A 144179-nucleotide genomic window follows, 5' to 3' on the forward strand; every position below is an offset into this window, starting at 1 on the left:
ATAGATGAAAAATCTAGGAGTCCACTAGAGCGTTCCACACGCAAAGTGTCCCTTTGATCAACGCACGTCGTCTTCTTCTCCCACGCCGCGCAGGTCAACCCTCTTTCCGTTGCCCTGCAGGAGTTTCTTAGAGGTTCACAGAGATTTAGGCTATATAATCAAGCTTTACTGTTGTTTTTCTACTTTCCAAATTTCTTTATTTTTTATTTTTTTTCAAATTCTCCACTTCATTGCTTATATTATATTCTATTATTCTATTCTTATTTTTTTACTTCTTTCGTCTGAAATAGAAAAATTTTAAGCTTTACTTGAAGAATTATATTTTAAAAACCATTCGGTTCTTGGCCAATCCCCCAGCGTGGGTGAGTGACAGAGTTGTTAGAATCTGCTCTACTCTACTCTACTTTCTAGTGCCCGTGCACGAGAGGCATGCGTTGTGCTGTCACTAGAAACGCGAGTAGGCATTCCAGGCATTGCAACTAGGGTGTGCGAATATTCGAAAATTTCGAATAACGAATCGAATAGCATTCTGTTCGATTCGGTACTCGAATCGATAGTACATACTCGAAATACCGAATATTTTTCGAATAGTTTTCGAATAATTAGCGCCGACGGGAGAACCCCAAAACAATGATACTTTGGAATAGTTAAAGGCCATTTTCTTCTTTTAATCACTAAATTACCAGTATGCATGCAGCCCAAGCTTTTACGAAACTAGCGACGCTATATTGATTACCGGATGAAGGCGTTCTTTTTTTATGAAAGCTCCATACCCGCTCAGTTTTTACTATGCTGCCTCTGCATCGCAGCATTAATCAGTTCCTGTCTTCATCTTGTAAGAACTGAAGGTGCACCTGCATTCAGCTTCATGAATAGCAATAGATGCAAGGGTTGTGTTTGCGTAAATTGTTCTTGCAGATACAGCTTTCAACACCGATGTCTACATGCCTTCAGTACCGAGGACCAGGTTGCGATGGCAGGTTTATGTGTTTCATTACCGCCTTAGCTGTATGCGTAGTCTTCGGTTCAAAATTGTTTAGATTTTATGTCTCAGTTTTATTTAAAAGCAGGCGACAAAGCATCTGCAGTCACTGCTTTATTTCAACCTACAGTTAGAAAATTTCGAAGGTTGTGGTCGCTGCTGTATACGAGCTTACCTCAGATTTCTTAACTGTGGTATTTTGAGTCAGTTAAAAGTAAGCGCAACGCTCTTTGGTGAAAGTTCGTGAATATTTCTTTCAAAAAAAGAAAAAAAAACGCTGCGGAGTTCTAGGACCGTTTTGAGAATGGTTGTCTTACTATTCGAAAACTATTCGAAAAGTATTCAATTATTATTCGTATCGATTCGGTGTCATCACTATTCGATTCGTATTCGATTCGGTTCCAAAATTCACTATTCGCACACCCCTAATTGCAACACTAACACAGCGGTTCGCTGCGCTCCGCGTTCACTCGTTTTTGTTCGTTCTCTATTTCGGTTACGCCAACGACGACAACAGCAACGCCACTCAACGCAGGAATGGGCGCCTGAGAGCAGCGCTCTATAACAAAAGTGATCACTGAAAAAATTGTGAAGAGTAAACAACGAAGTTTAAAAAACGCCATGCCTGCGCGGAAAGTGCAGCACAGTCACAGCGAAAGCTGGAAGAGCGGAATTCTAGAGCCCGTATAAACACTCCTGTGGCTACTAATACAGGTACATTAGCAACGTACCCACTACGCCACAAAGCGTAATTTTGGGAAGTTGGGAAGCACCCAGCACGACATTATTCGTTGTTCTGCGGAGAAGCGAGGTACCATATGTAAGCGATTATGTGCAGTTTTGATGCGGCGGTTGATGACGATGAATAATTATGGTTGCGCCCTTTGTAATGGGTTGGAAGCTTTAAACGACCCACTAGTTACGTAATGCATATTGTGTGACGCCCGTCGTTATTTAACTGTCCCACCACGCTTTATAACACACTTTAACCAGAGAAACGTAGAGCGAGAGAGAGAAAAGAGGATTTACTTTATTGAGACCCTGAGGAAATGGATCATGGGAGCCTTATGGGCTTCCTTGGCAACCAACAGAAGTGCACTTGCGAGGAACCCACTACGCTATAAATCATTGTAATTTTGAGGAGTAGGGCGGTAGGAACTGTGCCATTTTTCGTCATTCTACAGACAGCCGTGGTACCTGCTAAACGCATGTAAGGCATTATGCGCACTTTGTTGATGCTGTGCGTGATGACAATGAAGAATTATGGAAGAGCTCTTTGTAATGGGTTGGAAGCATTCAACAACCTACTCGTTGCGCAATTCGCATTGTGTGACGCCTGGTTACAGAATTCGCGTTGTGCGACGCTTGGTGCTTATTCTACTCTTTTACCACGCTATATTGCATATGCTAATGTGGTTCCTTCCCGACATGAAGCCTGTATAGGACCTTTTTGCAAAGCAATTTCAATCACCGGCATGGCTCAGAGGTCGAATACTGGGCTCCCACGCAGAGGGCCCAGGTTCGAACCTCGTTCCATCCTGGAATTTTTTTCTTATTAGTTTTTTTCTTATTTCGAGCGATACTGGTTACGGACACCGGCGGCGGCGGCGGCGGCGGACAACTACGGCACCAAAAACGGCCGGTGAAATGATCTCATAACAGCTTTCGCTGTAAAATTGAGGCTGATCTGCTAGTTGGTAGGGCATAATTTATATAGCGCGAAGAACCATACCGAGCGCTGTGCTTCTATCGCCGTCAGTGTTCCTTGCGCTACTGCGTGGTGGTGCGCAGTTTGAGAAGTGCATTGTAAAACGGGCAATGGCTGGGTCAAGTGGCCAAACTCTTGCATGAGAACTCTACGTATATAAGGGCGCTATTTTTGGGGACCACCTGGGAGGAAACACGGAAACTGGTGGCAGGTACTGTTCTTCGCTTTCGCTGTAACGCAATATAGCAGTGCAAGCTGTTAAATCGAGCGATATGGTTCGACAGCACCTACGCTAAACAGAGTGGAGCGTTTACAACAAAAACACCACGCCAGAAACACACAGGAAGGAGAGAGAGAACGCCCACTTACTGTAAATGCGTCCGATGAAAACACACTTTTATTTGAAACAATTGGAAAGAAACTGCAGTTTACAAAGTAAAAAAGAATGTCGCGTAGAACGCGGTTAAACCAAGTTTGTCGATCGATAGCTCGATCTTGCTTGCTTTGCGAAAGGTCGAGAGCATTGGTTTCGAGAGATTTAAATTTATAGCATGCCTTCAGGTAAGGACGACGATAAGTGTAGAGGCTTCGATTTAACGCCGCAACAAGGGAGCCAAAATGCTGCACTACAAGATAACACACTCACGTTGCTAGGCGCCTTCGCCGCTCTAGGCGCAACCCCACAGTGAACTTGGTTGAAGCTCTGGCGATGGCGGTATGAAAGCTTCATCTTGGGCCGCTTTTCGTTTTCGCGAACGCGATGCACTTGTGTTGCGATGTAGCTTTCGCGCCGGCGTTCGCCATCGCTGACCGTGAAGTTCTGACTCACGCAAAGAGGCGCTTTCTGGGTTTGTTGCCGGTAGGAGGAGTAGAGCTATTGCTTTAGCAAACGCACCGGACTTCTTACACAGCAACATCAAGCTGCCAGAAGAGAGGCTGTGCGCACTGGAGAGCTACATTGTAGTCTATGTGCTTCATTCTGTTTAGTTTAGCTGCTCGTCAATTCAAATCTAGGGAACTTTATTTTATTCGCGAAGTGGCGCACCGAAATATTGTCACAAGTTAACAATTGCGCACCAATATGGCCGACCTGTGTGCAACGGGTTGCTTGCAGCTCGGTCCTCAATCGCCTGAATGCTTTAACAAACAATAAAACGTGCTAAAAACTTCTCAGTAGGCTTAAGGGAAGGAATGTTCCATGAACAGCACGCATGCCTGTATGAAAGATCATTTTCATTATCAAAAAATTATTGATTCCAGGAAAAAGTGTTTTGTGGGGTGAGGCTTTGAGTACGATGTCTCCCAACTGAGCAACGACCGGCAATACATAGCTTACAAAATAAATTATCTATACTTCTACACGCCCACTGAGTCACGTCAGCTGAGTAGTGCGACCGGTGCAAACTGTGGGCCGATCCCAGAGGCTCGCAAGAAACTTAAGTTGAACGGTGCGCTTTCGTGCGTCTTTCGCAGTGCCACTCGAGGACAGGCGATGCGTCGACGTGGTCGTGCGTGGCATGTATACGGGTCGACCGTGCACTGTGAGAACGCCCGAAGTATGAAGAACGCCGACGAGAGCAGAGGCGGGAGTGCGCCCGTCAGCTCCGCTTGTCATCCACCTTCACAGATTGGAATGGCTCAAGCTTTTGAGTAGAGTCAATGATAGGGAACGCAGTCGTATTGTCTTTTTGCCCTCGGAACGTACGCGTATAGTTATTCTTGTCTTCAAATGTCAATGATGTGTCCTTTCTGTTTACCGGTTTCCTCTGACGCCTTGTATTTTTTTCTTTTTTCGCGATCATCACAGATATCTTAAGTCTGCAATACGCCCCAGCTATCCTAACTTAGCTCTCCAGTGTTGCTCACCATACGTGAGAGTCGGGCACAGCCGTGTTCGTATCTTGGTGCGACCTGACTCCAAATCGCCACACCGTTCCCTGCAGAGACTCGTCTACTTTGTTTCGGGCTGCGGCGCGCGGTCAACGACCATTGGGGACTTTTAGTAAGAAGGGCCATTTCGCAACCCCGTAGCGCCTCACTCCGGGATCGGCAGAGACGATGTGGCATCGGAGCATCAGCCGCTCAACGGCGGCCCTGATGATCGTAGCAGTGTAGGGAGGGTATGTCCCAAATGCGTTCAGGAGGACGTCACTCCATCACTTCGCCCCGACGGACCGTGTCGGCGACTACCGGAAGAGTGGAGGCGGGAGTGCGGCAAACATGGAGGGAGATGGCGAAAAGGAGGGGGCGGGCAATCTCAACGTTTGGAACGTCCTAGTATAGCGTTTTCTTGCTTTCTTTTGCACCGATGAACCAACACGCTTCCTCGCTTTTCCTTTGTGATTGCCGTTCGCTGCTTTCCGGATCGGTTTCCCATAGACGAGCGCTTCCTAAGAGCGCTGTAATGGACGCTCGTCTTGTCGGGCGGCAGATGCGCGTCACGCTTTACGTGGTTCTATTATTTCTCTGCCCTTTTTTCTCCCCTTATGAGGCGAGGCTTTCAGCTGTTACTCTGGCGTCGGTGTCACGGTAAAGTTCTTTCTTTCCCTGATGGCCAAGCATCGAAGCTGTATTCAAGTCACTGCTGCTGATGGCTATCTTACTTTCCCGTGAGACGTCACGGGAACATCGGAGTAACGCTTAGCTATCATATTTACCACTTAGTGTTTCCGTTTCGAGACGAAAAGGACTAACCATACAAAACGAAACCCAGTTTCCCATCATGATAGTTGCAGCAATAAACGAAACTGTTTTTGCCCATCAGCGTCCAGTTTTTCTCCTTCCTCCGTTTTGTCCTTCTTTTTCCCTTCCTTCCTTTTTTGAGAAAGTGTGACCATAGGTGAAAGAAATTTATGCCTGTTCACATTTACTTCGTCACCCCCAATTCGGATCACGCAGGTTAATCGAACTAACCACGTGCAATAAGGTGTTCTTGTTATTTAGTGTAAACTTCCGATTATTATTCTACAGGAGTTTCATAATTACTGGAATAATGTGAAACATCCGGCGTCTTTCACTGAGCGCTTGTATGTGAAACATTAGGATTCCGGGTAATACACGTTATGCCTCGCCAAATTAACGCGACTTACGTCCTAAATTTTCGAATTGAAACGAACAAATTTATGCCAGCTGCAATGTTAGTTCACTAGGACATTCAAAGTCCTTAAAGGACCTAGCATTTTCAAGAAGGACGTACGCCTCAGCAAACCATCTTTTTTTCTTTATGCATTGCGTCAATCTTATCTCATCATAGACAGTGCGCTAGAGAGTAAAGACTGTGCCGCAAGTACTCGTGAGGTGCAGGCGTTCTGCGCCAGCAGCCATGCGTCACTCATCATGAGCGTTACACACACAGGCGTGCGCACGAAACGCCCCCCCCCCCCCCCAATACATTATATTTGCGCTGAACACACCTATGGTTACACGTACCCCGCACGCATATACATGCACGTACGCATAAAATTAAGGACAGTTGGGTATGTCGTGAGGCACTCGTCAAGCTTTGTGGCAGATTTCTGGCGCTGTACTTCATTCCTGCGAGCGCACGCGAGAGTTGAAAAACGAGTTATACATCGCAGGAAAATTATTCCAGCTTTTTAATCATTTGCAGAAAATACTGACTCTACGAGAAAGAAAGGAAAAACAAAACGAATAGACTGTCACCAGGTACGCAAAACGTAAGATTCTTGTTGTTTTTCTCTCTATCTTTCGAAAGCGAACGAGAGAAATGAAAGCGCTGACATGTTTGCTCACTTGAAGCCCGAGGCAAATTGCTTCCGTTTGGGTCCTCTGCGCACCGAGCAGGAATGTAGATATGAGCCTGATTACCATTTCTCTTTCTCTTATTTTGCCCTTCCGGAAATTTGTTCTCGGTTCTCAATTCAAGCGAGTCGGAGTAGCTCGTGCGCGACACTGCTCTTTCTGTTCCGAAACAGATGAAACATTGAGACCGAGAAAGCTGCAGGGGCGAATATCTCTACAGTATATTACAAGAATACGCGCAGTAATAACCTGTGCTTTCGTTGTCTTTTATATTTTTCCTTGCGTAGCCAGAAAGGAAAAAAAAAATGTTTCAATATTATGCACACAAATTGGAACGTCTCTTAATCAAAGAAAAGTGGATTGCTTCGCGTATGCAGTGTAATCAGATGGAAGCAAACGAGAAGGATCATTTTAGTTTAGCTCATGTCGTACTTTCTTGCACTCAGATGGCGTGGATTACGGTGCTGTCGGAGAAAGACAAACGTTGCAAACATACGGATACGCGTCTGCGCTGAAAGTGGACGTGCTCCCTATCAGTTAAGCTCGAGTAATGACAACTCTCTAACAACTATGACAACAGCAACAAAAACATAGCTCTTCTTGCTTCAAGTACACTAAACTTGGTTTGCTAAGTCCGTATCAGGCTATATATCTCGTACATTTCGTCGGCTTCAACGTCCAGACACAAATACACGCAACGTTTCCGTAGTAACTGCACATCCTACGAGCTTAGCCCTTTTCCTGCCATGGTGCTTGGATGTACCTTGTACTGCGAGAAAGCGTGGTTTTTCTTGACTTACACTTGGCATGTGGCAAAATTCAGATGGAGTGGTACTGCTAAACTACTTCTCTAGGTTTATGCCACAAAAAAAAAGATTGAAAACTCATTTAGTGCAGTGAAATATTACTAGCAGGCCAGCTGATACGGGATAATATTACTTTTAAGGCGACAACCTTGGATGCCTCATCAAACGCAAAAATTGGCAATCAAAGCATGATAAAAGCTGCTCTCTGCAGCAACAGCTGCTAAACAGGTCATCGTTGCAAAAGCAAGCCTTGCCAAACAACCACCATTTCGCGCAATACACGAGAAGAATTTCTAGTAACTTCTAAAATCCTAACGTTATAAAGATGTTGCAGGCGTATTTTTTATTTTTTTTTCAGAGCAAACAACATTTAAAAACAGCCTGAGGCAGTACGAGCACGACTGCCTCTAAGTGGCGGACATTTACTTGCACAATTGCAATTTATATTTCACACCAAAAAAAAAAGAAATCGCGAACCCGTAAATTTTGTAGCGTGCACATACTGCACTCCTAGAATTGTAGCCGGGCAATCAAGTAGTGTTCACAAGGAAAAAACATTCTGAAGATCGAGGTAGTTTTGAAATATGTAGCATCAGATTTGGACTAAATTGTTATGCTGTTCCTCTAAATATAATTTTTCTCAACCAACGACATTCTGATCATAACAGGATAAATATAAGTCGAACAACATTGATCTTACGCAATTTGGACACGAATAAGGTAAAATTAAACTGAAATACATGTTTTATGTGGTAAAAACAAAAATGTGAGTATTGAAAGACTCAAGATTAGGTGACCACAGAACAATATTTATACTCACGTTTTCTTTATCATTCACTCAGAAGTGACTACTGGCATGTTTATGTATTTCAGCTCAGTTCAAATTCTACGCCATTGCTCTTGAACTACCTCGGCAAGTGTAATTGAACATATTGTAGTGCGCAAGACTGTCACATTCTCAGTCAGCACCGATACCGCATGAACTCGTAGTGGCTGCTTGGTCGAACGCTTCCGATCTGCCCGTCCGCGCCACGTCCTTTTCTAATAAATATCGCAGCAATATAAAAGCATATGCAATCGTGAAGAGCCCCTATAAGTGAAGAAGTCTGTCGGACTCAACCGTTATAATTCATAAACGGTCATATAATGCCCTCATCCCAAAACTCTTGTCAATAACTTGAGATTGCCTTTATTTTGTCGTGATAGTGATGCCTTCCTGTGAGAGGTAGATCGCAGCTACAACTGTAATCGGATAGAATGAAATGGCGGCTATCTCTATGTGGTACACACGTGCCGCAGGCGTAGTCTTGTTTTATTTCGTATAGTCTCGTAAACCGAAGCGCGCTTTCATTTGCCGTTGCAAATACTTTTATACTGTTCTACACTTCCACCTCACAAACTTACGCTGTAAACGAGACCATGCGACGAGCTGTACTTGTATTTTATATATCTTCAGCGTTAAATCGTTTTCCCACTTATGCATTCGCTCTGGATCTTTTCTTTTTTTTTTCGCAGGTCGCAGTCTTTCCGTCTTCGTTATCAGCCTCCTAATATGCCTTTTCACGTGTCTTCAGGGAAGTATTTCGTGTTACTTGATTTGGAGCGTGACATGTACCTGAACGTCTCATTTACCAACATTCCTTCCTTAATAACAGCCTTATTTTTCGTTCACTCTTGCGTTTTTTTTTTTTTTGCGCCTGTCTTTAATAATTGAGTTGCCGGAGATATGAGATGCATTTTTCTAGCTTTACTTGTCTTTGTTTTACGGGAAAAGACAAGCACAATCAGGGTTTAAAAATTAGATAAGCACATAGGTATGCCTCGTGCGCGCTGAATGCTCTTTTGCCACTGTTCTTTTTTTCCCTGGTACTGCACGTAATTGTCATGTACTCCTTCTGTTGTATTTGACTGCTTTCGTCTGTGCGTGTTGTCTTTCGTAAATGATTTATTTTTCTCCTGCTTTTATCTGTTATTGGTTCTTTGCCCACCTCAATCTAATTTACTTTCTTTACTGTACACTGATCTCCTTCTCTCTAGCCACCACCCCACCTCGCCCTCTCTGTTTTTCTTTCGAAGCATCTGAGACAGGCTTGAGCTGAAAAGCCAGCTTATCGAAGTTGACGCCCCTACCCTAATTTATCTCGTGAGGTTTCAGAGGTTTGCGGAATGAGCACGGTCAAAAATGCTTTTACGCGCTTTTTCTTCAATGAACGTTCCCTTCCCCCAACTGTTTGTTTCAGCACTCTGGCTATTGAAAACACTATTCTCATTTTCATGTATCACCGTACTTTCTTTCTGTTCATTTTAAGAAATAGGTTTCTCCTATTTTACTCAGTTTTGTGAACGCCGTTGCTGTTTATACGATCCTGCTTTGTTTATATTGTTCCCAGTTGCTCTTTTTTTTATACGTACTCTGCTTTGTAAGTACCTCTCTTGTTTCATTCCGCTAGCCAGTTTAGACTCCAGCTGAACAGTTGAAGTGCGTACATCTAACGACCAAATTACTGCAGTACCATCGGCTCGGTCTTCTATGCCAGCCGCAAGAGAGTGTCCCTTGCTGGAACACCCGCAGGATTCCTTGAACGTGAAAGCTGTTGGATGCAAATTCTTGCATCCAACGACCGAGCTTTTGCGGCACGTTTTGTACCCCTCATGTTCTCGGCCATCAGGCGCATGGCCGCGCTTGCTGCAGACCTCGCGGAGCACTTAAAACTGGGTGTGTGAATATTTGGAACTTCGAGTTTTCGATTCGAATAGTTTGTGTTTGCTTCAATTTAAAAAGCACTTTTACTATTCGAAATATTCGAATACCTCAAAATTTTAAAGTATATTCAACACGTGTTTTGATAGCGCAGAAGCGACAGTAAAAAACGGTTTATCGATCAAGGTGGCGAATAATTTCGGAGAAGTGAGGAGGAAGACCTCGTTTTTTTGTGTGTGTGTCTGTTAATTTTCCCGCAACGGCCCGCAAATTCAGCAAACGCCCGGCTGAGCGCTCCCTCCGCAGCCTTCCTATTTCGGCCACAAAGCACATTCCTCCGTGTTAAAATATGCCGATCCGGCCAGACCCACCCAACCACAACAACACACAAAGCTGTCCAAGCTCTCCGAATTGTCGAATCCGCCACGTAGCGCTTCTCGATTGGTCCGGCGCCCTCACCGCGGGAGCGACGTCGACGTGCGCTCCTGGCTCCTCGCGGGTTGAAGAAGGCACTGGTTTATGGCTGTCGAAATGGGCGCTGCATAGTTTCCTGTTCACACTCATTCCGTCATCGCCGACCTACAATCACTGCGCATCAATTTGATAGCCGTAAACAAAATTCTTCTAAAGAAAAAAAAAAAAAACAAGAAAGGGAAATCGCCAGTTCAAATAGCGCGACTTTATTGTTGCGAACATAACGGAAGCGTGGCCGGCCCCTCAATCGCTCCTTCTCTGTGACTGTCAGACACATCGCGTACAGACTCTTCGAACGAGCAGTAGAGAATTTGTGAATCGGTGCCTCTGTCTGTATGACCAAGAGCAATGAACGTGCACAAGTCGGTGAAAGCAAGGAAGCACATCGCAGCAGAACCTCTCACAACTGCCGTCAGGAATGACGCGCATCGGTCGCCAACGGCGCCTTGACTTGTGCGATCAAAAAGATCGCACGCGGACCCCAAGCACCTGCGGCTAAACGCTTCTCCCGCTGGCAGCTTCAACTGCATTACGAGCGGCATCGTGAATCGACTCTTCGGAACAGCAGCTGTTGGAACCGCAACTGCACGACCAAGAATATTTTGCGTCGGCATCTCAGACTCCGCGATCAAGCACATCCTGCGGTGACTCCTTAGACAAGCTAGTAGGCACTTCGATAACAGATGAAGTGCCGTCAGCAAGCACTAGTGGTACAATTCAAGCATACGTAGAGCCGAGCATTGCTTAAAGGTGAAAGTACGACTACAATTCTAAAATAAAACCAAAGTAAGAAGAAGTTAAGTACCCAGTGATGAATAACCAGTGGTGATGTCGATTTTCATCGTTACTAGCAATTTTTCCAGCGAATTTTACAGAAATAAATGAGGAGGTGGTTTTCAGAGCTTGTTTTTGTGTGTTTTCAGCTGATCATCCATACCTTTTCCCAGGAAATGACGTTGGGATGACCACGCTTGTAGCATGCCACTCGCGGGGTGTTCAGAAGTGCCACGAAGCTATTCACGTTTGCTTTCAAAAACTTGCTACACAAATATAAAATTGGTTTCACTTGCCACGCCCGCACCTTTAAGCACTTTCGCAAATGTTGTTATGATGCAGTTTATAAAGCGTAGCAATTGTTATGCGGCCGAGCACGCCGGGTGCCGAACTTACACTCAAAGATACCGCAGAAATAAATAGGTCAACTATTACTACATGAAAATGAAATGTTAAAAAAAAGAAAAACCCCGTAGTATTAGGTTCACCTGCACGAAGCACTTGCACTGAACATCATGCCGATGACTTGTAACTGCGTGTCCATGTTGAGGCAGCAGGATTAGAGAAATAAATATGAACAAGTGAAAACACATCAACACTAGTGCGTTGATTGAGCGGCGGTTTTCCGTGGTCTAGAATTGTAACCATGCGGCACGTCTTCTGATGATGACAACTATAAATAACTGCAGATGTGGCACTACTGAGCAATAGTGTTGAACAATGCATAATTTTTCTGTGCAACATTGGCCGTAGAGGAAAACTTGCTTTTGCTCTCTAGTGGGTGAAAAAAAAGAATGTTCACAAAGTCAATAGTGGTACTATTCGTGTACGAAATATTAGAAAAATATTCGATTCCAGTAAAACTTGCATTTCATTATTCGAATTTAATCGAAGTTGAAAATTTGATATTCGCGCATCCCCACGTCGAACGAGACCTGAGGTGCTGTACCAGCTCCAGCACCTCCAATGCGTGCATACAAAAGGCGAGGTTTTACGGCACCTCCGACGCCCGCCTTCAGCGCCAGCCGGGAGATGGCATCGCCTCGGCCGCGGGAATCCCGCGAACGTGAACGTTCCCAGCGCTAGTCCTCCCACGGACATGCGCGGAGTCGCGGCCGGTGTTCTCCCTTTTTGCGGGTTGGCCAGTTCCTATGCGTTCTTGCGCCCAGTGCCGGTTTAGTCGCTTGGGCACCGGACGCATCCGTGCACACGGTCGCGGGTGGGTAAACCGGCGCGCGAATCTAATTGCGCCGTGTCATGCCGTGTACTATCCCCTTAATCTGAACCTTTCACTTCAATCTAACGCCCCACCTGAAACGTCGTATCAAGGTTTCCGTTTCATGATCCCGTTATATGGTCAGGTCGAGGAGTGCGGAGTTACAGAGACGCTTCAGTAATCACGGAGATGTAGTTTTAGATGAACTCGCGCCTTGGTGCACGCATCACCTAATTGTTCCGGCGCCTTCCCATCGGCTCATGTACTGTCAAGACAACGAGAGAAGCTGGCACTTCAAATGATGTACAAGTAGTATATACATTCCTTTTCTTTTTTTTTTTTTTCAGCTTTACTCTCAATCAGTATTCAAGTCGTCTTTGCGCCGTTGGTGTGCAAAGCATGTGGCCGGCGTTGGTATGCCCAAACGCAAACATGTCATCGGCGTCGTGTCGTACCACACGTTGCTTTACTCTCCGGCGATCGCGTCGCTTGAATGGATTTACCGAGGATTACCATGCTACGCTACGGAGAGGGTCGAACAAGACGACCGTCGTGAGAGGACATACTCTTCAATCCACCCTGGCGGCCGGGAGCAAGCCATCATACGCCCCACATGCTTCGGAAGTGCCGAATCGCCCACCACGCTTTCGGTTGCTAGTGTGTTCCTGTGTAGTCCACCCGAATGCGTAGCGCGAATCCAGAAAATATATGTACCCGAACCGCGATATGTGCGTCCGCATTTTGACTGCGCCAAACTCTGTGTTTTGCGTGGATCTCTGCAATGACTGTCGGAGGCTGGTTGACCGGAAGAGCGGAATCCTCTTTGCTTCGCGCGTACGTGGAGTCATCTGGATGTGCGTTCACGTCCACGGCAGGCACGACGGGACTTTCTAATCAGTCGAATAGCAATTGCAAAGCGTGCCACAGGGACACACTGCTCTCAGTTCGTCTTAGTAAACCAACGCGCGCTGCCGACATGGTGCGTGCTTTAAGCTCATCCCTCAGCGCCGTGTGCTCGTCTGTAGTCAGGAGGATGCGGTCTTACTGCGAACATCCTAAGAGACTGCAAGTCCCTAGTTCCAGAACAGTGCCAGAAGAGGATCAGCAGCATCGGCGGCGGTCATCATCCTACTGCCAAAGACGCCAGTACCCACAGCGACAACACCATCAAAAGCGGCGCGAATGTGAAGCCGGCGCCAAAGTACCGACGTGCGTCGACTGCGCTGTCGGCCCGAAGTGGTGTTGGACCGCGTGGATGCCCGCGTTGTGTGCCGGGATCGTGGCTGTGCTGTGTTACATGAACTCGCTGGATGGTGATTTCGTGCACGACGATATGGTGGCGGTGGTGGGTAATCCCGACGTCACTGGCGATAGTAGGCCACAAGCGTCCTCGTCTTCGTCGTCGCTTTGGATAAACGATTTTTGGGGGCGACCGATGGCGGATCCTCGCAGCCATAAGTCGTACCGGCCCCTCACAGTGTTAAGTTTCAGGTAAGAGTGTTTGCGCTTAGGAGTATACGATAGTATCTTTACGTTTTGTTGTAGTATTATGAGTTTCTCAAGAAACGCCAGAACAAATAGCCGGTAACATGAAAATGCTTGTGCTATCAGTATGTGAGACAATTGTGGAAAAAAAAATGAGTCAAATCAGGCTTAAGTATGCATCTGTGCAACGTGAAGTGGAGGGGCGAAATTCCAATGCTTTCGCCTATTGGCCACACCGCAACCGTGCACCGCCGTCGCAAAAACTCTTTCGCACCGGCTTAAAACGCAGTTGGTAATGCGATAGTGGACCCCGTAGATTTAATTTACGAGTAGCCAACATATCTTTACTTCACTTTCGCATTTACTTTCAGGTGATGTGTATACTTCAATTCAATTCTCCCTTATTTGAATTTCTCTGTGAAGTGTAATTATTCTCTTTATCTTGTACTCTTCAATGGTTAGTTACGCCAGAAAGAAATGCTGAAACACTCAAATGTCTCGTCATGTGGGGGCTCGCTTAGCATGCCATATAAAAAACAATTGAAGAAGAAACCTGGACCTTCTCATCATAAGCGCCCGCAGGGTTCTCAATAGGAGGGGGGGAGGTGGCGAGTTTCACACCGCACCCCCCCCCCCCCCGTTGGGCGAAGTCCGAAACAAAACGAGCTCCGCAATGGTTGCAAAAATGAAAACGAAGCGATGACGTGCTTCTTACAAAGACCGGCCGTTGGTGCCCGGCTCTCCGGTTTCCGGGCTAAAGGTGAGAAGTAAACAGGTCTTCGAATGCAACATCAGGGGTCCTTGGCCGCCATGACCGTAAAAAAAACATGCGTAGCCATAACCTTGCGCATTAAAAAGTGACGTGGAAGGTCCGACTGAGTAAATGTGCGGGGCAGAATTGGCGCCCCCCCCTTCCCCTTCCTGGGCGCCAGCCTATGCTTCCCAAAATCGTTCACGTTTGTGAGAACGAATGGTTGGGGTGAAGATTGCTGCCACCAAGAGAGTCTATAAATTTTCCATTCATGGAATTTCACAAAGGGTAGTTTTAGCAAAAACGGCCTAGCCGAGATGCTTGAGAGTTTCACACATCCTTCCATGTAAATACACTGGACTTTTGGCATACTCTCATTATGGCTTATGGGTGTGGAAAGCGATAGTTTATCAATCAAAATCAGGCAGGTTATAGAGAAGCATCATTTTAAGCTATAATACTAATCCCTCAAACCATCGAATGTTACAGTTGCTTCAATGATTTTGTATTGAAGGCGATGTCACCTGCATTATTCCCCGGAAATTGTGCGAATATATTTTCACTAAGATATGTAGTAAAGAGATAAAGATTATTAAACTAAATTACACGACGGTTGCTTTTTACGTAACTTGGAAATCCGAGCACGTGAACTTCATGACGAAGATTGCGACCGGAGATGATATTCTTTTAACCGCACTTAAACTGCGAGAAAAACCTTAGCCTGAAAATTTCTGCAACTGAAAGTGCATGCACGCCAAGTACTCATGAAAACAGTCGCGAAAATAACACAATATGGAAACGTTGCGCCAATACAGTCGAATAGGAATAGCAGTACAACTTGTGCACGTCCGAAAATGCGAATAAGAAAACTTAGGAACGTTGGACGTTGATCGAGTGTGTTTAGTGCCGACAGGATTTGTCTGGCAAAATAAAAAAAAAACTCCTAAATGAAGACTTCAGATAATGTGTTTATTATTTTTCGCATTACAGTTACGATAAACAGCATACGATAAAGCTCAAGAGAATTAAATACGCGGGACTTGTGTTATGAAAACACTAAGAAAAAACTGCTCCATATAGTCACTGCCAAAGGAAATTTCCCGATGCGTGAAAATATAATCTTGGAGCACGTTGATTGCGATAGTACTTCACTGCTGCTTTACTTTTCGATGCTCTGAAAGCGTATGCAAACGAGCACCTGAGAGCATGCGGTAATGGGTAAACGGCGTGTCTTGCTCCGCCAAAAAAAAAAAAAAAAACGAGTACGGAAGTATAGCGCCAGTACCCATTGTGCTGCCAGTATTTTCCGCTTAGGCATCACTCCAATGAGCCGACGTGTAGCGGCCAATGTTTAACAATACATACCATGTTCTTTGGCTAAAATGTTCTTATTCGCGCCAGTCTAGAACGATGTGCGGATTTAGTTTAATATTCTCGCTCTTTGCAGCTTTGGACACGCGCGCAAGTCTAGCCTCCCTGTTGCAAGGCCGTGTCCAGGCGATACGGTACAGGCTTGACATACTCGCCGGCATATATGAATTGCAAATAGGGGCTCTCTTTTCTTCAAGCACCCAAGCGCGCGTTGGCAAGCGTTCAATAGGGCGCTTGACCTTTCACCTTTGTTCTATATATGCAAGTTTGCATTTTTAGCAGAGACGAAAAGCAAATGGATGAAAGAAAAGGCGCCGAGGAAGAACAGTGCTGAAACGCCCATTGCGCGCGTAATGAGCCGCTGCGGCTGGCCGGTCACGCCAGCCAGGCGTCGTAGCGGAAACATTTCCTTTTCTTGAGGCTAAAGGAGGCGGGAGAAGGCCGGCAGACTGAGAGAAGTACGGGTTCTTTTTCTAGCAGCAGCTCTCGGCGTGCCCTAGAGCGTCAAAAATGCGGGGAGCGAGTGAAGCTTCAGGGAATGTAGCGCCCGAATCCTCGAATAAAATTGCTGTATTTTTACACGCATGACATATATGCCGAGATGTGCCAATAGCCCCGAAAGGTTCACCAAAATAGTATCTAATTTGAGTACCGTTTTAACATCCAGCCAGGAAAAACGATACACAAGCAATAAACGCTCATCCCCCAAACTGAGGTCACAGCGAACTTCCTACGTGGCGTGCCATATATTTTTTTTCCCCTTTTGTGGCAGTGCAAATTGCGGGAACCTAATCGACGACTTTTCGCAAAGCTATTTCATCACCACGGGATGGCGCAAAGTCCTTAGATAAACGAGTTCTCACTACAATATCTCAATTCTGGCCTTGACGATGGCTGATGTCCTTTGTCGTCACAAACAACACAGACTCGCGGTGCCGATATCACTGCTTGGACGTGCGAGTTGTCTTTCTAAGAATGCTAGGGTTTTGAACAATGAAGAAAGTGAGCAGTTTCCTTCGTGAATTCGTGATATCTACTAGTTCCTTCCAGATGTCAAAAAGCAAGTGACTGCTGCTTGGCTGCCAAGGAAGCCGGGAAAATATCACATATAATTGAAATTCTCTTTACAGACGCAGTAAAAAACAGCAATGACACAATGCTATTATCAGCTGTTTTCGCGCAATTTCATTTGTTGAAACATACGAAAACCAATTTACAATGAGCGAGGTTGATCAACGGCGTTCTTCCTTTGACTGGCGCATTTCACCAATACAGTAACACGATTGGGTTTAGCACACACATTCTTCTTCGTGTACATCAGGTGTTCTAATTTTGACACTTGGTGCTGAACAGTGAACACGAACCTTAAGCGGTATACGAAGGCCACGTAAATAAACATGATGTCATTTGGGAATGCTGGATGCCTTAAAAACATATGCTCACTACGCTCCCGCATATGTTTCTCTCGCATTTTTTCCTGTTCCTATGTATTTTTAGGTATTTATACGCGTTCATTTTGTACACTGTTCAAATGTAACATTTTTTTTGCATTATTCCCCTTAAGCAATGCCTCCAGGGGCCTGTAACGTACTTTTAAATAAATAAATAAATAAATAAATAAATAAATAAATAAATAAATAAATAAATATCAACTAGTGAAGGCCAATTACGTTGACCACGTTACGTTTTTCAAGAAGCAAGGATGTCATACTCAAATGAAAATAGTTATATCTAAACAAAGAAAAAAACCAGCAATGCAGCCTCGTATCTCTGATTGGTTTGCGGAGAGCCAACAAGATGGACCAGCACCCCGAACCACGCTAATGGTGACCTATTATCCTTCGCGCGTAAGCTACCACAAAGTGTTGACCAACTGAGGTAATTTAGAGAGCGTTTCCCGGTCTTACGGCTGACGTCGTTCGCTGGGCAAGTCTTTAGAAGCTAAAGCTAGGGGGCTACGAAAGAATCCGCGTGCGAAAAAGAAAACACTTCTCGATCTATATAAGATCTACCGAGGATTACAGGAGATTGCGAAGTCGTTTCCATGAAACGGAAACATTGCTACCACTTTGAGAGCGGAGAAAGGAACATCGACTGATAAAAACGCGATTGCAATTTTATTAGTGCATGTGCCTTTACTTCAGCGTGTCCTCTTTCGATTGCTGTGACAGTTCTTTTTTTTTTTCACCTTAACGATTGAACTTTCGACACTGCTCAAAGGTCTTCTATTGTAGCCTCGAAAACTTGCGAGAGGTTGTTTCGTCTCTGTGTGTTTCCCACTTTGGAAAGAATCACTGCAGTAGCAGATTTTTGTCGCCGTTCTCACCCACGTATTGGTTGGAAGGCGCTGAATTCATCGAATACAAAACACAAATTAAATGAAGAAAAACAAAACAAAGCCTGCACTTAAACTTTCATATCGCCAGCGGCGCGTAGTGGGATTACTTTCCCCAAAGCAAGGTTTGCGAATCGACCGGTAGTTTATTTCTGATCTCTTTTATTGCACTTCAGACTTGCTGTACAGGCATGAAAACTTACAGTGTGTGTGTGTGTGTGTGTGTGTGTGTGTGTGTGTGTGTGTGTGTGTGTGTGTGTGTGTGTGTGTGTGTGTGTGTGTGTGTGTGTGTGTGTGTGTGTGTGTGTGTGTGTGTGTGTGTGTGTGTGTGTGTGTGTGTGTGTGTGTGTGTGTGTGTGTGTGTGTGTGTGTGTGTGTGTGTGTGTGTGTGTGTGTGTGTGTGTGTGTGTGTGTGTGTGTGTGTGTGTGTGTGTGTGTTACAAGCCTGTGTTCTGTGCGAATTGAGGTTAAGTTCTGCGGAATCTGTTATCGTGTATCCAATGGTCACTGCTAGTCGTGGCACTGAGGAAGAGGCTGGCTTGCGGTATGAGAGGGAAAAGTGCTGTTCTGTTCCATTTGGCAGATGCGTTCACCACAACTTCAGGTAACGTCCTCGGCACATGGCCATTGCATTGAGAGCTAAGCGCAGGAGGAGGAGTATAAGCCGTAATATTCACATGCATCGCGTAGTTGAATTCGAGTTGCTGCTTTGGTGCACTTTTGCGTCAACTGCCTCAATTGCGCTACTATATATCAAAGATACCCGCGACACAGAGAAAACAAAAATAAAATAATTTTGTTTTGCGTGGAAAAAAACTGAGGGACCCATATGCTTCCCTTTAAGAGTTCAGCGCGATAGCGATATTCGCACGCACGCACGCGCGTGCACACACACACACACACACACACACACACACACACACACACACACACACACACACACACACACACACACACACACACACACACACACACACACACACACACACACACACACACACACACACACACACATGACCTACCTATAGTAAAGGTTTCCGCCCTCTTCAACAGCACTTTTATGACAACAGAGTTTTGTGTGTCCAAAGCACGAGCGAGTATTTGCCGTTGGTGCACTGTTGGAGCAAACTATAGACAGTGCCCTGCGCCTCCGTTCTCTCTGCGTTCGTACGCGTTCAGTTCACTCGCTGCACGCACACTGCGTTGACACTCAATCACTGCAGTCAAAGTCATTGCGAATGCACATAATCTATCACAAGCGTGTCAGCAGCGCGGTGGCGTGTGGGAACGTCTATGCGCGCGACTTTCATTTTTTCTCGAAGCATCGATGAACCCATTACGCGTGTGTAAGAGAATGCGCGCGCGAATGTGTGCGCCCTTTGTTATGGGTGACTAGCGATGCAACCACTGCGTGCTTGCAAAGGCACGTCGGCGCGGCGTGGTCGCGCCATCTCTCGGTAACGGCGGGAAAACTGCGGCGCACTATCACAACGCCTACAAGAGATGGTGCAACCACACCGCGCGCCCGTGTCTCTCGGAGGCGGCGGCAACAAGAGTAAAACGCGATAGCGTAATTGGGCCGTGTTCGTATCGCCTTCCCAATCGTCAGTCTGCCTTCGCTTCTCGGTGGAGACCTAAACCTTGCCTCAAGAAAAGTCATAGTGCGGGCGACCTCCAGCTCATATCTTTCTTTGCATCCTCGTCGAATTTTCGCTCACGGACAACTCTGCTTTTTCGCTCACAACCAAAGACGCCGCCGCCGACAACGGAAGTTCTGCCAAGCGAGCTCTTTAACACTATCACGTTAAAATACATTGACCTCGGTGTCAGGTACTGTGTTACGAGAGATTAACTTTGACTGCCGGGTTTTTTTTAACAGCACTCAATCCAGGGTACTTTGGAGTTTCGTCTTTTCTTTTCTTTTCTTTTCTTTTCTTTTCTTTTCTATACCCTCACCATCGAAATGTGGCCGCCGCTGCCGGAATCCAACATATTACTTGGGTTTCAGCAGCACGATGTCATTCAAGGGACACGGAAGTCAGTTTAGAGAGACAAATTATTCCCTCAGGATAGTATCGTCATTATTATGCTATCATAGGACATTGATTAGAAGATGCAGTGAAGGTCAAACATTCTTTTGTGATTGTCGTGCCGAAAATTCAGCAAATCAACCTCAGTGTGACGCCATGAATTTCGGTCTTTTTTGCAACTTTCGGAACATCGGTATAATGAAATTTCCTGGAACTTGCTATGTCACGACGCTGAGTCTCTCAGAAGGAAATGTAAACAAATTTTGCTCATAAACGATTACGTAGGGCTGCAGCAGACGCCGTCAGAATCTATGACTTCCCGGCGAGCTGGAGTGGGAACTTCAAAGGGGCGTCTCCACGTGTTTCTTCTTTTCTTTTCGCGTTTTCTTGCTTACCAGCGTCTTCTCCCGATAGGAGTGGTGCTTCGGTAAATCTAATATTACTAATGTACTAATAATACGTGATCAGTATTTCTAGCCGATCAATAAGAAAAGCATTCCACAAATATTTGCGAACATTAAGTGTATACTGAATAAGCAATGCTGCAGGCTTACGGCACACTCCACCTTTTTCCAGAAAACGCGCGGAGTTCCGTGCGCGCAACGATTGCCGGTTACGGTCCCGCTGTCGTGAGGCCTGGTCACTCTGTTGGCGCAAACACCAACGACCTCGTGAGGAGCAGAGTCCGTTTCCACGGGCGTGGCTTGGCCAAGTCACTGAAAAAAAGAAAAGAAACCACGCGAGAAACGCCCTGGAAACGTGCCGCTCAGCCGCGTCTGCTACGATCTGGTAGCCGTACGCCTGTCTGCTAGAATCGTGCGTTATGGTGGACTGTGCGGATTGGTGTATCCTCTCTCCGGATTACACTGCCGAATGCCCTTTGCTTACAAGTTCATCCGGACGCTTATTGATCTGCTACGAGGTAATTCGCTGAGGAAGAACACGTGAATGGACTTTTGAAAATGGAAACTGCCTGGGACATTGCCGAACAATATGTAACGAACTTAAGTAATAAAAGCTCGAGATATGTGCTCACGTTCAGACTTTAACACAGGTTAGCGAAAGCAAAACCGCAGTAGGGAAAGTTATAAATGTGCGTAAGTGTTCATGAGTACTATGCCAGTGAGGACGGAATGCCCTTTATCTGAATTAGGTTGAGATAACAAGGTGTCCGCACACAGACCATATATATATATATATATATATACAATAAATACTCGCGTCCAATATATGTATAGCTAGCTATGAGACCATCGCACATTTTCCCATACTGCTACAATGTGGTGTGTTTATACATACCCAACAAGACAGTCTGCCTATATAGTCACAGTGAAATAGTTGCGCACTTGGGGCCAAACCAAACACTACTTCACCTGTCGAGTCTTGCTGCACGAAGCACCGCACAGTCCCATAATTGGAACTGTTGTAAATATGGAGCGAGGAAGCTCGCTCGTATCTCGTATATTGGATGGAGTTCCAGTCCCCTAGTCAAAGAATGGAGCGGGTTTAGTGGCTTTAGACTCTGTCCCGTAAACCGGTTTTTAAACACTGTCCCGGAAACGCACACTGGCGCGGGACGGGTCACTAAGAGGCCTCTCGCTTAACACTCTTCTTAATGTGTGATACGGGTGTTCATTCACTTGCTTGTAATATTAGCCTTTTAACGCGACAGCGTAAAAGAGCTCGTTTCTCAGAAATTCCGGTGTGGGCGGCGACGTCGTTCGTTGTGATCGAAAAATGGGCGTTGTCCACGAGCGAAAGTTCAAGATAGATTCAAATAAATAAATAATAATTATAAATCTACAGTCCGAGTGAGAATGAAACCCTGGCCATCTGCGAGGCAAGCAGGTGTTCTACGCGGAGCCTCGCCAGTCGTTGAAACTGCTCCGTTTGAAAAAGAAAAAAAACCGCTGTATGATCGCCATGTACTGGGAGGAGTCTCCTTAACGCATGTAATACTGCGTGGCAGTGCCCTAGAGTCGCACGAGGCGTCAGAGCATGTGAATTGCGCAAGTAGTGGTTGGTTTACAGCTGGCTACCCATTGCAAAGCGTGCAGCTGCCCAGGTGCGCGTGGCACCTTACGGGCGCTTAGAGGATACTTCGCCAATTTGCAAAAGGAAGAGGGATTGGGCGTAGTGGACACTTCGCCACTGTACTTGCAGTAGGCATTTCAGGATGGTTTGAAACGACCAGTGTTACACGCACAAAGGTTTCTTTCTTGCAACACGGTTGAACGCCATGCGCACGGGGCCGATCACTCTGTCGCGTTCTACTCTTGAAGGCGCAGCTCAAGCGTCCTCCACGTTTTTTTTTTTTTTCTTTTTTGCGTGTTATAATATAGTCCTGCTCCGCCGTTTCCACTCGTCAAATATTGCTTTTGTTCATGACGATGCGTGCCTCCGTCGAGCACGTTACAGTAGAATAAGAGAATGTGGCGCCCGAGGAACGTATAAAAATAACGGTGCGTACCGACACCATCTTGAAAGACGCGCATGAAAACAACGGACAAAGCTAAAGCTGCGTCGGCAAACTCCCTTGTGCTGAAGAATCCTCGATTCGTGTTTTCTTCCTTACGCGCACGCCTTTGTGACGACGCTGCCGTCCCTAATAAGTGCCTCGACGTCGCTTTCATCGAAAGCCTCGGGAGAATCATAACAGAGATAGCATCTGATGTTTCCTCCTCAGAGACCTACCTGCACGGCTTCGTTCGAAGCGAAGCCTTTGTTCCTGGAAGCGGCGATGAGTTTCTTTTTTCGCTGTGCTCTCCTTCTGCTTTTTTGCCTTATCGCAATGCTCGGTGGTGACGCTGTCAAGAGATTACCTTCAATGTGCCGCCATACTGCCGCCGCCTTCTTCCCCTGGCGTCAATCTCTTGGGAATTCGGAACTATATCTCGGAGCGGCCATAACGCGGCGTCAGGTTCTCGGGGCTTCGCTCCAACTCCCTGTGGTTTGAAATATGTTCCATCATCACGTGAGAATTTTGATGTTGTTTTATCTATCTATCTATCTATCTATCTATCTATCTATCTATCTATCTATCTATCTATCTATCTATCTATCTATCTATCTATCTATCTATCTATCTATCTATCTATCTATCTATCTATCTATCTATATTGCCTGAGCAGATGTCTTTAGGCTGAGCGCGCGAGGCTACTATGCATATTCTTATACGAGATAGCCGGCACTTAGCGACAAAGCATCCGAATGCAAAACGCAAACAAACAGAGAAGGCATACGCAACGTATATTATTAGTTTAGCAGTGAGTGGCACCTCGACAAACCTGGTTTGCATAAAACGCTAGCTTGACAATAGGGATAGATTGCGTCAAGCGCGTTCGAAGTTTTTTAAAGACGATAGTCTTTCTTGGGGAACTTAAACGCAGAAGTTTTGGTCTGTCTATCTTCCTGTTTGTCGGCACATCACTCGATTCAGCCACGCGGCCAAAGTTGAACTACTTGCTTACCGCCCACCCATCTTGAACTGATGCGGCTGTTCATACTTGTAAGCGTTGTCGATCAAAAATTAAATATTACGCATATCTGAGGCGCGACGTCAACAGTAAGTATTAGGTGGTGCGTTCCTTTAATATAAAATACATACATACACAATTTTAAAGGCCCTCGTTTCTTAAGCTGCGCTGAAAATGCGACTCCGCTGAAACTTGTCTTCCTCCGTGGCCTCTGCACAAGCTCATGTTGTGTTTCGGTTTCGGTTCAGTATTGCATTGTACAAATGACAGGGGGCGCCGCTCTGGCATTCCTGTTTTACCCAGGCGACGTGTAAATAAGAAAGATTGTGGAGGGTACTCGCTGAGTGCGGACGTTTCTTCTCCTTCGGCGCATCGCGCCCTACCGCGTGTTCGGCTGGCCGGCGTCCCCGCCGGTCGCGTTGGTCGCCGCCGGTCTTCGCCTGCCGCTGCGTCGGGACTACCAGCCCACAACACAGCACTCATGTTTCCCGACGTATTGCCAAATGGCGTCGTCCATATCTCACGCAGCGCCTCTTCTATCGTCTTTAGACGACATTTGCAGCGAAGCACGCAGATACGCGGCCAATATTTTTGTTCATAGTTATTACGTGCTTAGTTCGCGAGAACAAGCGGCGTGCTTTCCGTACGTACGTTTTTTCCCGACTAGACGCACAAGGATAGAGTATCGAAGCTCGTAATAAATTTACGTGGCTCATTGCCTGCCGTCAGGACTCATGACAGATGAATATGAAGCCAGGAGCGCATACTATACCGATAGCTCAGTTCCCATTGCGTTCAGCTACACCGCTTTGCTTAAGGGTTTCATATTTCTTGTTGCGACAGGTGAATCGTGCGGTCAAATTTATGAAGGCGCCAACCTTTGCGTAATGCATTTATGTACACTTGGATATTTGAATACCATTTGCAAGCATGTGCGCGTGCACCGTCTATCTGTATTTCTGCACTGTACTTTGCACACTTGCGTTTGTTCCGTCGTTTGTGGAACCAAAAATATTATCATACCGTTGCTGTTCAGTCACTAAAGTCGTCCGTATCGATCGGGAATTCTCGTTGTGTAGTATCGTCGATTTTAAAGCTTGGCATTTAGAAGATTGAGGACGTGTTTTACAAGTTCGCCATGGCAACAGAACAACTAAACGGGAACTAACGACGAGCACAGGACGAAGCGCTTATAGGCTAGCGGTTGTTCCATGCCTGCATAACACTCCACGTCGCTTGAAGAAAGTAGTGTCAAGGTATGGAGTGGGGGTTGAGTTTTCTGCCCAAAATAAATTAGCAATGATATGCCTAGCAGGGCAAGGGGCGGCAGAAACAAAAGGATGGCTGTGACATTAAGCGTGGCAGCTAATGTGTACAGTGCAAAAGAAGATGTCGTGTACAGAATTCCATTCACATGCGGAAAAAAAAAAGAGGCCTTCTAAACATTCGCCTTCCCGAACATTAATGTTTCTCCAAGGGGGGCACCGTACTCGCATTTCGCAATGCAATTGCAAGGAGTGCAAGTGCAAGCCTAAACAAAGGGACACGATCTTTACTGACAAGCATAAAAAGCCAACAATTCAATTCAATTCAATCTTTATTTACCTGTCAAAGAAGAGAGGAGCAGTCACAAAAAGCTACTGCAATGAGTAGCTTGACGGGGTGACAGCCCCCTTAGAATGACAGCAATAGACTGTGCGTAATACAAAAAATAGTGAAAAGAAAGAGATTGAACAAAAGGTACACAAGAATGATGATACACGCTAGCGGAAATTGTTGAATATTGGTATAGCAGGGAACCTTTGTTTAAAACAGTTTTGCTATATAAAACAGATTATGTAATAAAAAATCACAACGGTTAAATAAGGCAAACACATATAACCATCGCGAACTTTGGAAGGATTGTACAACCAGAGAGTCTAACAATATGGATAATGTTCCAGGATACTTATATGAAGATATCACGAATTTCTGGCAATGTAATGTTCCAAGAGATCATAGAAGCATTCATCTTTAATAATGGAGGAGATATAACAGCCAGGCGCCTGTACTACTATCAAACTCGTAATTCGCCTTCGTGGATGAGACATGATCATGGGTTTTTTTTCTTGATTCAAGAGTTTCCAGAGTCCATTGTGACCACATGCAGTCGTTTCATGCTTAGTGTTACCTGTACAATCATGCTATTTTAGACAATAACTCTGGCGTTGTGATGAGGCGTTGTAAGTATATTCCGCGCATGTAAGAACGCTTTTTTCCCTAAATAAACTTTTATGTTACTAGTAAGTGCGCTTCCTCCTCGGTTCTTCCTCAGTCACCGTTCTAATTGCGTCTATAGCCATATTATGTTTTTGCCATCGAGCTTTCGCGCGTGTTTTGCGGCTGAACACTTGCACATTTCTCTAATATAAGCCAACGTCGGAATGACAGTTTGCCTCCTGTCAGGCAGTGTCGTAACCATTGGGAGCATTGTGACAGAATATAAAGACCAAAGTTTCGAGAACGTGGGTAACTTGGGGGGCTTGTTTTATCCACCAAACAGCCATACTGTGCCAAAGAATGTCCCGGTGGGCCAGGAATCATCACTTTTACTGTGAATGCATTTTTTATAAATGTATTTAAGGAGACGTCAGTGCTTAGGTATGGCTCTGGCTGCGCCTCTTCTGACATTGAGTTTTCGAAGCCTTAGTCTTTCAAGACATAAAGTGAACACACCCATTCGGGTTTTACATTTGATCGGAAGCTATCGGCCAGTCGAATCTGTAAGGAACGGGCCTTTTTGAAATTCACCGATCACAGTATTATTGCTCTAACTAGCACAAACAACTTGGGACGCAGGCCACAAAAGACTAAAATTCTTCTATACCAGTTTCAAGCCTTTTTGCGGGAACACATAAGCTTAATACGCGAAACAAATATTTTAAAAAGAAAATATGAGTTCGCCATAAACCTAACACCGGTTAGATGATGCCAGTTGCGTTCAAAGGCAACAAAAGCATGTCTAATTTCCTTTAAAGGTGTATTAAAAAACCTAAAAACAATACCTCACGGAGCAACAGAAGGACGCAAAGAAGTGTGGCGCTGGGGAAGGGAAATAACAACTTGAATAGGTTTAGAAACCAAATAATTGGGATTTACGTGTGGCAACGGAATAGGTTATGAGAAAACTCCGTAGCGGGGGATGCCAGATTGCGTTCGATCTGCTGGGGTCGTTTAGGCTCGTGATAGTTCATGAATTTCGGCCCCGCAAATGCGGTCGCCGTGACCGGGAATCGAACCCTCGTCCTCGAGCCTCGCAGCGCAACACGTTACCTTCTAAGCTACTACGGCGCGTAGCTAACGAACAAAGCTCTGCTGCACGTAGATTCCAACAGGGAAGTTTGTTTGATCTGCTGCCACTTCTTTCTGGTTATCTGGATTTTGTTATCTGAGTTTGATATACTTCATTGGATAACTGTCTTCTCCAGTGGGTTATGAATACTTGCTTATTGGCGATTAATATCAACGGGAGGTGGCGAGATATAGTGAAAAGTAAACGAATGGAGAATATAGCGGGAATTTTTTATTTTGTCACAACCAGAAAAGTTATCTTTGTATTTTGGAAGCGCAGGTCCCGTAACAATCTAAATTTCTGTAGGTTACAAAAGAAAATCGAATGTCTCCTATTCCAATCTCTAAAATGACGTTTAGCTTTATATTCACAACTGATCCCGTCGCATAAACGGGAAGAAAGTTTCTGCAGTCGCGTCGGCACAGCTCTGAAGCAACAATTAATTTCTTCCGCGTTTTTCGGAACGCCATCGTTCAAATCAATATCCGACACAGGCAACAATCCTGAATACACATAGCGTCGCCGCCCTTTCAACGGAACGCCCATGCCAGCGAGTTCCTATACGACGTGCCGACAGCGAAACAAAAAGAGAAAAACAAACCAAACTCATAGCGCTGTTTAAACGCATTCGCCTCGCACTTCAATTTTTTTTTTGTATTTGCTGATTTAGGCACTAGTGCTACACAAGGGCTTAATAGGAAATCGATAGATGAAAATCAGGGAACAGCGATCAGCAAAGACTTTTGCAAAGTATTTTTTGTGCGTGTAGTTCTTTTTCTCATCCACTTTCTTTTCGCCATCCGCTCTCTCTTTCCTGTGTCGCAAAGCCCATGTCGTTATATTGATAGCGGTAGTTTCCAAAGCGAACTTCGGAGCCTTCGAAGTTACTGCACAAATTTATTTATTTATTATTTATTTATTTATTTATTTATTATTATTTATTATTCTCCAGGCTGCGATCTAGGATGCTTGTATGATGGTGGGCGTTGACGACTTGGGAGACGCCCTTTCCGCGTTCGAGACGTGTGTTCGGTATTACTCGCCTTATCGAATATGAGTCGCGAGTTTATCGACGTTCCAAAGTGAACGGCACAGGAAGACGCTTTTTTATCGCGATGCGACCGGAAGCGCCAGTGCTCCGTCAAACGACAAGCCCGGGCATTACCAGGGGCGTTCATATCATCACCCACCCTCGACGATCACTAAAGCTATTCAGTGGTGAAGAAGATCGTCACTGTCGATCTCGAGCATCCGTCGATCTCGGTTTACTCGAGCATCCGTCGAATGGAATTTTCTCAGCGCTTTTGCCGAGGTTATCACGAAGACATTTCGTACGCATACTTCATTGCTGTGAAACGTAGCAACATACATTTAGACGAGGTAATGTCGCTGTTCGATTTCGCGGACCAGCGAAAACGAGGTCGCTGATAGACTTCGTAGAGTAGGTGCCATCCAATCTTCGCTATAGTATTCGCCATGACAATTTAAGGCTAAGGCCTTAAGTGACTATGTTGGCGCTGCGGCCCGTGCGAGACCGTGCGATAACTTGTGCGAGAACTTGTGCGAGAACTTGTGCGAGACCCTGCGACACTCTCAAGGTATTCGCAAGGTATCGCGCGACCGCACCCACGAACCCACGTCTCCAAGCTAGCGACGACCATATAAATCGCCAAAATTTGTGACAATATTAATGAGAACAAACAGACAATAATGCCAAGGACAGTATACGGGACGTTCTTTGTAATAATTAGAATAAATGTGAAGAAATTAAAGTGGACAAAAACATAACTTGCCGCCGGCAGGGACCGAACCTGCGGCCTCCGAATAACGCATCCGATGCTCTACCACTGAGCTACGGCGGCGGTCATCTCCCCGTCCACTTTATGGGGTATATGTGCATTTAAACCTAGGAGTGTTAGTCAGCGCCGATCACAGCCATGGAGGCGGGTCAGCGCGATCGCAGCCATTCCACACTCACCGCCATGGCTGCGATCGGCGCTGACTAACACTCCTAGGTTTAAATGCACATACATACCCCATATACATAGCCCACTGGCGCGGGCAACACATCGCGCGCGCAGGTTTACTATTTTATAAAGCCCCTTTACTATTTTTAGCCTCTGTGGTGGCATCTGGTGGCAACTTCCTCAACTACGTCAATGTCCCCAATTCCTGGCCATGATATAACCCCATAAAGTGGATGGGAGGATGACCGCCGCCGTAGCTTAGTGGTAGAGCATCGGACGCGTTATTCGGAGGTCGCAGGTTCGGTCGCTGCCGGCGGCAAGTTATCTTTTCGTCCACTTTACTTTCTCCACATTTATATTCTAATTATTACAATACCGTCCCCTATACTTTCCTTGGCATTATTGTCTGTTTGTTCTCATTAATATGTGTGTAACCAAGAAAAACGAGCCCTTAAACGTCGTCTACTTTCCTTTAATTTGTGATGTCACATGATAATGTCATATGACGTCACACGCTGGAGTCATCAATTGACATCCAAGACCATCAATTGATTTACAACTCTAATCGAAGTCACTTCATGGATTTTGCATACGGTCACATTCCCGGTCTATAGCTATATTCCCGGTTTTATACTGCAGCGAATGCTCTAAAATTTGTCGCTTGTGCCACGATATGCGTGCGGACATTAATCCTGTGCCATGAGCCTGTTCGGCCAACCTCCAGCCGCGATGGTCTGCAATTTCAAACACCGAGGATTGGGAACATGCTGTGCTTAGCTGGGAACCAGACAAGAAGCACCGAGTCCTGCAGCGGGGCTCAGGAGGCCGCCAGGGTCTGCTGGCTCCTCGCCGCTTAGGGCGTCGGTCGACGTAAGCAGTCTTACGTAAGCGGATATTCGAAGCACTCAGATAAAGACAGGTAATACTGGTCAGCCGCTTGTGGTGCAATCCCGTACGCTGCAGTGAATTCACTGCATCTCTTCTCTCTCTCTTTCTTTTCTCTCCTCTCTATTTCTCGTCTTTCTATTCCCCTTCCCCGATCCCCCAGAGTAGGGTAGCCAACCGGAAGTTTCTGGTTAACCTCGCTGCCTTCTGCTTCCCTGTTTCCTTCCTTAATGAAACGGATCCGTGTTAACTACTGCACAGAACACAGCCTTCCGCCTTCATGCGGCATGCTAACCTCCAATACCCGCCCCCCGCCCCCCTCCCCAAAAGAAAAAAAACAAAAAAACATCGAAATAAGTTGTATGCATACCTGCCAAGTTTGGAGAAACGGAATCCGGGTGATTTACTCACCGGGGGGGGGGGGGGGGGGTATAAAATATTGCGACCGCGGGAGGAGGGGCTATAAAGTATGCCGACCGCTAGCTATATGTACATTAGGCAGTTTTAGAACATCGTACGCAAAGCTTTGCGCTGGCTTTCAGCGCGACTGCCCCTGCACGTGCGTCGTACGCTAAGCGCTTGCGAGCTCCCGGTAAGCGACGGAAATAGCGGGCCGCTAACGGTAACTTAGCGTGCGCAATCCTAAAACTGCCTACTGTCAGCGGGATTTTGTGGTCGCCGCTGATCTGTACAGAGTCCAGACCGATAACATCGCTTACGCATCGTCTGTTTCACGTGCGAGTAAATGCGCGCTGGCGCTAGGGATGAACGCGGTTGAAGCAGATATGAAACGACCCGGCCGTCACCGTCGCGCGAAGGGCACATGCGATAACATCGCTCCGCGTGCGAGGCCTGTCGTCGCTTGCATACCAGTTATTTCGTCGGGCAAGGGACCATAAGGTGCGCCGTTGAGACGGGGACGGTCGCGAGCGCTGGCGAACGCGCTATCTCGACAGACATCGGTAACGGCTACCCTTTTCAGTGCTGGACTGCGGCGCAAATTGCACAGCTACTTCATGCGCAATGAAACTCAGTTGAACCTTTCTACCACCGTTAAAAAGAAGAATCATTTCTACTACGTGGCCAGACAACTTTGTTCATGTGGCCAGACAAAGCACTGGACGTGCGGGGCAAAACTGGATTTCCGGGAGATTTGTCTATGACCCGTACAACCGGGAGAAACGTTCAAAATCCGGGATTTTCCCGGGTAATCCGGGAGGCTTGGCAGGTATGTTGTATGTAGCAGAGATCCGTTGACACGGCCACGATTGTCGAGAGAAAGAGAGAAATAAATCGAAAGGAAAAGGCAGGGAAGAGCCATGAATTGAGCTGCTTATTTTGTGTGCTTACCTCTGCATGAACAAACACAGACTTCAAAGACACCGCGCAACGTTGCCTATGGCGAATGTAGTCTCATCGGTGTAGCATGCGAGTGTGTTTAAGGTGCCGACAGAACCGTAGATTTCGTGCACCAAACAATTCGGAACGGCAGCACAGAACTTTTGTCAATATACGCTTATAATTCTACTACTCGATTAAGTCCTTTCGAACTTCTTCGACCGTAACGAGATTTCGGGCAAACAGAGTTGGACGGGGCTGCCTCAACAAACGCGGTTCTTTTGCAACCACATGTACACTCAGAACGTTCAGCCAACACCGCCACTCTCCCTCTTCGTGAACATCGACACGCGTTTCGGGCAGCGTTTCAATTTACGCGTCACGTACAACTTTATTGACGCGCACACACTGCCATGCTTCGTGAAACAGCGCGTTTTCGTTTAGCATATGTAACCTATTCTCTTTAGCAGCGTAGATTAATCGGGCTCCAGAGGGACTGCGCGCGCATTGTTGTCCGAATGTTTGCACGCCCCGTATTGACCGACCGAATGAGGATTCCATCTGTTTGTCTGAAAGCAGAGGCTTTCAGGGGAAATATAGTGGGTTCAATTTGCAAGTCCTGTCACGGCACGTGCCTTTGTCGGCGCGTACCGCTCTTTGCGGCTCGCTGTACCGCTACGCTTTACCAGCGAGGCGTAACGAAAGCAAGCGCGAAGCAGCTGAACGAAGAGAAGGACGTTTATTTATTGTTTTTTTGTTGTTGTTGATTACGCGAACGCGTGACCTTTGCGTGTCGACCAACGTGCCCACGAAGTGTGGAGACAGATAAGAGAACACGTCCATTGAAATGGCCCGACGCATTTACCATGACCGCGAGGGATGCGAGGTTGCGGTCTCAGCACGTCCATATGTTATCACCGAAGCCGCATTTGCTTTCTCTGTTCTTTGCCATGTTTTATGTTATTTTTCTTGACTCCCGAATTCCATCTTGATAAAAACGAAATGTGGCGCAGTCACTGAAACGAGCGAGCTCCTCAAGAACTCGCGTTAGAGAGACGCGAGATGTGCCAGAAGCCGTTTTTACCAAGAATTGTGAATGGCTGGCTGGGTCGGTCTCTCACCTTCCATAGAAACTGTGAACACCCCTGCACCAAGCTTGGTACTTCGGTTCGATTGGTGATAGACATGTGCGGCCTAAATGGAATGTGAACATGTCTAGACTTCTCATTTATTTCACCTGGCCGGAAAAAAATAGGCGTGTCTCCCGGCGGTCGGCTTAAGATTGATTTTCAGATATCGCCACAACAAAAAGTCGATTTAAGATTATTTTGTTAATTTACACAGCGGACAGAGGATTGAAGTAAAAGCCAAACAACCAAGATGGCGTCGCATAGCTCACACGATCCCTCAGCTTCTTCTTGTTCTCCATTCCAGTGCTGTCACCTTGCAGTGTGGTGGACTGTGTGCTTAAGAAATCACGGTCGGACACATTAATCTGATTCTCTTATAAGTGACCATTGTACGTGCTAGCAAAAGCTTGAGTGTTCTGGCCGGCTTGTAAGCAGGCTGGCTTGGAAATTACTTGGTTGGTCTCATACACAGACAATTCGAAAAATTTTCGATCTGATATCTGAACGTCACAGAGATTTCAAGACGCCGACGGCCGCCGCAGGCACGTAGCGCAATCTGGAGACTTGAGGATGAATTTCAGCTCTTCGCGCGTGCTTACACGAACTGCAAGATATCATAAACTAGAAATTGCAAGACACTTTCGATGATCGCGTCCACCGGATTCACGACAATTCTTCAGTTCATACGGCGAGCGTTGTTTGAGAAGATCGATGGAAAATTTACTTTCGCTTCGGTCGACATTAAAAACTACCCACACTGGAAATTCAGGGAATCAACCGTATATCGTTGGGAGGCCTGATGCAAAACGCGGTACTGACTATCGTAAAGCGTAGGGGTCTCAAACTCACCTTAGCTAGCGGGCCATGTACTCGAAATTTCGTCTTCTGAAAGGGGCGGGACGATGAAGAATGTTAGAGCGTTTTGTTCCGCGCCAATGTTTTAACGCATGGCGACCGCATAGGATGCCTCACGACAGAGAAAAAAAATTCTTGTGACCAGTCATGTCTGTGTATAGCTCATGAACACGGTTATTAAGACAAAAAAAAGTGGAACGAAGACAGTCATGTGCGGGCCGGGCCGCGCGTTTGAGGCCCCTGATAGAGCGGCAGAGTAGCTTCTCTCTTATGGCGCGTTCACACTTGGCCTCGATGGAGGCGAAAGCGGCAAAACTCACCGGAAATTCACTCGTTTCGCCGCCTAAGCGGCCGGAAAACCACGCCGCGAGGCGGACGCGAAAAATCGGTCCGAGACCGATTTTTCCGCCACGCGAAAGCGGATCGCCTTTCCGCTTCACGGGAAGCCGTACTTTGGCTGCGCTAGCTTAAATCACGTGACGTAAACAACAGACCGCAAATTCATCATGGCGGCCAAGGCATCGGCGGTGGCCCGCATATCGGCGCATTTGCAAACTACCCGCGCATCACGACAAAACTCACAGCCTCGAGAACCTGGTTTGGATTACGATTGACGAGAACACTGGAAGTAGAACAAAGGTGTAGCAGCAGCGAGTCGGCGTGCCCCAACGTGTCTCGCTTCTTGCAAAGCCGGGTGAATCCGCCGCCGCCGCCACTGCTGCCGTGTCCGCTTATGTAGTTTCTGCTGGTGTATCTCCCGAAACGGCGGTTTGAAAAGGTGAAAGCTATTTATTTTCCGTGTTTTGCATGCTCAACTTGAATTCGGTACGAAATTAAATGCTCAGGAAACGGGGAAAAGAGAATGAATTCTCGAAGTGGCGGCGGCGGCGGCGGCGGCGGCGACAGCATGCTGCAGAGAGGCAGAACAAATGTGAACATTTCCGACGCGCGCGAAAACGGTTTTCCGGCCGCTCTGGCGCTTTCGCTTTCTCTTCGCTTCTCAAGTGTGAATGCGCCTTTAGACCAATGCGTCGAGACAGTCCACCGTATAGCACTGATGAGCCTGGAGTAAACATAGCAATTTTTGTATATATCAAGTTAACGAAACGGCCGAGTTAATGAATCAGACCCTGGTCAGAAGGGAGCGAGCAACAGGAGACAGTACAACAGCGATAGAAAGGTCTTTATGGTGCAGAAGCTGCGAGCTCGGCTCGAACCAATGCCCCTTATTTAATATGGAAGAAGAATGGGAGTTAGAAAAGCGAAACGAACAATTGTAAAGGTGGCTTTTATATTACCTCCCACGTTCGAGCTGAAACTTAAGTATTGATAAACCTCTCGTAATCGTTGTTCTGTCTTTTATTTGTCGTCTTTTCATCTTGGTCAGATATGTTATGCTCTCACACGTATTAATCATTCACATTGTACAATGTGTGACATGAACGCGGTAGTTGAATGGCCGACTCTTCGGCCGTTTCAATAATACTTCATTTGGGCCTAGTTGGTACATATTATTATATTATTACGTATATTATCAGTCATTACTATAAGAATTCCAGGCTGTCGCCAGTCTTTTGCGAAGTATGCGGCAGGAGGCCTGCGTTGATGTGGAAGTCACCGTCGCCTGCTTTTGATTTTCTTATCTATAACGCATAAGCTGCGTTGCGCTCAACGTGAGTTTCCGAAAGAGAGGAGAAAGCAGAATAAACAAAACGAGTACTCAGAAATGCCACCCACGCACAGCATGACAAACGATTACAAGCTGCATGACAAACATGCCGCGAGAGACCTCTCACCAAGGCTGCTGGGTGAACTAGTTCCGGCAGGAAATGAACGCGTGGCCTGGCGACGCTAGCAAGCATATGTCGGTTCCTCGACTCCATCCGCCGCTCTCTCATTGCGGAGTGCTTTTTCTTCTCTGCACGGTGTCCACTCTTGTTTTGAGGGCAGAAAGTTACCACAGAAGATAAAAAAAAAAACATGCCGAGGTGCCAAAAATATATTTTTGCAATGTGCTACCACCCGCGCAAGTTTGTCTCCCGCGCATCTTTAACGTGGGATGCGTTGCAAGCACCGCAATGTTGCTTCTGCAGATAAACGTAAAGAACGTAGACAGAGATTTTATTGCTAGTGGATGGATAAATGATGAAGAAAATACGTGCCTAATGGATTCATTTTTTTATTTCTGTGTCGTTGAAAATTTAGAGCAAGACGCGCCAATTTTTCTCTTACGATATTTGTAGTTACTTTTGGAATTATTGCAAGCGTGAGTCAGTTATTAATGCTTCTTTTCTCTGAAGTCGTAAGTTATGCTGTTACGCCGCTCTTACGAAAGATATAATCTGGCGTTTTTCAACTAATTGTGCTTAAGTAGCCTTACGCAATGTTCTACAATCTCTACAAAAAAGTGTTCAGTCCTAGAAGCTCGGCGAAATATAAAATAAGGCCGCGTGACGATTCCAAGCGTATAAGAATAACCTAACAGCTGCTAACAAGAAACGACAAAAACAACACCACCAGATCTTACTCGGAGCTGCAGTTCTAATCCAAAGATGCAATATATGCTCACAAATGATGACAGCTTTTAGATGCGAAGCATCTTATGGCGGAGTTCAAACCGGTGGTGTGCGGCGTGACCACCCTTACTGCGCATGTGCAAAGCCTCTCCGCACACCTCATCTCCACTTCCCCTCTCCACTCCCTTTCCCCCTCCTTTCTCCACTTCTCTTCTCCCATCCCCCTCTCCCCTCTTCCCCCCTCTCCAATCCCCCTCACCGCTTCCATCTCCTATTTCCCTCTCTCATCTTCCCCTCCTCCTCTCCCCTCCCTCTGAAACGCGGGCTCGACATGCCGAAACGCTGCTTCGGATCGCCTCACGGTCCCCTTTCGCGGGAGATGGCGTGTTTTTTTAAATGAAAGTGATGAGCTAGCGTGTTTACAAATACTTAAATCGTATCCCAAGTAAGCAGGAACACGCTACTCGGCGCTTCTTCCTTGGTTGTCGCCGTTACGTGTGATGTTTCCGGTCGAGGAGCGCGTATTCGATTCCCGGCCCCGGAGGTCGAATTTCTATGGGGGCGAAATGCAAATGCCCATATTTAGGTGCACGTTAAAGCCCTCCATGTAGTCGGAATTATTCTGGAGTGCCCGACTAGGGCAGGCCTCATAGCCATATGGTGTTTTTGGCACGTAAAACACAATCAAATATTTTCTGTCATCATTAGGCATGAATAAGTACTTCATAGTATGAGGAAGCTATAGAGCAGCTTCGCAGCGCCACAGAGGTCCCTTTGCTTATACAAGTGAAGCAACTATCTTCTCAAATGCGTATCGTAATATCGCAACCGATTTCTCGCGCGAACGTTAAGAGAGAGAAATGAACGTTTATTATCGAAACAGTGTTTCGAGCGATGCCTGATATCAACCTGAGCTGGGAGGACCCCCTAGTCTAGGAACCCTCTGACTTCGGCTTCCGTCTTGGTCGTGGCGACGAGTTGTCGCTGGTCTTCCACGCTTAGGCAGTCGTCGTTAGTTTGTCTTGATTCTCAGTCGTCTCCGGTTGAAGAATGCGGACCTTTAGTTTTATAATGCTGCAAGTGGTGCGTGGCAGTTTTGTATCAGCACATTATGGACGTTCTTAAGGAGCACACATGCAAAGGACAACCACGCACAAGCGCGTTTCAGCTCCTTGCTTCCTGTCGCATTACTAGGGAGAGGAACGTGCAGACAATCGAGTAGTGTGCAAAGGCAAGCCGAATCATATATTAAACTACCTCTACGTGGGCCTACAAATAAGGGCAGATATTGGATCTCACCTCGGTGATAAACTTCTTATACATGGGTCATCGCAAATCACTAGCCTAGCGCTATCGTGTTCCGCTGTTGTAAAGCGTGTTTGGTGTTTACAATGCAGCCCCCGCAAGGTGTTCAGAATTAGCACCCGTTAACGCCATGATCATTGACTGTTCTGACCATGCCAGCGAGTTTGATGGGTGGGATGTGCACTTGTAATATTGGTTAAAATTATGCCCATTTCGACTAAGATTTCCTGCTTTGCCGATTTGCTACCTGGGTATCATACAAGTATTTTACCTTACAGGTACTCTATCATGATTGCGTACACCACTACTTGATAGAAGTGCGTCACTCTAGACTTCGTACTGCCGCATGGTTTATATCTTAAACAGAGCTGATGAAGTAAGGTGATATGCGTGTCTCGCACGCTTTGTACAAAATTTTTTTCCACATTGCAGTACGTTACCATTCAGCGCGCATTTCCCGCCGTACTTCACGCAGCGCGACCGACTGCCCGCGCTAGCGAGGCTGAATAGGAGCTTTCCTTTTTGTTCCCGAGTGCTTCGCCTTACACCCAATTTGGAACCACACGCCGAGAAACCGCATAGCGCAAAAACAAAACGGCGCCGTTTTATATGCTTCGTGACTTGGATGCACCAAAGCCAGATATCGAGTGCGCGCGCGGCAGCGGTCGGCGGCAGACCACACCATACAATGGAGAGTTGTCTTATAGCAAAGGGGGGGGCCCACCAAACTAGGGGCGACAGAACGTCCAGCTTTAAAAATCAGAGTGTGTCGTCCCATCCATACGCCGCGCGGGAGAAGGGAGTGGTAGGGTGTGTGTCTCCTCAGGCGTCCTGTCGCCTTTCGTGATGTCATGGCAAACAACTAACAACGAAGCCTCAATACTAGCTATTTTACACTCTACAGAATGATATAATGCAGCGCTAAAAACACACACCACAAAGAGGCTTTCTACATCAAAGAGAAGAATGATGATTGCGTCAGTCAGACGTCAGTCTCCCTGTACAATGCGGAACACAATTTTTTCAAATCTTTGATATGATACGCCCCCTATGGTTTGTGACGTCGCGTTTGCGCATTGGGATGTGTATATATGTGCCACAATCTTGTAGTCTTCATTAAAGTTGTGAGTAGCGCCTGTCCCGTCGGTTTGTGTTCCTTACTTTGTGGTGTGTGTGTTTTTAGCGCTGCATTATGTCATTCAACAAGCACCAACTCGCCCAACAACACGTTCTTCTGCATTACACTCTACACTCCTCGTCCCCCTATTTCGACGTGGGACCCCACACGAAGGTCCGGTAGGAGGCCTTTTGATCGTGCCAGCTTGCTTGTTTGATCATAAGATCATGATTTTGTGCCTCTTTTGTATGAGTCCGTGCAATGGTGGACCGCTTTCATTCGCTTGCATCTTTGCTGCCATTTCGGTATAATACAAGAAAGGAGAGAGTGAGTTGTAGGCGAGGGCAGGTGTTCCGCACTGAGCGAACTTCTCGACGTACCGATGCGTAAGCTTTACCGCGTTTTCAGGCGTGATGGCGTTTGTCATTGTGACAGGCTATCCACGACCGTGCAAGCCGCAAGGAACCATGCATTATTAATTTTTTTTTCTTTTCGTTTCCTTTGCGCATTTATGTGCAGAGCCTCCAAAGGACTAACGAGAAGTCTTTAAAGGTTCGTGACGTTGGTACTTCTAGTCCTTTTCGCTTCTGTGCAGGGTGTGCAGGGGTGTTTCGTGTTGGATGGCTTCGTATTTGTGAACAGGCGAAATGACATTTATTTCTGTTTTATCTGCTATCCCACGAACGTTCAGCGGCTGATGTGAAAAAAAAAACCAACAAAACAACAATAGCGCTCTCATATGCGTTGCTTTTTAATAGCGCGTTTGGTAATGCCGAAATGATGAGTAGCAACCTGTGCATTGTCTCGTAGTTGATAAGAGTAATTTCTCATTAAACTTGTATAAATTATTTATTGTAGCCCACGAATATGTTGGAGCATCTGAGTTACTCGAATATATTATTTTCTTTTGTAAAGCGTATTAGGTAATATGAAGAAAAATATTGCGACCGTTTTTCTCTTTCAAAAAAATTTGGTTTAATGAGAAACATACCATCTGGATATTATAGACCCTTTAATTCTACACATTCTCGAAGGTACTGCATGACAGTTCTTTCACGCTTACTTAACGTTGAAACGCATTGACCAACGAAACTTCCGACAATTGTTACATCAGTGATTGTTCGTAAAGCTTGGTTTAAATCGTTTTCAAGAAGGTACTAAAAAGAATGATAAAACAGCCAAATATCTATGCTCCCGTTAGCAGAGCTCCTTAGATTGGTTAGCAGAGTAGATAGGCAGCATTCACCGTTTACTGGCGCGGTCATCAGATGGCAGATGGCATGGTGTTTACGTCTGCAAGCAAAATGCCTACGCGAGAACGAAATGACGCCTTCTTAACGTGCGAGCTTTAGCTAATAGATTTTTAGTTTGTACGTGGGCTGTTTACCATTGGCGGTTTACGGGTTACCGTCGAAGTATACGTGACTGGTAGCGATTCCTAGTAGCGACACCTGATCATAGCCTAAGCAGAGACACACTATATATTGCAATGATCAACTTACACGTTTTACATAACTCCAGGCATAAAGCCAGTGGGACAGTGATATTATCGTCAATACAGAACTTTCATTATTAGTGGCACAAGCACGAGCGATGTCTTTGTTTCGAAGAACTTCCGGTCGAGCACGTCCGCTTTACTGCATATTCAGAAACAGTCTTCTAAAAAATAGAAATCGGTCGTTCTCGTTCAAGTTGGATACAAAATATACCGCAACATGAACGTACTTAAAATAAAGGTCAAGTAAGTGTCAGGATAATTAATATTAATAACTGATTGAGTGCACTGAAGAATTGTGAGGAGCTGAGATCGTTGCGGCAGCTGGCGGAGCAGGTCTCAACCACGCGATCCTTTCGAAGTGGCCTCTGAGATCTGCTTCGGCAACGCGCGAAACACAAATTTCATCCAACGAATACGCCAGGCGAGGCCAACGCCGACGTCCGAGTGACACCACCAGACAATTAAGTCAAGAATTAGGGCCAGCTCCAATTTTATTCTTTCGACAAGAACGCTGAAAGTTGAAATGCATTGCAATCAACCACAGCGCCAGAATATGTCGCGGCCAGTTGTTCTTGCTATGTTGTCAATGCTCCGGTGACCGATTATTTACCAACGTTAAGAAGCTTACGGACGAACTAGAACTATCTGATAAGAATGGAGGCAAAGGGAAAATAAAAATTCTGTTGTATATTGCTATTCCGTCCCGCACTTCTCCACACTTACGAATGAGGCTTTGCTCGTGTTTTCACCACGATAAACTTGTCGCGAACAATAGACGATAAAAAGCAATGATACTTCACTTAAAAGAATGAACTGACGTCGCGCAACAGGCTTCCTTTGTGCCGTCGTACAATGTGCTTGGTTGTTGGTTGTCAAAAAAAAAAAGAAAAAGGTTCCAATCTCTTTTCGTTAACTTTAATAATTAATTTTACACTCATCCTGCATCGTGATGGAGATTGATTTAAAATACGCAGTCCGCGCCTGGCTACATGAATCGGGCCTATTGCACTACAGGAAATAAAGAAGCATGAGAAACGTACCACCGCTCTTGTTACCTTTGCTTTTTGCGAAGGAGGCGCGGCGCAACGAACAATTGAGGCCCCCTCCTCTGGCTTTAGTCCCACCAAGGGCGGAGACGGGCTTCGACCGTTTCCTTGTCTCGCTTGTCGCGTACCATTCACCGCCCGCCACCCACACACGCTGGCACGAACAGGCCAGCTAGCGCTCAGCGCGTGAAGGACCTCTCTCTATACTCTGAAATAACGTGCTGCTCGCAATCTCGTAGTATTTGCGGGCAAGCATGCGCCATGCTGGAGACATCGCGGCTAGGGTTTTGTGGTTGAGGTTCTCTCTTTATTTATGTTATTGTGATGGAAATGACATGAGTCATCCAGGCGAATTTTCGTAACGCTGTCATATATATATATATATTATTATATATATAATATATATATATATATATATATATATATATATATGTATATATATACTGAAGAAGCTTTTCCAATGGGCCAAACGTACTTGGGAAGAGAAGAGACACAACTAAGCGGTTGTCTTAATTTTATTTGCCAACGGTTTCGACCGGAGGACCGGTCTTCGTCAGGGCTTATGAGCAAATACCTATATTTTCTCATAAGCCCTGACGAAGACCGGTCCTCCGGTCGAAACCGTGGCAAATAAAATTAAGACAACCGCTTAGTTGTGTCTCTTCTCTCTCTCATATATATATATACGCGCATACACACAACCCGCAACCAAACGTAGCGAAATAGCCCTGCTGAAAAAGTTCTGCTCAACCATGCGACCGAAGATTCGAACCACCGAGCCATCACTCCGCGACGCGACGCCTTAGACAGTTCCGCCGCAACCGCATACAAAAAGAAAACTCGCATGCAAAAGGCAGCAAGAACACTGAAATATTACTGTTATTACTGTCCCCTGTCTTTGAGCGTCTGCGTGATTTTTGTTTCCTCTTTTTGTTAACCGCTGGAAATGCGTCAAATGTCACTGTCGCAACTAGTCCACCAAACCCCTTCAAGAACGCTTTCTGCGAAAGTTTTCCTGAACTATTTATATACGTGCGCACAACTATATGTATACACTTGTGCGTACTGCGTTCTCCGGTGCTGCAGCCCTGAAGAATATATGGCAGTCCAATGTGTGCTGGGATTACGCACCAGGGGACAAACCTGGGCCACCTGCCTAATGGTAGCTGAGGCCCGTCGTGAAGTGCAAGCAGAAAAGGAACAAGTACGCTTTGGAGCTTTCGCCTTTCAGACACGCGCCGTGATTCAGTTCGCCGCTTTTGTTGCCAGTAAAAACAACTGTGTCGGTCCTTAGACGAGAGATTTAGCGAAAACTTTCCCGCAGTCTACGAGCACTGTTCCATATCAGAATGCTAGCAATATATGTACGTGCCTTGCTGTTATTCAGCCGGAACTGCTGAATCACCTGTGTATAAAGAATGGCTATAAGATATTGCCTCCACTTTTGTGTGCACAGATTTAGAGTGCATAGTCCATCATGGAGAATGGATGTGCGGGGCACTTCGTGGGTTAACGAAAACAAAAACAAGAATGGTGTGTCTGCTGCAGCTGGCGTGTCCCCTGGCAAGCGGGGAGGACGCGAGAGCAGACGTGATCTGTGGAAGACATCGTCTCCCTAGGGAAGAAGGCGCTGACTTCGATGGTTCTTCTAGACTGCTGAGCTCAGACTTCAACCATTTGTCCTGTTTTCGTGGTTTTCACTATGGCAACGTTTATCGCAATTTTTTGTCCACGTTCGTCCGTTTTTATCCGGACGTTTGTTTATTGTTAGTATGGCCTAACTTTCCGCAGAACTTTTCCTCCGTATATATTGCATTGCAGTGGCGTGTGACCTATTTTTTTTTAATTGCGTACTGCTATTCTGGTCTCAAGTGCTTACTGGGACCAGTGCGTGTTACGTTGAAAGTACTGAAATGACATGTCAGTTTCTGAGGATAGCTTGAAGTATAGGGACCGTGTTTTTGTTTTCTTTCTGCTACTGAAGCTTACGAACAAGATGGCGCTCGAGTTCGTTCGTAGCTACGTGCATCTTTTTTTTCTTAACAACTCCCCGGAATATGGCCAGTTTTTGCATTTACTTGCGTATACTTGCCTTTCGCCTGTATCAAAATGTGGCCGCCGCACCAGGGAATCGAACCTGCGTCCTCTCATACAGGGGCTCGACACCATGAATAGCTTCTAAGTATTGCGGAGGCTACTTGGTTAAGTCGAGATAAAAATTTTCTTGCTGAAAAACCACGCCATAGCAAGGAAAAGAAAATTATTGCAGCGTCGCACTAGTGGTATCAAGCCATAATGAATAGAGCAGCTGTGGGGCCTTGCTTGCTTCTATTTATTTTTTTTCTTTCTTTCATCCTTTCTTTATCTTTCTCTCTGTTTCTCGTATCTCTGTTTTGTATCTATTTGTTTCTAGTTCTTTCTTTCTATTCCGCTTTCTTTCTATCTCTTTCTATGTATATTCAGCTTTCTTCCCTTTCTTTCTCTCTCTCTCCTTGGCTCTCTCTTTCTTTGTCCTTTTTGTCTTCCTTCCTATGTCTTTATCTTTTTTGTCTTTCTTTCTCTTTCGTTTCATGTTCTCCCTCTCTCTCTCTATTTTCGCTTTCTTTCTATACTTTTGTTTCTCTCTCCCTCTTTCACGTGTTTCACGCGCTGCACTTCTCCGAGCAGAGATTTGGTTTAACGCTCGCACCTGCTGTACTAGGTGGTGGGGCTTGTCCATTTCCTGTGAGCATACTCACGCGTGCAGCTTTTTTTTTTCTTTTTTTGCAACACCGCACAAACTACGTCGGGCTAAAACAGCTTTGCTGTGAAAACAAGCCGCGCAATCGCCGTTTGTAGATCTTACAACGAAAGCTCTGCTACCCCATGTATTGCAGGTCATTCATCGCGTCGCAATGACCTTGAGCCGCCGCAGCGCAAATGTGACGGGTGTGACGTCACGACACGTGATCTGCTGCGCGAGAGGCGTCGCAGCTACGCTCGTTCGGAGCCTCGCTGCTGCGGCAGCACGTGACCAGGGGTAGGCTTAGCGGCTGCTCTCCGGTGCTTCTCCGCTCAGTCTCGCCATGGATGGTGCGCCGACTGGACCGTCCGTGCGTGCGACTCAGCGCAAGTGACAGGCTAAATCCAGCCATCCAGTAGATATAGCTAGACGGCAGGCTGCGAGATCTCAAGCAATGGCAAAGTTGCCTGCTCAAACTCAGGCCAAATCAGCACGCGAGAGAGAAGGTAAGTTTCCAGCATTACGAACTACTTCACGGACCACAAGAGCGTCTTCGTATGCATTCAAGAAACTCAGAGACCCACCATCACATTTGCAAGAAAAGCTAACTTCAATGAAACACTGTGTGCATAGTCTCTCCAAACCCGGCCACACATACTTTTCGCTCGCGATAATTGGGTTTACGAGAGTTAAACCTCAGCCATTTTTTAAAAGCTAAGTGGGTCCCTGCTATATAGCGAAGCCTGCGATGTGGAACAAACTTCTTGAAATGCTTCCGCGACTCCGCAAAACGTTGTCTCAATCGTTTTCTAGTGCGCTCATATGAACCACACCTTCCTAAAATACTGCCGGCTATTGTATAACGAGGTTTGCTCAGTAGAGCCGTATATGCCGCTTTAAATGACAAAATGTAATGCAACTCATATTTCTTAATGGAACGCATCGCACACCGTAATTGTAGTTGACTTCACTGGAAACGACAATACTGCTACCCAAAAAACGATATCTTTATAGAAACGACATCGGAAAGTCGTAGACGAAATCGATACCGACCTTTCGCTCTCCCCTACACCGGTCTGCTCTGTGGGCCACAGCTCCCTCAGTGCTCCCTACAGATATGTTTTCAAAAAGCCTATTTCTCTATAAGCCAAGAAGTAATGAACAATATCCGGGCGAACAGGCCGCTAATGTCCCGGTATAGTAAAAGAAAAAGAGAAAGGAAAATGAACGAAACAGGTCTAGGGGGAAGTGGAGGGGGAGTGAGTGCTCGTAGGTCAGGCCTTCGATATGAACCCCGTCGTCGTTTATAACAAGTGCCCAGGGATTAATCGATGTCCTCGGTACTCGCATCTACACCATCCCAGGAGGCGTCCCCGCCCCCCTTCCCCCTTTCCTCCTTACCCGCTACTCGCAGGAGCGCGATAGGCTCTTGAGCGCCAGGCATTAGGGACTCTCAAGAAAGGTTAAGGATGTTAGCACGACACGAGAAACCTGCTACAGCTTCTATGTTTGAACGGATGGGGGGGGGGGTGTCAAAAAGGTAATAAAATAACCAATTTCTAATTCCGTAAAAAAGCAATAGGCTGGAAAGATTGCAGTCTCGCTTTGAAAAAGTCATTAAAATAAAAAGAAGGCTAGGCAGGAGTTTGGAAATTGCGCTCATAACTTTGGTGTACGGAGCCAGCTGCACCTATGCACTAAACGGCACTAAAAAAGTTACCGATGAAGAAAACGAATGGTTACACTGATCTTTACGAAAGCGACCGATTACTGCGAAGTCGGATTATTGTTCCAAATATTTTTTTTACGTTTCTGGACACTTAATAAGCTAGGAAGTGTTGAAGAAATTCTTTTTCTGAATTGCTTGTTTTTTTGTTCAGACTGCGGTCTTTGGAAGCTTATACCCCATGGAGAAAGCTACTCGAGTGCATATGACTGATCATCTTTCTGTGGCGCTCTTGGAAGCTTACGTGATGGACTCGAACTAGAAAAAAAATGTAATAACGCGGCACACTGCTTATCTGCGTGCACGCTGGAAATCGCAATCTGTTCAAAGGGCCTTTCCTATGTTGTTTTGAGACACGATGTAGTAACCCTTATTGGTGGTGTAGCGTTTCGGAAAGATTAACATGCTAAATCTTTCCGAAACGCAATAGCTATACGGGCGATTCCGGATGCTCGCGAACGCCTCTACAAAAAAAACAAAAAATGGGAGCATGTTGCAATCTCCGTAACATTTCAAGGCGAAAGCTACATACTGCCACTTTGATAATGCAGTAAGTTATACAACTGGGGACCAGTCTTCCTGCAGACAATACGAGCCGTAATTTGCGACACACGCGGCGACGCGGGCAGAGCAGCGTCAACGTGGCAATGGTGCGAACGTGATCGCCGGGACCAACGCCCGCTTTCGGTGGGAGTTTCTCTAGCGGCACTTCGGCTGGGATGATCCAGTTCAGTGCGCGTCTGCCATGCACACAGTGAGCCACACGGCGGTGTTCGACGACGCAGCAGTCAACTCAACCAGTCTCGTTGACGGTAAGCATTACCTAGCGATCGCTCCCGGAGAAGCGCAGGTTCCCCGGTCACTGTTCAACGATGAACACGCCGGGGAGTTCTCGTTTCGGCAGATATACTCCGACTATCCGTGAAAAATGACAAGTCCATACGCCACGTCGTTCTCCAAAGGCACCAGTGAGATGTGGTACTCGGACCGTCGGTGCGGGGAACCGACTAGCATCTTTACAGGACCATAAAAGTGGTTCCATTTAACATCGTCGAAAAGGCCGTCACATTCCGTACCAACGATGTTACGAGCGCCATGCATCACTCGTCAACAACTTTGGAGAGCGGTGACTTCGTGAGAGATGCGCTTGCCCGAGACATGGCGTTCATGCGCGGAGTCCCAAACACGGTCCATCGCTGTCAGGAACGCATGAAGGGGTGTTCGCTATGACAAGGCAACGCGGCAAGCCAACGGCATTTTTAACTTTGTCTGCCTCCGAAGTTCACCGGGACCACTAATTCAGCTGCTCGAACGCATCATGGTGCACGGCGACGACATGCAGCACCGGTGCGTCCAGGAGATGGCCTTCCTCTAACGCGTCAAACTTTGGAACAATGATACTGAGGCGTGTGTGATATACGTCAACAAACTCTTCGACGTCATCCTCAACATCCTCATATACCGGCGAATTTCACTGTTGAAACCATACCAATAATTGAGAAACGCCTCAATGCACCATCGGGATTCCCCACTGCTAAACAACGGGCTGCACGCTTCAGCTTTGCTGGTTAACCATCTGTACGAATTGCTTGGACGGTGATCTTGTTCTTCTTCATTTTCGTTTTTGGGTAATTACCGTGCCTTTGTGCGCACGCGTGTTTACGTTTTTATGTGTGGGTGGTGTGTGTGTGTGTGTGTGTGTGTGTGTGTGGTGTGTGTTGTGTGTGTGTGTGTGTGTGTGTGTGTGTGTGTGTGTGTGTGTGAGGATATATACCTCAACCTCACCACAGAAAGCGTCAGAACAAATAGAACAGATTTTGAAGTTTCTATCTTACGCATGCTTCAGCGTTGTGACAACGCGATTTATATATGCATTCTATTCCGCGTTCTGTGTTCGCAGGCGCAAATATACAGACAGAAACCCCCCTCACTATCTCTCCTTACGTTGCCAGGACAAGCCACTTTAAGTTTCCTTTGTCTTCCTTGGACAAGGAGAGAATGAAACTTCAAACCATTTCGCCGTCTCAACTGCTCTGAATCACATCATACTCAATCTTAGTATTCCCTAGCTAATATCACAATATTAAGGGTTTTGTTGTTTTCATAAGGAGTTGTCTTGCACTTTCTGCCTTTTGTAAGTGTATTTTTTGTCCGATATTACCCTCATCTTGGGCCACGTGGGCTGCAGTATGATGTAAGTAGAAATGCAAAAATATAGCAGCTAGCATAACTGAAACATGCACGTTGGAAAAAAAAATAAAAGGAAGGCGGAAATTGACCCGTATCATTCGCAGAGACCCCTTATTTGTTATATTTTCAGTGACATTCTTGGTGAGTCACTGCTGGATTTGCGACACCCGTTCTTTTGAGCAAAGATTTAGCACATGCCGAGTCCCATGCGGAGTCCCACATGCGGAGTTCCAGCAAAGATCTAGCACATGCTGCTGCTGCAGTCGTGTGGAGGGTGAACTAGCACTCCAAACAAAATAAGCCAAGGCAGCTAGAATGTGGTCTGGCCTCGGCTGATAGCGCTTGAATAAGAATATTCAAAAAGAAGGAAGTGCGCTCGAAATATATAGCAGACATCATCCTCAGGCATCGAATTCTCAGAGGGGCTTCTTTTAGAACTTGGCTCTTTAAGTACACGAGTCAGGCGGCGGGAGATGTTACTATAAAAAAATATACATATGCACGCGAATGAGGGGGAAATATAGTGTAGGACTTACGGGGTGTTCTTTTGGGGCTGGCATTCTCTATCACCGATATGTACTAAGCCCGGATTTTGCAGATCCTTTAGGCTGCAGTGTTTGTGCCATCTATTGAAAGTCTTGACAGACCGGCGCATGTCTTAAGCTGCTTAATCACTAAGTATACAAATTCCGCGTCTAGACTAACTAGACAAATCCCGGGAACTGTGGAAATCGATTTTATGCGAACCAGTCAGCGAGTCACAACAGATGCCAGATTTTTCGCTTAGAGCCATGCGTTATAAGAAGTGGATAGACGTCTTTGCGTAAATTTAGTAGCTATGCATATATTGTAGGCTTGCCAGGCACGTCGATGATGCACTGGCATGTAAACGGTAGCTCATAGTCCTGCGTAACGTCCGGGCTCACGTTACAGTAGAGGTGTCAGTTGTGTCGTCACGAATTGCACGCTGCGGTACGATGATATGCAATCAAAAGTCGCGGTCGTGGACGTATACAAGCAGCTCTTGACTACACCTTAGGTAGCAGATGTTCATTATATTGTTCGCGGATAGCGAACACTGCCGCCACTATTGGCTTTGCCCCAACATGAAGCTTGTGTAGGGTCTTCTACCTAAGCACCACTGGCGTGGCACCGTAGTAGGACATTTGACTGTCATGAATGCTTGGCTTCGATTGCGACAACAACTTTGATATTTATTATCTGTGTCTATCGAGAATTACCGCAACGAATGCACTGTTAACACATCTAAGGGCAACATACTTGCTGAGCGGCTGTAGACTAATAGTCATGCCCTATACAGCATAAGAGTGCCGGAGTATGACGCCGTGTGCGTGCTCCCCCCCTCTCTCTTTCTTTACTCTTCTTTCAACCTCCCCGTCCCTTTGCCCTGTGCAGGGTAGCATACCGGTTATGCTAATCTGGTTAACGCCCGTGCCTTGCACTCTCTCTCTCTCCTGTTTTCCTTCCTTCCTTGCGTCCACCGCGTAATTTCCGCTCACCGACAGCGCTGCCGTTGCCGGCACCAAATTCTCTGCGACACGGGCTCTTTAATGCTATCGTGCTGATTTGCAGTTTATTTTCACTGCCCCTGGGTTGATATAAACTGTGAACCAGATGTCGCACATACTTGTATAACACGGCCTGTGTTATGCGGGTATGTGCGAACTCGTGGAAACGGTTAAACGACGTACGCGACAGGCATGTCACGTTATTGATGTCATGATCATGACATGTTAAGAAGATGACCACGAGAGCGCTCGGATGTAGGCGGCTAGACAGACAGACAGACAGACAGACAGACAGACAGACAGACAGACAGACAGACAGACAGATAGACAGATAGATAGATAGATAGATAGATAGATAGATAGATAGATAGATAGATAGATAGATAGATAGATAGATAGATAGATAGATAGATAGATAGATAGATATGGTGAAAGTGCCTTTGGTCCTCTAAGAAATAATTCGCGCTTAAAAAGCAAGCTGTTCTCACCAGAATTTGTACGTTTTCAAAGTAATTTTATTAAATCGGCATTACCGTGGCGAGTGGCGTTCAGCTATCTAGATGTCGTTTCATCAACGCAACTAGAAAGCCATATACCTGAACTGCAGTTATGCAGTGTGTAGAAGCGTTCGATAGTAGTAAAAGGATAGCTTCACAGGAAAGGCAGCTGTAACGTTATCAAGATTAGTGTGGTAAAGTATTCAAAGCGTTTTTTTTAACGGTGAAGCACTGATGCGTTACGCAGAGATCTTTCCCTCATGGGCATCTTCACCCCTTCTCACGCAGGGCCAACTACTACGCAAACGGGCGCCAGGTGCGTGGCTACCACATTGTCAACGTAGCCCTGCACTGCGCATGCTCCGTGCTGGTGGCTATAGTCGCACGACGCGTGATGAGGATCACTGCTCTCCACGCGTGCCTGGCTGCGACGCTGTTCGCGGCTCATCCAGTGCATACTGAGGCTGTGAGTGTTTGCTTTTGCTAGTGTGCATGCCATTTACTTCTGTGCTGATTGCTTCGTGATATGGCATACTTCAAGTGGGTGCGTCAGTTAATAGTCCCATTGTACTATTCTCTAGAATAGCCACTACCTGATATAAGTTATATGATATATGATGTAAGATATAGGATAAGATATAATATAAAAGATAAGATGTGTGATAGAAGTTCCTCTTTCACTCGCGGAAGGAATATGGAAATTCAGCCTGTTTTAAATGTTTGAACAGAACAGTATTCTATATCGATATTGGTCGTGGCGTTTAGAAGCGTTCAAAGCTAAACATGTTCCAAGCATTCATTGCAACGACTTAGACAATCAATCAGGAGATACGAAAGGAATGATCGCGCGTTCGCTGGCTTAATACCAATCACTTTATCCCGCCACGTGATTGTACACGAGGGATGCAATGCGAGCTTGCTGGTAACATATTTTCAGTAGGTTGCCATGTAGCGTAAATAAAAGACAGCATTGTAGTGTACGTTCCGTACAATACTGAACTCCTGCAGTTAAGATCATGTGTGTGTTAACTATTTCGCATATGTGCTTTACACGCCATGCCAAACTTACGATTCAAGTTTCAACTCGATCGATAATGGTCATGAATATTTATAACCGAATTGACTAGAAAGATGCTATTTACTCGGTACTAAGTTCATAAAGTAGGTCTTCAGTCCAATGCAGAAGAGTCGATATCTGAGCCAGTTGGTTCATTTACTTGAAGAACAGCCAAGAAATACTGAAGAATCTAGTATTTTGCAACGATGTCAAAAAATATCATGTTTATTCTTTCTTTCATTTCGTGACGTGGCCGGCGATAGTCGTGTACTGCACATGCGTTGTGAGGTTTCCTGGTTGAACGATTTCCTTCCATAAAGGCGCGGTTGTTTGTTCCAGCGTTGTGTGCGTCTGCCTTTTTTCTCGTGTCCCGTGGTTTTGCTGGCTGTTCTTCACGCTCTAGAGACGATGTATTACCTGTTCGTGAACTTCTGGTACTAAAACTAAGAAATGCTCCCAATTCCTACCCTGTCTGCTCAACACACCTGTTTCGGAACGAAATGCTTCGAGGACGGATACGAATATACTCGCTTTGCGATCCCCATTCAGTGACTGCGCACTTGCTTCACGATCTTGTGAACTTTGTTTCTTTCTCGACAGAAGTGGATCATCGTTGACACTGCAAATTTATTAACCTGATTCGTTTCAAATACGTCATTGCACTTTTTGTTTCTACTATGCGGTGTTTGCTTCCGTTATTAAGTCGGAAGCCTTATATGTCTCATGCGAATGTGACCTTGAGCGACCTTGTGGTACAAGGTGCGCGATGACCATCCGCTGTCCTCGTGGCGCGTAAGCTGAGTGTTCATTTCGTCTTTGCGGTGTTTGCGTGGCTAAAAAAAATAAAGAAGCGACGTTCGCGTGAGATATAGTCCACAGTAGAGTAGACATAACTGTTGGCGTTCACCTCCTAGTCGTCTTAGGAGACTGCATAAGGGAGCTTGTGAGTTTTGTGTTCGTCCCAGTCAATGAATTTAGACGGCGGTTTTTCACAAACCTTTGTCGTTTCGTTCAATTCCTTCTTTTGTCTTTGCGTTGTCTGTATTGTATAATTCCGTTATATGTGCTGCATTGTGCATGCGATGCGTGTCTTGACGGATAGGTGTCCCTCTTCCTGATCGATTTCCTCTGTCACACTGGCGCAGGTGTCGAGTATAGTGGGCCGGGCCGAAGTTCTGTGCTGCCTCTTCTTTCTACTGTCTTTCCTCTGCTACCACAGGTAAGACGACGTGTAAGCGGCCTGTGGTTGTGCACTCATACAAATGATAGCAGTGTACATGACACTTCCTTTATATACTGTGATGTTAGAGTGTGCAATAATGTCATCGGCAGGTTGCGATAACGACACAGAGAGAAAAGTTAAAAAAATCGAAATATATTTGCTTGTTTGGAATGATAAGGCCTTCCTTAACAATATCCAGTGCGACACAAATTTTAGCGCGTTTTGATTGAGCCAGAAAGACCAGGTTTTCGAGACCAACTGATGAGTAGCCAGACCATGCTCAACCTGAGCTTTCTGCCTCAAGTGTATTTAAAAAAAAAACGAAACTGGTAGTTTCTCGGAGCTTAGCAGCTTTTTAAAAAATGTATATCCCGGCTACTCAGAGGCACATGGTGCAGTTTTTTTAACGCGCGTGTCATTTGCCGATTACACTTGCCTTATGTGTGTGAGACGCGCATGGAGACGCGGTTCTGCGCATTGATATTGAGTGTAGTTGCGCCTTTGCACATATTGTTGCGGCGGCAAAATGTATCTGGTGTTGACAAATCAAAGAAATTGTTTAGAAAGCGCACTAGAATCGGAAATTCCGACGCTTCGGCTACTAACAGAATAACACGTTTCGAGCTAGTTGGTTGTTCATGCTGAGGCGAAAACAGCGCATAGAGACGAGTACGAACAGACACAGGAAAAGGCGCAGACACAGCGCCTTTGTCTGTGCCTTTTCTTGTGTCTGTTCGTATTCGTCTTTACGCGCTGTTTTCGCCTTGGTACTAACAGAAACGAGACCGGCAGCACTCGTGGGAGTACTTCAGCAAGTAAGCTTTGTATTCATTCCACGTCGCCGCTATATAGGACAAAATGTTACCTGTAGTAGCGATGGTAACGCTTTGACTGATATGGTGTACCTACAGAAGCGTGATTACGAGTAACTGTGTAGGCACAGAATGCGGAGGAACCGTGGCACTCGTAGAGAACACCATGGATCGTGTTCCTTCGAATGGAAACCCTCAGAACTGCCACTTTGAAACCATTCTAGCATTAAAAACGGCCTGCATGGCCCGAGTAAACGTTCTCAAGGCAGTTTCGAATATCACTGAGGCGCAGCCCTGTGATATGGTTGAATGAGATCGACCGCCATCCAGAGTATTCGGTCAACGAGATGGATGAAAACATTCCTTTATTCAAATTCAAAGAAAACGGGGAGGGTCCCTATTCCGAGACTCCTATGGCAACCTCTGCGATAGCCCGGGCCCGCTGGACGAGCGCCCGACAGACCTCGGGGGCGCCTTCGCGAAGGATGCCTTCCCACTGAGGCAGAAGTATTGACAAAACAAGCCAGGGAACCAAGAAAACAAGAAAGAACGAAAAACGATTCGTGTGATAACTAATGCAGATTGCTATTAAATAAATTTTACAATGCACCTTCGTTCTGAACAAAACATGAATAAACTTGTTTTTTTCCTCTTTAATTCTGAAGATCTCGAAATAATTTTTTTGCTACTTTTGTCCCGTTATCAAAACAACTTGAAAAAACAGAAGGCTGATTTTTTACCAGAATATACCAAACATCAATACGAAGCTACTGAACATTTTTTTGGCAGTTTTATTTAAAAAATCATGATAAAAATATTTGCTTTGCTAAAAATTTTAAAAATGTCAGCACTTGAAATATTATTGCGATTCTGGTTCCACTGCAAGAAGAAATGCCGAAGAATAAAATGGAACGAACCGGATTGTTCTACAAATAGTAGTTTCAAAGAAAATGGGTCTTAAAAAAGCCTTAAATACATGGCAGTATAGGGCCTACCCTGTGCCTCTAAATGAGACAATATTTCTAAAGCTAACCTGGTTCACGGGATTTGAGAAAGGTTAAATTTTGGAACGCTACTTTTCTAAAAGCTAAATCTCTTTGGGGAAATTCTATCTCTTTGGGCTAAATCTCTTTGGCGAAGTCCTTGAACAAATCTGACATGCAGATTTTGTTCAAGGACTTCGAATCTTTTCGTGGGACAAAGGCATTTCCAGTACTCATAGGCTTTCGTCTTACTCGCAGGCAAAGTGCGTGATGTCAAAAGATGACCCTGCACGTCTTCTACAACGCGTTGATACTCAATATACCGAATAGTGAAATTTCAGGGGGAACGAAACAGTCTAAATATCTTTGTTCAGTAAATATAGCAGAATGAAAAATAGGAAAATAATTATAATACAGCGGATTATCACTGCAGCTCTGTAGATAAGCCCGAATCATGACACAATTTATCCTGAGTTCTCGATGAGATGATCAACATAACTATGCAGGCAAAGAATTGCCTAGGAAGAAAAACATGTAAACATGTTGGCAACATGAGAGCATTACCATTCTTGTTCAATTTGTTTCGATATTCTTGATGTCGATATCTGGCACGCATTTTCCCGAAACACATTAGTCTGTGGGGCAGCCCATTTTGCAATGCTTGTAAATTGAACGGCCAGTTGAGGTTCCTTTGTGCAGGTGTCTTCACGCTGTGTTTTCTTTCTACTGAGTTTGTAGCGTTTCTTTTGCTGCGTTAAATAATTTTGACTTCGGAGCCGACAAGTTAACGGGTGGGTTTCAAGACTTCTTCTAAATTGCCTCTCATACGAGAGTTGACTCACACGATGATCTTTGCATGTCATCGCTCAATAAAACATTTACAACGCTCTGCCCTTTGGGCCATCACAGAATCACTTACCTTCAGCAAACTTTTCAGTTCCGGATCCTAATGCTGTGGAAACGAAAGAACAATGCGTATTTTATGAGTTCCCTGTTTAGTTATTTTGCGACTTCAACAATACATCGCTATTTTTCCGCGATTCTTCGTGAGACAAGCTGCGCAGGATGACCTCTCTGCTCGTACGTCACTGACGGCCAAGCTATTTTTTTTATTGTTATTTTGGATAGACAGTGTTCTCCGTTATTGATTTACGGAAGGCTTCCGTGATAGACTGCCCTAATGCTGACCGTCGCTCTTTCTTTTCCTAACTTACTGGAGATTGCTTTCTACAGGGGGCAATATATTTGCATAAGAGAAGCGCATTATTTTGCGATCGTACTTGTATGTCTGAAAACAGAACACTTTTTTTGCTTATGTGGAGCTTGTTGCAAGAGCTGTTCCTTTAGGGGAAGAAGTCAGCGGTGAACAATCCGACTTTTTGGGCCAACAAACTAGCTAGGTATTACAGTGACTCTCAGCTTATCGTACAAGGTTGTATTCCACACTATCGAAACGAAACTACAGAAGCCACGGATCTTACTTAATTCGATGTAGGACAGCATACTTGTACGCATGTTTCTTGTACGCATACAGCATACAAGAAACAAAAATTATGGCATATACCCACCCCACGAGCTAGCTATAATAAAGAGTCTTTATCTTGCCCTTCCGCATTTACTAAATATGTTACATCATGAAAAATTTGACCTGTTTTCTCGCTCAAGAAATGACATTAGTTTTTCTTATCGAAAATGGCTTATTGAAGTGTACGGATAATACATGCACTGGTGCGTTGTTGTTAACTGTGTATTATGAAATTATTACTATATTTCTGTTCTGTAATGCAAGTGTCCATTTAGGTATGTTTGAGTTTTTCTTTTCACTTTGTAATTGTGTTATTTTTACAGTGTCACTTCATATTTTCGTTAGAGCACATTGTGTAATCTTTTCTTCTGTATTGAAATGTACCCTTAACTGTATTTCCGAAAAACAGTATTGTAAACAGTGCGCTATGCACAATGTATACACCATGTATCCACCCTCATGCTGTGCCATGCCAAGAAACAAGGAGGCAGGGACCACTGTCAAGCCGTAATCGCGGCTTTTAGTCCCGCCTCCTTCTCTTTCAAAGGAAAGAAAAATAAAATTTGATTGATTGATGATTTGATTGATTGATTGATTGATTGATCGATTGATTGATTGATTGATTGATTGATTGATTGATTGATTGATTGATTGATTGACAACGATGTAGTTAGTTGTGAGTGCTCAAAGTAGACGTTCATCGGTTCAATGTTAGGCACGGTGCACATTATTCGATATAGTAGTAGTCAGTGCTGGGCAGTATCGAAGATACATGTATCTTAGATAGTATCTTAGATACTCCTTGGGTATCTTGTATCTGTATCGCGATATCTCGCCAGACGAGTATCTGTATCTGTATTTCCGATACATTCAATAATGTATCGTGTATCTTAAGATACAAGATACTGAAGAAAACCGAGCAAAACAATTAACGGTGGCTGAACTACGCTTCTCAAGCTGATACTGCTACTACTAAGCTACTTGAATAAAACTAACGACAGTGACATTCTTTTATATATCTGCCAGAGTTCTCCAGCGAGGGCAGGCGATGAGGTCAGCGCGTCCCTATCGGTGGAGCACAGTCACGTGGTGGCGCTCGCGCGATCTCGACATACAAAAGCCCGCGAACGTCTACAAGCAGTCGAACTTCGCTTTCTCGCAATTCTCCTTTCTTTTTACTCGTGTCGGTACCATGACATTTCCTCGTAAACACTGTACTGTTCTACGTACTCTAACGCGTACGAACCTCTCGCGAAAATTCTGACGCTCCTACAGTGTCGTTAACGAAGTTTCCCTTGCGTATACATAGTGTTTCGTTACGAAGTCTGAAGAATGCAAAAATGGGGTTTCTTTGCGTCTCGCGGCTTTCACAGGACAGCTATTTAAAAGATCTCAATGATGTCAGTTTAACTTACATACGATGAGATTCTAAAAACTGTCGCTCCACCGGTGCTGATGCTAGATGCTGTAGAACAAGCACTTACGTAACATAATATATCTTGGTGTACTGTATCTTTGTTCTTCCTGCTCAATTATTCAAGTGGTTATTTTGATCATAATTTCATTGTCACCATGAGTGCTATTTTTCTGTCCTCCGTTTGCATCACATCTAAAGAAAGCCCGCGAAACATGACCACGTGATTGCCGTCGTCCGCTGCCGTACTGCAGGGCTCTCAAGCCCGCTTCGAGGGAAACAACCGCCGCGTGGACCATGGCGAAATTACCGGCCGCGGCCTTATGCTTCACCGTGCGTCAACATTTCAGACGACCGCACACGGCAAGGAAACGCAGTCTTCCTTGATATGCTGACAGTTCGCGCCGGTTGTTATACTCGAAGCACGTTTCAGAGCGCTGAAGTATGGTAGCGCACGAGCGGCGCAGTAACGTGGTTTCATTTGATCTTTCGTGCGCTTTCCTTTAAAATCGAAAAAAAAAATCACCACGCAGAATGACGTCGCCACCAAAAATTGGGCCGGTCGTTTTGGAATGCCCTCTACGACGTGATGACACCCACTTTGTCGTAAATGAATATTAAAAATAATTTTTTGACCTCAGGTAATCATAATTGAGCTCAGTTAATTAGCCAGTTAAACGCAATATAAAACATATCATAAGGAGAGCCACATGACGGTAAACCATACTCCACTGGTTTCATTCAGTCGCGGTTAAAGGGACACTAAAGAGAAACAATGAATCGATTTAGATTGATAAATTGTACTTTCAGAACTATAATGTCGTTAATTTCACCATCATATGTGTATTAATAAATGAGGAAATAAAGTTGAAAATATCGTTTTTAAATTTCGCGCCACAATCGCCACGCGTGACGTCACGGATTTCAATGTGTACTTATCGTGTTTTGGCGCCATTGGCTTAACAAAATTTCCTCAAATTTGGTAGGCTAACTCCATGGCCCCCTCAGAGGACAGTGTACTTCATTTTTACCGTTTAAGAACTACGCATGCCCTAGTAGGCACCGTCAAATATGTGACGTCACGGCGAATGGTGTAGAAACTTCAAGGTGGCGTCGTCACCCACATTTTCTTTTTGCGCGATTTCTCGCTTACTAAGCGTCTTCTCGCAGCAAGCGTGGTGCTTCTGGTATCGTGAAAGAGTAGTTTACTAATACGAGAAAACTCCTTTTGTCCCTTTAACCACTTTTTTAGATATTTGATTCTATAGTTACGTGTAACGCCTGCAAACGTATTCACTGTGATTGATACGGAACCGCCTTGCTATTTGACTAAAATATATGGTTTCTTTTTTGAGGTCACCGTAAAGTTTCTCGCTGTTGCAAATCACGAAATAGTCGGAGCCATAAGTGACAATAGCAGTGGTGTCCTACACACGCCTTGTGCCACTACAATACGCCTGAGACATTCTGGACGGCACTAGTTCTCTCGGAGAAGAAATTTCAAAAGATTGCACGTTAGTGAATATGTTGCTAACGAACGCTTTACGCCAGCAGATAAGTAGAATATGCAATCATTGCAGTTTTAATTCCTCATGTAAACATGATGCGTCACGAAAAAATATCGCTACCAGCGTTGTTGCGGCATTTCCGGTGATCCGGTATTGCAAAAACGGTAACTGATAGCTTGCATGACGTCATGAACGCAAAACATGGCGGCTTAGATGACGTCAAGGCGATGTAATCACGCGGTGGTTAACCTGGTTCACTGTGATAACGACGTCGCTGGAACGTTATTTGGGCTCTGTACATGAATAACCAAGGAAACAGCATGCGATGTTCTGATAACACTAACGTGACATCCCTAAGTTCACGTCCCACCATATTGGCGCTCCAACGTGGCTGTTTCAGTGACGTCAGTGCAAGCCATCTATACGCTTACGGACAAGGTAGAACTGCACAGCGGTATTTGCGCCATCGTGCGGAGGCTTCTTATTGACGTTGTTATATTCAGATGGCAACCCGCTAGCTGGTCGGCAAGTAGAGAAGCGGCCCCTATTAGTTACAAAAGTGTCAAACAAGAACCACTGACAGCGCAGCGTATAAGAGCTCTCATGTTAAGCTGAGTTGTTCTGAATGAAACTAATATATCTTTAGCAGTAAGGCAGAAATCTGGGGACACAAAGAGATGTTTTCTCAAAATTAAACAAAGTTGGTGGCAGTTAAGAAAACTCCGATAAGATTTTTGTTCATAAGCGTTTCCTACTTCATTATATCGATATATAAGAGCAAATTTGCCAATGTATCGAAGTATCTTAAGATACAATTGGGAAGTATCGTATCGGATACAATTATTCCGGTAGTACTTGTATCTGTATCTCCAATACTCTTGCCTGAGTATCTTGTATCGTATCGCGGTACAATTTCAAAGTATCTTTGCCCAGCCCTGGTAGTAGTAGTAGTCGTAGTACTACTAGTAGTAGTAGTGGTAGTAATAGTAGTATTCGTGGTTGTAGTGTAGTAGTAGTAGTAGTAGTGCACATGGTAAAATGTGTTACATCGAATCAACTGAAGGGCGATTGTTGAGCTCTAAGTGCAGGGCTGCGCTCGCCTCTGTGGCGCGCTGAGCTTTGACCAGTAGTGCCTGTGCGCTCTCGATTTCTAAGCTAGCAAATGATTTGTTCCAGCGCCTCCTAATTAGTATTTGCTCCCATCGCGCGTGGGGGGGGGGGGGTGATACTTGGGGGCCGCGAATTGCATTCTCGGGAAATGTAGGCAAGATTGGGGCGGCTGTCTACGCCTAACGTTGCAAAGGAGATATACTAAATACCTTTCAAGTGGTGAAGAATTTGATCAGCACGCGTACGAATTGGATGCGTTTTCCTTTTGTACATCCCGCTAAATGTTTTTGTTACGTGTTTAAGTTTCTTATTTGAAAGCTATTACCCTGCGCGCTTGTCTTTATGAACTAATTGGTTTACGGTTCAGAATGCTTGGATCGTCGTATAAACTAGAGAGAAAAGACGCGACAAAAGTTGCGTAATGCGATAGTCACATTTTTTATATAGACACCACATACCGAAAGGCTGATTAATATATAAAGGTGTTTTGCGACAACCTGTAGTTGCTTCACAAATCGCCGCCAAGAATAAACCTGAAGGTTCTAATTCAGCCAAACTGAGTACCTATGCGGGCGTAAATCCACGAGGCTACTACTAATGCTGCCATGTGTGTGTGTGTGTGTGTGTGTGTGTGTGGTGTGTGTGTGTGTGTGTGTGTGTGTGTGTGTGTGTGGGTGTGTGTGTGTGTGTTGTGTGCGTGTGTGTGTGTGTGTGTGTGTGTGTGTGTGTGTGTGTGTGTGTGTGTGTGTGGTGTGTGTGTGTGTGGTGTGGTGTGTGTGACTTAGTTTACCCATATTTGTTTCTTTTCCATTATACTTTTCTTGCTTCGCACTCAATGTCTTGACATTGTTATTCCGTTCTCTCGAGGTAATAAAAATTCGCGCCAATTTCCCAAGTAAAATGTTCCCGCTGAAGTCGTGTTCAACTTCAGCAGCATGAATAACGCTCAAATCAGAACTACGGAATGAAACGCTGACCTCTAACTCCGCATCAAAAAGAAGTTCAGTGATTTGTCGGAATTTCAGACCATGAGCAAACAACTCGTATGTTTGTAACGAACTAAGAAAAGAGTGCACACATAGCTGATAGCAGTCAGCTTGGGATGGTAGGGCTCTGATATTCAGTGGAATAACTTAGTGTTACGGACTTCATTAGTTGTGTTTACTTTCAGCAGTTATTCAACAAGAAATGACGAAAGAAAGAGGAGATACCGAGAGCGTTTGAACGAACCCAAAACTGACATAAAAACGCTTTGAAACGTTCATATCCAGTTGCTGGCTGAACGATACGTTTTCGATCGCCGCATGTGCTTGTCTGGCTCTGCCGTCTAACAGGAATGGCACTCTGTGTAGGGCTCGGTGAATGTTCGGAGCACTTACGCGGCAACAATGCTGCTGGTGCGCGCGCACGTTGTTTTCGAAAAGAACCCCCGAAAGTTAAGCGGCGTAGGCGCGTGCTGTTTCAGCAATCTCGCTAATTGGTTCTAGAGGCTGACGCCGCAGTTTCGCGCGTTGCCGCCTGCTCCCTATATAAAGTACATTGATTTGGGGAGACGTTCAGCGGGGAAACAGCAGCGCTAGTTAGAAACAGTACCTTGCGTGAGTAGGAGGCCCTAATGGACTCCTTAATTCTGGATGGAAGTTTTGGGTTTCGAAAGGGTAGGCTCCGCTCTTCGTGAAAACGCCGGTTAGGGGTTTTAGACCAAGCTTTATCGTTTGTAGTTCCTTTTGTGTCTGTTTCTGAAACGAGGAGGACGGAGAAGAAGATGCGCAAGCTGCGTATGAGCGCAGTCTCATGTGCTCTCTTGAGTGAGACCACTTTGCGCTTGCGCTCCAGAAAGAAGGACGGCGCTTACAACATGTTGAAATTGAAATACAACCTACAGTGTGCTGTTCATTTAAAAATGACAAGCGGCTGCGATTTTCTGATAAAGGACATCGTCCCACAAGCTGATATGCAAGCGCAAAGCATAATCTGGACGTTTACATAAGTGTGCTGTAACGAGGCGTCTCGTGATGCCAAGAGAGAGCGAAGAGGAGAAGGAAGGACAGGAAGTTCAACTGGGCACGCATGCGGTTTCCTACCCTGCAGTGGGGAAAGGGAATAGGAGGCCGATGCGAAATTATTTAAATCAAACAATCTGTGCAGTTGTGCTTCGGAAAAGAACGATATATTTTAATATTTCATTTTCTTAATTTTTTTAAAGAAGTTCACTGAAAAGCAATATTACTAGGTTTTTCAGCGTTCTCATTGTTCTGCTTGTTTTGTTTTTTAACTAGACACTACAGTGAGGTTTTTGCTGTGCGGATTTACGAGCTCCGGTAGCAAATTTAGGACTTTTGTGAATGGCGCACTAAGAGATGATAATCCAATGCTGCGGTAGATGACTACCTAGTGCTCGTCATACCTGAATGCATTAAGGTATGACGTTAAACCCCGTTTTTATGAATGTGTTAAACCCCGTTTTTATGAATGTGTTAAACCCCGTTTTTAGAGCTGGTACTGTCATGCTAATCCTTACGTGCATACTTGTGGCGATACTTTGATGGACTTCACGTCAATCCCACCTGTACCCTGTTTCAAGATAAAAGGCGAATTGCATCCTGCTTTGTTCAAGAAATTAATTTTTTTTGTGTGTGTGCTTGTGCAGTCGCTGTAATTTGGTTGGAATGAAGCCGGCTTGGAAACAATCTTGTTGGATGAATGATGCAGCTATATTCCAAGCTATGCACATTGCAGCCCAATCGCGGCACCAGATGACCCGCGGAGATGAAGGTGTCAAGTTTACTAGGTTCGAAGCCCAGATATAGAGTATTCAAGGATGTATACTATCTTGTTAAGACTTGCAATATGCATTGCATATCGTCACATGCACACGCATCGTCCGCTGGTCGCATCGATTACATTTTGACTGGGCTCAAGTAAGCCCAACGCTGTTCTTTCTTCTCACTCCTGCCGTACAATGGCGCTGAAGCTGTTTTCTCTCGCGCACGCTTGTTACACTGAGCTCTAGATATATCTTTCTTGTTTCGAGAACATGTGACTGTATTCATATATAAACACACCACCCACTACATCCGTTTCTCCAGACCTGTTCTGATGCTCCACGAAAATAAATCTTGGCGCGCACTGACAACGCATCACACAAATTCAAACACAATCCAACAGCAAGGGTATCAACTAAGCTCATGCCTAATGTTCTTCATTGCAGGACGGTGCGCCTCTGATCATCAGGAACATTATAAATTATTGGTACCTATGCTGGTTTTGCGCGGCATGTAAAACTCTCTTATGTAAATAAAGATGGCCAATGGTCGTTAGAGCATTGCGAATAAGCGCCTGAAGTGAAAGACACTTCCGCCGTCCCAAAATCTTCTAAGCACAATTCGTACACAGAAAGCAATCCTAAAATGGTACGAAATATTTTTGGTTTCGTATAAAACAGCAACAAATCGCCCTATTGATGGCAAGTCATATACGCGCATTCCAAATATTCTTTCACAGCTACCAAAGTTCCAGTGATGGCGAAGGACGTCATGGAAGGACAAAGTGGCTGGCAACCTGCGGTATACTGTGTGTGCGCTGCTCTCCAAGGAACAGGGCATCACCGTACTGCCACTGTGCATGGCTCTCAGGATACACACGCTAGTTGTCGATTGTGCGCGCCCGGAGCTACAAACGCCGTTACATAAAGCCCACCGTCGAAGATGGTAAGTTCTTCCTCTGCTTCTTGTGATATAATAAAAAATTCGCCTTCTAGTACAAATTCTGTCAGCACTGAGATGACAGGGTATACTTGTGGACGCTATTCAGGCTGATCAAAGATACGCCCTTAATTTGGTTCCGCATCGCCTCCAGTTACTAAGTGGCTCATATCGGCAACCATGATTGATAAGCGACAGTGACTAAGTGGGCGGTATACAAAACGACGTTCTTTAAAGCCTCCTATTTTTACAATGTTTCTGTGCATCACATGTCTTAACAGCGTTCAGTATCAATATATTTACATGGATAAATCATGAAATGTCGTGATGTTCTTCGAAGTTCATGCTACTAGTTAAGAAGAGCACATTTGAAAAAATCCTTCGGGCATCCAAGATAACTTGAAAACGTGACTGTTCGAGCTAGTTGGTGCAAAAACTTTTAGACATGAGACATCCGTACCTGATATGAGACGTCCGTCCCAAAATTCTGGCGCCTAGCATTATTGATTATTTAAACTTTTAACGCAATAGCATTCGGAATGTAGGAAAAGCAGGTACCCAGGCGAACGATCTAGAGAGAAAAATCGACAGATGCATGTAGACCCATTCGTTTTGCAAAATTCCGAAATGACGCTAGAAGGCGAGGTTGAAGATAATTGAAAAGAATCAGGCGAAGCTTGCACTGATCCGCGCAAGGCTTGAAACAGCCAAACTGGACGTTTCTGAAGACTAATATGGTTGCTTCTAGGCTCTTTCTGGGCCTTAGATAGGTGATGCACGTTGTTTGTAGGGTGCTTCTAGGTCGTAGCTAGGCTTTACGTAGGTGCTGCTAGGTTGTTTCTACGTTGAGTCTCAGCGCAGACAGGTTCGATTTAAAGCACACAGAGTCACAGACACGACAAGGGTGTCGAAACACCAGAGACAGAACCTCGCGCTGAAACCAAGCGTTCGCACGCCTCATAGATCTGGGGGCACGTAGTCGTTGGCCTAGGCCTTCCATCGCTTCGGGGTCTTCGCGCACGCGCCGTTGCCTTTCCCGTTCCCTAGTATTCTCTCCTTGTACGTAGTCGGGGTCTTCGGCTCGCCGCAGTCGCTTCGCAGCCATTTGTTGGGCTAACTGTTGCCTTCTTCCTTTTTAGTGGAACTTGTGTGTAGTGGGATTTACCCAGTTTCTGTGGCAGATACCTGTTTATGATGATGATAGTTTCTTCTTCATTATTCACTGGACCAGTGGTAAGCAATGGGATCTGCCCAATTTGTGTGGTGCATACCCGTTTATGATGAATATAGTTTTCTTCTTCATTATTCACTGAACCAGTGGTGAGCAATGGGATTTGCCCAATTTGTGTGGTGCATACCCATTATGATGATGATAGTTTTCTTCTTCATTATTGACTGGACCAGTGGTAAGCAATGGGATCTGCCCAATTGTGTGGTGCATACCCGTTTATGATGATGGTAGTTTTTCTTCATTATTGACTGGACCAGTGGTGAGCAATGGGATTTGCCCAATTTGTGTGGTGCATACCCGTTTATGATGATGATAGTTTTCTTCTTCATTATTGACTGGACCAGTGGTAAGCAATAGGATCTGCCCAATTTGTATGGTGCATACCCGTTTATGATGATGACAGTTTTCTTCTTCATTATTGACTGGACCAGTGGTAAGCAATGGGATCTGCCCAATTTGTGTGGTGCATACCCGTTTATGATGATGATAGTTTTCTTCTTCATTATTCACTGGACCAGTGGTGAGCAATGGGATTTGCCCAATTTGTGTGGTGCATACCCGTTTATGATGATGATAGTTTTCTTCTTCATTATTGACTGGACCAGTGGTAAGCAATGGGATCTGCCCAATTTGTGTGGTGCATACCCGTTTATGATGATGGTAGTTTTCTTCTTCATTATTGACTGGACCAGTGGTGAGCAATGGGATTTGCCCAATTTGTGTGGTGCATACCCGTTTATGATGATGATAGTTTTCTTCTTCATTATTGACTGGACCAGTGGTAAGCAATAGGATCTGCCCAATTTGTGTGGTGCATACCCGTTTATGATGATGATAGTTTTCTTCTTCATTATTGACTGGACCAGTGGTAAGCAATGGGATCTGCCCAATTGTGTGGTGCATACCCGTTTATGATGATAGTTTTTCTTCATTATTCACTGGACCAGTGGTGAGCAATGGGATTTGCCCAATTTGTGTGGTGCATACCCGTTTATGATGATGATAGTTTCTTCTTCATTATTGACTGGACCAGTGGTAAGCAATGGGATCTGCCCAATTTGTGTGGTGCATACCCGTTTATGATGATGACAGTTTTCTTCTTCATTATTGACTGGACCAGTGGTGAGCAATGGGATCTGCCCATTTGTGTGGTGCATACCCGTTTATGATGATGATAGTTTCCTTCTTCATTATTCACTGGACCAGTGGTGAGCAATGGGATTTGCCCAATTTGTGTGGTGCATACCCATTTATGATGATGATAGTTTTCTTCTTCATTATTGACTGGACCAGTGGTAAGCAATGGGATCTGCCCAATTTGTGTGGTGCATACCCGTTTATGATGATGGTAGTTTTCTTCTTCATTATTGACTGGACCAGTGGTGAGCAATGGGACTTGCCCAATTTGTGTGGTGCATACCCGTTTATGATGATGATAGTTTTCTTCATTATTGACTGGACCAGTGGTAAGCAATGGGATCTGCCCAACTTGTGTGGTGCATACCCGTTTATGATGATGATAGTTTCTTCTTCATTATTGACTGGACCAGTGGTGAGCAATGGGATCTGCCCAACTTGTGTGGTGCATACCCGTTTATGATGATGATAGTTTTCTTCTTCATTATTGACTGGACCAGTGGTGAGCAATGGGATCTGCCCAACTTGTGTGGTGCATACCCGTTTATGATGATGATAGTTTTCTTCTTCATTACTGCCTGGACCAGAGGTGAGCAATGGGATCTGCCCAACTTGTGTGGCGCATACCCGTTTATGATGATGATAGTTTTCTTCTTCATTACTGCCTGGACCAGAGGTGAGCAATGGGATTTGCCCAATTTGTGTGGTGCATACGCGTTTATGATGATGATAGTTTTTCAGTACGGTGTGAACAAGGACGATTTGCTGAACAGCTTCGCTGTTCAAAATATACACGCAGCTAACAAAACTTAGCAGCTTAATGGATGATGCTGGCTAATACGTTTCCGAAAACCGCTGCTACAGCGCCTATTGGAACTGATGGCGTAATCGTTTTCCGTAATAACTTCTAAAATTGTGCCTCTTCGGTTCTAGAAGCACAGCGAAGGAGAACGAGGGCAGGAAATAAGAGTTAATGGCGCTTTATTCCCGTTACAATGCTTCCCAGTTTGCCGAACCAGGCGTATGTTAGTGTCTCTCAGGAGATTACGTCGATATGCACCAGCTTCAGTCAACCACGTTCAAGATATCGAAGTTTATGTCGATTGCCCCGTTTTTCTGAATCGTCTCGCTAGCCGCCAGAGTATTATGAAAATGGTCATTTTCTTTTTCACTTTTTCACTCTCGTAGATGGGGTGGTACAGTTAGCGACCTACTTTAATGTTGCGAAGTGACTACCAGGATAGTTCCGCGGAGCGCTACGTCGAACTAGTAGAACATTTAATCTCAAAAGAAACTAGAGACCAAAGGAAACGCTTAACCTGTCTCGTTTCTTGTGTCTCCTTCTTTTGACTAAAAAGGTCTTATAATTAACAGCATTAAAGACAAGTGAGTGCACTGGAAATGTTCTTAATAGAAGACATTTCACTGGCTCAGGTAAATAAATATCTTAACTAAGATACTGCGTGCCAATAACCAAGCATCGCTACGTAGTTCTCAAGGCTTCACTCTACCCTTGGGAACTTATTCAGTGAAGCTTTGGAGAGCTCAGAGCTTGTTGATTTCTAAATTTCTAACTGCTGCTCGTGACCGAATGAAAATTTTCAAAATGAACCTACATTGGAAGGATGCAGACTTCCTTGCTTTCTTTGATTCATGGTAAAATTACGCCACCATGATTAATTATCTATACATATTTCTATTTCGTGTATTCCTTGGTGATTCCTTGGTACCTATTTCTGCTTTCAATTGTTTAAGATCTAGTACTGCTCCCCTGCTAAACATGAAGCTTCTGCACACGTCCAGCTGCCCTTGCGCAGCTTTTATGCAACCCATCCATCTGTATTTCAAGGTGCGAAAATACAACTGATTTGAATTGAATTGAATCCACAAGCCAAACAGTTCAACCCATACTGCTCTCTAAGATTATCGTAACCGGCGCGCTGAAATACTGAGCTACAATGGTGCACAGTATCCAGGCGACTTTGGTTTGTCTTCATGAAAAATACAGAACGCGTAGAATTTAACAAACCCAGTTTCAAGCACATGAAAAGTACGTACCTCCAACTTTCAGGCCAGTCTACAGCCACTGCATACGAGACGTTGTCTACCGATTCATCTCGGATAGCGATGTTATCGTCCTCGCGTCATTGGTGAGTTGCACTTTTCTTCATGTTTTTTTTTGCGTTATAAGGCACACTGTACAACGAACGTCTAGTAAAAAAAGGGATACTAAACTTGAAACCGTAGACTGCAGGACGTCTGCATTCGTAGTGACGCTGCAACTTCTTCACGCCAAAACAGTGTTCACTCGGTCTGTCGGTCGGTCAAAGAATTTTATATAAAGATCCTGCGAGTTTGTGGGATGGAAATAAAGTCCCGCCTAGGTGACGGCTGAGGTTTCTTGAGCCCTGACGGTTTCCTCGGCCTTTGGGCAGCCCAATGTTGATCTTCACGAGTAGAGCTGTGCAACACAGTCGCCGAGCGCATGTGGAGGCGATCGCTAGAGGCTGCATCATAGGCTTTGTTTGTTATTCTTTGACCATTTCATATTGTTCAGATTATTTAAAAATAATCCGTATGTATGACTGACAGCAAAACGTGAGAAACCTGAGCCGTTCTTTTCTAGCAATGAAACACTGGAAATGCTTTGCCTATTTTCGCAATTCGCCCATCCAGCGAAGTGCTGGAACTCAAAAGTGAAGCCAGGCTCGTTTAAAACATACGTGGGAATATGCGCGAGTCGTGCGTATACACTTGTGTACCCATACCCGTGTTATGCGCACATAAGCGTATGGCCACGGATGGATTTAGGCAAATGGTTTACGACAAAGCTAAGCAAGCAGCAACGACAACAGTGGGCGCGCACTCACGCACGCACGCACATACACGCACACGCACGCACGAAACACACACGCACGCACGAACACACACACACACACACACACACACACACACACACACACACACACACACACACACACACACACTCGCAGCAAACGCGCGCGTTCTCTCACTTAGATATTGCGCAGATGGAAATACGAACTGCCTGCGATGTGCAATGGCGCACGTAGACGTACTGACATAAATGTGTCGCAGCGCTAGATGTTGTCTTCTTTCGCTCCTCAGGCACTCCTTCCAATCGCCCTAGTAAATGCGGCCCGGACGCGGATGACAGTATGGCCAGAAGGAGCTCGCAAAGCTCGAAGCATGGAACGTACGCGTGCACGTCGGTCGCTTATATATCCTTGGAAATGGCTCCACGATTCGCTCACTTTCCTTTGGTATAGAAGCACACTTCCAGCTTTTTCGTCCACCTGTATAAGGGATGTTTTAACTATTAACCTACTATCACCATTGTAAAAGATAAATATTTCGAATGTAAGTAGTAAACAGATCAAATATTTTCCATCTAGCATGGGACCAATGTTTTTAACCCTACTAAGTGACTGATTTGTTTTCGACATAGCATCATATGCAGAAGTTTGGGTTGTGGGCCGCAGGGCAAGGCTTTCCCTGTCAATGCGCTGCAATGGAACATTAAAGAGAGCATGCACGTTGCTCGAACTGCGCAAGTGGGTACAATAGCGATGAGTACAGACGTTGATTCAGTTATTTGATAAAGCAGAGTTTGAGGCTGCGTTTCTATTCCGAAACGCCATTTACTATAGCCACCGTCGAAGAAGCTATCGGTTGCCATGGTGCCTTCCCAAGTTTTTGAAAAAACATCGAATCCGATAGCCACAGCATTTCCTGAAATCTTTCCGGTCCTTCTTCTTTCTTGTTCCGTTGCGTTGCTTCATTATGTTTTTGCGCAGTATAAACTCACTAGCCCAACGACATGCCTTGATAAGGGATAGCATGATTGAATGATAAAGAAGAACATATCACACAGGCGAAGGTGTTTCCGAAGCCTCGAGCGCAGACGTTGAAGTAAAAAAAACACAGCAGTTTGCTATAAACATTCATTTGTAACTAGGCAACGTCGATTCGGAGAATCAACTAAAAAACCCGCCTTTGCATTTCACCATAGCACATTACTTTTGAGGACAACACACGAAAACAAAACGAACGAATTCGAAAACATATAGTCGCTGCAGGCCTTCACGGTGCGTTACCATGAGGCAGACATTGATGAAAAGGCCCGAACGACGTGACGAGATGGAAGGCCCTTATCTGCAGCTCGCGTTCTGAATCGACAGGCAGTTCGCGAAGGGTTCGTCGACTATACAGAAATGCGATCCTTTCTAAATCTGTCACGTTGTTCTGACGTGGAAGTTACCAATGTCGCTTGCTCTATATGTTAGAAGCTTTTTTTCTGTACGCGCTATCGACGCTATTAAGGCTAGTATTATAAAGGTAATAAGTTATTGATTGGGAATGCATCGTAGTAGGTATTACCAGCTTGAAAGTAAAAAAAAAATTCACCGACGATTGCGATACTGCCTAATGCGAATTCAGAGCGCAGCTGTTTAGGTGCTCTGATTTTACGAGCAGTTGAGGCGCGACTGCTCGCCGCATACCTTAGTGATTACGTCATCGGCGACCGCACGATGGCGGGTGGCCGCCGCAGAAACCTGTCGCCTCGCCACTGTCGTACCTCCTTCTCGCGCTCTCCTCGCTATCGCCGTCTTTCAGCCAGCACGTTCGCTCTCTTTCGTCCTCGTTTGTTCTGCCGGTTACGACGACGCTCAACGCTCAACAACTAAATGCATTCTTTGAGAACAATAACATTATCTGCCCGCAGCAGGGCATTGTTTCATTGCAGGTAGATCTACTGCAACCGCCGTTTCAACACTTTCACAATTCATTAACACCGCTCTAAACAAGCAGGACGTTGCAGTGTCAATATTTCTCGACGTAAGGAAGGCGTTCGACACAATCTCTCATGCTAGACTATTCGAAAAGTTAGAGTCTTATGGAGTTGTTGGAAACGCGCTTCAATTCACCAGAGCTATTTCCACGCACGTAGACAGCAAGTAGTAGTTAACAAACATTGCTCTACTTTTGCTGACGTCACATGCGGAGTACCACAGGGATCGGTTTTGGGTCCCATTTTCTTCTCTTTATACGTCAATGATCTACCGCTAGCTCTTATGTTCACAAAAGTCTTAATGTATGCTGATGACACAGCATTACTTTACTCAGGTAACTCACTTCCTTCGCTGCAAGACGTTATATCGAAAGAAATGACAATAATAATAAGTGGTTTACAGAAAACAGGCTAGCCATAAATACTGAGAAAACTCAGTACGTCGTATTTCACTCAAGCAGGAAAATAGTGAACTACAGCAGCCTTAATATTTCTCTGGCCAACCAAATCTCAATAGGGTCGACTCATTCAAATACTTAGGAATTCTTTTTGACCATCACTTGGGGGGGGGGGGGCACTGGAGAGACCAGATCAATGCTGTGTGTAGAAAACTAGCTTTTAGCTGTTATGCACTGGTCCGTTCCCGCCAATATTTTCCTCGTTCTCTACTTCGTTGCATATATTTTCTCTGTTTCATTCACACCTTGGCTACTGCTGCGAGGCCTGGGGCCTAACATACAAAACTTATTTAAGACCTATACTCCAGTTACAAAAACGTGCTTTAAGAATAATAACATTTTCCCCCGTTCATTACCCCAGTGGCATTCTATTCAATGATCTTCACATTCTCTCATTTACGGCGCTAAGAATTATAAGGTAACTTGCCTAGTTCACAAAATACTGTACACAAACTTTCCACTACCTAACACCATATTCAACTTCCGCGTGCAAACACCCAGACAAACAAGTCAGTTAAATTTAAATCTTCCTCCCTGTACAACGTTTATGGCGAAACGATTGCTAGAATTCTTCGGAGCTCTAACCTGGAACACTGTACCTCTGGAAATAAAAACTACGCGTAACTTCAACCTTTCTTGCAAACGCTTTTCTTGTCTATGAAGTGTAATCACCTTTCCGTACGTAGATTGTACATCACTGAAACTTCCATATGTATAAAACCAATCCATTTCATGACCAATCATGTGCGTTGCTAACTTTTATGTATTTTCTCTATTGGACCAGCTACTAGCCACGCAGGCTATTGGTCCAAATATTATGTACGCATTTTTTGTATACATGTCTTAATAAACACATTTTGATTTGATTTGATTTGATTTGAAAGCGCGCCCAAGAGTTTCGCTCTAAAACTTGTTTTATTATGGGCGAACTTCTGCCAGGGAAACTACATGCAAAATCTTCGAGTCCGCTGGAGCGTTCCACACACAGTGTCCCTCCGACCTACGCACGTCTTCTTCCAAGCCTCGCAGGTCAACCCACGTTCTCGTGCCTGTGCGCCAGAGGCATGCGTTGCGCTGTCACAAGAAGCGCGAGCCGTCACGAGCATAGCAGACGCTAATATATCGACTCGCTGCGCTCCGCGTTCGCTCTCTTTTGTTCTCGTTCGCTGTATTGGTTACGCCGACGACGGCGACGCCGCCTCAACGCAGGAACGGGCATCCTAGAGCAGCGCTCTAAAGGATACCACTTCCAAGTATGTGTAACACACTAGGCCAACAACGTGTTCTACTAGGTATCACCAGCCGTTGCGGACATGTTTTCAACGCGTTCTGAACTTCTTAACTCACACCAACGAAAAAAAAAAACAGGACATGACATGACAATTTATTCTAACATGTACACACATATCGCGTTTCCGTACCTGTATGCACGATGTCGTCTAAACTCGCAGAGAAAATGTCACCACCGCTAGTGAAGTGCTCAAGAATAATTTACGCAAAATGAGCGCTCCGGTTTCTTTTCATGTGGGGGGCCTTCAACCTTTCATAAGCAGTGAATGCGTATCAATAGGCAAGTGAACTTCTTCACCAGGTACAATGAAGGCATCGTTTCACATCGAGCAGGTTACCGCGCTATGCTGAAGTGGTGGAACAAAGCAAAGCATAATCATTTCTTTTTGTCGGTTTTTTTTTCTGAGTATCCGTCGTCTGTGCTTCTGTGTCTATTTCTACATGCCTGCTTTGGATTCTTGTACGTCCTGTATGTGAGTAGCCTTGCATATTACTTCGGAGTGCTGGTCGATAACTTCTACTCAGAGTGGAGCAGTTGTCACATCGCGGCATTCACGGTCTAATGTTTTCCTTCTTTCCTGCTTTCTGTTTCACCCGGGTGCTGTTGCTAGCGCCTCTAGTTCGGAAGCAAAAGCCTGCAGATTTGTCATTCAGTAGATGATTCACGCCTTTCTTTCTTCATCTTTCTTTCTTTCTTCTTCTTTCTTTCTTTCTTTCTTTCTTTCTTTCTTTCTTTCTTCTTCTTTCTTTCTTTCTTCTTTCTTTCTTTCTTTCTTTCTTTCTTTCTTTCTTTCTTTTCTTTCTTTCTTTCTTTCTTTCTGCATGCTCACAGGGAAACATACCGCATTGTAGAGGCTTCTATATGTGCGTGTTGCGTAAGGAAATACAATGTCATAAAACGAGAACTGTCTATTAGTTGTCAGGAAAAACCACACCACGGTGGTCTAGTGGTTATAGCGCTCGACTGCTGACCCGAAGCTCGCGGGAACGAATCCCGGCCGCGGCGGCTGCATTTTCGATGGTGGCGAAAATGTTTGAGGCCCGTATACTTAGATTTAGGTGCACGTTAAAGAACCCCAGGTGGTCGAAATTTCCGGAGCCCCCCACTACGGCGTCTCTCAATCATATCGTGGTGTTGGGACGTTAAACCCCAAATATTATTATTATTATATTGTCAGCAAACAGCAAAGAGTGTTGACGGTGTTTGCAAAAATGAGGCCATAAGATTCCCGTAGTAAGAGTTTAGGGTTTGTAGCATCCATAATATACGCCTTAGAAGTCGCAGATTCGGAACTATAGAAGCGTCTCGCCCACCAAGTCACGGCTCCTCCATTAAGCAGGGCAACCTTGTCTCTAGCTGCCAAGTTTTACTTTTCGAAAAACGTGCATTTGCTTTTCTGTAGGGCCTTGAGCTGCTGTTAGGTGGATGACAAGCGTTTTTCTTCCACGAAATTATCTAAGTGGTTAAGTGTCCGATGCAATTAGTAGCGAAAACAAGAGCAAAAAAGGCACATGCCTGTAAATCCCATTGTATTATTTTCTGTCTTTTTTCCTTCTACAGACGACATTGCTCTTATGCTTCAGGCTATGGATATTACAGGGAAGCTTCCCCGAGTTTTCCGAGATGGATAACCCAGCGTCCTTCTCGTCGATGCGCACGACCAGGTAACCACAGTGATGAAACTGGACTAGTAGTAGTTATACGTACAGTGTCTTAAATTAGGTAGTTGAATGGAATTGCTTTAATGGCTTTGAACTATAAATGTATTAAGGGCTCGATACCCTTCAATTAATAAAATATCATAGCGAGTTGATCAGTGCTCTGCCATTAGAACGCTCAACGTACTTTGTTATGAAGGGAGGCTAGCATTTTTTCATAGCTTGCTTTGTTCATGAACACTTTAAGGAAGAAACTTACTCTTCAAAAGGGAGTCTCGAAATATCCCGAAAAACGGCTTCTCTGTCCCGTACAAGGAACACGAATTTTCAATACAGATAAGCTACTGGAGGAAAGTCGCACAGGAAAAGCAGTAATGAACACGAAGAAGGAAATGTTGCACAGAACATTTACGGTTCCGGAAACAACAAATACAGAATTCTCGAGAGACGGCAATTCCCCAATAACTTTTGTGAAATATGTTGTTGTTTCCGTTCAATGATTGCATAGATTTTGGGTAATAAAGAAACTAAGGTATTTTAATTGTGATCAACTGCAAGAATAATTATTTAGCAAAAGTTACATCCCATTCGTTGATGCTTAAATCAGATCCAGTAAGTGCCAAATCCACTTCAAAGGAACAACAGAACGCTTTCAGAGCTCTGCATAAAAGAAAAAGTGAAGCGTTAACAAAATACTTGCAGACAGGCGACCATCTTCGTTATTTGTTTCCTCCATGACAGGCTGCTGACGTACAGCTACCTATGCGCCTTCAACGCCTGGCTGGTGCTTTGTCCACGTACTCTGTCATACGATTGGCAGATGGGCAGTATACCTCTAGTGACGTCACCACTCGACACCAGGAATCTGGCCACACTGGCGATATTCGCCTCGCTATTAGCTCTCGCCTGGCGGGCTTTGACCCCCTCAAACACGAAACGGAGCGTGAGTTGAAATTACCTTTCGTAGTTGCTTTCCTGAATGCACTAGCAAATGACCTTTGATGCACGGGTTTTTCCGGTTGCTTGGAGTTCTGAGTACGCTACTCTTGTGTGGTGGTCGCATTAGTTATAAGATCACGTATCAGGCTAAACATCGCCCCATATTTAAGCGCGCAGAAATTTCAATACTGTAGCGTTTGTTTCACAAGCACTTCGAACACATTAAAATGTTCAATATTGAGACCGTCATACGCTTCACTTTGTGGGAAAATTAATGTTAATTACTATAAGAAAGCCAGTAGAGTGATTTTACTTCTCCAGACCTACCAGAAATTCTATGCATTCAGCATGAAACAAAGCAAGAACAGGGGCACAGGGTCAACAGCTTGTCATAAATGAAAAAAAAAGTAATGACGATAGGTGGCTGTTCACACCAACCGTGAATGATACAAATCTTTGAGTACATGTACATGCTGTTGTATATAGTCTTTGACATGCAGCACGTCCAACTGGCCGAGCTTGCAGTTCTAATTTAATGTACTGTTAAAAAACAAAGATCCTATATTGAGGCGCACGACTATGATCATCTTAAAATAGACTCAAATACAACATCCTTGCTACATGACACGACAATGAATTGGAAAGCTCGAAGTATGGTGTTAAAACTTGGTACGTATGTTCATTAAAGTTTTTTAAGTGCGAATGCACTTTATAAGCGACCCTGAATCCGCCGTCCCATAGCAACGGCGCGAGGAGCGGAGAGGAGCGTCTGTAGCAACGGCGCAGCGACGTCACACCCCACGTGACTGCGCGCGCTCCGCCTCCTCACCGCGGTTTGCGCGGGCGCGCGCCGGCTCCGCACCGCTCTTCTAGGTGGCATTGGGGGCAGTGCTTCGCCGCTCCTTCTCTCGCCGTTCGCTCTCTCTCCTCCCTGCGCCCCACTCTCCCGTCCGCTGGCTGGGCGCCTCTCAAGAAGAAATGTGTGCTCGAGACGCCGCTGTGAAACGCCAACGGCGACCACAAGGCTGAGATTATGGCCGTCAGGTACAATGACAACACAAACAGGTGCTGATGAATGTGTAAATAAATGGTTACGGTACAAATCTTCGTCTCGTCATTAATTTACGCCATTAAAATTACTGCGCCGTGTACTCTCGGCGCAAGAAATGCATTCGCATTTCCTCACGATTCCCTTCGGGGAGGTGGGGGCATTTTTTATTGCGTACGTGTGGGAGTTCATGCAAAGCTCACTGGCGTCAGATACACTACGTGCACTGCTGTTAGCAGCAGTACATAAACTAGGGCGAACATTTTGAACGACCGCGTACCGTTTCATATTTTTCCATAAAGAATGCCGATGGAGCAAGAGAGCAGTTCTGTTACTACAACAACGTCGAGCGACCGGGCGAGCCTTCATGGGGACTACTAGTGCCACTGCTGCTGACCGCGCTGCCTTTCCTGCCGGCATCCAATCTCTTCGTCACCGTCGGCTTTGTTGTAGCGGAAAGAGTTCTCTACATTCCCAGGTAAGTAACAGTGCTACCTGTAGGAACATGTATTATAACTGCGACGAAACTTTTATCAATTATGCTGTAGCGTAATTCATAGGTGTAGCATCTTTTTGTGTGTATTTTTTTCTTATGACGGAGGCTGTTCAAATAGCGCGATGTCTTAATCCAATGGAATTCGTGAAAAACAACCTTCTAATAACTAATTTATTTGAAAAAAAGCCGCTTGCTACAAAAAAAGTTTCAGATAATATTTCCTACATTCCGCATGATTTCAAGTGTAAACTAATATTTCTGAGGCTAAGACCTTGCCGCTACGTCCACAGAGAAGCTTCTAAATAATTATCAAATCTATATAATGATTACAGAGAAAAGAAAATTATGGAAACCTATAAATGTGATATATATATTTTTCCATTCCGTGCGTACTGCGTATGTTAAATGTCGGTGGGGATTTTCTTTATTTCTTATATTCCTATTATAAAACAGAGTTCTCCAACGATAGACAGCTTCCCCACAATAAAAGCGTTAGCTGAACAAAGCACCCTTTACAGGCAACTCTGCAATGTTCCAATTTCGAGGAAAGTTTGTGCAAAACGCGTAAGCTCTGAGATTTGTAACATCACCTCCCACGGAAGAGCTCGTGAACGGGTTCGCATGTCATGTGACGTTAATACAAATAAAGTATTGCGGGAATGTTTACATCAATATAAAAAACGGATAAAACAACGATCGTCACTTTGCGGTGGTGCTTTGTTACATTGCTATGACCATCAGTGCTTCGTGTTTCGCCGACGAAACTGAAATTTCATGAATAATTTTGTATTTCTTATTTTACTTAATTTGTATTTATTTAGTCGTTCGTTGGACTACTTATGTGTTACGTTGGTGGGCTCAGCTACTGTGAACGGACCACTCACGAAAGCTTTCGCACAATTTTCGGTCACGACGATACTTGTAATGCTTAAGCAATGAAATGGTCAACGTAGTGTTAGTCTTTAACACCCGCCCGAAATTTCTATGCATTGCCTCCCACAGTGTCCGTTTTGTGCGAACGAGTGCCGCCGTTTTCACATGACGCGTCTGCGTTAAAACAGCAGCACGTGTGCAGATGGATTGTCTTGACTTGGACAGATATCATACAAAGTAATGTATAGAGCCTTATGTTCTAACGCTTTCTTAAACCTTTCTGTGCATCTGAGCTAACTAAATGTGTTGCGTGGACATGCACTCGAATATACGGCAAACTCTTTGTGCCTGACTGAGTGCAAAAGGCGCTCAGTGTTATTACGTGGCAGCCTGTTGATGCATTAGAGCTTGCTATATATACGTTTATGTATGTATCATTTCTACAATGTGCGGTGCACAAGAGAGCGCTGTGTTGCCGTTTATTACTTTTTTCCGCGTGTGTTTTCTTTTGTGCTATTTTATACCGTGCGAAGAATCATAATCAAATGGCCAATCTTTCTGTCTTCCTGCGTCTAGCTTTTCGTTTGTACGTACATGTTCTCGCAAAATAATTAGGAACGGCGGACAGGCGACAGCTCGCCGGCAGACCGCACTGGCGGAAAAATACAGCCATGGTCTGCGCGTGCGCGTTATCGCTAACAAGTAAGCGTTGCACCTATAGCGCACGTAGAACGCCGTTGCGTTACATGAAAAGGCTTATGTTAGGTGCCTCTTACCGGTGTCATAGTCGTGCAGCGTAAATACAACGACCAATCTGGTGAGTGCTGAAGAAAACATAAATGACGCCCAACGTAACAAATGATAGAAGGCTTCGAAGAACACGGATGCGCACATGCGAATGCTAAGGATCCAACGCGCCCACACATCGCGCCACCACCCATCTGTCGCAGCGCTAAGGGACATTTAGGGCTAACCTTTTGGCGCAAGACAATTCTAGTCCAGATGGAAAATCGAGCAAGGCATGGAGGAGGGGAACCAAAGGAGAGGCGGTCACGTCACTTTTTTGAAGCCGGTTGTGAGGGCTCCCTCTTGCCAGGTTGGCTGCGTTTCGGTGAGCTCGCGCATGCGCGGCTAGCGCCGCGACGAACAAGGCGAGCAGGCGATCTCGCGTAGCGCCGAGCAGCCGACGCTCTTGGCAGTGTCAGTGTTTTCCACTTGGAATTATAGCCCTCCAACGCTGAGAGGCGCAACCGCACCGTGCCAAAGAACACCGAATCTGCAGCGCCATGCCTTTTCGACGAAGCTCTCACGGGCTTCCAAAACAAGTTCTTACGACGGCATGTTGAGTGGAGGAAACACGCAACCGTGAAGACCAACACTCACTGTAGGCCTCCTAGACGTTATACGTCATCAGAGAAACGCAACCATTGCATAAAAATGCTAATTCGCAACTCTACATGGGCGCCATTGTGAACAACACTGTCATATCGGTGGTGACTCATGAGACGACGGCGCGACTACGGAATCCCAGTAGCCATCGCAAAAGCACGTGATTTGCGCCACACTTTTTGCAATGCAGCTCAGGTGGAGAGGGCCTCTCCTTAGCTTTGAGACCGCACACGAGGAGACCGTGGCACTATTTTTCCAATGGCACACCAAGGCCGGCGCCACGATTATATTACTGCGAGTGCGAGGCGAGTTGGGGAGGGGGGGGGGGGCACCCGCGATGAGGGGGAGCATGGAGGCGGGAACTTGTGGTTTTGATTATGTTTGCTCTATGGCGGGATGGGGTGGGGGCACATAGTAGTCTACTGGAGAACGTGCCCCCCCCCCGCCCTTCCAGGCGCCTCTCCTGCGGAGCACTCCGCCGTCGAGCGGCTGCCTGTACGGCATTCCGAATCATCCTGTGAGCTCCTGTACTAGGTTTACGCAGCAAATGCCTTGCCGGCATTTATTGTACGTGTATTCGGACAAGTCGCTGTATAGAGCGCCTCTTTGCAAAGGAGCGTAAACTGAACTGAATTGAATAGTTTATTTTTCAGAATCATTTACATGTATAGCTTTTCTTTTAGTCCCTTATACGGCATGAGGCGGGCGAAAAAATCACAGCATACCACGGAGTGAATGATGATGAGTGGGCGAAGCTGCGGAGGTTCATCGGTAAACCGTGAATCTTCCGTGAATTCCCAGTACATCATCACCGACGTGAGATCGGGCGCGTTATACTAAAGGTTCGATGAGTTATGACGACTTGCAGCTCACTTTAATTTTACATGTACGCTGTGAATTTTCATTGTTTAGAAAACCATTGCTTTAGAAAACACCTTGCGTCTTTCGTTAAGCAGCTGGCGTCTTTTTCGTTTTGCTTTAGAAACATCTGGCGTTCTTTCGTTTTGTTTTTACAAAACATGGCGTCTTTCGTTGGTTTATTCATCAATCAACGGCGTTTTGAACAAAATTTTTATTGTTTAATCACGCACAGGAGAAATCTCACCAGGCACTACCTTGGAGGTAAACAATGGCTGCTAATGGGAATGAGAGACAGAAGAAGTCGGCTTTTAGCTAACACTTACACTTCTACAGAGACAGAAGAATTCGGCTTTTAGTTAACGCGCACGCTGCGAATTTTTTATTGTTCAACAACGCACAGGAGAAATCTCCCACCGGCACCACCTTGGAGGTCAAAGGGTAAGACTTGTTACTCACTACTACGAGCACGACGAGGGACGAACGGGTGCCGCCTTAAGGAGCTTCGCCCTAAAAGTTTCCACATGTGGCGAGTCCTCACCTAATTGAATCTGCTGCAGCAAATTGCCGCAATGGTCATTCGGTGCCATTGCGTTCACTCGTTTTTTTTTTTTTTCGTGAACCGCTTCTGAGCCATTTCCTCTGAATGCATTGTGTACTCTCGGCAGCAGAATTATTCGCTTGCGGCAATTGCCCACCGCATGATTTCTTTCTTATGGGATATTTTCTGCAGCATTTTATCCATCGCGCAGGTGATTGTTTTATTGTCTTAAACAAAGACGGACGCGGCTTGCGGGTGAACGCGCCTAATTTTCTGTTTAGAATTTATGATATTTTTTGTATGTTTCTTCACTGATATTGTTTCAGTCTTATTTTACACCACGTAGTTTGTGACCGCTTAAAGCCACCCCCCTGCTCTGTCCTGATGCTAGGCGGCTTCGTTCTTCTTGTTTACTCTGAAACAATTACTGCGTTTCGCATCAGTTTGGCAACCTGACACAATGCACGACTATTTTGCTAGTTCACTTATCGATTTGGTATTTCTTACTTTACATTGGCAACAACGAGTCTTCTGCAATAATTCGCTTCAAGTCGTTATCAAATTTTTCATTTTTTGTTTACTTAGTACTTCATTTTGCGCTTCGTTGGTTGCTTAGTTCGTGTATCTCTACAAACATACTTAAAAAATGTAGTCGCAAACATTTTCTCATCAATTCATCGCGTGGGAGTGAAGTGGTCTTTTTGTATTCTGTTGACTGGTGTTCAGCAGAACAAAGAATATCGTATAAAAACACGATTGCTTGTTTAAGCTTTGTTAAGTTGACTTTATAGCGTAGGTAGGATGATAGTAATGTTCGCGATTACATCATGCGTTACCATGGAAGCAGTTGTCCAAATAGTCTGTAGTATGTGTATCTTATGCTTTAGCGAGAGAAATTTAATGCGAATGTTTATTTCTCGTTAGGTTTTTTCTCTTTTTTTCGTTCTTTCTAATGACGCTTTTATTAGGTCGCCCAATTACCTCTTCAGCGCAGTAATGTCTTTGATAACTCGCAGTAATGCAAAATTGTAAAAATAATCCTGGTGTGTTTCTTTTAGATATTGAATGTGTCGAACTCTAACCGAAAACATGCGCCGACGAGTCTTCTAGTATTTTAAAATCATTCAATAATACACATACATCTACATTAACCCTTCATACCCAATGTACTCTTATTGGTATGTCATACTGACGATTTGAAATTATCATTTACACTTTTATATCTTAAGCCTACAGGCCACACTAGCGTTTTAAATATGCCGGAGAGCTCTCAAGTGAAAAAGATGGCTGATCTCTCTTATAGGAATCCGTATTACACGAAAGTGAAACGTGTCATGACAGAAGTAGTTGATTCTTTATAGTGCATTGGTATGTCAGAGCTTGTACAATATCTACTGTTGTTTCGCGGATAGAGCACCGCTTGATGTGGACGCACTCACGCTGACGTCTAGTGGCACATCTCCGTACCGACGACTAACGCCCATGATCATGATTTAACTCTTGCAGTAGCTGAAGTTCTCACACATACGTGGACACCGTATATGGTGAATCCCGCGCAAAGATGGCATCAAGAAGCGGATAGTAAACACTGATACTCGATATGCACTCACTGAAAGCGTCGTGAAACACGAAGAGAAACGCTACGCGTCGTGTCTTCCCTCTAGCCTGGCCGGTAATTTTCACAGGGCGAGCGGGGAACGCGGTGTGACAGCCAGGCGAGCGTCGGAAAAACTATTTTTCGATATGGATGTATGCTATGAGTGAGGCAATGAGCGAGACTTCTATTGGAAACGCGCCGAAGGGACGGTCGAAGCAACGGCGCGTTTCTTTTTAGATTCGGTTGCAGCTTTCCTACAAGCCACTGGACTGGATGCGCGGCTATAGCACTGCACGACCTAGACGGGACTGTACATACTCACCTCTCTTACTTACCATCGTCATCCATCATTCTTTTTAGGGGCAAAGTTCCTTAAGGCGGCACCCGTCCGTCCCTCGTAGTAGTGCGTAACCAGTCGTAACGCTAGTACCAGATCTTGACCTCCAAGGTGGTGCCGGTGGGAGATTTTTCCTGTGCGTTGTTGAACAATAAAAAATTCGCTGCGTGCGCTTTAACTAAAAGCCGAAATTCTTCTGACTCTTATTCCCCATTAGCAGCCATTGGCATGTTCCAGTAGGAAACGTTAGTAGAAGAGGAAGTGTAAGTGTTAGCTAAAAGCCGACTTCTTCTGTCTCTCATTCCCATTAGCAGACATTGTTTACGTCCAAGGTAGTGCCTGGTGAGATTCTCCTGTGCGTGATTAAACAATAAAAATTTTGTTCAAAACGCCGTCGATTGATGAAATGAACCAACGAAAGATGCCAGATGTTTTCTAAAAGCAAAACGAAAGAAGCCAGATGTTTCTAAAGCAAAACGAAAAGACGCCAGCTGCTTAACGAATGACGCCAGATGTTTTCTAAAGCAATGGTTTTCTAAACAATGAAAATTCACAGCGTACATGTAAAATTAAAGTGAGCTGCAAGTCGTCAAACTCATCGAACCTTTAGTATAAACGCACCCGATCTCACGTCGGTGTGATGATGTACTGGGCAGAATTCACGGAAGATTCACGGTTTACCGATGAACCTCCGCAGCTTCGCCCACTCATCATCATTCACTCCGTGGATATGCTGTGATTTTTTCTCCCCTTTCCCCACCCTCGGGGTAGAGTAGCAGGCTAGAGCATATTATCGCTCAGGCCGACCTCTCTGCCTCTATAAATAAACCTCTCTCTCTCTCTCTCGAAGCAGCTTATGAACGAAGCCTGTCCCCCCGGCGTGACCAGTGCCCCGCGTGCCAGAAAGAAGAGAACGAAGTGCTGGTACGAGAGGAGAGCTCGCGCATGGTGTGCCGAAACGAATTTTGCCTGAGAAAACAGTGCACTAGATATATGGAAGAAAGAAGAGAACGAAGTTTTCGCACGAGCGGAGAGCTCGCGCATGGTGTGCAGAAAGGAATGTTTGCCTGACACCTGACATATGGACGTGTGATAGAGCGCTCGCTGAACTGGGGCGCGTGCTCTAGTATAATTCGCGCCATAAATCATGCAAGGTACCCACGACGCCATAAATCATCGTCATTCATGCAAGGTACCCACTACGCCTGTTCCCCGGCGTCGCGTCGTGGAGACAGGCCGCTCCCCAGAGACCCGCCGCTCCCCAGCGAGCGGCGGGTTTCGCTTCGACTTCGCGAGCGGCGGGCTCGCGAAGTCGAAGCGAAACGGGTGCGTTGACATCGCATTCTCAAACTTCAAGCAGCAACCTTTGCAGCAAGAGCCATAATTTTTACTTTACGGACCACAAGGCCGTTACACTCAAGGGAAAAAGTGCCCTGAGCCTATAGTCACATATGACGAAAAACAACATCTGGGCAACCGTTCCCCTGAGCTTAAAGTCATATATGACTAGTAACAACGTCAGGGGAACCTCGAATAGAAGGGCCATGAACAGGCCATGAACAACATTTATCGACTGAGAAAAAAACATGGCTTTCGCCTTCGAGTCGTGTTACGCGAATGCATAAAGAACTGTTAGTTTTTAATTTTTTGCACAGATTTAGTATCGACAAAGTTGAACTTACATCTTTAAACGAATCTTTTATAACTCACAGATTTCGGCGCTGTAAAAAAAAACGGTGCCTGCGAGCGTAAAAAAATGACGCCCTCGAAGGTTCGCCGGTCGCACGCGTATTTGTATGCATATGCGTGCGCACAGGGGGGCAGGCCTAATCACCTAAGTGAGGGGCGCAATATCTGTCCCGTACATTGACACTTCTAGTCACCTAAGACGGGGGGGGGGGCGCAAAATCTACCCCATACATTGACATAGTAGGGTGGGGGGGCATTGCGATGAACCTTCGCCCCCCCCCCACCCTGATGGGGAACCCTGCGCACGCCTATGTTTGTATGTGCCGTTTTTCGAAACTTGATTCTCTCAATCGGGAGCCTGTCTGCAATCAACCGTTTCTGATACGGCAATGCGATCTTTTAACGAAGTGACTTGTCATTGCCCGTCGCCACAATTTATTGCTGCCAGGACATGAACGCGTGATCGTCGATTGTTGCCTGCAACAAGTGAAGTGTTGTGCTGCTAAGCACATAGATGAAGCTCCAATACTCGGCAGTGAAGAAAGAAGCAGTCAAGAGGGAACGCTAAAGATTTAATGTTATTATAGTTCTTATCTAATTTCTCTCTTTTTGTTACTTTTTAGCAAGCGTTGTGTAAACCATTTACATTATAAAGTACAGTGTGGCCAATCCCCCTTGTGGGTATGAGCCAAGATCTAGGCGACAAGACAAGACAAGACAAGATAACCTGTTTGTTCAGCCACGCCCGCAAAGCCTTGTGCCCGAGAGTTTTAGTATGAATCTCGGCAAACCTTGCAAAATATACATGAATACATTGCCGTCGAAGAGTAAGCTGGACACAAAGATAGCGCAACACAAGCTTCGGTTTGGAACGTACAGGCGACACAGTGCACCACGAATTTATAAATTCGAAGTGGAAGGAGCCAGCTTCAATGGGTGCTGTCAGGTCCCCTTTTTTTTCTTTTTTTACGGTACTGCTGCTGCCCACACAGTGCTGCCGGACGTGAAGAGCGTTGTTTGCTACCGTGTGCACGGTTCACTTGCCCGACGCGTATGTGCACTCGACCAAGGAGAGCTGCGTTGCTTGAAGTGACCCGTTCCAAATTTGCTGATATTGGCCGCTAGGGGCACGCAGAAAACGGACGCGCGCACGCGTTCCTTTCTTGGCCGGCCACAGTCTGCTCCTCATGCAGGGAGGGAGACGCGCGCATCGCGTTCCATTTTGTACGAGCCCGTCGAGTCTGTGCGTTCTGGCGCTGCAATCACGCTGTAGAAGTCCACTGCACTGTGCCTATCGGGATGCCGAACAGACGACGCCGCGCGAATAAGTATATCATGCAAGATTGCCGTCCTTCCTATTGGTTAAGCAGCCGCGTAGCCTCCGCAGTGCTACAACCAATTTTAAATGCGAATGCATTTCTTAGTCGGGGCATGTCAGGCGTCTGTCGGTGTCCGCACGCCGGCAGGTGTTATCTCTCCGTTCTCACTCCTTCTCCCATAGCAACAGCTGCGGGCGCTCGCGCTTATCCTCGCCCTAGCAACCGGAGCAGGTGGTGCGGTCGGAGTAGCGGAGAGTGAGTGGAGAGGAGGAGCGCGCTCTGGCTTGTGAGGGCGCTCGCATCGCGGGAGCTCGGCGGTACGACGCTGCTGCGTGCGCGCGCGCCGTTGCCACTCGCCGAGCGGGCGGTGTGGACGCGTTCCTCAAGCGATACCTGCCCTTGAGCGAAGAACTGCGACAGCAACGGCAGTCCTCGCTTCTCAGAGACCCTTTGACTGTACACTTTAGCGACCGCAAGGCTGAGATTATGGCCGTCAGGTACAATGACAACGCAAACAGGTGCTGATGAATGTGTAAATAAATGGTTACGGTACAAATCCTCGTCTCGTCATAATTTATGCCATTAAAATTACTACGCCGTGTACTCTCGGCGCAAGAAATGCATTCGCATTTCCTCACGATTCCCTCGGGGAGGTGGGGGCATTTTTTAGGGGCGAAGCTCCTAAAGCCATGGGTTTGTCCCTCCTAGCTCGTACGTGACCGCCTATGCCACGCGTATGTGCCAGTGGTGATGGCAACGAAGCAGCGCGAGTGTTCTTGGCCCAGCGCAGGGACGAAGAAGACGTTGCAGTTCTTTCTCTGATGGACAAAGCGTGTTTGTTTGTCGTGCTCCGTGTCCTCGTCGATCCGACGTCGTTACCCTGGTGGAGTTGCGGCGTATGCTTGGCACTCCATCGCGGAGCCAACAATCGAGCCCGGAATCGCCACCACGCGTCAAAACACCGGTCCACCGATTCAGTCGCCGTCTGCTAGTCGCCGTCATGACCGGGTACCTCGCAACCAACCTGTCTATCGGGGACGTCAAGTCGTTTATAGACACTGCGTTACGTGACTACGACAACAAGTACAAGAATCGTCCGTTTGTGCTGGTTGGGGACTTCAACGTGGACCTCATTGCCAACTGGATCGTGCAGCACATGCTTTCCAAATACGCACTCAAATGTATCCATATGCAACCTACCACGATCCGAGAGACGTGCATAGACTTAGTGTTTGCAAACTTCCCACTGCAGCCAGTACAAGAACCTCTTTCGCTTCATTTCACGGATTACAAAGCCGTCATAATGAAGGGACCTCGCAATCCAGCCGCCATGACAACGACGAAATGAAAAGAACAAACGAAGAAACGAAACAACAAACGAACAAGAACAAAATAAAAGTTGATTTTGTATAATATACGCACAGTCTTACGTCTTTCTAATGATGTAATGGGCTAACTTTCACGGGAGAGTTACGGTTTACCGATGATCTCCCCTCTCGAGCTTCGCCCGCTTATCATCATTCATTCCGTGGATATGGCGTGATTTTTTTTCAGATTTTTTTAGCGCTGTGACAAGGTCGGCTGGGCAGATGGTGTCAATAGAGAGTTTTAGTTTAGCGCGCGCAACGGCCTTGCGCACGCAACGGGTGAGAGAGAGCAAGACTGCGCATGCGCTGAACCTAAGAGAGATGCGTGCGTTTGCGCGCGCAAGAGATGCGCACGCTAGATCTCGGCGCTTACGTTGCGCCCGCTACGGTCGTTGCGTACCTTACGGGCGCTTCTCTCGCGAGATCTCGACAGGTCGAGACAAGCAAAATGGCTGCGTCCGACAGCAGCACAAGCGGCACGGCGGTCATGGCAGCGAATAAATCCCGCGTCCATTTCGGAATTGCCCTCGATTTGGAGTTCCTTGCCTACGTGAGTAGCTTGAATCCGTTCGCGGACCCAGTGCAGTGGACAGTGATCGCTGCAAAGATGCAGGAGATATTCGATGTCGTCAAGACTGCAGTCGCCCCTCAAAAGCCACCGCTCTCGGTTTGTGAGCATCAAATCGTCTATCTCTTCCCATGAAAGAGTGGCCAAAAGGCGCTGATTCGAAAGGATGCTGGCAGGCATTTTTCCTCCCTCGCTGCTGCTCGCCTCGTACAAGTCGTACCAACCGTCACCGTTCACCACAGATCACCTCAACAAAATTTGCGCCATCGTAAAATCTTGCCTTGTCTCGTGCCTTGACTTGTGTCAACTATGATCGGCTATTGTAGTTATTTATTAGCCACTGGATGGCGCAGAAAAACACGCCGAGACGAACGTGTTGACGCCTAGACGCAGTCCACGTTTCGGTTGTTGCGTACGGTAAACTAAAAATGTAGGAGACAGCCTCAACTCTAACGTACGCAGCGCGCAGGCCGTTGCGTACGTACAGGTTTGCGCGCGCTAAACTAAAACTCTCTAATGGCGCGCTGCGTGCGCGCGTGCGCGCGTGCGCGCGCGTTAGATCATAAGCGCGTGTGCGTGCGCGATCATGTGTTTGGACGCCTTTATCTTTTGTGTTCGGCGCCTCTTAGCGTTTCGGCACCACTTGTCTGATTACGGCGCATAGTGCGCGAGCACGCAGCGTGTTACAAGCCCAATGCGCCCAGACACCTCGACATAGCGCTATGAAGCGGTTCCCTTTCGGCACCCAACAACGCCATTCTAGATGCGCTAGGAAGTGAGGCTTGCTTGCTAGGGAGACCGCAAGCGCGCATATCAGTGTTGTCTTTTTCCGCCGGCCCTCTCCTCTGGCGAGCGGCCGGTTGTGCAGCGTTCAAAGTTAGTCTACGAGCGCCTGTGCCTTTCAATACTTTCAACTCCACACCAAATTACCGTGCGTCAATAAAGTCAGATAAAAGTACAGCCTTAAGCACGATATTATTATTAGATACACCTTAGAGCTGGTTTCCGCATAAATTTTGACCGTCAGGAGACTTTGATATGAACCTAAGTTTAAGTAAATGGGTGTTCTTTTACTTAGCCCCATAAAATGCTGAAGTCGAACCCGCTTACTCGAGCATAGGAACGCGAAATTCTCCACAGCCTGTCTGCGGCGTGTGCTAGTTTTAATAAGCAGGCAGCTTGCTTTCAGCGGGCATAACTGGTTTTTCATTTTCTTAGGTTTACATTACTGATGAAATAAATGTTTTTTTCATAAACCTGCTGTGATAATTTCCAGCTCGCTTGTTTTTCCTTTGCCTGTTAGAAGCTCCTGATTTCCCTCTACTCGAATACTCATTATTGCAGCATCGGTGTGACTCTGCTTGTAGCCGAAGGATTGCACCGCCTGCACACGCGGTGCTCTCCAGCGCTTCGGTGGTGCACTACGAGCCTCTGCTTCATTCTAGTGCTGCTCTTTGCTGCACGCACCTGGAATCGGAACGCTGCCTGGGCGTCCAGAGAAGCCCTATTCGAGTGAGTTTAATTTGTATCCTGTTTCGCCTGTCGAACAAGGATTGGCGTTCCTTTCTGTGCTCACGTGTAGATCTATGTACGGTATTCACGCAATGGAACGTGTCAGTTAGGGTTTAGTAATATACTTACCAAAGAACTCTACAGATCACGGTATCTGAGAAACTGTTCGGTGCCCGAGCAGCCGTCATCACCTGTACCCGTAAAATCGTAGCAACATGAACCGGATTTTTGGAGCAATGACGCGTATCAGTTGTCATGCATAAAGGTTAGATGCCGCGCTTCTACTCGGTGATGACTGTACATAGATGAGCAACGTACTATGTTTATTCCAGATCGGGCATTAGGGACCTTCCAGGAAACGCAAAGATGCACTACAACTACGCCAATCTGCAGAAGGACATCGGTAACACTGACCTGGCCATTAAACACTACAGGCTAGCTATCGAGTAAGTGCCTTGCTAATATGTATTTTGCACGCCGCTCCTTACAAGTAGGAATAATTAGCCTAAAGCGTTGCTTGCTCGTAATGAAGCCTAAGATGCTTCATCAAACGTGAAAAGTGACAGTCGGTGGCGGCGGCGGCGTCAACACGAGTGACGCAAAAAATCATAATGATTTTATGACACCACCTTATGACCACACCACGACGTCACAGATCTCCAAAACTTGTGATGTCATCATGACCTAAATACGATATCACATAACATGATGTCACTTGATGACGTAATCACATGGCATGGTCCCTTTGTCAAAGGTAGGCCGCTGCTAGACGCACTGCAAAACCACAGTATGTGCAGAAAGCATTTGGGGGAGCGGCCGAGGGTGTAGAACAGACGAAAAAGATGGATTTCGCTTTGAGTCGTCTGAGGTGAATGCGTAAGGGACCGTGTTACATTACTCTTATCAGGGCATTCTCGCGCGCTCACAACAACGTTAACTATTTATGAACTGTTAATATGTAAATGTTAACTGATATAAACAAAACATAGCTGATCCCTCTGTCATAGGAATCGGCATAACACGAAAGTGAAACGTGTCTCCACAGACGTAGTTGAGTGTTTGTTGGGCATTCTTTCACCCCAACGGCGAAGGAATGAATGCTAAAGCAACAAATTGTAATGTCACGCGAAGAACGACAAGCAGCTGGAAACTTGCAACGCGCTGCTCAAGCAGAAAGGACGCACGGAAGGAACCTACACAGGATGAGCGCGAACTTTATACTTTACAAAGTCATATCCGTGACTGAAATACATCAGTGGAGCCGTGGGGGACCCCCGCATAAAACACTTTCGTGTTAAAAAGAAATATTATTCACACATGATTAGAGTGGACATAGGGTAACATGTCTCCTTTTCGCAGGTTGTGGCCAGAGCACGCCAGCGCGCACAATAACTTGGGCACTGTTCTGACGTCAGCAGAAGAATCGGAACAACACTTCCGGTACGCCTTGCATGTCAATCCGAGCCACCCAGGGGCTCACTTCAACCTCGCTAATATCTACAGGTTCGTGCCACTCTTCCACTTGACAAAATGTAGAATTATCTTAGCCAAGTTGTCACACGGAACCACCTTTGAGTACGCTAAGTCCAGAGGAATCACACTGCGTCGTAAGCACAGCACTACCAGAACAAAATTTTGTCACTATATCCAAGGTTACTGCGAACATCTAACAATTTGGCGAGCATTTGCAATAATACAGGTATCTTTAAATCCTAACAGAAGTTTAATTTTATGCTGAACGGAAATTACATGTTACATCAGTAATCGGAAACCCTCTAATTCAACTGTGAGTATGGCGTATTTTACACCTCAGCTCACAAGAACAATTACCCGTCTAGACGCAGGTTTTCTATTTTTATAACTACTTTACAGCAGCAAGCTTGCCAGCGTTCCGAACGAAACACAGCTACAGTGGACTTAGCCAATGATATCACAGCGGGCCTCGAATTTGTCTTGCTAGACTGTAAATGCGAAAGCTCCTGGAACTGTGAATACGGTTGCTTCAATCGTAGGCCATGTGTGCTAAGTAAGCTAGTTTTTCCGCTAGTCAGCCTCTGTTTTCTATGCACAATAAAAGCGCCATATCTTTAGGTCCTAAAGGGACAATAAAGAGAAAAAATAATTTTTTGTATTAGTAAATTACTATTTCGCAATACCAAAAACACCACGCTTTCTGCGAGAAGACGCTCGGTAAGCGAGAAAACACGTAAAAAGTAAATGAGAATGGCGACGCCACATTCAAGTCCCCGCAGCATTTGCCGTGACGTCATAGATTTTCACGGCGTCTACTAGGGCCCACGTAGTTTCTAATCGGTGAAAAGAAAGTACATTGTTTTCTGAGGAGACAGGGGCTACCAAGTTTCAGGAAATTTGCTAAAACTGCTGCTTGGGCGAGTTGGTTCATGATTAGTCATGCCAGCACTCCGTTGACTCAAGCTTTCTGAAGCAAACAGAGTGCCTGGCTTTGGCAGGGTACCCATACCACGTGCTATCAGCCGATGCGGAAAGCATGCCAGAGGCATGCATTGTATATACCAGAATATACGTTTCATTAGCATGGTATGTACCATACTGAGCATCCATGCGTGCATGGGAAACATGCGATATATTGTGAACTAGGTGCCATGACATGAATGATTTCATTTGGCTCAAAGACAAACAAGGCGATGTATGCAGCTCTTTGCTGGCTGCTTCGCATTACATCGATTCCCACAGTGCGTGGGACCTGCCGAATTTTTTCCCTCGAAATTACGCATTATCTATTTATGAATATAATAGTACTGTATTGAGTGAGAAACACGGAATGCATCGTCTGCTGCGATAACAGGTGCGTCTGTCCAAGTGGCCTGCCCCAATGCATCTCTAGTTTTGTTGTGAAGTCGAGTCAGAGGAGCGTGACTGTGCGTCTACTTAGCTTCGCCGTCGTTTTGCACTCCATTTGAAAGAGCTTTGACAAGTAACGCTTATCAAAGAACGTGAACTCTACCTAATTTCCTGCTCTGGCATGGGACGCTGCATCTATGCGCTGAGGTGAGTGGACGACGCTTTGCTAAAACTGTCAAATACAGCTTGTAAAGCTGCAACGTCTCAGCAAACCAAGAGACCTAGTGGTCTTCAGCTTCTTTGAACAAAAATGCACTGCTTGAGTGCTTTGTAACGCACCCCCTACCCACGCAGTGCGAAGAACGAAACTGAAACTGTAGAAAAAGATCTGTAGACTGTTCGCTAGCTAACGCTATCGAATCCGAAGACTGTACTCCCCATCATTCCCATGTTGACTGAATGATCGTAGTGCCAGTTTTCTATCTAGGTACTGTATGAAACTCTATGGTTTCCCTATATCCAGCTTGTCGGGCGATTGCAGCAAACTACTGGGAAAGCATGCCGTGGTGGTTTCCGTGCGTCGGCGCCCTCGCGCGGCAAGCAGCGGCACGTGCTACATTCCGTACGTGTTGTCGGCACGAGTCACGTGACAGATGTTCAGCTCCCGAGGCGCGCGCGCCCGCTGACTCGCGGCTCTAGCCGACGAAGGAGAGGCGTACGCAGGAGAGGAGAAAAACCGGCAGCATGTCTGTTGCTGTGACGACGCAAGTGTGAGGAGAAAGAGGAGAAAAGTTGACGTTTGCTCAGAACCAAACACATGCACAATACCGTTTTCTGAGTTTGTGCCGGGAGAAGCAAAGCTATCCCTCTAATAAGAATGTAAGGGCATCGTATGTATTCTAGCCAATTGCCGCGAATTCCGTAAGCTTATCGTAAACTCTGGTACCAGTTTGAACGTAGCTTAAGCATGCGACGAACAGATTGTCGAGCATGAGTCGAAATGAATTGACAGGAAGGGGCTTTGTGGTACTTTGTTGGCATTTTGTTCTGTGCCGTAACCTTCAACCGTGGGTTCTGTGTCACATTCCTTTGGCTTGATATTACCGCTATATTAATCTTGACTAAGACTGACTGATTGTCTGCATTCAAAGTAAATCTATCGGGCAATTAGTATAGAATTTGTAAGCACAGAAAGAAACAAAACCGTGGATTTCTTCTACAGCAAACGAGGACAAAAAGAGGTGGCTAAGACCCTGCTCGAGCGCGCGGTGGAGCTGGAGCCCGATTTCTGCGAGGCGTACTCACTTGCTGCACTCGCCGCCGAAAAGGGAGACCTTACCGAGGCCGAGAGGCTGCACCGGATGGCGTTAAGCAGCGACGACCGAAATGCGGACGCCCGGAACAACTACGGGACATTCCTTCAGTCACACGGTGAGGTCGGCTTCGCAACGATCATCTATGAATCTTAAATATGTCTAAGGCTTATGTAATTGGCGTTATTATGTCTAGCTCTGAAGTTGGTCTGTGAATTTAAGGTGTTATGCCGAGTATTCCTCCGAGCAGTCATTCTGTGACGGCGTCACGTTTCAACCTTGTAAAGTAAAGCATTTCTCAACAAAAAGAGAAGAATTAGGCACAGTTCTGCCAGAAAGTCGAAGTAGTAATAACAGTAGAAATGAATGAGAGAGCTATGCAAGAAAAAGCGCGCACTTTAATTTGTCCTCTACATTGGAGTAAATATTCACGCACTAATTATATTGAGGAAAGAACGGTGCGCATCGAAGTACAGGGGAAAGCTCTGTTTCGGAGTCTGCACGCCCTCAGGCATCGCTCAAGGTGCGAACGTAACAAAATTTGAAAAAAGAAACAACGAAACTTTAAAGTTACAGACGGGTTCTCTTATGAGAGGAATAATGGCGCAGATGTAAGGTAGCCAACTTGACTCAGATTCCTTGGGGCCCAAGCTGCATTTTTCTTGCACTTGTTCAGGTAACTTCACTGTCTTTTCTGCGCAGGCCGCAGTGAAGAGGCCGTGGCACAGTACCAACAAGCTTTACACCTTCAGCAAAACCACACTGTGGCACTCCTTAACGCAGCTAGAAGCCTTCGCAGCATGAACCTCAACATGCAAGCCGAGAGCCTCTACAAGAGGTAAGCTACAAGATCATGCTTATAACCACCCACACCAAGGCGCAGAATTCGGTCAAATAATTAACTTTATTCTTTTTCTGATCGTTTTCTACCAGAGTGACTTGAGAGATCACCAGAAAATTTGGGATATGCCTAAGTGCGAAATTCACAATTAATTGCTAGGCGCGTTCCTTAACACCACGTATATTATAACTACGCCAAAACGCCGCAACGGAACCACGTGAACCACGTATCAGAACATCGTGAGAATACATATGTGGAATGCCTCAGATAATTGCGTTCACAAGCGTGCCTGTCATAGGCTAAGCTATGACAAGGCCGAACAAGGGAGCGTCAATTCAAAACTATGGCCAACCACCCATTCTCGGCACACACTCGGTGGTTATCAAAAGCCACTCGATGAGCCCATAACGGGAGAGGAAGAAAAGTGAATGGAACAGCTATACACAGAGTTCGCTTTCCAAGGCTGCCTGCCTGACTAATGCTCCCTTGCAGTTTACTTTCATCTTTCATGGTTGCTTTCAATGTGAAATCTGCGTGTTGATGTTGGCTCCTGCAGTTTACTCATTCGAATAGCGGTGAGTTTGCCGGTACAGCAGGGCTTGGGCATTAACGTTCTCAAGAGTGTTTCAGTCGTACTTAGGTGGACAACACTGCATGACGTCACTCTCATATCCGCGCCGGCCATGTTACCGAACGAGTTGCTGAGGTATTTCTACCGTTCTATGACGTCGTAATCGTCACAGGGAAAATTTATCTATGCCGTTAACATATCCATTTCGTTCCCCCTTCACTTCCTATATTTCTTCTTGCAAGGCCCCTTGCCAGTGTTGCTTTTCTACCCTATAAATAAATGGCAGCGTATAGCAGACGTGGAGCTGATGCTAGTCGAAGCAGCTTGTGCATTTATCAAAAGCAGCTCATTACAGATATGTTGCTGGTAAGCAGCACATACAAACAACACACATTAGGTATCCTGGCCGACCGTTCACACATTCACTGACGTTGATAATAATTTTTTTTCTGCTTTAACGGCAAGGGCCCTTGCTGTTGAGCCAGATCCTCAGGTGATGGACAACTCGCCCTTTTCTACGTCAATGCTGGTCGGGGACGAAGCAAGGCAGCTATTTGAAGAATCGATCGGCTTTTCCCCGAGAACCGCGACAACAAGGTTCACCATGTGAGTGTTGCACCGCGAACAGAGGTTTTATTTGTGCAAGTAAAAAATTTTAACACCTTCTATGTAGACGTTGGAGGCTTCAGGCAGTGTTGCCCCTCTCTTCCTTTCTCACGCTCCTTCGTTACTCATCCAACTTTCAAAATCCCCTATCTATTTCTCCAGTGTAGACTAGCATATCGGCTATTCTTAACAGGTGAATATCCCTGCCTTTCCCGTTTTTTTTTGCTTTCTTTTTAGGCAGCGCCAGCTACTTCTTTTCGCAGAGGAGAACCGTTATTCAGGAAGTAAAGTGCAAGAGTTTTAATTTAGCCAATCTTGCTAAATCAGTTTCCGAATGCAAAAATACTTCCTTGGAAGTCTTTTCAATGTAAAAACGCACAAAATTGACATGCCGTTTAGGTGAATTGTGACGGAAAATGCTACTGGCAGTTGCAAGTTGGCGTTCTTACTGTCTCTTCTTGTTTCTTCTCAGTTGCAACCTTGCGCCACGTATTTCAAGTAAAATACCATTTCTAACCAATTATCATTACTATGTTAGTTAAACAACACTTCCGCCTTTGTTCTTACAATTTACCATTCGGCTTGATATTTGACAGAAAACTAATAAGTTCACTTTTGGAAGATATAGGATTTATAGTTCTCTTCCACGTGAAAAACTCATAGGTCCCTTATGCGTTCTCACTAAGGCGGCTCCTAGGCGAAAGCCATCTTTTTTTTCTTCTCATTCAATGCATTCATCCTGCCCCGATCCTGCCCCGTCCCTTTCCGAAAGCTTTCTGCACCTCACTTGGTTTTGCACATGTCCTTCCGTTTCTTTCCTTTCCTCCTCCTCCTCCTTCAGGATCGGAGGCACCTCACCTGGTTCTGCACTGCCTCAGTTATCGGCTCACCTTTGACCAATCTACGATGTCATGCGATCACGTCATCGTGTGACGTCACGTTACGTGACGTCATGATATCGTCACAATGACGTCACAAATTGTGGTGACCTGTGACGTCATGATAATGCCATGTCGTGACGTCATCACAAGATCGTGACTTCTTGCATCACTCGTGTTGCCCCCAACGCCGCGGGACGCCGACTGTCAATTTTCGCGTTGATGAAGCACTTAAGGCTTTCACCTTAATGTAGGAAAGCCGCAAAATACCTATGGGGGGTTCCACTGAAGGAGCATAATTTGTAGACGAGCCTGTCCTCGAGAGTTCTACTGGCACATGAAGTCAAATAGAGTGAGCTCTCACTTGTACGAACGTCGGTTTAACGAATATTTCAGAATAACGAACTTTTACAAAATCCCCGGTGGGTTTTCTATGCACTATATGTAAAATTCTTCTGTTGAACGACTTTCCGAATAGTGAATATTTTTTTGAACGAACTTTGTCTGCGGACTTTGCGCTCTGCAGCACGGGCGTAGCCGATGCGAGCCGCTCGCACATTGCCCACCCACGGCGGCGGTGCAGCATGGCTTGTGCATGCAGCGCCGCCGAGGCAAAGCGGCCGTGCGGCAGACGAAAACGAGCCACGTGCGATTCAGTATCTCCGCAGAACTATCAGATTTGGAAATTGTTTCCAGTGTTCGTCCGGAACCGAAAAAGGAAGAATGCGACGAAGAAGTTGTAATGGCCGAGGCAGGTTCAAATCCTGTATCTCAAGCCGAGGCTGTAGGATATATCAGAAAGTTGCAGGACTTCGTTCCACAGCAGCAAGCTTTGCCAGATGCAGTGCACAGAAACGTACTATCTCGACAGCTTTATCTCTTTTCGCGCTTTAAGGACGCTAGTCCAAACGAAAATTTCAGAATTCTTTTCAAAATGAACTGCATTTCACACTTTTGATTTTACATCTGTTGTGCCCCATGCTGTTTCGTATTCTAGTGAATATTCAGTTAAGAGAACTTTCAGATAAATAAACTATTTCTCAGAGTCCCTTGAAGTTCACTCAAGTGAGAGTTCATTGTTATATGTATTATATATCGCTTTGCTTGTTAGAAGTTGTGCAATGTCACGTAAGTCTATCAGGGTGGTAGGCATTTTTACTTGCTATTCGACGAACTTACATTTTTGCATGGGACAGCTAAGCAGAAGAGATTAGCAAAATCACTATTATGTGGCAGAAATTTTCTGATAGGGGAATAAGTTTAGAAACGTGAGACATCATTCTCGCACACAAAGTTGTCGAGGTTTGCGCAAACTTTCTTTCGACGTATATATTGGGACACGCTGCATGTGCGTTTCTGTAGAGGTGGTAGGGCTACCGTAACCGTTTAAACCGTGCAGCTCTTACACATATAAAAAGGGCTTTCTCAAATGAGTGAGGGCGTTTGTGTCTACTCTTCTAACTTCCATGATTACAGGAAGGCAAACCAACCTTTCAGTAATACGTTTTGTTGGGCTAGTTGGTTCATGACTTCTGAAGGAAAAAATTGTAGCGCAAAGCAACACACGGACAGACAGAGAGGACGGGACTGGCGACAAAAAAAAATAGCGCCAGTCCCGTCCTCTCTGTCTGTCCGTGTGTTGCTTTGCGCTACAATTTTTTCCTTCACAACCTTTCAGGCCTAGACAAAAAGGCCTAAAGAAAGCAGGAAGCGTCATAATGTTTATTGTTCATTCTCAGGCTCAGCTTCTTATTCGGCTTCGAAGTTTTCGAGCGGCTGAGGACCTCCTTCTGGATGTCATTGAACACAACAGCACCGACAGAGGAGCCCTGCACACTGCTGCGCTATTGTACAACCACATCAACCGCACCGTCGAGGTAGCTGTTACCATATGTCACACTGCTTTATGAATTGTTTGCTCGTCTGTAACAGGATGCCAGAACCCGGGCGTCCTCGTATAGCATACATGTGCTTCGCCATTATTCGTTCCTAATATAGCAATGCTTGCAGCTGTGTGCAACCGGCTCTTGCTGGTTCTCCTTAGTTAGGTAATCCAGCAATGCCTGTACCCATGTTACCCATTGTACCACTGAGATATCATGACTCTTTACTAGAATTTTAAAAGCTGATGTTTTCCACTCAGACGTTCACGCAGATAATTTTCACGGGGCATATGAAGATGATCCATGGGAACGTCTAAGTACAAAATGTGAGCAAAATGGAGAACGTCTATGGTACATTTACGGTAGACGCCAAGTACTACTTGTAGCATTTAATTTTGAAAATAATTAACTTACCTGTAAAATAGCTGACACTGGGACATTGAGTCGCAATATTCCCACAGCAATTTTTGATGGAGCTGTGATTCACTGGATGGCATTGTATTTATCAGATGTGCTTCCGAAGCATCTGCGGTTGCTGATGGAGTATTGTTCCGTTATTTTCATGGTATCTGCTCCTAGGCTACCACTTCTGTACTGTTGCACAGAACACAATACAGGCTTAAAATACGAATTAGTCTTTACATAAGAATTTCAGTTACCCCATGAGAAAGGTATATAAAATACGCTACGTGCATGTGGAATTAAATTTTACACGTTAATATACCTCAACTGTACAATGCACACATCACCTTGCTGTTTCACGTTTCCTCCTTCCAGTTATTGCTATAATTACCAACGCTTATAATTCGGATTTGCTCTATGTTACAAATGTACAAATTACGTTACGCCTAAAAAATTTTCTTGCTGCTCAACATCATGCATTGCGTGTTTCATGACCTACACGTGTACAGTCATGCACAAATGAGACGCGAACAAAAAACCACGAGGCAAAACAATTTTGGCATATGATACCTTGCGCCGCCAATCATGTGGCTCTCGGACATGTTGTAAGCCTCCCTAATTGATATGCAAGGAAGAAACGTGTTAACGTTACGCCTGCCAATGAAAGGAAAAAGAAAAGGAAGCGTTTTAGTTAGCCCTAACTTGTTCCAATTTCAACTGTTCGTAACGTACGTACGCTGCAGTTGTTATGGTGGCGTGGCTGAGCCAGTCTATTAAAAAGTACTTTTTTCATGTATACACGGATAGTTCCTAAACTGTCTCGCTTAAATAAAAGGATGAACTGCGGAGTGTCCTCGTATTGTGTTCGAAATGCGAAACGTGAGTGATAAGAGGGCATTTCATGCTTTATAATATTGCAGGCACTGGACTACATACTGAAAGCTCTGAAACTGTGCGGTGTTGATGACGTGCTTTGTGCAAGAATACACAGCGATCATGGTGACATACTCAAGGACTTAGGCGACATCACCTCGTCGGCACAGGTCTGCACAATGAATGTGATATTCCTTATTCAATTAATTAAGGCAGGTTTGCATATGCGAAAGCAGCTTGCAAGAATGACAGATTCTCCGAAAGCCAAAGTAAAACTCATGTTTTCACATAAGCATCTGATTTATCTCAGTTAGCTTGCGTATACTCTGCGATAGCTCATAACGTTGCACTCACTTTGATACAGCTTTGCATCAAGAAGCTAGGAGTAAATACACGAGAAACCAATAAAGGAAAATAATGGAAAAACATGATCTAGTGTCAGATATATCATGATGCTTTACTGTGTTCGACATAAAATTAAATAATGTTCTGCTATCACGGTGCGGACAAACCTAAAGTTCGAGGAATGTAAACTTCCTCAATAAACAATAACATGTAATGTTGCACTAAATATATATTTCAGCAGTCTTATGATCATTGTTTTAACGTAATAAAATTTACAATAATACAACCATTTCAGGATTTATGGCTTTCTGCATGGCACAATTAGTATCATTTTTTATTATCAGTTAGCTCTATAGTGTTGTATAATAAATGATGTAAAGGAAGTCGAAGAACGTTCTGTGCGGTGGGTCCGAAAAAATCGCGAATAGATATCGAATAAATCCCACTTCCGTACGAATATTCTTCCCAGGCGGGAGGGTAGGTATTGATGTTAAAGCAGGTGTTATAAATCCTCTTGTTACCACTGCAAATATTTGATTTCCACATGACAACATCTATAAAAAAGAGAGGAACTTTATAAATTCAATTATGTCCAACCTTTCAGAGTTATGAAGTCGCCATTCGCCTGGATCCTGACCTTGCTCATGCTCATCTGAACCTTGCCGTGATCAGGCACTTAGAGGTTAGTGTTCATATTGCGTGTATTCGACAACATTGCATTTTTAAAAAGCCTGCGTGTATTTAGCGATTCTATAAAACATGTAAAAGTGATTTAACAAGACAATGCATATTCTGGAAAGCAAGCGCTCGTATTGATCGGCTTGCTGTAGCTGCATCTGCTGCAGGTGCTATGGTCTCGTAATCGTACGCAGGCAAAGTGCACTGGGCCCCGGACAGCGGTAAAGGTGGCCTCAGGAGAAGTTACTTGCCGAAGCTAGCAGAATAACGTGTCGTTTCTACACATTTTTTTGCTTTCTTCATATTTTTATGCATTCCCCTGCTCTCTCTGTCCGTCTTGCGTGACAGTTTATAGTGAAAATGGCAATAGGTTTTGGTACCATAGCATCGGGACATGCATACCTGTTTTCTTTTTGCAGAGTGACTACCCAACTGCATTTCGGCACTACCAAACGGCCTTGTCACTCGACCCAAAGAACAAGCTCATCCTAGACAACATGGCCAAGTTGAGGCGGCGAATGACTAGGCCTTTCCACGACTGCGTCTAACGCTGGACTGCGCTTACTGCTGACGCTTCGTCGAAATGCATTTATGGTGCCGCATTTCTTGCGTAGAGAGATTCGTCTTGCCGCGGCACCTTTTGGACTGGATTCACAGTGTACCGCGTTCTACGTTTCGCAGACGTTGCCAGCGTGAGTGTGGACATTCCGGTTAATTCAGTCGCAACGTAGAATGACTCTTGTGGACTTATCATTAGAAGTTCAAATGTTCTTGGTGTATGTGTTACATAAACTGTGCATCGGAGCATCCCGTCCCATTCCGAAGTGCTGATAACGTCACCTCCAAATGTACCGTGAACCTTGCTGTTCTTGGTGGAAACGCTGAGAGCTATCTAAATGTGTTTCACAGGAATCGTGTAACTCTGTCTGCTTCAATTTGGCGAAACCCAATGTGGTACCTTTGCTTCTGAAAAATTCGTGGTGTGATCTCTGATGGTGTCGCGCCGAATTGCTGTGCCATCTTTAGAAGTTAAGAATACTTCTTTATTGCAGGACTTCTGAAGTTTTTTCTGGACTTGCTGTTTTTGTTTCTGTTCGGCAAGGAAAATGTTACTCTCGAAAAGTTACTCTACACGGAGTCCCGAATTAATGGAAGTTTTAAGTGAATGCTGTGGGCTTTTAAACCGAATGTGGACAAAAGTGAATGTTGACTGCGATTCCCTAGTCATGTAGGCCTTAGACTATGTCAAAATGAAAGAAAAAAGACTAACATACGAATCTATTGCTCACTGATTGTGCCATGTTTGTCAACCCACTTGTGTGACCTCCTCATTATAACAACCTCTGTAGATTACTGTAGAGCAAAATACCACTTCTTCGAACAGTGGCAGAAGACTATGCAAAAACGTGCCTAGATTTCCGATTCTCATGTTACTGCGTGCGACATTGCAACGTGACTTTCTCAAAGTGCGCCAGATTTGCTCAGATGTGGTTGCTGCTTAACTGGATGTCATGTGTCACCTACCTACGGACGCTTGCGACTGAAGCGAACTCAGAATGCTGTAACGGAAGCGTACACGGGGATATCACAAAATGTAATGTCTGGTGTCGTCATCGCAGTGCAGTGCGTCTAAATATGAAGTGTGCTTGCCCGTTCTAGGTGTCCGTGAATTCACTGGTTTTCCGTTTAAAGGAATGTGATGCGGAAGAAGGGCTCAGCTACTGAAAGAATGTCTACTGGATTCTATCATGAATTTCCTTTCTTTGAATTGTTGTACCTTCGCGCCATTCTGATTTTTGTGCTATTAGCATGTGAAGGTTCTATTCGAATTGTCTATTGTTTTCCCTACTATTATGTTCTGGCTAAATTATGAATTGAAGGTAGAACGTTGTGTTCTTTTTTTTCGCTTTGTACAATGATTCCAGTTCCGCAAAAACTGGATGGTACGAAACCAATTTCAAGTCATGAAACTGCAAATATCTACATTTGTGAGGTCATGTGAACCTCTACAGAGCACGCTGACAATTACGAACACTCCGCTGTATCGAGCGCCCAGCATTAAATGTGACAGTTATGCATAATACTTTGTGCTACCTGCGTATAAATAGTAATATATAGCGCGTTTAAATATTGGTTTCATGAAGGCTTCTGAATTCATTATTTCTAGACGTAACCAGCGCTTAGTTCAGAGAGAGCAACTTTATTAAAAAATGACAACATTTCAATAAAGTAATTTATATGCCTACCTAAATTACGCCGCCTCCAAATGTTCTCACAAGAGCCGCGCTACACAGGTGCAGCTCCAGTATCATTTGTAGAAGTTAGGTACGCGCAATTTTCAGTTCATTTAACTGCGAAGAACAGCTTGCCTGGTTGTCAAATTGACATGGGAAGCTCACAACCTTGTGATGTCATAGTGTGTGAAAATGAACACATGTCGGGGACACGTCAACCCTTACTAGACGTTTAAATCATATTGTGTGAATTTGCACTGGTGATTTGAATGCATGGCAGGGGCCTTACTGCATTGGTAGAGCTGGGGGCATCGCAAAGGAAGGAGAACGTATGGTCACGGAAGACTGTTTACTTCAACATGGCGAGTTGGAGAAATGAATGATTGCTCAAGTTCAAACTTGTGATAGGGAGGAGCACATAGGCCTCCATAGTAGTGATGCAGAACTGTCGGTAAAGACTATCGATAGCATCGACAGTTGTTTTACAGCGAAAGCTGTTATGAGATCATTTAACCGGCCGTTTTTGGCGCCGTAGTTGTCCGCCGCCGCCGTTGTCCGTAACCAGTATCGCTCGAAATAAGAAAAAAAAAGCGAAATAAGAAAACAATTCCAGGATGGAACGAGGTTCCAACCTGGGCCCTCTGCGTGCGAGCCCAGTATTCAACCTCTGAGCCATGCCGGTGCTTGAAACTGCTTTGCAAAAAGGCCCTATACAGGCTTCATGTCGGGAAGGAACCACATTAGCATATGCAATATAGCGTGGTAGAAGAGTAAAGTAAGCACCAAGCGTCGCACAACGCGAATTCTGTAACCAGGCGTTACACAATGCGAATTGCGCAACGAGTAGGTTGTTGATTGCTTCCAACCCATTACAAAGGGCTCTGTCATAATTCTTCATCGTCATCAGGCACAGCATCAACAAAGTGCACATAACGCCTTACATGCGTTTAGCAGGTACCACGGCTCTCCGTAAAATGACGAAAAATGGCACAGTGCCTGCTGCCCTACTTCTCAAAAATTACAATAATTTATAGCGTAGTGGGTTCCTCGCAAGTGCACTTCTATTGGTTGCCAAGGAAGCCCATAGGCGCATTATGCATTTCCTCGGGGTCTCAGTAAAATTACAATGATTTAGAGCGTAGTGGGTTCCTCGCAAGTGCACCTGTATTGGTTGTCAAGGAAGCCCATAAGCCCATGATCCATTTCCTCGGGGTCTCAGTAAAGTTAGTCACCCCCCCCGTCTCTCTCCCACGTCAACATATGTTATACAGCATGACGGGAGAGGGAATAGCGACCGGGCGTCACCCGATGCAAATTACATAACTGGTGGGCCGTTTAAAGCTTCCAACCCATTACAAAGGGCTGAGCCATAATTCTTCATCGTCATCAGTCGTCGCTTCAACAAAGTGCACATAATGCCGTACAGACGTGTAGTTGGTGCCTCGCTTCTCCCAGAATGACGATTAATGGCTTAGTAGGTGCTTCCCAACTTCACAAAAATTCTGATTTATGGCATAGTGGGTACCTTTCTAGCGTACGTGTATTGTAGCCCCAAGAGAGCTTACAGCGGGCTCTTGAAACACCGCTCTTTCTGCTTTCGCTGTGACTGTGCTGCGGTTTCAGCGCAGGCCTGGCGTTTTTTAAACTATCGATAGTTCTATTAACGAAAAACTATCGATAGTGCAATTGGTAGTTACCATCGTTATTATTACTAGAGATATTACTCCCACGCGTGTTTATTGCATTGTTGTGATGCGTTCGGGTTTCACCCACAAAAACAGTTAGCAAAGTTTGACGCAGACCGCGCCGCAAAGTTTGAGAAGCTTTACGGTTGTTTGAGGTCATTCTGTCAAGATTACGCGCCGGACGTGAATACTCAAGCTTATCGACAGCTTACGCGAGCACCAGCGGCTGGAAGGTTCGATGACTGGTGTAAAAAGACGATGTGTTCCACTGATGATCAGATTAATCGACGGCCACGGACCCTTTTCGCCGCTATCAGTGCGCAGCGTGTACCGCTTGTATTTTGAGTTTTGATTTTCTTGGCAGAAGCTCGCCCAAATAAAGAGCTCCGTATTTCCCAGTCTTGCTGCAGCATTTTCACCGTCACAACCACGTGACAATACTATCGATAGTGGTGCGAATAATGATGTTGTTGCTGGGCGGCCATATTGCCAAAATATTTCCGATAGCTATTAGCTTCGCTTAATTATATGGGCAGTGAAAATGGCGGAATATGTTCATCAATAAATTCACATCTAAAAGCAACCAGTTACACCTTACAAATAACAAACTTAGTTCTTGTTCTTTTTTTTTTGAAAAATAAAATGTAATATAAATTTGAAGCCGCGCGGTTTCACCACGTGTAACGGCTTCCTTTCCGCTACAGCTGAATCAGCAAAGCACTCTGGGGAAGAACACAAGCATGTCAATCAATTCTTGCCTTTCAGCCTTCTCCTCCGGCTCAAGAATGTAATGTATGGAACCAAGTTTATTCTGCAGTGAGTTCGCGCTCTTGATTTCATACTGTCGATAGCAACACTATCGATAGCGCTATCGATAGTATTTTATACCATCGATAGTTCGATAGTCTCAGATATCGATAGTACCATCGATAGTTCTGCATCACTACTCCATAGGCTATGCCAGCACTTTCTGGTCAGTGTACTTAGGATGTCATCGCATTTCTTGTGAGATTGCACAAAAATTGTCGTCCGTGTTACTTCATTGGCTTAACATTGTATTTACATGCCCTTTGTGCAAACATGCTCTCCAAGATTGTGGTCAGCGTTAAGCTATTGTCGCGCAGCTTAATTCGCCGTAACCTTCGTGGTGTGATTATGTACTCTGGATGTTTAATGTACGAAAAATATTTCGCGTACTGAGTACGTTGCCTTCCTTCCGCAATAGCTGCATAACGGCACCATCACTGCTGGCTGAGCTTGAAAGAGCCGTTATTCGCGTCGCCTTACTTTACGAGATACTAGCAATGGTTTCTTTCTAGAGCAGTTTTCCGCCTTTTGAATCGTTTCGTTAAATGTCGTAAGAACAAGTTGTTCATCAATAATATTGCTTGCGAGACGGAATCGTCCCAGCAGAAGTAGTGTTTATATTGACCACAAGGAATGATGCCATCGAGCCCTTGAGGTTTTGTGTATAGTTTTCTGTTTGCGAGAGAAGTTCTAGATTTTCTTACCGTCAAATAACTGCATTTCCGTTTTGTACATTTTTTTTATAGCTCAACAAACTCACGTGACCAGTTTTTCTCATCCGTATGTATGCTCGTCTGCCACCTCGTGTACCAGAGTGTCATTGATGGAGTTATTGTTTCACAAGTGAATGTCTGAGTGTTATTTGAGCACAAACAAGTTTGTACAATATATCATGCTGTCATATTGTCCCACACTTAGAAACAAAAGTGAAGACTTCATGAAATCCTGTTATGTTTTCGCTTGAATTTTCTGGTTACCGCTTTGTTTTGTTGCTAGAGCGCGTCCCCATATCTATATGTCGGCCCAATGCCTGTCTTGAGAGCGAGCCTCAAAAGCTAGCTCTTGTCCGAGCTATTCTACATGAGATATCTAGAACAACTTACTTATCGAAGAGCTATTGTCTACTTACAGTGATCTTGCCAACCGCACATAGAACAATAGACATCGATGACGAAGCATTGAAATCAAGCTAATAAAAAATATGATATCAGCGTCAATTTCGTTCGAAGGCTGTGAAGTTGACGGTTTATCCTCGATAATTAGTGTTGTCAGCACTATTAAATAGCATTTTTATTTGAAATTACTTCTACTGAGATGTAAATGTCGCTTTACTCATAAAGTAATGCAATTCTGGGCGAGAATAGAAGAGTTTCTGGTTAAAGTGTATGGGAGATTCACTAACAAAGTGACTATATCTGGAAAGGTGATGCAAAGCATCTCGCCAGGCATAAAAATGTGTTAGTCAGTAATTTCGACATATTTGCACATCACAAAATGAATGAGGACACATGAAAGGACACAACAGAGGCGTTGACTTCAACTAAATTTTATTAGCGAAAACGCTAGAAATATTGTGCGATGTACGAGAAATACGAAATTTGAAACATGCAAGAATAACGAGACATACATGATATACGGGTAAATAAAATCACACTCTATTTATTTCTCATTTTATTTATCAGATACTGCCGGCTGTTTTATGGGAGCCATGACAGCAGTGTGTATATCGTTGATAGTTACGCATTACAATCGTTTAAGTTGACAAACGGATAATAAAAAAGAGCTCATTAAAGCAAAAAACGCATATGAGCAACAATAAAATCATATGTGCCCGAATGTGAACTAAAGACGCGAGCATGAAAAACAAATCCAGGAGCATTTACAATAATACGCTGAGCTAGGCCGTAGATGTACAAAAACACATTCAGGAGCGGGCGACTAAGCATCCGAAAAACGTATTCGAAGTTTACTAAAGAGTTGGTAACTTGAGTGAAACAGCCAACGAAACAAACCTTATGAAAGTGAACTAAAGAAGAGTTTCCTCCCACGGAAGCATACTGCGAAAGAAATAGTTACTCGCATACATTACGAGCTGAAAATCTAATACAGAAAGAAAAAAAAAAGACAAAAGAAAAAAAAAACAAGAGCTGCATAGTATGACACAGATGTATGGCAGTTGTGAAAGCATCAAGCGATGATAGGCCCACGACGTCTCATGGAAGCTAATTCTATTCTGCTAAGGCTCGAGCAAAAAACGAAGAATGATATGTGTTGTTTTATCTCATGGTCGTACAATCGTCTTATTGTGCTTCCATCTCGATGGCCTTGCTCTGTGATACTGCATGTAACTAGTGAAGCCCATTCTGATCTTCCTGTTTACAATATTTTCAAGCATTTCCAGTCCGTGTAGTCTCCAGCGCGATTCTAAAGTGGGAAGACCACTTATAAGTCTAAGGTTAGTAATAGATACATGCCTGCCATAGTAATATTAATTGTTGGGGTTGAACATCTCAAAAGCACGATTTGATTATGAGAGACGCCGTAGTGGAAGGTTCCGATAATTTCAAACACCTGTGGCTCTTTAACGTGCACATAAATCTAAGTACACGGGCCTCGAGCATTTCCGCCTACGTCGAAAATACGGCCGGAGCGGCCGGGATGCCCGCCATAGGCGTTAAAGATGAATCTTTGCGCTGTTTTCTGAGCGTGTTAAAGACAATCGATATCGCATTTGGTGTGCGGGCCCCAAACTACGTCCATATATTCTAATAACCGCTTAACGAATGTCGTGAGGGATACAGGCTCATTTTATAAATGCAATGCGTCATAGAATTTCTAAGCATGTAAAGTTCTCTCAAAGCCTTGGAAACGATGTATTGCAAGCATAGGTCGGCAAACTCACTCATGAGTGACTCACTCTCACTCACTCAGATCGGGCTGTGAGTCTGAGTCTGGGTGAGTCGGGTGAATAATATTTTGGTGAGTGTGAGCCCGAGTAAGTCTGGTTGAAGAAAATTTGCGTGAGTATGAGTCCGAGTGAGTCCGGTTGAGATAAATATTGGTGAGTGTGAGTCGGAGTGAGCCCTAAACGCAAAATATGTTTCATGAGTGAGTCTGAATGATCTCCACCCTTAATTACCGACCTGTGATCCTATCCACTCAGCTATCTGCATTACTATCAGCCTTATATCGGCTTGCGTTTATAGTCAGACCAAGGTCGCTAAATAAAAAAGAGGTGCGGCCTGCCGAACGCTCTTTTGCGCCGGTGACAGCGCTAGTTCTTGCTCCAGCCACCGCAGCGCTGCACAACGGTAAAGAAAACCCGCTCACACCGGCGGCCAGCCGGCTGCGTGCATTGGTTTTAGTTACATTACATATTCTACCAAAATGGCAAGTTGGGCGAGTTGGCGCGTACTCACGTCCTGAAGAAATAGCGCAGATGAAAAATGAAAACAAGAAATGGCGGAAAGACACACAGCACTGCACACCGTACTGAGGGTTCATTGGGTTTTAACTCTCGCGTTTTAACGCTGTCTTCCACGGCTGGGCTGTGTAGGCGGTCGTCCAGTACAGAGAATCCTTCCGCGTTCGACGTCATTCCACTCACCACGCTTTATGTTTCAGCAACTTCTGCACGCAAGGGATTGACAACTTCTTTTCTTGAGCTTTGGCGCTCGTCTAGTTAATATAGTTTGCTGTTCGATATGGAAGGAGTAGGCAGAACGAAGTGGTCTACATTTCATGAAACGCGGCTAGCTTGTAAGCTGGAAAAGATGAAAATATGGTCGGCACGGCTGTCGGTCGCAGCACCATGCGCTTTACCTTGAAGTCGTACTGCTTGTAGTGAACGAAGTGAATGTGCGACTTCTTCGCAGTTACCGATCTCCGCCACGGCGACAGTTCTTGGGCATCGCAGTTATGGAGAAATGTCCAATCACATTAAGCACTCATTGATAGAGCCAACGCAACAAAAAACCGCACCTTTTCTACCTCGTAAGCAAGCGTACGGCTGCATTTCCAGCAAGAGCGTTTGCATACGCTCGCCTGAGCCAACGCCCCGAGCATTCGCTTACTAGCAGAGGGTATACCGATGTGCAGCGCCGCCACGGTAGCGTCTCAAAACTCTGCATGTCACGCGTTCCCCCATTGAAAACGCACCCATTCGGCAGGCCGCACCTCTTTTAGGGGCGAAGCTCCTTAAAGCGGCACCCGTTCGTCCCCGTCGTAGTGCGTAACCAGTCTTAACGCTAGTACCAGATCTTGACCTCCAAGGTGGTGCCGGTGGGAGATTTCTCTTGTGCGTTGTTAAACAATAAAAAATTCGCAGCGTGCGCGTTAACTAAAAGCCGAATTCTCCTGTTTCTCATTCACCATTAGCAGCCATTGGCATGTTCCAGTAGCAAACGTTACTAGAAGTAGAAGTGTAAGTGTTAGCTAAAAGCCGACTTCTTCTGTCTCTCATTCCCATTAGCAGCCATTTTTTACCTCCAAGGCAGTGCCTGGTGAGATTTCTCCTGTGCGTGATTAAACAATCAAAATGTTGTTCAAAACGCCGTTCATTGATGAAATAGACCAACGAAAGACGCCAGATGTTTTCTAAGATCAAAACGAAAGAATGCCAGATGTCTCTAAAGCAAAACGAAAAGACGCCAGCTGCTTAACGAAAGACGCCAGATGTTTTCTAAGGCAATGGTTTTCTAAACAATGAAAATTCACAGCGTACATGTAAAATTAAAGTGAGCTGCAAGTCGTCATAACTCTCATCGAACCTTTAGTATAAACGCGCCCGATCTCACGTCGGTGATGATGTACTGGGCAGAATTCACGGAAGATTCACGGTTTACCGATGAACCTCCGCAGCTTCGCCCACTCATCATCATTCACTCCGTGGATATGCTGTGATTTCTTTTATTTAGCGGCCGTGCTGAGGTCTATTCCCACACGTCTCAACGCACTAACGTTCATACGCACCACCTCCATGTTTATTGATCAGAGGAGGCGTGAGCAAGGGGGGGGGGAGGTGCCATGACCTCCCAACTCTTTCATGAAACTTTCTTAATAGAGATGCGCCGTGTGAGTCGCATTTTCATAAAAGCATTCTTACTAGATTGAAACCCCTGAAATCTAGTATTTTAAGGTACAGGACCCAAAGGCGTATCGCACAGCACCCATTATTTGAGGTATTGGCATTCAAGAGCATTTACACCATGATCGAAATAGCTCACGCCAGCGGACTCATGAGTCGTCTCAGGCTCAGGTCAAGCCCTGAGTCTGAATCTGAGTGAGTCCGGCTGAGCAAAATGTTGGTGAGTTTGGAGTCCCAGTGAGTCCGGTTGAAAAAAAAATCACAGCATATCCACGGAGTGAATGATGATGAGTGGGCGGAGGTTCATCGGTAAACCGTGAATCTTCCGTGAATTCTGCCCAGTACATCATCACCGACGTGAGATCGGGCGCGTTTATACTAAAGGTTCGATGAGAGTTATGACGACTTGCAGCTCACTTTAATTTTACATGTACGATGTGAATTTTCATTGTTTAGAAAACCATTGCTTTAGAAAACATCTGGCGTCTTTCGTTAAGCAGCTGGCGTCTTTTCGTTTCGCTTTAGAAACACCTGGCGTCTTTTCGTGTTGCTTTTAGAAAACATCTGGCGTCTTTCGTTGGATTTCATCAATCAACGGCGTTTTGAACAAAATTTTTATTGTTTAGTCACGCACAGAGAAATCTCACAAGGCACTACCTTGGAGGTAAACAATGGCTGCTAATGGGAATGAGAGACAGAAGAAGTCGGCTTTTAGCTAACACTTACACTTCTACTTCTACTAACGTTTCCTACTGGAACATGCCAATGGCTGCTAATGGGGAATGAGAGACAGAAAAATTCGGCTTTTAGTTAACGCGCACGCTGCGAATTTTTTGTTGTTCAACAACGCACAGGAATAATCTCCCACCGGCACCACCTTGGAGGTCAAGATCTGGTACTAGCGTTAAGACTGGTTACGCACTACGATGGGGACGAACGGGTGCCACTTTAAGGAGCTTCGCCCCTAAAAAGTTTAGTGAGTCTGAGTCTGAATGAGTTCGGTTGAGGAAACTTTCGGGGAATCTGAGTCCGAGTGAGCTCTCACAGCAAAATATATTTCTTGAGTGAGTCTGAGTGAGTTCTAAAATTTTTGCTGACCAAAGATTGCACATGACTACCCTAGGTTAACGTAGAAATGATATACAATTTGAAATATTTAGATTGGTTTGCCGAAGTTAATGGAATGTTATCGGTGTGGACTAACGGCATGTTCTTGCGTGTAATTCTCATGTGAACATACCTCGAAACGTTTAGGCGCATCTGTCACATTGAGCACCAGTTCTTAACCGCTCCTCAGAAGTTGATTAGTATTTATTGATCTTCATCGGACTGAATATGCACTATGCAACGCAGTCGTCTGCAAATATACGGCAACGCACTGATGATTTAATCTGTAAATTATTAATATAATTTAAAGAGAGTAATGGGCCGAGCACCAAACCCTGAAGAACGCCTGAAAGAACTGATGCAAAATCTGAATCCGAGTTGCTTATGAGAACAAATTGCTTGCTGCCTAAGATACCAGTCGAGCAACTGTAGTATCTGACGGTTGGCAAAAAGGCATCAAATCTTCAACATTAAATTGCCGTGTGGCACACGGTCAAATGCTTTTTCAAGACCAAGAAAAGTCATTTCAACTTGTGGGCCCTTGTCACGTATTACCATTAGATCATTTACAGTGTGAACGAGTTGCGCTATGGTAGATAAGCCGCGCCGAAGCCATGTTTATTACTAGAAAACAATTGTTGTCCTCTAAGAAAGAACAGAGACGCTCAATGATAAAACAGCGCGGAAAAAAGCCATACATAACAGGGAAGAACAACATGGAACGAGCGTTTATATATGAAATCCTTAAATACGAAATGCTCCAATACTTTGCTACACCTGCATAGCAGCGAAACTTCGCTGCAGTTGTTTACTCTAAGTTCGTCGCCAGTTTTATACATTGGCTCCACCTTTGCTATTTTCCAATCCAAAGTTATTTCCGCTGTCCGTAGATATTTACTGAAAATATATGCAGATACTTTGGACACCATTAAGCGTATTTACGTACAGATTTATTCGGTATACCACCCAGACCGATACCTTTTTCGTGTGTAATACAAGTAGAGCCGAAAAGATGCCGCTTTCGTTGATATCTATATCAGGAATAGCAAAACTAGTTTTCAATCTAATGGGGGCTAAGTGGTGGCACAAGTAAACACACGCGAAAAGTAGTTGTTAAATGCAATGACTATGCAGTTACTGTCATGGATTTTTCGCTAGGTGCAGCCAGAACTTTTTTGTGCCGCTCACAAGAAAATTATGCATTCCCACGCTTACGAATAGGAACTTGGATAGCTTTATCTTTGCGCGTATTTGGTCACGTAGCAACTGTAGCGAAACCCCACCTCTGTTGACGGGCTAGCAGTATGAACGCTTGACACGGCGTTTCAATTTTAGTATTTCAGGAGTGACCCAAGTATTTAGACGGTTACGTTTTTTGCCCAGTAGGACCAGAATTGCTAATGCATTCATTCACAGTAGTCTTGAAGTGATTCCACAAGTCATCGACAGCAGAATTTCCAGCAGCATACTTATACTTAAAATATCAAATCATCTTCTATGAGGTCCCGCACAATCTGGTCTTCAGTAGGGTTAAATCTCGGAAATTTTGTAATTACATTTTCGCTTTTACCCTCAAGGCCTTCGTGTGACCAGTAAAAAGGGTGATGCCGTGATCTGATAATCCAGAAAAGTACGATATGTAGCCTAGAGCACAATTTTTTTCTGGAACGATAAAAAAATAAGATGAATAACTTTGCTAGAAGTAGCTGCAACACACGTAGGCAGAATCACATGCTGCTTCAGAAGAAACAAAAAAGCAATATCTGGCATCAACTCGGAATGCTGACGTGATGACGAAATACTCAGTAGGCCCACGTAATATTGGGAAGGTTGAGATCACCGCACACGATCACGTTAGCATTGCGCTTACAGTGCTCACATGAAGTCATGCAGTGCTTCCAGAATTCAAAGATCGGCATCCGGTGGTCTGTAAATTGCACCAACGAGAACAGTGTACTGGCGCAGGCAAACACGAATCCATAACATTCATCGCTGATATTCCGAGGCACCATCGTGCACTCAATGTTTCTCTTCAGCACAACTGCAACAAAACCGCCCCTTGCTCCCCGGTCGTGGTGAACAAACTTATGCGAAATTGGCACGACGTGCCCATAAAAACATTATCCAGAAGACACGTCTCAGTAATCACCGTCTGAGTTATATGCTAGAAGAGGGCCCTCAAGATCAGCTATTTTAGGTAAAGTGCTCCTTGCATTACCATTATTAATCGAAAACGTATTCTGGGTAACGCAGGGTGACTCTGACGTTGTGTGGTTTTTTAGTCACACAGTCAGTCAACACGAGGGAAGAATCGTGTCATTCCAGGTATAATAGAACCAGAGTGCCTGAAAACGAGGTTTTTGACCTGGTGTTCCGCTCGTATTCCAGCTGTAGTTGATACCTTTAAGCTTCCTACAATTTCAACACGAAAGTGTTTTATGCCAGGGTCCACCTAGACGGAAATACGTCAGCAAAATGAGCGCCATTAGATGGCAAAGAAAAAAATCTATAAGGAAGCGTTCCCCGTTGACAGGAGTCGAACCTATGACCTCTCGGTCCGCGACGATGGCTGGCGGGCGTTTAGGCCACCGAGCTACCGCCAACACATTGCAGAGGCTACATGAACGCACCTTTTATCTTTCACACTTTCCCTCTCACAGAGCTCTTGAATAGATGGATGCCATGAGCGTCCCATTTATAATGGGGCGGTCACATATGTGCCACCACGCTGGAAAAAGAAAATAACATAAAAAACGGCCCGTTGCTACGACCGTCTCACTCGGCGCGTTTGCAATTGAACTGTAATTTCGTCAAAGCTTTAACACCGCCAGGAGGCGGCTTTAGCCCAAACCTCGCTCATAGCATCCATCCATATCGAAAAAATTACACCATTTCCCGCCAAAGGGGACCATGAGTAGATGCGAAGCCGTAGCACTTGCACGATCGCGTTCCGTTGGCGATCGTTGGGCATGCTACCGAGCTCGCGTCGTGGAACGCGAAGAGCGACGTTACGCGCGTCGTATCCATTAGCCTGGCCGTTAATTCTCACAGGGTGAGCGGGGAACGTGGTCGACAGGCGGGCGAGAGGGAGCAGCGTAGGAGAGGAGAGAGAAGGGGAGGGGACGCGCATGCGCTCGAGCTCATCGCGGCGTTGCGCAGGAGAGAATTACGGCATGTCTAGCCCGCGTTTCAGAGGTAGAGTGGAAAGGGGGAGAGGGGTATGGGAGGGGTATGAGAGATGGGAGTGGAGAAGGAAAGTGGAGAGGGGAATGGGAGAGGGTGAGTCAGGGGGAAGGGGAGAGGGGAAATGGGAGAGGGTAGACGACAGGGGCAATGGTGAGGGGGAGTGAAGAGGAGGTGTGTGGAGTGTGTATGCGCATGCGCAGTAAGGGTGGTCACGCCGCACACCACCACCGGATTTGAGCTCCGCCTTAAGATACTTCGCATCTAAAATAGCTCTCCGACGCTTGCCTGGCTGTCGCACCACGTTCCCTGCACGCCACGTCATAATTAACAGCCAGGCTAGAGGGAAGACACGACGCGCGTAGCGTTTGTGTTCGCGTTTCACGAAGCTTTGGAGGACTGCATATCGAGTAACAGTGTTTATTATGAGCTTGTTGCCATCTTTGCGCGGGATTCACCGTATGCGGTGTCCGCGTGCATGTTAAGAACTTCAGCTATCGCAAGGGTTAAATCGTGATCATGGGAGTTAGTCGTCGGTACAGAGATGTACCACTAGGCGTCAACGTGGGTGCGTCCAAATGAAGCGGTGCTATATCTGCCAAACAGCAGTAGACATTGTACAAGCTCCCATATATATGCACTATAAACAGTGAACTACTTCTGACGACACGTTTCACTTTCGTGTTATATTGATTTCTATGACGGATGGATCCGCCATATCTTTAATACCCTTGTTACACAGACAGCCTAAACCGCGGTTAGTGTAACCGCGGTTACGCGTAACCGCGGTTCGCTTATGTTACACGGTATGCGAAACCGTGTTTATGCCGCTAACCGCGGTTGTACCAAACCGAGTTTGGCGACCTCGGTTTGGCCGTTAACCGTGAAAATGGCGGCCTCCGTGGAGGACGTGTGCACGCCGCGAGCGTTCCTGAAAAACGAACGAATTGGCCTGCACGAACCCCAGAATGCCTGATTAGGCTTTGGGAAAACAATTTGCGTCATCTACGTAGACCTCAAGGAATGCGAAAGTCGACGCGGCAATAGACAGATTTAGTTGGGCGTCCGCAAGAACGTACGGACGCAGCCTGCCAGCCATTTCCTATGGCAGGCTGCGTCCGTACGTTGTTGTGGACGCTCAACTAAATCTGTCCAATAATAGCCGAGTTGAACGCCGGACTGCCGCGAGACGCAGAGCCATTCATGCCAGACGCGTTATCCGCTTTAACCGAGGACGCTTGTGCGCCATGTAACATCGGCGAACCCTGGTCAGCGCTAACCGTGGTTCAACGCGGGTAACCGTGGTTGGTCGTAACTGCGGTTTACTTGCCTGTGTAACACGGATATTATAAGCATTCTTGTGTTCTCTCGTGTCTAGTAACTTAAAACTGATTGGACGGTACTTGCTCGGATTCGGCTTCCCTAGTCGATGAATGCTATCAATTTAAACGTTATGATCAAGTATCATGCAATATTTCTTGGCAACTTCTTGCAATGATTCTGGAGTTGTTCTCCCCGAGGCTCTGTAATACCATATGCAATAAGGTTATTTCTTCTACTTCTGTTCTCTAGATCGCCTACCTCCGAAATGAGTTGGCCAAGCGTCTTCTGCAGGTCATCAACTCTAAAAGTATAAACGCACACCGTAGAAGAAAGGCTGTCCAGTTTGGCTTCAATTGAGGTCAGCTTTTGTGTAGTTTCGTTCAATTCCAGGCTACTAGCACTCATGATCATTTTAATTTCCTTCATATTCTTCGTCAACCACCTTAGCATTTCTTCCGTGCTAGGACCCGAGTTTTTCTCTACGTCACCGCAACAAGTCAACAAAACAATGGTATGCGGCAAACATGTATGCGATCAATGACCGTTGGCACGGTAGAAGCAACAGACACACGTTATTGCTTTTGTAGCAGTAAATTGAACGGTTGTCTCTCACCTGTATAAAGAGCCAAAAGGGGTTTCATGGATGTACGGTGACCGTTCTTCCACCGTACACACGTGCCCAGTTAGTAGCGGCAACTGTATACCAGATGCGCACGGTGACGTCGACGAGGTTTGCGATAGTAGTCTTCCGAATGGTGCAGTACAGATGCGCATATTCAGATTGGCTGCATTATTCTTCCGTGTATCAGTATGTTAGTCGAAGATAACTTCCGTTACACCCAGCCCAGAGCGGTTCACACGTGTACCGCCTGACGAGGGGATCAAGCTGATGGCAAGCACGGTCTGTACAAAGAACGAAAGGGGTTTGATAAATGCATGGTCATCGTGCTTCCACCGTGCCCACTTAGCAATGTTGTTTAAGGCACCACACAAGAATAAATGCCAGTGGGCATAGAAAGCCACAATAAGTGAAAGGCATGCTTGCAAGCAGTGTAACCATGCGCCGCAGTTTAGAATAAAAAGAAATATTTAGGAACCTCTGATTCTCCATTGTCGACGCTTGCAGCGCGTTGCTCAAGCACAGAGACGTAACAGTTGTGACATTTGTTAGTTCACGCTTTTCCTGTGTATACATGTGCGTTCTTTCCGGACGTCCTTCTGGCCGTCCGGAAAGAACGAAGGTGGCACTGGCCGAAACGTCGACGTAATAAATGAAGTTTTCTTGTAGTGCCACCTCTAATACTTATATATAGCAGATACAATAAGACCCCACCGACGGAAATGATATTCGGTGTGCTTTAATTTATTTCAATTTACATCATAATTACTACGCTAAAGTTAAATGACAAAAAGTTAGTGTCCTCGATACTTTCCTTGGCATAAACATGTATTAGATTCATTGGGTAAACTGTAACAAGAAATGACTCCTCGAAAAAAAGTTCCAAAATTCATAGCGAGGGCGCCGTCCCGACCGATTTAATGTCTCAGTGTACACGAGAGTCTACTGGTGAGCTACCACTTTGAGGAAAGCTAGCGTGCCACGTGACGCCCTCTGGCAAACCGAGTGTTCTACACCCGCCGCCTCGGCTACGAGTGGCGCTAGCTGATACTCCAAGGGACTGCACATGCAGAAACACCCAGCAAAGTGGACGGGGAAGCGCCTCGCGTTCTAGATTAATAGGTAGTGCTTTGGACGCGTAAGTCGAAGTTTGCGGGTTCGGATTTTGCCGACGGAAAGGGTATTTTTGTCCACGTAAGTACATTTGTATTTACGTCAAAATTATTGCACAACAATTAAAAGACAATATAATCCGCTATGCTTTCCTTGGCCTAATTCTCTGTTGAATTAATTTGATTCTGCCAGCAGGTACATCTAGGCACAATGAAAAGACTGCAAAATTCAATGATTAAACGACTGAAAGACCTGCGATAAAAGAGTGTTCTACTGCGACGCAGCAGTGTATGGCTGCGGCATGTGCGTCGTCCAGCGACTGAAACCTGTGTGCCACAGAAATTCGGTAAAACCACTATGCTTTAGTAGTTTACAAAAATGAGGGATACATCCACGTTAAAAAACGTTCGGGAAACTGCATTTGGGCAAACTCCACACTCACCACTGGTCCGCTAAGAATGAGGAAGGGAACACGCGGGTGGCGAACGCTATCTTATGTGCCACACAAACCCCGAGCGCATGCGGCAAGCCAGGCAAGACGACGCACACCGCGGCAAAAAGGCACATGTCGCTCAACTGGAAAACAAACCAGCCCCACATCGTGTTTTGTTAACCTTAGAGGGGTCTACGCTAAATGGAAGAGGGATTTGGCGGGCAGGTATTTCGGATGTAGTCAGAAATTGAAAGGGTACTTTCTAGACAGTCATTTTGGAGTTAATTGTAGCGAGCTTGACCTGCTGTGGTTCGAAACTCTGTCACCTCCGTGTTGTGCGCTAAACCGTTTTTTCTGGTCACCCGCAGTAAGAGTGGAATGGCTCCCGAGTTTTGTGACTTCCTGTGTTCTACAATTTCATAAAAGAAAACACTCGGATGAGCACTTTACACAACCTCAACATCAATGCTCAACGCTAGAAGAAAACGTGGTTGTTCTTAAAGGGCTCGAAATCTCAACTCGAAAAACATTCTTTATAAAGGTTCTACGATATCAATTCGCGACAATGCACGCCATCTCTCTCGCACAGCGCTTCCTCCTCGACAGTTCCTGCAGCATCGAAAACACTCCGCCGGGCATCGTGATATGACGGTCCGCTCACCCTCTGAGGTTTCCATATTTCCATTTCGAGATGGAGGAGCCCTCGCGCGGTATTCCTGAGCAGCAGCCGTAGAAGCACCGGCAACAATCCAGTGCTTTGTGTACGTCGTAGACGGTGCACGCGGCACACAGAGAGAAGACGAGCATCAAATCTCGAGTCGGGCAGTCAGCCAAGCGAGTAGAGGGATTGCCGCATTCTTTGGCCCCGCGTCGGCCCCTAGGGAGTGCGCACCGCAGCCTCCTCGATTCTTTCTCGGGAAACCGCTTTTCACATCGGATTTTCCTTTCCTTTTTCATTTCTCTGTTCACTTCAGTTCTTTGCTTCGTTCGCTTCAGTTCTTCAGAGCACTAACACAATTTCTTTCGTCTTCGCCATCTCAAGATTGTGCTGTTCATCATACCCGCTAACAATGCTTGAAAGCTGAGACTCTCGCGGCAAGTTGTAGATAGTGCGCGTCTTTAGCTGTACATTTATAAGGGTTCATGTCGTAGAAATATTTTTGCAATGTGCGGAAGTACGCGGAAGGAAACGATCACAGTGGCCAAAGCTGCAGCGGAAGCTTAAACCGAAAGATTACTGAGAAGGATATTGCGGAGTTATTCTTGGGCACTTCATAAGCTACACAGACACGCTATCATTTTTGCAGCTCCCTACACGTGGCCATTTAGGCACAGATGCTGAATTTCGCAGCGCTGAATGTGCGCTATAGGCGCAGGTATACGACGCACATTAGATTGTGTCGTAGCCACAGGGACATTGTCATCGAGGAACACTAAAAAATGGTTATGGCTATAGAGAGGTCGAAGAAATGTAGCTCAATAAAACATGTTGTTTAGCGAGTTGGTTCATACTGTGCAAAAGCTAATGACGCAACGCAAGGCGAAGAGAAAACAAGAGGACAGCAAAGAGCGTCGTTCGTTCGTGACGCTATTTCCTGTCCAGTTGTTTTTTCATCGCCCTGGATTACGCCATTACCTTTTGCACAGGTCCGAGAAAGGTTTCGCCATTTTCTAGATAACGCCTGCTATAAGCTTTTCAAAGTATCGATGCTTAGGGTCATTAACAACGAATGGATTACTTGGAAGAAGACGTTGCAAGCAAAACTGCCACAAGCCAGAGATTTCTACTACAACAGAAGAATCCGTGCACATGTGCCACTTGGTACAGCTCCGTAAAAGAATAAAGGTAGCGCAAAACAAGACAGACACGAGGAAGTAGAATAGACATCACAGCAGTTCGTACATTCCTAAAAGAATAGGAAGTTAGAAAATATACGCGTGACGGCCATTTTTCTTTTCAATAAAGCGTTCTCGCCCCCTTCTCTCTCATAAGAGCACACTTTGCCCAAAAGGGATAAAAAGTATTTTTGGCTGCAATAAAGTCATTTCAATCTACTACGGTATCTTAAGCATAGATTTTTACCACAAAAGACGCATAATACCCGTTTCGTTCCTTATCAACGAATGCTTCCTTCCTGATGAACTGCCATCGTATCTAAAAAGAAATGTTTTCCTAGCTCCTTACATTGAGTAATGCTCGCTCGTGCTTGAGCCTCCCTTGCGCCGTGTTTATAACTACCGTAAGTTCACCGCATGAACTCTTTGTTTTTTATTCTTTTCACCCCCGAAACGCTGGATTTCGAAATTAAGAAATGCACAGGTACTCACAGAATTATTCGGAACGCCGGACAGAAAGCCGCTCGCCAACGGAGCGCGCCGATGGCGCAAAATAGTGCCAACGTCATCGCGTGCGCCACATATTCCGAGGGATCAAGCACCACTCCCTAGTGCATTTATATTAGTGTTGCCTTGCGCCAAAAGACTAGCGTTATAGCTGATTCTTAGCGCTAAGCAAAACGCCGAGCTTTGCCAACGCTAGTCGCAGTCTCGCACCATAAGTACACTTTCCCTACATGATAGTGGCGGCGGAGAGATAATTGGCGCCAAGCGGAACAATGGGTAAAAGGTACCCATGATCTCGAACGCACGAGCGCGTATGCCACAATGCGCGCGCACAAAAAGCGTCGCACCCCATCCGCCCAGCCTTTCTGTCACAACGCTAAGATGCACCTAACGCAAGCATGTCGGCGAAAGGCAACGCCGATCCTAATGCACTAGGGAGTTGAGGCAGTCTTGCTAAGGAGACCGCGCACGCGCAGATAATGGTTCTACTGTAGCACCGGCGTGCATGGCGGCGAAGGGCCAGCTGTCCGGCGTTCCGAACGTTTCTGTGAGCTGCTGTAAATTTCGCATATCCAGCTTTTGTCTTCAGGAAGGGATGCGAGCGCTTGGGTTGCTTTTGTATTATCCGTTTGTCTGCATTCTATCAAATGCATTTCCTTGTATTCTCGTACTAAATTAACCATTGTCCACAAACACTCAGCCTCTCTTCCAGCCAGTTCCGTAACCTGCGCACACGTGCGTCTATGTTTTATCAGCACGGCAGTAAAGCCGAATTACGTCTTGGCGAAAAAGTAAACTTAGAGCGAGAGACAGAGATGGAGGGAAATGAAGTCAGAGCCGTCGAGAAACCGCGTGATAATACCAAAAAGGCGTCGTCGAGTTTGCAAGCCATATTTTGCCACCCACCACAATATCGTGTTTTATTTGATATAAAGTGCAGAGGATCAATAAAAACGAGCACAAGCTTTGCACTGATTCAGATATGCTGTACCCTCCGGCGAGAGTAAAGTCCGTTGCGTAGCACAATGGCTCCAAGACAATGTACTATTCGCGCTTGCGCCAGATTCAGAGAGGGCTCCGCGATGGTGTGGAAAACATCGCCTCTTTTGAAGTAAGGCTTATATATGCTGACTTCGACCCCGCTTAATCTATAGCGTTGACTGTATTTGTTTTTTTTCCTCATAGACTCACTGCTGTAGGCAGCCTCACGCGGAAGCCTGTCGCAAAGACCCCAGCGTTATAAGTGGTTTCGTCGTTCAAAGAACCACTATTTTCCACCCACTGCGATACGATCATTCTTTCAATCTATTGTGAGTATCGACAACGGAAACAAAAGTCGACAGAGCACTGGAAAACACAGAAGGGAATAGAGACGTAAGAAGACAGAGAGAAAATAGTGGGAAAACATTTCTCCGGCCTGCCACATTCGCGACACCAGAAGAAAGTACGACGGAAATGCGGAGTATTCCTCGTGGAAAAGTCCCGGCAGTCGCTCTTAGATTCCATCGCTTCGCTATAGAAACCCACTGCGCGAGCGGTTTGGTGACTGCACACTAGTCCTTTCTCGATTGTATGGAACCACGTCTTCCATCTCGCCACCGATGCAATAGGTGGGGCCCATGAATGGTCACTTATCACGGGCCCTTCTGCGGCTCTATCGAATAATATATGGAAGTTTGTTCTTTCTGTATCCGTTCGGTAAATTTGGAAGAATTCTTGGTCCGCCATTTTCTTTTTCTTTTTATCGTTTGCAGTCTGTCTCTCGCGAAGCGTGAATGGAGGCTCTTTGTTTCAGTTTCTTTAGGATTTGGAATCGTATCCTCTTCTGTAGATTTTATTTTACCGTAGCGAACGCAGCCCACACTGAAAGGAATCAGATAGAGTGTATGCCCGGCGCGAAAGAGGCTGTCGGGGCAACAAATGTGTTTCAGAACAAAGCAATGAAAGAGTAATGATTATCCTCCAGCTGGCTCTAACGTAAAATCTCTGCCATCAGAACGTTCGCACTACTGTTTTCACTCGATTGTATTCCCATTTTTTTTATTCACAAGGTATTAGTTGTACATACATTAGACAGAGGTTCCTTGCCTCGAAAGTTCAACGAGTGATTGCAAACGGTTTCTGTGGAATCCTGCGAGGTGACAGAAGGGTCATAAAATGGATAATGACAACTGCCTATTTATAGCACGAAGCCACAATGGAATCCATATGAATTTCTCACGAAGAAAAGCGTCTTGAATAAAAATTAGTCTTGGTCCGGGGATCGAACACGCGGCCGACTCTTTCCGGCCTGTCGCTCTACAATAAAGCTGACCAGGATGCTGGTCAGCTTAATTCTGGTCTTAACACACGAACAACGTGAAAATCCTGTCGCGTACGTCGTGAAACCCTTTCCTCCAGACACGTGTAGCACATACCGTTTACCATGGGCCGCGGTGAATGGGCATGCGCCGCAGGTGATGACAGTTTATATCTACCCACGAACGGCGAGAGCAGACATTCGTAATTGAAATGCGAGAGCGTTAAGAGAAACCTACACCGTCAGCGTTGACCCGACGAATGCAAAGAATAAAATTAAGATCCCAGCAGGAATCGCACCCTAGCGTTCTGCGTGGCAGTCAGGTATTCTACCACAGAGCCAGTCAGGTCTAGAAACTGCTTTGTAATAACAGCCTATGCCGGGCTCAGTGCTGGCAGTATCGAAGATACATGTATCTTAGATACTATCTTAGATACTCTAAGGGTATCTTGTATCTGTATCGCGATACGTCTCGAAAGACGAGTATCTGTATCTGTATTTCCGATACATTCGATAATGTAACGTGTATCTTAAGATACAAGATAGTTCTATCGCACACAACCGTGCGAAACATTATTCGCTGGCCAAGATCCGCTTCTCAAGCTGGTACTGGTGCCACTAAGCCATCTGAATAAGTCTAAAGGGAGTGAGGTTATTTTATTTTTACGCCAGGGACATCCAGTGAGGGTAGAAGATCAGCAACACTAGCACGCGGTCGTCCACGACCAGCCCACGTACCTTTTGCTTCTCGATTTCTCTTCTTTTTAGTTGCGCCAGTGCCGCGACACTTGCTCTTAGCCACTGTCCTGCGTCGCGTACTCAACTGCGTGCGGCGTCTATCGCGCAAATTCTGATGTTGTTACAGTGTCGTTATTGAAGATTCTCTTGCGTCTTGCTCCGTAACGAAATGTGATGCGCGCAAGAATGGGGTGCTTTGCGTAGAGTGGATTTTACCTATCAGCGATTTGAAGGACCTCGTGGATGTAAGTTTTGACTTGCATGCAATGAATTACCTTATATGCAAATAAGATTCTAACAACTTTAGCACCATTGGTACTGATGCTAGATAATAGAGCAAGCGTTCACTCAACAGAAATATCTTGGCGTACCGTATTTTTCACTTCCATCTACATTTATTCAAAGAATTTATGAAATCATAATTTCATAAATCACTTCCATCTACGTTTATTCAAAAATTTATGAAATCATAATTTGATATTAGCACAAGTGCTTTCTTAGGTGTCATTTTGCATCACATACATTACCAGGTCTCTGCACTGTTTTTCCAGTCTGGTCACTGCAGTATGCCTTTTGTAACGCGCTCCCACAAAAAGATCGCTGCTTTATTCTTCTGTCTGCTTTATTTCTACGACTGTTTACACATTTACACGTTGCCAAGGCGAGTTTGAAAACAAATATATTATTATGTGGGCGTGCCTTGAGTACACAGAACAAAATATTCTGCTTACCGCTTAAGAAGATAGCAAAATTGAGTTTGCATTAATAATGGAAATCATTAGGAGCCATCTTAAAATGTTAGGAAGGGGATTAGAGAAATGTTGTTTTACTGAATGCTGCGTTTTACTCATGAGCGTCCCAACGAGCTGTTCCAGGCAATTTTCCATAGGCACTGAATGTTCTATTGTCTAAACAGGTAAGCTGACAATACTTCATGCTCATAGCTGTTCAGTGCGCCGTCTGTATCGCGTTTCTGTACTCATTCAATGTGAATGTTTGATACACAACCACCTCTCTGTTTTACTTAAATTTGTTTTCCTGTTTTAGGCCTTCTTAAATATTTGTCTTATTACTAACCACCACGTAATGGGAGCTATAAGCGGCAATAGCGCGAATAGAGGCGGTGTCCTTCGACGCATTGTGCGACTATAAATAAGTCTGATACATTTCTGTGCTGAACATGTTCTCTCGTTAAAGAAAAATTGCTAAAAGATTGCACGTTAGTGAGTATATCAACAAAGAATCCCTTACGCCAGCTAAGTAGAACATGGAAATTCATTGCAGTTTTATGTCATCTACGTATACACCAGGGGTCTCAAGCTCAGCTTATAGCCGGCGGGCCACAGTCGCGAAATTTAGCTTTAAGGGTCGGGACAGTGAAGCTGCTGGGGTCGGAGAGAGTTTGAACAAAACGACGTTGCCATTTGAAAGGAAGCCTTTCCCATATCTCTATATAAGTCATTTCTGAAGGGGATTTGGAGTGAGGATTCGTGAAACCGTCGATACCAATGTACATAACGAGTGAAATCTGGACGCGGATTGAGATATAGAGTTTTTGTTCCACGGTTATCTTTCAGCACATGGTGACCACATGTTCCTCACGAAAGAAATGCTTGAGACCAGTCATGTCTTTGTAGCTCACGAACATACTTATTTAGAAAATAAAAATAAATGGGACGGAGACAGTCATGTGTTCCGCCGGCCGGGCCGCTAGCGAACGGTCGCAAGACCCGTAAACACCATGTCTCCCCCCCCCCCAAAAAAATCGCTACCTGCGTTGTAGCTGCTGTACACCTGTCTGGATATACGGTATTGTGCAAACTGTCTGTTACGGACAAGCTAAAATTCCACACCGGTATTTGCGCCGTCGTGCGAAGGCTTCTTATTGGCGTTATTGTGATTATATGGCAACCCGCTCGCTGGTCGACAGGCTGAGCAGCGACTCCCATCAATTGCAAAATGACAAGCAAGAACCGCTGTCAGCGAAGTGTATGAAGAGTTGTCCTGTGAAGAAGCTAAAACAAGCTCCAATAAGTTGTTTTGGAAGGAAACTAATGTACTTTGAGCAAGAAGAGCAAGCTTTTGAGATACTGACATTTCATTCAAGTGAAACAAAATAGGTCACAGTTAAGAAATTCTCAAGGAGACATTTTCGTGTATAGGCGTTTGCTGCTGCATTGTATGGATCTATAATAACAAATTTGAGAATGTATCGAAGTATCTTAAGATACAATTGCCAAGTATCGTATCGGATACAATTATTGCGGCAGTATCTTGTATCTGTATCTCCAATACTTCTCGCCTGAGTATCTTGTATCGTATCGCGATACAATTTCAAAGTATCTTTGCCCAGCCCTGGCCGGGCTTAATGTTGGTGTAAAGTAAACTGTGGCTGTGGTGCTGCCTACCTAATTTTATAACAAAGCAATAAAGACTACATATGTACTCCTAGGATGCAGGCGTCATGTCAGGTTAACATCTGTGGTTCCAGTGTGGACTCTGCTTTTATAGCAGAGCAATAAACATCAAAGTTGTATTCCTATGATCAGCAAGCTGTATTCAAGCGTTGCTCGACTCCGGAGGAAAACGCTAACTAAAGTTATCTGTGATGTTCAAATTATCGCACCGTAAAGTGCACTTCGCTGTGATAATACTGACGTATGTACTGTAACGTGAGTGCTGACGTTACGTCACACCCTTTACCCTTTGAATAGACATGTATTTCAGTGGCGTAGCCCGGGGATGGCACACCGGACCGTGACCCCCCCCCCCCTACCCCCGAAACTCTTTTCCCCATGGGGCACGGAGCACAAAATGACATTCGACCACTCTTATCTGGCCAGACCCCATGTGAAATCAAGGAGCTGCTCCCCCCCCCCCCCCGAAAAGAATTTCTGCCTACGCCACTGATGTAGTTACCCTTTGAACGCCAGTGTTGTCGATGTGGCTGGTAAGACCACGATGTGTACAGAACCACTGCAATAAAACACCTCGATCCACCTCGTAATGCTTGGCTCAAAGCCGGAATATGAGGCACAGAAGTACTCGCTGACTGCTTCGCATGAAACCGATTCCCACAAGGCGTGCGATCTGCCGAATTTTTTGTCTTGATTTTTTGTATTTCCGAGCGTCTCCTACTCCGAGCTGCGGATGCGGAGACATGTAGATTTGTCGTTCGCGATGCTGGTGCTCCAGGGTGTCGTGCGGGTTGTGGTCCTTTGGCATTTTACTCGAGGCATCGTCTGCTCGGTTCGCTATTTCGCGAGCTAGTGCGTTCGCCCGTCAGTTTTCTGGCACTCCGGAGTGTACCGGACACCATGTAATGCTGTGTGAAACGCGGAGTACACTCTAAGAAAAAAAAATTCGGCAGATCCCACGTACCGTGGGAATCGATGTTATGCGAAGCATGCGCGAGATGGTGACTGTGGTTAATTTTCACATTGGGCGAAACGTTACCGAATGACGCTAGAGAAATGTGGAGTGGCATACGCACACTCATATGTTGAAGAGTCGCATATATATTTTATAACCAGTTGTTTACATACAGTTACGTAACAATGCCAACAGCAATATTCTTCAATACTGAATAGCGCAAATCCGAACAAGACAAAGAAGGAACACAGATGCACAGGGCAGGCGTTACTCGCAACTAAGCCTCATTCAGGAAGGTTTCCCTAGATATGTACACAGCCGAGTGGCGCGCGCTGGCGCACTGCAAGTACGTTACAGTCACAGTTGCAATTTCTACAGTTTTTCCTCATACTTGTCCGTTATGATGGAGAACGCGCGCACGTTTCATGAACCCGTGCGCACGTATGAAAGGGGTTCTTGACAGTTCTTGAACAAAGTCATCATCACCGTGATCAGCGAGCCCCAGCAGTTCGACCGGACTTGTTAATCGGATGTGTTCGTGATCGCGGTTACGAGGGGTCTAAATGCAGTGAAGTGCGAGGTGAAGTAAAATTGGTGTAAATCCTGGATGCCTCTTACGATGAAATGATCTATGACGTCGCCTGTCCTACACTCTTAATCATGTCCTGCTTAAAGTTGCAGTTTATAGCCCGGAAACGAGACGAAAAATCTAACGCCTATAGACTGTTTTTAGCCGGCACAACCTGTAGCCGGCGCCGCCCGTAGCCGTCCCGCGGCGTAGTAGTTTTCTCAGCGGCTCGTATCATAGGCGGGACTCAAATAGGCCGGAGATTTTTCGTCTCGAATCCCGGCTAGTTACGAGGTCGGCTATGGAGATCTCCTCGCTCCGCGTGAGCCTAGCTACGGTGTGTCCCAACTACGGCACATCCTAGCTATAGGCGGTGTATGAAGCGGCGAAACAAAAATTGATTTTAAGCCACCTTTTAAGCTCTAATCGGGGATTTGGAGGCTTAGACACATATTTTATGACATACATAATCCATATACACATATTACACTCAGAAGTAAACCACAGAAAAATTCACAACACTCGCGGATTCGAACTCGCGAACACTCGATCAGCAAGCGCTTACGCTAACCACTATACCACATCACGCCGCGGCGACAGCGTTGTAAAAGAACGGGGGTTTATATGTACCAATAGGTCGCTACACACTGGCGTATTAGTGCAGTGGAGATCGTTATTATACATGCAGCGTTCACTGATACGTAAGGAGACATTTTTTAAATGACATTCGTGAAAATATATACGGGGTCACTCAAGTTATTGTTCGGAGGATACTTGAAGCGAATTTGCGTGCTTGGTATAAAAGATAAAACTGTTCCGCATATATTTGGCACTGGCACCTCAGTGACATTTAAGGAATCTTAGCGTTCGTAATACCCCAGTTCTGTTCACGTAAGCCGCCAGCCTGTTGCCTTTCGTGGATTGAACGAGTTTTCAACGTCAAGATTCGCTTGCCGTGGGACGTGAGCTCGGAATCCATCCGTGCCAACCGCACAGCGACGTAGCCGTAGCAACGATGTAGCAACGACGGAGATTAGCCGTGTTCTAAGTAACGTCGCTGGCCGCTTCACCGCCGATGGTTACCGGGCCGGTAGCCGATATCGTCACTAAGCCTATTCAGTTTATTTCGAAGCCGTAGTCGACGGTGCTTCAGAACAAAGCGCTCACGCTCATACGCCAGGATCTTTTACTTCTTACCGTTGTTGGCTCGACCCTCTCCGCGTAATAATTGCACACTGAGATGAACATGTGCTGATAACCGTGGTATTGTCGGCAGTATGTATAATATGCGAACACGCTCGAGCAGGTGCGGTGTGCCGCGCAGGCACTGCAGATGAACTTCACTTGTAAAGGAACTCATCTTGGTTCTAAACGTTGGATAGTGCACGTCGCTTCCCCTCAAACGAATGACACTATTCCCGAAGATATTATTTTTGCTTCAACAGAAAGTGCGGCCCACGTTTCGGTCGACCAGGAAGCGAGGAGGAGAGCTGACTGATGCAGCTTCGCGGTCGCTCGGCGGACTGCGCCGCGGAAGAATGCCTCTCACATGCGCTTACTTTGGACGACACTCGCGCGACAGACGTGACTCGTGAAGTGGGCTGTCCACGCCAAAGACATGGCGGCTCGGCATTCGCCGTTGTCTGACACGCAGTGCGCAGGCGGGAATTGGCTGCTAACATGAACAGGATCTTATATCCGGCAGTGGTTATCGCCGAAATATTTGCGACGTTCTGTTACGACTCCATCAGTGGCCATATTTTTTAGAACATCTCGATTCATGCGGGTATAGCGGTCCCGCCGCGCAAGTTAAATCACCTCATACTCGTCTCAAAGCGGAGAATTCGCTAAAGTCACACTGGATGATACAATTTTTTCACATAAGTTTACTGGAATATTTTCTGGAAGCGCGAGTCCATGCAATGTACTATACGCAGTATTTGTGCGAAAGGCACCTTCATGGGCATGCAGTGCCTAACTCTATACAAGTTTCACCTTTCAATAAATTTTTGGCATATTTCGCAGCGATTAATACGGCGGTACACGCAAAATTGGCGAGCTACATCCACACAGCTGCATTTGCATGCGCACGCGACTGTTAGTTTGTTGTGCTATAGAGTGCATGGGATAGCCTTCTTGGGTTTTTTAAGTGTACACGCGACTGTTAGTTTGTTGTGCTATAGAGTGCATGGGATAGCCTTCTGGGGTTTTTTACGTGTACACGCACTTAATTTTTTTATGTGCGGATTACTGAGAGGTGTTGCGCACACCAGAAATCCAGAACGTAGTATAGTGGTGCATTAATAGAAAATGAATTTGACACCATCGAGTAATAGGTTCTAGTGTTGCAGAGCTATGCGCAGATGCTAAAAGACAACGTATGGTCTATGAAGGATGCAACTTTTGGTGCAAGCTGGATTTTAAATTTTTTTATTGCGCACATACAAAGCGGTTTCGCCTCAGTTTGGCAGTCGTCACGAGGAACTTAAACTGCTAAACTATGATATATTATCCCAAGAAAGTTCACGTAGAGTGGCCATTTGTCGAACATGAGGGTGTTTGACAATTTCTGAACTTTTTAGGCCAATGGAGCGATGTTACTACGAGGTACACCCACCGGCGTACGCACTTCGCGCTGTCACATATGTACGTTCCAGAGGACGGTAATTTAAGTATGCAAATATTGTTTTCCAGACTTAGTCACTGCTTAACATGGATTTAGGAGAAAAGAGTGAATGGTATTGCGAAATCTAGAACACCTCGTGGAAGCTCTACAGCTGCTTGATTTCGACAGCATGCGGTTAGTAATAGTAGAACATTAAATTAGATATATACATTTCACGGCAAACGATTCGAGCATTTGTCCAAGGAAGCATTTTGTTTTTCATCATTACCAACCTATTTTATGTCCACTTGAGGGCGAAGGTCTCTTCACTAATCCCGCATTGATCCTATCCAGCGTCTTCATTACTATTTTTTGTGTGTTTGTGGCATGCACAAGAACCAAGAAAGCAGTCAGGTTGCGGTATCCCTAATGCGGACTCCCTTGACATCAAATGGCACGCCGTGTAGTGGTTGATTGTTGGCTAATGGAGTTTTAGAATTGTGTACGCAGACGTTGCGTTGGCTGGGCACGTACGCTATACCGTATTCGGAAAGTAACGTGCGTATACCAGTGTCTAGTCTTTGACAGATGCGCAGTGGCAACAAACACAAGAAACTGTGCACACGAAGCTCTGGTACCGAGTTTTAATAGTGCCTAATTTTAACCACTTGGGATTTTTTTAACGTGAACCGACTACATCACATAGGAGAGTTTTTACGCTCACTTTCCCCTTGATGGTTACCTAGAGTAACCACTACAAGTAACTTGGAAACTATACGCATGAAGTGTGTTTAGACATACGTATAAAACTTCGCATTCTTTTTTTTTCAGTAACGGCGGTTAAAGCATGGATGCACCATGTTCCTCGTAAATGTATCGTTCAGCGGAATCATTTCGTTGAGAATGACTTGACTGGCCCTATCAGCTTCATAGTTCAACAGTACCTGCTGTGTCTAGCGTGTATAAGCATGCGAGAACAGGTACTACTCACGTGTAAAAATAAGTATTTATTGTAAAAAAAAATACAAACAGCGTTAAAAGCAATGCTCAGCGCTGATGGAAACGATAAACGTGACATCCGATATTCTGGTGCTTTTGATAATTTCTTTCGATCATTTCAATGTTGCTTCAGCAGCTTCCCAACGGCAAAACACCTGGGAAACAACTGGGTATTTCTCATTGCACTCTGCACAAGACGAAGCATTGAGCATACCCAGTTGGGTACGTGAGGACCTTAATATAGTACATTGTCAAGCACAAAATAATCGTATCGTACATCATCAAGCACAAATTTCTCTAGAACTGTGCCAACCGAACGTTTCAAATTCTCTTGCACTTGATCGCAGTAGAAAGGCTTGTTGTGTACTCCCTCCAAAACTCCGGGGTCAGGCGATGGGCGGGCTGCTGGCATGTCATCCTAACGAAAAAAAAAAAGCAAGAAGACACATTCGACGTTATGTTCTTAGATCACCTGCCCTTTTCGCCCATCACAAAAAAACTTCTACTTGGGAAGCGGTTGTTCTCATTCTGTTGTACACCTTGTCGAATTTTGTTTAAATAAATAGTGTCACAGAAGTTGGAAATTACAAAAGTGTTTTCAGAAGCTGCTAATGAAGCTTTCTTATAGTATTTTAACCATAAACTTACCACAGTTATGAAAGAAAGCTTAACATTAGTTCCTCAGAAATACTCGTCGACCTCCACGAAATAAATACATGCGGGCATTGAACGTCTGATGACTGACTTTGTTGAGCTTCTCCATGAAACTTCCAGTTTTTTTAGAAGTGAAGCTCTGTTTCGAATGTCGGCTGCAAGTGAAAACCATAGCACAGTCGTAATTTGATGAGAATCACGTACAAGGAAAGCAGTTTTACAGTAGACTCACGATTCATTCGTTAAGTAAATAAGATTTTTAGATGGGAGTGAAACGCAAAAAAGAGAAAATGAAAAAAAACACAAGAAGAAAGATCGTATGCTCAGTTACGGCATTGTAAACAACACCACGGCCGGTGTTGCTGCTGCTGCTGGAGACCCTGCAAGGTATGAGCTCCTGGCCAGTTGCTCGATAAAACTGTGCGCCTGGCTCTTGTGTCAGAAGGTTTTGTCACCTCCAAACGTATTCAAATTCTGTGTTATAACACGAGGATGAACGAATTATATCCCTTATTACGACTGCTGTACGCACTTCACTTCTCTGTAATAACATTAACAATGAGCAATCCAACATTAATAATAAGCTGCCAACGAAAACAACAATACTTTTATACAACCACGGTTATATATCGCTGTTGCATCGCATGAAATGATGGATGAGAGAACAAAAATGCCATCAACTAGATAACGTCTAAATTACATATGACGCATTACTTTACCTTCATCGAGATCAGCAATTTGCACAGGCACCACCGCTGGTGCATGATGCACTGATGTACTTGTCCACACTTCACTTGGCACTGCATAAGACCAATGGGCAAATGTGACCCGAAACCACAGAAATCAGTGAAGGAGCAGAGTAAATACGCAAATGTATTCATGAGCATGAATGAGGCTGGCTTTAAAACTTGTTAGAAATTAGCCAGAAAAAGCGTTTTAAAGACTCGCTATTCAGAAAGTCAAATTGCAGATTTTTCCTCCTAAAACAAGAGATGCCGCTAGTCGTATCTATGAGCGCCTGATCCAATGAAACGGTACTAACGTCTTCGGTACTCGTAAGTGCATTTTTATTACTTTTGATTGGGGGAAAACTTTTCCGCTTCCCAAAGGTAAAAAAAAAGAAATGTAAATGCGAAGTATAACGACCTACCATGAAAGGACGTCCTATCATCATTCAACTGCTAGCAAAAATATGCTTCCTTTGATTGCCGCATTGTATCATTGACCATAAATGCAGAGGACAGTTACTAGCCGAAAGATAAGAAGCCATGCGAGAGCTAAAATTACACAGCTTGTCAAGCAACACGAATTGATTATCTCAGTGACACCTGCCAAGAGCGACGAAAGCCTTGAACTCTACAAGAGTTCACAATAAATTCGATCAGCACGACAACACGTGCGCGACTATAGAGACGGATCACGATTACAACAAAGATAAGTACTCATATACTGGTATAGTTACTTGTACGCATACTCGTATAGTTATTTCAAAAGACGGCAATAGAATATTCTGGCAGCTCAATACCATCATTCATATATATCAGCGCAAGCATGCAACAATGTGAACGCTAACAGCACGAGCATATATGTGAAGAAAAAAGAACACTCACCCAGGCGGGTACGATGCGCCGGGCTGTGTCCGCAGTGTGCGCACCAGCGAGACAGAAATGGCGCGAAAGCGTCGTGTAATCCTGCGTCAACTGCTTGCGTGTAGCCTTGGCACGTGCAAGGGGATGTCGCTATCGCAACACCCCCTTAATATTGAGATAAGAGAATTTTTCCATGGCGGCCGAGTACCGGCTCACGCGGCACGCTCAACAAACCACACCAACCTATTAAACATCCGCCGCTGTCGTGGAACGCGCTAAAACTAACCACTCGCGCCAAAAACGCAACCCCCTTCCCGTCGCACAATATCTTCGAACTCTCATTTTACCTCCTTCCTTTCTTTTCTCTGCGCAAAAACAGCAGAAGCGGAGTGCAATGGAGAATGTTGCAGCCCCTATTCTCTCTCACGCACGCAAGAGAGAGCGCGTAGTTAGCTCCATGCGTATACCTCCTCGCAGCATAGCTCGCCTTTGCGGCTGACGCTGTCAGCGCATGCGTATACACCGACGCTTGCGCCGACAAGTTATAACACGCGGGAGCATACGCTGATCTGTAGCCAGGATTCTCACTTACGCGGCCCACACCGACGCGCGACTAATACTGCAGGCCGTCTATAAGGCGGCGGTGAAGCGTGCACGTTTTTTATATACACTTGTCATGGCTAATTCCTTTTCGAAAGCCTAATAGCCGGGAGTTTTCCTGAGTTTTGAAGCGTCCCGCCTACAGGGCATGCGTTAGCCAGGATTTGATTAAGAGTGTAGATGTGGCAGCGAGGTGTTTTGATGCCCTGTTCACATCCAAGCCGTCTTTCACGCAGTATAAGGACCAGGCGTTGTTGGGTCATGATAAATCAATGAAGCCACCGTTACTGATGAGAGCCTCTCGGCAGATTTATTAATGGAGCATCCACTCGTCCACGTGGTCCACTTTGCGGACCACGCGGACGAGTGTGGTAGTTTAGCGTCTTCCATGGTGTTCTGTCTTCAGCTTCCTCGCTTTCCTTGCGTCCGCTGTGGTGGTGTAGCGTTACGGTGCACGGCTGCTGACACGAAGGTCGGGTTTCGTCCCGGCCGTGGCGGTTGAATTTCAATGGAGACATATGCTAGATGCCCGTGTACTGTGCGATCTCGGTACACGTTAAAGAATACCAGATGGCAAAATTTCTGGAGCCCTTCGCTACGGCGTCTCTCATAATCTATCGTAGTTATGGGACATTAACCCCCAACCATTATTATTATCACTTTCCTTTCGTGTCAGTGGGTGTGTCTTCGAGGTTACTGTGTTGGTTGAGACTCTGTATTACCTGTGGCACATACCCGTAACATTAACCCTGATTTGCTTGTATGTGCCACACGTGACTGAAAGTGAATCGTGTTCGTCATACACTGATCCCCCGCTATGCCAATTTGGTATATTACAAGTTATGGAGACGACCAGGAGAGCGCCCAGACGTAGCGGCTAGATAGATAGATAGATAGATAGATATACGTAGATAGAAACGGCCAAAGTGCCTGAGGTTCGCTAAGAAATGCTTCGCATTTAAAAGCGTATACGTGACTCTTTTCGGATAGTTCTGACTTGCCACGTATAGGACGCTCTTTAAAGAGTCACGGTGACTCTTTTGGTGGATCAGTGTCGGCGCGATCTGGGAGTTCCCTGACCCTCAAGGAAGAGTGGTAGGACTCTTATCCGAATGATCACGTTACCACTTACAGGGTCAGACGACTCTTGCCGGTAACGCTCCTACGAGGGTCAAGTGACCCACACCGAAGCGTCAAGCGACTCCACAACTATTTTAAGCAACGCATTTGACCCTTGCTCTACTTTTGCGCGACTACTGTTGAAAATAGTGAAGTATTAATTTTAAGCAAGTCCAATATTACTTGCCGTTCTGCCCAGCGACTGCAAAAAAACAATAGTTCAATTATAGCATTCTTTGAATAAAACTCGTCAAAACAACATACCTTTCGCAGCAAATATAGAAAGCGCGGAAATGGTCTGTGATTTCCAATTAGGAAGTTTAGGTATCCTCATTTACATGCTTGTATGAGTATAGCCAACTAAAATGTGTGACTGATGTGCATAGTGTTATGTGGTGCAAAATAAATTGCAGAAATCGGCATCATGTTTCTATCTTTACTCCTTATAATCAAGAATAAATCAAAAAGTGGTGACGGCTGGAGGCATCAGTCTTGTGACTTGCTAGGCTGGCGGTGCTGTTCAGCGTGAGCACCATAAAAACGATATCTGAAAAGCAGAAGGTGTATTATGATGACAAAATGAAATTGCAGTAAATGTTTGCAAAATCTACACAATAAGTAGTTCACACGGACATAATGAAGGCTCACAACAAAACAACAAATGCAAACAGGCATGGTAAGGAACCAAGTTTTTTTGCCGTTATCGTTTAAAACACAACTTGCAAATAGTAGCTTTTGTAACAAGTCACTTGGCGACAAACTTGCAACACAAGATAATGTGAGTCTCTTTTAAACAACAAACGAAAGTGGTTTAGGCTCCTTTGCATGGGTGCCACTCACCTCTTTTCCTACGTCGTCTTGTCCAACCGAAGGAAATGTAGGACAGACGGCCTCTTTCGGGTGACGGGGAGAACGCCGCTGTTGATTTTACCATCACGAGCGGTGAGGCGCCAGACCAAGCGACACCTTCGTTTCCCCGAATATGGCTGTCAACTAGAGTGAAGAAGCGGGAGAAGTGATTCGAGATTCTGGGAATAACCGCAACATACACACTGCTTATTTGTATCTAAAACCACCCTTTGTTCAACAAACCATTACTGTACACCTTACACGAGAGTTTCGTTCGAAATAATTTCCCAGCGAAACCAAATTTTTACGTAAAAGGCAGCGGGAACATCGCTTTGCAATAGGCACCGGCTATGCACGAATGAAAGCATTTCTTTTTTTAGAAATCGCTTAAAAATTTGGTTTCAGAATAAGCAGGGCTTTGCGCCAGCATATTCCGACACCCAAGCACATCTTCCGGCACCCAGGGGCACGCCGTGAGGGGTTACTGACTGCATGTTTTACAAACGTAACCCATCCTTAAATACTCAGCAAACACATTCGAGTACGAGCGCCCAACGACACACCCAGTGCGCGCGGACGCCGTCTACGTCGAGATGAGGCATGTTATGCTAGAATTAGCGCACATAACTCTCACAATCCCGTAAGCTCACTTGATTATGCTATAGCATCATCACATTTGTTGGCAACTACGAAAACAGCAAACAACGAAGAAAAAAATTGGCCGCGTATCTGCGTGCTTCCCTGCAAATGTCGTCTAAAGACGATAGAAGAGGCGCTGCGTGAGATATGAAGGCCATCTGGCAATACGTCTGGAAACATGAGTGCTGTGTTGCAGGCTGGTAGTCCCGGTGCAGCAGCAGGCGAAGACCGGCGGTGACCAACGCGACCGGCGGGGACGCCAGCCAGCCCGAACAGTACGAACACGCGGTTTGGCGCGAAGCGCCGAAGCAGAAGAAACGTCCGCACTCAACGAGTATTCTCCCACGCTCTTTACACGTCACCTGGGTAAAACAGGAATGCCAGAGCGGCGCCCCATGGCATTCGTACAGTGCAAAATTGAACCGAAACCGAAACACAACAATGTGCTCGTGCAGAGGGCACGGATGAAGGCAAGTTTCAGCGCAGTCGCATTTTCAGCGCAGCTTAAGAAACTAGGTCTCTAGAATTACGTATCTATGTATGTTCTATTAAAGGAACACACCACCTAATAGTTACCTAGTGATGTGGCGCCTCAGATATGCGTAATGTTTCCTTTTCGATCAACAATGTGCACAAGTATGAACCTAGTCAGCCGTTCAAGATGGCTGGCCCTTGGGCAAGTGGTTCAACTTTGGCCGGGTGGCTGATTCGAGTGACGTGCCGACAAACAGAAAGGCAGACAGACAAAGACAGACCAAGATTTCTGCGTTTAAGTTCCCAAGAAAGGCTATCGTCTTTAAAAAGTGCACGGCTGCGACCGCAAGAACGCGCGCCATCGAAAGGCTCTAGCTTTTTCGCCTTACCGGCGAGGCGTGTCAACGCGTACGTGCTGGAAGCATCCTACTATACTGAAACTACCGTCTTTAAGCCAAGAAAAACCAGAATATATAGCGCGTCTAAGCGTTCTGTAGGCGGGCTTTTTTTTCACGTTCCCAAGCGCGCAAGCACGCTGCACACTCAAGGTGAACTGAACTGAACTGAAGTTTACTTGGTCCTGAGAAGAGCGAGTCAGGGCTCGTCCGCGGGCCGCGTCCACGACGGGACCGGAGGTTAAACTCGACGGCCAGGTCGTGGGCTCTCTGGACAGCCCGAAATTGGTCGTCCTCTTGGGGACTGGTGAGGAGAGTGGTCCATTCTTCTTCAGGGGCTGGAGACCCTGCAGCCGCGCGCAGCATGGAGCATTGCCACAGCATATGTTGTAGATTACATCTCGGGAGCCCACATCGAAGGCAACCCGGCTTTATTTCATTCATGAATCGTGAATAAATGATAGGTACACTCAAGGTTGATTGAAATGTTATGAAGTAGAGTAAAACGCATCTCAAAACGACATCTTGCACCTACAGCAGTGCAGACACAATGTGCGATCAGCATAAAATGACCCTTGATAACTATTTGCATCGCTCATTTTATGGGAGCTTGTACAACAACGCGCATAACGGTGTCAACCCTTTAACTGACAGCTTTAGTTCGGCATCCGCAACAGCCCCGCGGACGCAGGCTGCTGTTGGAAATGGCTCGCAGATAACTTCCGCAGAGCTCTTGCAGACGCCCAGCTAAAGCTGTATAATTAGTACCTACGAAAGCAGTACACTCGCCGTTAACGGGCGCATGTTCTCCGTGTCGAGCAGCTCCATGAATATTCCGCACTCCAAACGTTTATTCGAGCACGGAGCCTGGAGTCAACGCCACCGAAGATGCGCACTTTTGTTCGAACACAAAACTGCACGACAGGCAACTGACACAACCCGCGCAACCGACGCAACGCATTCCAAAGGACCGAGCAAACTGAGAGGAGGCCGAGGCCGAGGCGCGGCGCTAGCCCGGCTGGCTCCGTCGGCAAGGGAGGCGAGCCATCGCGACAAAACGGCGCCGAACGGCAAACGCGCGATACGTATGGCACATACGACGGCGCCTTCATCACGGAAGCCAATCGAAACGCGCTTCAGGAGAGTCCCGTGACTCCAGCTGTAATGCTAACTCTCTTTCTGTTAATCTACCTTCCAAAACGGGTCAAATGAACATCCGAAGAGAGTCACGCGGCCGTGACCCTCTTTTGACTCTTTTTTTTCTTAGTCTACTTCGCCTAGTAGCTTGAGGGTTATGCGCGGTAGACGTGCCTTTAGAATATTCGGCAGGCCGCTTGCGAGTATGTCATGTCTGCTATCGAGTTCCCGCTAACTGCTAAAGCTAATTGACTAAATGCTAAAGCTATTGCATTGGGTGCTCGAACAATGGCTGCGCACTGAGGCTGAGATTGTTATAATCCAGTGTTTGGAGTAATTTACAGCCGTTAGAATGTGTCCATGATCGCACTTGGCGACATTCATGTAAATGACGTCATGGTGTCCGCCGAAACGTTTAGTGAGTAGTCTCGCTCTAGCCTTTAGCCGTGGTAGAGTGGACTAATGTTATTCGGAATCGAGGAAACTGTCACTTGTTCCCGTAAAGTGTCGGGTACACAAACGGGGTGATGCTGGGGCGAAGGGAATGCCTCGGCCGCTGAAAGGCAAGGAGACGGGTCCTCGCGAATTCGCGAAAGGATAGTTTTCCTATCCTGACAGTGATAATTACCATGTCACACTGCGTACCCCTGACCGCACAGCTTATTTGCAGAGGTGGCCTACACATACCTCCCAGTGCCTAACTGTAAGCAAATCATAAAGCTTAATTTTGATCAGCCGGTATAGACCTACAAAAACGAATTCGCGAATGTATCGAAGTATGTTCAGATACAATTGCACAGTATCGTATCGCATACGATTACTGCCGCAGTATCCTGTATCTGTATCTCAAATACTTCTTGCCCGAGTATCTTGTATCGTATCGCGATACAATTTCAAAGCATCTCTGCCCAGCCCTGTCCGGGATCACCCGACTTTAGATCAAGCAACGATGTCATGCGATGTCCTCAAAAAGCAACCAGAACAAGACGTCAGAACATAATTTATTTGGTAGTGGCATCATACTTATGATGAGACATTGACCAAGATGCCGACAATTTTGCCAGATTAAAATTGTATATGTGTAGGTACACCCTATGGCGCCGACTAGGTTAGGCCTATGCAGATGAAGACACGTGCCGCCCTTTGTTTACATTACGTACTTCGCAACTCTCGAGGTATTCTTCCAGTGTGCTTGAAAGCTTACAACATTTTGTACAATACTGGAATAATTTCAATCTTGTATTCGGATGCGGAATTTTCAATACTTACACTTTCAAAGAAAAAAATATAAGAGCGTTTTTTTACCATTTTTCACGTAAACTAGCATTAAAATCAAAGAACACTTGAATGCTTGACTTCTTTTGTTATGCGTTTAAGATTATAGGCTATTAATTTACTTCTTTTTCTTCGTACACCGTTTTTTACGTCCAAAGCATTTCATAGGGTTAAAAAAATGAAAGCCCGGTGACTGCAATGTGGTGGAAATAAAGAACAAACACGCATCAAGAACAAGCTTTTCGTCTGGAATTGTCAGTACTTTGAAGACCAACATTACGATGTCCAGCGAGGAAGCCAGCATTCTGGAAGCCTTTCTTGTAACGACGACTTTTTGAGCTTTTTTTTTACTTCCGAGACTTCGTGACTGGAAAGCCCTTATGGCTCAAGTTTCAAGTTTCTTCTATCGTCTTCAGTGTAGTGAGTTTTGATCTCATCATTTAGCTATCAAACGTCATTACCTACGCCCATGGACGATAAAAATCTCTTGTTCTTTCCGAACGCTTGTTCAAGTGCCTCACTTTTTGTTTTCGAACTTTCGCCTAGGGCCCGCGAGCCTTTCCTCGGATCCGTGAGCCTTTGCTTGTTTCTTTTACGCTGAAGAAACTATTCTGAAGGGAAGAATCCTTCTTGTGTTTGCCGGGGCTCTTCCCTTACTCTACGAAATGTTTCTTTTCGAAGTTCACCGTGTTTCTTGCGTCCGCCCTGAACACTCGCACAGTTTAACTTTGGAGGAATTCTAGACGTTTACAAAAATAGAGAAGAGACTTACCAGAGCGATTTGAACGGCGCAAAAACCGAACTTCCTTGTTCGCGGTTGACTGCACGCAATTGCCGAACAATTCTTTCTTGTAGAGGAGCTTCTTTATTAGGCCTGTTCTTTTTGTTACACTTTCGCGGCCGCAGACGTTATGTTATTCGGGCCACACAAAATACTGCGAAGTGTGTTTCTGGTTTTTGTTCAACCAGTAATGTCCTCTGCATAATCACTACCAACCTCCCGGTAAGACCTGAGGGTATAAAGCGACCGCCTCAGTAAAAGTCAGGGGCAGCACATGCGAACCACTGACAAGAGCGAAGTTCTCTCCTGATAGGATCATTTGCTTTCAAGCTGCACGCATGGAGACTCTTCTTAGTTTGGGCAGCATATCTGCTGGATGAGTATTTCGCTGTTTACGAGAGTACTCAACCCGGGAGGAAGAGTGGTAACAGAAGAGTAGCGAAGTTAAACAAAAGATGGCTGATCCCTCTGTCATAGGAATCGGTATAACACGAAAATGAAACGTGTCGTCACAGAAGTAGTTGATTGTTTATAGTGCACTGGTATCTGAGAGCTCGTACAATGTCTACTGTTGTTTGGCAGATATAGCATCGCTTTATGTGGACGCACTCACGTTGACGCCTAGTGGCACATCTCTGTACCGACCACTAACGCCCATGATCATGATTCAACCTTCGCGGTAGCTAAAGTACTTAACATATACGTCGGCACCGCATATGGTGATTCTAAAAAGAGACAGGGCGTGCAAACACGGACACAAGAAAGAGATCAGGACACCACAAACGCCGACTAACAACTGAAGAGACGCACAACGGCTGAAAAAAAGAAGGCACGAAAACTTATCTGAGCATGCCCACGCAACCGGCGAACCTATCAATCCGGCACGCGTGGCAGTCTACGTAGAAGATAACTGTTAAGGCATTTGATTTCATCTTTATGCAAGTTAATCGACGGTTGGCTCACGCATGCGCTACCACTATTCTCGATATGCCATGCTTCAATCATCAGGCGCGTTTCTTCATTTCTATGCCGGTACAACACTGCGCATTCATCGAATTTTGGCGTGCACTTACATGCCAGGAGGATATGTGCCATATTGACCGCGGAATCATGGCGTCAAGTGAGATTTTACCAGGAATGCCTCAAGGTCCGTTGCTCGACTTCACGTGACGACCGCCGCCAGAAGCAGATATACGCCGACTGGATGAGGGTAGCTAACCAGCATGCGGAATGCATATGGAGGGTAAAACTTCGAGAACTTCAACCATGTAAGAGGAAGATTATTTCTACTGTTTCACCGCAAAATAACTTGCTAGTCCTTGGAGGAGCTGCCTTAGATGATAGTCACTGCAAAACCCTAGCCTTAGGTCCTAAATACTGTTTTAAGCCGAACCTGAAACCAATAGACGTTTTAAGTTTACCGCGTACAATCACTAGACTTGTTTCTGAAGAAGAGCGTTCTCACTGCATTTCAGACTGCGTTGCTAGCATCAAGGGTTCTAAATGCATCTCAAGTGTTCTGATCCTATCCGGCCTTTGGTTAATTACTGTGTCGAGAAGAAACTCAGGCCAGTAATTTCAGATAAGGAAGGGTATTTTGTAATTATGCCGGACAGTTTGTTCTCAGAAAAAGCATTAACAGCCATAGAAAAGAATTTTAGGACGGTAAAACTTAAGCCTTCGGTAGTTAGGCAACGTGCTGTCGACCTTTTGTTAAGACATAATCTTGAGAGAATAGCTTGTAATGTCAAGAAGGCTAAATCACTTACTTTAGAATTGTTTTTTTCAGCCAAAACACATAAGAACGAGATTCCGTTTCGAGCACTCGTTTCAGAGCAAGGCACCTGGCAAGTCGCTGTATCTAGTTATTTGCAGAACTGCTTAACCTCTTTGAGTTTTTCAGACCCTTTTCGTATGCGTAATTCTCAGGCGCTAGTTCAGTTCCTCTCAGAGGAGAACCCCGGCTGTTGTAAAGCTTTTAGTATGGATATTGAAGACCTATGTTATTCTTTGCCGCATAAGGACTTGTTAAAATGTGTCAATGAATGTATTAACGAACAAGGCGACCAGACGGTTTTCACCGATAAATGTGGTGTTTCTACCGGGGCATTTCTAGAAATCCTTTCCATGTATTTAAAGTCGACGCTGGTAGGTTGGAAGGAAGGCGTTTATGTGCAGAAATCAGGGATATGTATTGGTTCTAAGGTTGCTCCGGTTCTTAGTGATTTATACCTTAGCAAGATTGACAATCTTTTGGAAGGCGCCTTAGGTAATTCGGTTATTAAGGTTTTCGTTATGTGGACGACTACTTGATTTTTTGTAGTGATGAGGACTTTGAAAAGGTGGTAACTTCCGTGAGCGAAAATTTGAATTAAACGGAGGAGGGCTGAGCTTCACTAAAGAGGTGCCTCAGAATAATGGAATACAATTTCTAGACATTTCCTTAACGTTCCAGAAGAACCACGTGTGCTGGCAGTATTCTCCTAGATCTTCCAAACCGCTGTTAAATTTTTCGTCGAAGCACTCGAAGGTTGTAAAAAACGGCATCGCCATGTCTTGCCTTAAGTCAGCCCTCACCAAGTCATGTGAGCACAAAATGAGTGATAGCTTTAGCGCACAGGTTACGCGTCTTTTAGATGTAGGGTATCCTCGTGATGCAGTGGCCACGGTCGCTGAGCGTTTAAAGAAGTCTATTGTGTTAAGTCCGAGCATGGTTGCAGAAAGTGATAGGAAGAAACGTGTCGTAGGTATTCCGTACATTCATTGCATATCTCACAGGCTAAAGAAAGTAGGAAGTAGATACGGCGTTAATGTTGTTTCACGGCTGCCAATAAGCTAGGTAAGATTTGCGCCGCTGTGCAGAGGAAGAATGAGCGAGTAAAAGACAAGAAGCGGACCGATAATTGTTTCGTAAAACACACCAACAAATTCACTGATTGCCGTACGAGTGTGGTGTATAAGGTCCCTTTCAGCTGCGGCCGCTTCTACGTAGGACAGACGGGCAGATGCATTAACCAGAGATTGTTGGAACATAAGAGATCGCTAACAGGAGGCTCACCTTCTAATCTATCTTTACATTGTCGAGATTGTAAGTGCACGCCAAAATTCGATGAAGGCGCAGTGTTGTACCGGCATAGAAATGAAGAAACGCGCCTGATGATTGAAGCATGGCATATCGAGAATAGTGGTAGCGCATGCGTGAGCCAACCGTCGATTAACTTGCATAAAGATGAAATCAAATGCCTTAACAGTTATCTTCTACGTAGACCGCCACGCGTGCCGGATTGATAGGTTCGCCGGTTGCATGGGCATGCTCAGATAAGTTTTCGTGCCTTCTTTCTTTTCAGCCGTTGTGCGTCTCTTCAGTTGTTAGTCGGCGTTTGTGGTGTCCTGATCTCTTTCTTGTGTCCGTGTTTGCACGCCCTGTCTCTTTTTAGAATGAATACGTACCAACTAGCTCAGCTCTCTGTTATTCTAAGCATATGGTGAATATCGCGCAAAGATGGCATCAACAAGCACATAATAAACACTGATACTCCATAAGCACTCCTTCAAAGCGTCGTGAAAGGCGAAGAGAAACGCTACGCGCGTCGTGTCTTCCCTCTAGCCTGGCCATTAATTTTCACAGGGCGAGCGCGGAACGCGGTGTGACAGCCAGACGAGCGTCGGAGAGCTACTTTTCGATATGGATGGATGCTATGAGAGAGGCTTCGGCTAAAGTCACCACCTCGCGGTGTGTTAAAGCGTTGACGAAAATACACTTCTATCGGAAACGCGTCGAATGGGACGGTTGTAGCAACGGCGCGTTTTTGTTTTCTTTTTTTTTGAGCCGGATGGCACACATGTCAACGCCCCGTTATAAAGGGAACGCTCATAGCATCCATCCATCCAATAGCACTGTGAAAGGAAAGTGTGAAAGATAAAAGACGCGTTCATGTAGCCCCCGTTATGTGTTTGGCGGTAGCTCAGTGCGCTAAACGCCAGCCAGCCATCATAGCGGACCGAGAGGTCACGGGTTCGACTCCTCTGAGCGCAACTTTTGTTATAGTTTTTTTTCTTGCCATCTGATGACGTTCATTTTGCTGACGTATTTCCGTGACGGAAATGCGTCATGAAAGCCTTGGTGGACCCCGCCATAAAACACTTTCGTGTTAAAAAGTGTCCGGTTCGCTACCCTACGTGGGGGGGGTGGAAGGGTAAGGGGAGTAGAAAGATGAGGAGAGAGAGAGGAGAGGAGGAAATTAAACAAGGAAATTTGAAATAAATACGCTCACGCGTGCGTGTGGGACAGCGCGACTAGTCAGAGACGTTCGCACTGGCCCGTCGTCCTCACGAAGCACAATCTGCGCAAGGCCGATGAGCGATGGCGTTGGTAATGTGTTAGAAAGTCTTTGTCATTATGTGGCAAATCGAAGGCTGTGGTATAATAAATGGCCGATGTTTTCTTTAGTGCCACAGACCTCGCGTGCCGCACTGACGGTCACTCGAATTAATGCTATGTATGCCTATGTAAAAGCGACCCCTAACGCAAGCCAACAAGGACGCAAAGCTTTGCTTTGATGATTACCGCATGGTGGCTGTAGCTGCAGTGTAATGTTTATGTGGTGGAGTCTCGTGTGCCTTATGCTTGGCGTGTTCGGTTCCATCATACAGAGACTACATGCCAGGTGTCGAAGCTCACTTGTAACGCCTGTCATTGAAAGCGGAATCTGAAGAGTTTGCGCGTCTTGATGTGAGGCTCTAGCCAATTTATGCACGGAATCATTGCCACTGGTTCCATAATGACCAGCTAGGGATTGCAAGCCCAGCTAGCCGTCTTCGACGTGGTGTTGAAACCTAACATTTCGTGCGGAATCTGTTCGTGGCACTTGCGTCGGAGAACTCACAGCGTGAACTGTAACGCCGGTTTTGAGTAAGAAAAGACAGCGCATTCGATCGGTCTTTCAAAATCGATTAATTCTAGG

The 144179-nt window shown here is 45.5% G+C and overlaps 1 protein-coding gene across 1 annotated transcript; it reads left to right on the forward strand.

Annotated features, from left to right (window-relative positions):
• The first annotated feature begins 46625 nt into the window (after nucleotides 1-46625).
• LOC119377184 (protein O-mannosyl-transferase TMTC1) lies at nucleotides 46626-99792 on the forward strand. The gene is given in 18 exon segments (XM_049411549.1): nucleotides 46626-46654; nucleotides 49812-49989; nucleotides 51726-51799; nucleotides 67298-67376; nucleotides 73346-73449; nucleotides 74185-74386; nucleotides 75733-75908; nucleotides 87809-87976; nucleotides 88309-88422; nucleotides 89336-89479; nucleotides 92022-92230; nucleotides 92815-92950; nucleotides 93990-94027; nucleotides 94030-94130; nucleotides 96748-96885; nucleotides 98214-98336; nucleotides 99116-99193; nucleotides 99609-99792. Coding segments are annotated over 18 exon segments (2220 nt in total). The 3' UTR covers nucleotides 99738-99792.
• The last annotated feature ends 44387 nt before the right edge of the window (nucleotides 99793-144179 follow it).

The sequence above is a fragment of the Rhipicephalus sanguineus genome, unplaced genomic scaffold (genome assembly GCF_013339695.2).
Source record: "Rhipicephalus sanguineus isolate Rsan-2018 unplaced genomic scaffold, BIME_Rsan_1.4 Seq384, whole genome shotgun sequence".
Taxonomy (NCBI): Eukaryota; Metazoa; Arthropoda; class Arachnida; order Ixodida; family Ixodidae; genus Rhipicephalus; species Rhipicephalus sanguineus.